This window comes from Hoplias malabaricus, unplaced genomic scaffold (genome assembly GCF_029633855.1).
Source record: "Hoplias malabaricus isolate fHopMal1 unplaced genomic scaffold, fHopMal1.hap1 scaffold_35, whole genome shotgun sequence".
In the NCBI taxonomy this organism is placed as follows: Eukaryota; Metazoa; Chordata; class Actinopteri; order Characiformes; family Erythrinidae; genus Hoplias; species Hoplias malabaricus.
This window is the reverse complement of record NW_027101146.1, coordinates 319,526-463,704: the sequence shown is the minus strand read 5'-3', so window position 1 is coordinate 463,704 and position 144,179 is coordinate 319,526.

The following is a 144,179-nucleotide window of genomic DNA, read 5'->3' as shown; positions in this document are numbered from 1 at the left end:
CCTGCTGCTTTAAGCAGCGGCGCAATATATTGTTATCCGTAAGTCATATTATTATTATTATTCTTATTATTCCGCGTTTCCTTGTCCGTCTAACTAGTCCCGCAGCTTTCGAGCTATCGACTCCGTTCCACCTGGAAATCGTGCGTCCTATAGCGACGATGTGGGCTTGTATACAGCTTTCCGATACCCGCACTCGTTCGTCCGCTACACTCGTTTATCGCTCCGTTTTTCCCCAGTCATTTCTATGGAATTAATTTTCAAAGTGCTCTAACTCGGTCATTTTTCAAGCTACGGACACGGGATTTCAGACGGTCGGACCCGGGCGTACCGGCTCCCATCACTTCCGTTTTCGGAATTGTTGCACTCATCCTTCCCTTTCTTTTCCTCCTTCAAAATCCCTCCATTCATTTCAATGGGAGGCTCTTAGAGTGGGGGTGATGTCATCCACTGTAGTTTCAGTGGCCAAAAGCCGTTTTTTCACTTTTCAGCCGAACAAATCGCCATAACTTCCTTATAGTTTCACCTAGAAACTTCATTTAAATTTTAAAAGGTAGAGAAACTTGTCCTTTCTAAGACCTCTAAATTTGAACATTATTGAAAATACGGTTTTTGAGTTATGAATTTTTGTTCGGCACTAGGGAGGGTTTCGGCTCCCATAGGGTTCAATGTATTTTTGGAGCAGCTCAGAGTGCGGTTTCTAAAATTTTCTCCTGTTTTTAACTCGTCATAACATGCTCAATTCTCACTTAATCTGCAAATTTTTTATACCATATCGATCCCCAGACTCTCCTTGTCGCAACGGTATATACGGTTAAGTGATGTGGGGAAAACTTTCCGAGCTATAAGCATTTGTTCGGAGGGTGGGTACGCTCCCATAGGAACCCATTGAAATTATTTTTTGTCTTTTTCAATTTTCTGCCGAACATTTCACCATAACTTCCTTATACTTTCACCTACAGACTTCATTTAAACTTTAAATGGTAGAGAAATTTCCCCTTTCTCACACTTGTAAGTTTCAGACCGTTTGAGAATACCGTTCTTGAGTTATGAATTTTTGTTTGACACTTGGGAGGGTTTTCCTCCCATAGAGCTCAATGTATTTTAAGAGCGGGTCGGCACGCAGATTTTCAAAACTTTGCCTGTTTTTAACTCGTAATTACACCATCAAATCTCGCTCAAAGTGCAAAAATTTTTACACCATCTCGAGCACCAGACTCTCCTTGTCGCTACGGTATGCTTCGTTCATTTTTGGACCTGGAAAAGTTTTTGAGATATTTGAGGTTTTTTGGAAGGTGCGCCACCGGTCGAAATTCATTGAATCATGAGTCTGTCAGTTGTATTCTGTGAGCGTGCGTGTGAGAGAAACAGAGGGGGGAGGGGGAGGGGCAGAGTCAGAGACCGAGGGGGAGAGGTATGAAGGACATAGGCAGTGTCTAACACTTTAAAGGTCATTTTTAAGGGGGACGTCTTAATTATCCAGGGTTTCTTAAGGTGGAATTTTTAAAGAATACCTCATTCACAATATACTGGCTGTCTTTTCGACATTTTAAGCTTTATTTAAAGTGGTCATTTTTAAAGGTGGACGTGTCAATACAACTGTGGGTTTCTTAAGGTGGAATTTTTATTAAGGTGGTATTTAAAATGTATTGGCCATCTTTTTTTGCTTTTAAGACTCTTTTGGCCTGTGATGTGGACATTTCAATACAATTCTGGGTTTCTTAAGGTGGAATTGTTTTTAAAGGTGGAGTTCAAAATGTATCGTTTTCCATTCACGGCCTACAGAGCTCCATAGAGTCCAATGTAAACTGTTGTGGGAGAATGCTCTCTTAACATCCCACTACCAACAGCTTAGCAGTAAACTCCTTCACCATAAGCGTCGCCTAGTGACCCACGCGGGTTTACCGTATCGAGGACCTCGCTTTAAGCGGGAAAGACGCGGATCGGGGGGCAGGGGTTTAGGCGGCGCAACATCTCGCGTTTCCTCCTGGTGTTACGTTTGCTGCCCTTCATTCTGAGGATCGTTCATTCTTGTCCGGTTAACTCCGCCCACAGTTTTCGAGATATCGACTCCGTTCAAAGTTTCATTCGTAGAGCTTCCCTGTGGGATGCGGGCTTGTATACAGCTTTTGGAAAATTTGCATAGTTTTCGCACAGTAAGCATTTGAAGTTTCATCTTTTCTCCCATAGGAATGAATGGAAAAATGTCCATAAACTTTTGTCAAACTTTCAAACTGCTGTCACACGCTCAGTTTTCGAGCTAGAGACACCAGAACTCAAACGGGCAGACCCGAGAGTCCAAGGTCCCACCACGTGAAATTATGGGCCGATAGCCCACCCGCTTCATGACCTTTGACCCCGTTTTCCATTCACGGCCTACACAGCTCCACATAGTCCAATGTAAACTGCTGTGGGACAGTGCTCTCTTAACATCCCACTACCAACAGCTTAGCAGTAAACTCCTTCACCATAAGCGTCGCCTAGTGACCCACGCGGGTTTACCGTGTCGAGGACCTCGCTTTAAGCGGGAAAGACGCGGATCGGGGGGCAGGGGTTTAGGCGGCGCAACATCTCGCGTTTCCTCCTGGAAATGCAGACCTCTAGTGTTACGTTTGCTGCCCTTCATTCTGAGGATCGTTCATTCTTGTCCGGTTAACTCCGCCCACAGTTTTCGAGATATAGACTCCGTTCAAAGTTTGTCTCGTAGAGCTGCCCTGTGGGATGCGGGCTTGTATACAGCTTTTGGAAAAGTTACATAGTTTTCGCACAGGAAGCATTTGAAGTTTCATCTTTTCTCCCATAGGAATGAATGGAAAAATGTCCATAAACTTTTGTCAAACTTTAAAACTGCTGTCACACGGTCAGTTTTCGAGCTAGAGACACCAGAATTCAAACGGGCAGACCCGAGAGTCCACGGTCCCACCACGTGAATTTATGGGCCGATAGCCCACCCGCTTCATGACCTTTGACCCCGTTTTCCTTTCACGGCCTACAGAGCTCCATAGAGTCCAATGTAAACTGCTGTGGGAGAGTGCTCTCTTAACATCCCACTACCGACAGCTTAGCAGTAAACTCCTTCACCATAAGCGTCGCCTAGTGACCCACGCGGGTTTACCGTATCGAGGACCTCGCTTTAAGCGGGAAAGACGCGGATCGGGGGACGGGGGTTTAGGCGGCGCAACATCTCGCGTTTCCTCCTGGAAATGCAGACCTCTAGTTATGTTGCGCCTGCTGCTGTAAGCAGCGGCGCGATATATTGTTATCCGTAAGTCATATTATTATTATTATTTTTATTATTATTTTTATTATTCCGCGTTTCCTTGTCCGCTTAACTAGTCCCGCAGCTTTTGAGCTATCGACTCCGTTCCACCTGGAAATCGTGCGTCCTATAGCGACGATGTGGGCTTGTATACAGCTTTCCGATACCCGCACTCGTTCGTCCGCTACACTCGTTTTTCGCTCTGTTTTTCCCCAGTCATTTCTATGGAATTAATTTTCAAAGTGCTCTAACTCGGTCATTTTTCAAGCTACGGACACGGGATTTCAGACGGTCGGACCCGGGCATACCGGCTCCCATCACTTCCGTTTTCGGAATTTTTGCACTCATCCTTCCCTTTCTTTTCCTCCTTCAAAATCCCTCCATTCATTTCAATGGGAGGCTCTTAGAGTGGGGGTGATGTCATCCACTGTAATTTCAGTGGCAAAAAGCCGTTTTTTCACTTTTCAGCCGAACAAATCGCCATAACTTCCTCATAGTTTCACCTAGAAACTTCATTTAAATTTTAAATGGTAGAGAAACTTGTCCTTTCTGAGACCTCTAAATTTGAACATTATTGAAAATACGGTTTTTGAGTTATGAATTTTTGTTCGGCACTAGGGACGGTTTCGGCTCCCATAGGGTTCAATGTATTTTTGGAGCAGCTCAGAGTGCGGTTTCTAAAATTTTCTCCTGTTTTTAACTCGTCATAACATGCTCAATTCTCACTTAATCTGCAAATTTTTTATACCATATCGATCCCCAGACTCTCCTTGTCGCAACGGTATATACGGTTAAGTGATGTGAGGAAAACTTTCCGAGCTATAAGCATTTGTTCGGAGGGTGGGTACGCTCCCATAGGAACCCATTGAAATTTTTTTTTTTCTTTTTCAATTTTCTGCCGAACATTTCACCATAACTTCCTTATACTTTCACCTACAGACTTCATTTAAACTTTAAATGGTAGAGAAATTTCCCCTTTCTCACACTTGTAAGTTTCAGACCGTTTGAGAATACCGTTCTTGAGTTATGAATTTTTGTTTGACACTTGGTAGGGTTTTCCTCCCATAGAGCTCAATGTATTTTAAGAGCGGGTCGGCACGCAGATTTTCAAAACTTTGCCTGTTTTTAACTCGTAATTACACCATCAAATCTCGCTCAAAGTGCAAAAATTTTTACACCATCTCGAGCACAAGACTCTCCTTGTCGCTACGGTATGCTTTGTTCATTTTTGGTTGGGAAAAGTTTTCGAGCTACGGGTGATTTTTTGGAGGGTGCTCCCCGGTCGAAATTCATTGAATCATGAGTCTGTCAGTTGTATTCTGTGAGCATGCGTGTGAGAGAGACAGAGGGGGGAGGGGGAGGGGCAGAGGCAGAGACTGAGGGGAAGAGCTGTGAGGGCCACAGAAATACACAGGCAGTCTGTAACACTTTAAAGGTCATTTTTAAGGGGGACGTCTTAATTATCCAGGGTTTCTTAAGGTGGAATTTTTAAAGAATACCTCATTCACAATATACTGGCTGTCTTTTCGACATTTTAAGCTTCATTTAAAGTGGTCATTTTTAAAGGTGGACGTGTCAATACAACTGTGGGTTTCTTAAGGTGGAATTTTTATTAAGGTGGTATTTAAAATGTATTGGCCATCTTTTTTTGCTTTTAAGACTCTTTTGGCCTGTGATGTGGACATTTCAATACAATTCTGGGTTTCTTAAGGTGGAATTGTTTTTAAAGGTGGAATTCAAAATGTATCGTTTTCCATTCACGGCCTACAGAGCTCCATAGAGTCCAATGTAAACTGCTGTGGGAGAGTGCTCTCTTAACATCCCACTACCGACAGCTTAGCAGTAAACTCCTTCACCATAAGCGTCGCCTAGTGACCCACGCGGGTTTACCGTATCGAGGACCTCGCTTTAAGCGGGAAAGACGCGGATCGGGGGGCAGGGGTTTAGGCGGCGCAACATCTCGCGTTTCCTCCTGGAAATGCAGACCTCTAGTGTTACGTTTGCTGCCCTTCATTCTGAGGATCGTTCATTCTTGTCCGGTTAACTCCGCCCACAGTTTTCGAGATATCGACTCCGTTCAAAGTTTGTTTCGTAGAGCTTCCCTGTGGGATGCGGGCTTGTATACAGCTTTTGGAAAAGTTACATAGTTTTCGCACAGTAAGCATTTGAAGTTTCATCTTAACTCCCATAGGAATGAATGGAAAAATGTCCATAAACTTTTGTCAAACTTTCAAACTGCTGTCACACGGTCAGTTTTCGAGCTAGAGACACCAGAACTCAAACGGGCAGACCCGAGAGTCCACGGTCCCACCACGTGAAATTATAGGCCGATACCCCGCCCGCTTCATGACCTTTGACCCCGTTTTCCATTCACGGCCTACAGAGCTCCATAGAGTCCAATGTAAACTGCTGTGGGAGAGAGCTCTCTTAACATCCCACTACCGACAGCTTAGCAGTAAACTCCTTCACCATAAGCGTCGCCTAGTGACCCACGTGGGTTTACCGTACCGAGGACCTCGCTTTAAGCGGGAAAGACGCGGATCGGGGGGCGGGGCTTTAGGCGGCGCAACATCTCGCGTTTCCTCCTGGAAATGCAGACCTCTAGTGTTACGTTTGCTGCCCTTCATTCTGAGGATCGTTCATTCTTGTCCGGTTAACTCCGCCCACAGTTTTCGAGATATCGACTCCGTTCAAAGTTTGTCTCGTAGAGCTGCCCTATGGGATGCGGGCTTGTATACAGCTTTTGGAAAAGTTGCATAGTTTTCGCACAGTAAGCATTTAAAGTTTCATCTTTACTCCCATAGGAATGAATGGAAAAATGTCCATAAACTTTTGTCAAACTTTCAAACTGCTGTCACACGCTCAGTTTTCGAGCTAGAGACACCAGAAGTCAAACGGGCAGACCCGAGGGTCCACGGTCCCACCACGTAAACTTATGGGCCGATAGCCCACCTGCTTCATGACCTTTGACCCCGTTTTCCTTTCACGGCCTACTGAGCTCCATAGAGTCCAATGTAAACTGCTGTGGGAGACTGCTCTCTTAACATCCCACTACCAACAGCTTAGCAGTCAACTCCTTCACCATAGCGTGGCCTAGTGACCCACGAGGGTTTCCGTACCGAGGACCTCGCTTTAAGCGGAAAAGACGCGGATCAGGGGACGGGGGTTTAGGCGGCGCAACATCTCGCGTTTCCTCCTGGAAATGCAGACCTCTAGTGTTACGTTTGCTGCCCTTAATTCTGAGGATCGTTCATTCTTGTCCGGTTAAATCCGCCCACAGTTTTCGAGATATCGACTCCGTTCAAAGTTTCATTCGTAGAGCTGCGGGATGCGGGCTTGTATACAGCTTTTGGAAAAGTTACATAGTTTTCGCACAGGAAGCATTTGAAGTTTCATCTTTACTCCCATAGGAATGAATGGAAAAATGTCCATAAAGTTTTGTCAAACTTTCAAACTGCTGTCACACGCTCAGTTTTTGAGCTAGAGACACCAGAATTCAAACGGGCAGACCCGAGAGTCCAAGGTCCCACCACGAGAAATTATAGGCCGATAGCCCACCCGCTTCATGACCTTTCACCCCGTTTTCCATTCACGGCCTACAGAGCTCCATAGAGTCCAATGTAAACTGCTGTGGGAGAGTGCTCTCTTAACATCCCACTACCGACAGCTTAGCAGTAAACTCCTTCACCATAAGCGTCGCCTAGTGACCCACGCGGGTTTACCGTACCGAGGACCTCGCTTTAAGCGGGAAAGACGCGGATCGGGGGGCAGGGGTTTCGGCGGCGCAACATCTCGCGTTTCCTCCTGGAAATGCAGACCTCTAGTGTTACGTTTGCTGCCCTTCATTCTGAGGATCGTTCATTCTTGTCCGGTTAACTCCGCCCACAGTTTTCGAGATATCGACTCCGTTCAAAGTTTGTTTCGTACAGCTTCCCTGTGGGATGCGGGCTTGTATACAGCTTTTGGAAAAGTTGCATAGTTTTTGCACAGGAAGCCTTTGAACTTTCATCTTTACTCCCATAGGAATGAATGGAAAAATGTCCATAAACTTTTGTCAAACTTTCAAACTGCTGTCACACGCTCAGTTTTCGAGCTAGAGACACCAGAACTCAAACGGGCAGACCCGAGGGTCCAAGGTCCCACCACGTAAAATTATAGGCCGATAGCCCACCCGCTTCATGACCTTTGACCCCGTTTTCCTTTCACGGCCTACTGAGCTCCATAGAGTCCAATGTAAACTGCTGTGGGAGACTGCTCTCTTAACATCCCACTACCAACAGCTTAGCAGTCAACTCCTTCACCATAGCGTGGCCTAGTGACCCACGAGGGTTTCCGTACCGAGGACCTCGCTTTAAGCGGAAAAGACGCGGATCGGGGGACGGGGGTTTAGGCGGCGCAACATCTCGCGTTTCCTCCTGGAAATGCAGACCTCTAGTTATGTTGCGCCTGCTGCTTTAAGCAGCGGCGCAATATATTGTTATCCGTAAGTCATATTATTATTATTTTTATTATTATTTTTATTATTCCGCGTTTCCTTGTCCGCTTAACTAGTCCCGCAGCTTTCGAGCTATCGACTCCGTTCCACCTGGAAATCGTGCGTCCTATAGCGACGATGTGGGCTTGTATACAGCTTTCCGATACCCGCACTCGTTCGTCCGCTACACTCGTTTTTCGCTCTGTTTTTCCCCAGTCATTTCTATGGAATTAATTTTCAAAGTGCTCTAACTCGGTCATTTTTCAAGCTACGGACACGGGATTTCAGACGGTCGGACCCGGGCGTACCGGCTCCCATCACTTCCGTTTTCGGAATTTTTGCACTCATCCTTCCCTTTCTTTTCCTCCTTCAAAATCCCTCCATTCATTTCAATGGGAGGCTCTTAGAGTGGGGGTGATGTCATCCACTGTAGTTTCAGTGGCAAAAAGCCGTTTTTTCACTTTTCAGCCGAACAAATCGCCATAACTTCCTCATACTTTCACCTAGAAACTTCATTTAAATTTTAAATGGTAGAGAAACTTGTCCTTTCTGAGACCTCTAAATTTGAACATTATTGAAAATACGGTTTTTGAGTTATGAATTTTTGTTCGGCACTAGGGACGGTTTCGGCTCCCATAGGGTTCAATGTATTTTTGGAGCAGCTCAGAGTGCGGTTTCTAAAATTTTCTCCTGTTTTTAACTCGTCATAACATGCTCAATTCTCACTTAATCTGCAAATTTTTTATACCATATCGATCCCCAGACTCTCCTTGTCGCAACGGTATATACGGTTAAGTGATGTGGGGAAAACTTTCCGAGCTATAAGCATTTGTTCGGAGGGTGGGTACGCTCCCATAGGAACCCATTGAAATTATTTTTTGTCTTTTTCAATTTTCTGCCGAACATTTCACCATAACTTCCTTATACTTTCACCTACAGACTTCATTTAAATTTTAAATGGTAGAGAAATTTCCCCTTTCTCAAACTTGTAAGTTTCAGACCGTTTGAGAATACCGTTCTTGAGTTATGAATTTTTGTTTGACACTTGGGAGGGTTTTCCTCCCATAGAGCTCAATGTATTTTAAGAGCGGGTCGGCACGCAGATTTTCAAAACTTTGCCTGTTTTTAACTCGTAATTACACCATCAAATCTCGCTCAAAGTGCAAAAATTTTTACACCATCTCGAGCACAAGACTCTCCTTGTCGCTACGGTATGCTTCGTTCAATTTTGGTTGGGAAAAGTTTTCGAGCTACGGGTGATTTTTTGGAGGGTGCTCCCCGGTCGAAATTCATTGAATCATGAGTCTGTCAGTTGTATTCTGTGAGCATGCGTGTGAGAGAGACAGAGGGGGGAGGGGGAGGGGCAGAGGCAGAGACTGAGGGGAAGAGCTGTGAGGGCCACAGAAATACACAGGCAGTCTGTAACACTTTAAAGGTCATTTTTAAGGGGGACGTCTTAATTATCCAGGGTTTCTTAAGGTGGAATTTTTAAAGAATACCTCATTCACAATATACTGGCTGTCTTTTCGACATTTTAAGCTTTATTTAAAGTGGTCATTTTTAAAGGTGGACGTGTCAATACAACTGTGGGTTTCTTAAGGTGGAATTTTTATTAAGGTGGTATTTAAAATGTATTGGCCATCTTTTTTTGCTTTTGGCCTGTGATGTGGACATTTCAATACAATTCTGGGTTTCTTAAGGTGGAATTGTTTTTAAAGGTGGAATTCAAAATTTATCGTTTTCTATTCACGCCCTACTGAGCTCCATAGAGTCCAATGTAAACTGCTGTGGGAGAGTGCTCTCTTAACATCCCACTACCAACAGCTTAGCAGTAAACTCCTTCACCATAAGCGTCGCCTAGTGACCCACGCGGGTTTACCGTATCGAGGACCTCGCTTTAAGCGGGAAAGACGCGGATCGGGGGACGGGGGTTTAGGCGGCGCAACATCTCGTGTTACGTTTGCTGCCCTTCATTCTGAGGATCGTTCGTTCTTGTCCGGTTAACTCCGCCCACAGTTTTCGAGATATCGACTCCGTTCAAAGTTTCATTCGTAGAGCTTCCCTGTGGGATGCGGGCTTGTATACAGCTTTTGGAAAAGTTACATAGTTTTCGCACAGTAAGCATTTGAAGTTTCATCTTTACTCCCATAGGAATGAATGGAAAAATTTCCATAAACTTTTGTCAAACTTTAAAACTGCTGTCACACGGTCAGTTTTCGAGCTAGAGACACCAGAATTCAAACGGGTAGACCCGAGGGTCCACGGTCCCACCACGTAAAATTATGGGCCGATAGCCCGCCCGCTTCATGACCTTTGACCCCGTTTTCCATTCACGGCCTACACAGCTCCACATAGTCCAATGTAAACTGCTGTGGGACAGTGCTCTCTTAACATCCCACTACCAACAGCTTAGCAGTAAACTCCTTCACCATAAGCGTCGCCTAGTGACCCACGCGGGTTTACCGTGTCGAGGACCTCGCTTTAAGCGGGAAAGACGCGGATCGGGGGGCAGGGGTTTAGGCGGCACAACATCTCGCGTTTCCTCCTGGTGTTACGTTTGCTGCCCTTCATTCTGAGGATCGTTCATTCTTGTCCGGTTAACTCCGCCCACAGTTTTCGAGATATCGACTCCGTTCAAAGTTTGTTTCGTAGAGCTGCCCTGTGGGATGCGGGCTTGTATACAGCTTTTGGAAAAGTTGCATAGTTTTTGCACAGGAAGCCTTTGAACTTTCATCTTTACTCCCATAGGAATGAATGGAAAAATGTCCATAAACTTTTGTCAAACTTTCAAACTGCTGTCACACGCTCAGTTTTCGAGCTAGAGACACCAGAACTCAAACGGGCAGACCCGAGGGTCCAAGGTCCCACCACGTAAAATTATAGGCCGATAGCCCACCCGCTTCATGACCTTTGACCCCGTTTTCCATTCACGGCCTACACAGCTCCATAGAGTCCAATGTGAACTGCTGTGGGACAGTGCTCTCTTAACATCCCACTACCAACAGCTTAGCAGTAAACTCCTTCACCATAAGCGTCGCCTAGTGACCCACGCGGGTTTACCGTATCGAGGACCTCGCTTTAAGCGGTAAAGACGCGGATCGGGGGGCGGGGGTTTAGGCGGCGCAACATCTCGCGTTTCCTCCTGGAAATGCAGACCTCTAGTGTTACGTTTGCTGCCCTTCATTCTGAGGATCGTTCATTCTTGTCCGGTTAACTCCGCCCACAGTTTTCGAGATATCGACTCCCTTCAAAGTTTGTTTCGTAGAGCTGCCCTGTGGGATGCGGGCTTGTATACAGCTTTTGGAAAAGTTACATAGTTTTCGCACAGTAAGCATTTGAACTTTCATCTTTACTCCCATAGGAATGAATGGAAAAATGTCCATAAACTTTTGTCAAACTTTCAAACTGCTGTCACACGGTCAGTTTTCGAGCTAGACACACCAGAACTCAAACGGGCAGACCCGAGAGTCCACGGTCCCACCACGTGAAATTATGGGCTGATAGCCCACCCGCTTCATGACCTTTGACCCCGTTTTCCTTTCACGGCCTACACAGCTCCATAGAGTCCAATGTAAAGTGCTGTGGGAGAGTGCTCTCTTAACATCCCACTACCGACAGCTTAGCAGTAAACTCCTTCACCATAAGCGTCGCCTAGTGACCCACGCGGGTTTACCGTACCGAGGACCTCGCTTTAAGCGGGAAAGACGCGGATCGGGGGGCAGGGGTTTAGGCGGCGCAACATCTCGCGTTTCCTCCTGGAAATGCAGACCTCTAGTGTTACGTTTGCTGCCCTTCATTCTGAGGATCGTTCATTCTTGTTATGTTGCGCCTGCTGCTTTAAGCAGCGGCGCAATATATTGTTCTTCTTAAGTCATATTATTATTATTTTTATTATTATTATTTTTATTATTCCGCGTTTCCTTGTCCGCCTAACTAGTCCCGCAGCTTTCGAGCTATCGACTCCGTTCCACCTGGAAATCGTGCGTCCTATAGCGACGATGTGGGCTTGTATACAGCTTTCCGATACCCGCACTCGTTCGTCCGCTACACTCGTTTATCGCTCCGTTTTTCCCCAGTCATTTCTATGGAATTAATTTTCAAAGTGCTCTAACTCGGTCATTTTTCAAGCTACGGACACGGGATTTCAGATGGTCGGACCCGGGCGTACCGGCTCCCATCACTTCCGTTTTCGGAATTTTTGCACTCATCCTTCCCTTTCTATCACTCCTTCAAAATCCCTCCATTCATTTCAATGGGAGGCTCTTAGAGTGGGTGACATCATACACTGTAGATTCCTTCTCAGAAAACGGGTTTTTCACTTTTCAGCCGAACAAATTGCCATAACTTCCTCATACTTTCACCTAGAAACTTCATTTAAATTTTAAATGGTAGAGAAACTTGTCCTTTCTAAGACCTCTAAATTTGAACATTATTGAAAATACGGTTTTTGAGTTATGAATTTTTGTTCGGCACTAGGGAGGGTTTCGGCTCCCATAGGGTTCAATGTATTTTTGGAGCAGCTCAGAGTGCGGTTTCTAAAATTTTCTCCTGTTTTTAACTCGTCATAACATGCTCAATTCTCACTTAATCTGCAATTTTTTTATACCATATCGATCCCCAGACTCTCCTTGTCGCAACGGTATATACGGTTAAGTGATGTGGGGAAAACTTTCCGAGCTATAAGCATTTGTTCGGAGGGTGGGTACGCTCCCATAGGAACCCATTGAAATTATTTTTTTTCTTTTTCAATTTTCTGCCAAACATTTCACCATAACTTCCTTATACTTTCACCTACAGACTTCATTTAAACTTTAAATGGTAGAGAAATTTCCCGTTTCTCACACTTGTAAGTTTCAGACCATTTGAGAATACCGTTCTTGAGTTATGAATTTTTGTTTGACACTTGGGAGGGTTTTCCTCCCATAGAGCTCAATGTATTTTAAGAGCGGCTCGGCACGCAGATTTTCAAAACTTTGCCTGTTTTTAACTCGTAATTACACCATCAAATCTCGCTCAAAGTGCAAAAATTTTTACACCATCTCGAGCACCAGACTCTCCTTGTCGCTACGGTATGCTTCGTTCATTTTTGGACCTGGAAAAGTTTTTGAGATATTTGAGGTTTTTTGGAAGGTGCGCCACCGGTCGAAATTCATTGAATCATGAGTCTGTCAGTTGTATTCTGTGAGTGTGCGTGTGAGAGACAGAGGGGGGAGGGGGAGGGGCAGAGGCAGACACTGAGGGGGAGAGCTGTGAGGGCCACAGAAATACACAGGCAGTCTGTAACACTTTAAAGGTCATTTTTAAGGGGGACATCTTAATTATCCAGGGTTTCTTAAGGTGGAATTTTTTAAGAATACCTCATTCACAATATACTGCCTGTCTTTTCGACATTTTAAGCTTTATTTAAAGTGGTCATTTTTAAAGGTGGAGGTGTCAATACAACTGTGGGTTTCTTAAGGTGGAATTTTTATTAAGGTGGTATTTAAAATGTATTGGCCATCTTTTTTTGCTTTTAAGACTCTTTTGGCCTGTGATGTGGACATTTCAATACAATTCTGGGTTTCTTAAGGTGGAATTGTTTTTAAAGGTGGAATTAAAAATGTATCGTTTTCCATTCACGGCCTACAGAGCTCCATAGAGTCCAATGTAAACTGCTGTGGGAGAATGCTCTCTTAACATCCCACTACCGACAGCTTAGCAGTAAACTCCTTCACCATAAGCGTCGCCTAGTGACCCACGCGGGTTTACCGTGTCGAGGACCTCGCTTTAAGCGGGAAAGACGCAGATCGGGGGACGGGGGTTTAGGCGGCGCAACATCTCGCGTTTCCTCCTGGAAATGCAGACCTCTAGTGTTACGTTTGCTGCCCTTCATTCTGAGGATCGTTCATTCTTGTCCGGTTAACTCCGCCCACAGTTTTCGAGATATCGACTCCGTTCAAAGTTTCATTCGTAGAGCTTCCCTGTGGGATGTGGGCTTGTATACAGCTTTTGGAAAAGTTACATAGTTTTTGCACAGTAAGCATTTGAAGTTTCATATTTTCTCCCATAGGAATGAATGGAAAAATGTCCATAAACTTTTCTCAAACTTTAAAACTGCTGTCACACGGTCAGTTTTCGAGCTAGAGACACCAGAACTCAAACGGGCAGACCCGAGGGTCCACGGTCCCACCACGTAAAATTATGGGCCGATAGCCCACCCGCTTCATGACCTTTGACCCCGTTTTCCATTCACGGCCTACAGAGCTCCATAGAGTCCAATGTAAACTGCTGTGGGACAGTGCTCTATTAACATCCCACTACCGACAGCTTAGCAGTAAACTCCTTCACCATAAGCGTCGCCTAGTGACCCACGCGGGTTTACCGTATCGAGGACCTCGCTTTAAGCGGGAAAGACGCGGATCGGGGGGCGGGGGTTTAGGCGGCGCAACATCTCGCGTTTCCTCCTGGAAATGCAGACCTCTAGTGTTACGTTTGCTGCCCTTCATTCTGAGGATCGTTCATTCTTGTCCGGTTAACTCCGCCCACAGTTTTCGAGATATCGACTCCGTTCAAAGTTTCATTCGTAGAGCTTCCCTGTGGGATGCGGGCTTGTATACAGCTTTTGGAAAAGTTACATAGTTTTTGCACAGTAAGCATTTGAAGTTTCATCTTTACTCTCATAGGAATGAAGGGAAAAATGTCCATAAACTTTTGTCAAACTTTCAAACTGCTGTCACACGCTCAGTTTTCGAGCTACAGACACCAGAATTCAAACGGGCAGACCCGAGAGTCCACGGTCCCGCCAAGTGAAATTATAGGCCGATACCCCGCCCGCTTCATGACCTTTGACCCCGTTTTCCATTCACGGCCTACAGAGCTCCATAGAGTCCAATGTAAACTGCTGTGGGAGAGTGCTCTCTTAACATCCCACTACCGACAGCTTAGCAGTAAACTCCTTCACCATAAGCGTCGCCTAGTGACCCACGCGGGTTTACCGTATCGAGGACCTCGCTTTAAGCGGGAAAGACGCGGATCGGGGGGCGGGGGTTTATGCGGCGCAACATCTCGCGTTTCCTCCTGGAAATGCAGACCTCTAGTGTTACGTTTGCTGCCCTTCATTCTGAGGATCTTCATTCCTTGTCCGGTTAACTCCGCCCACAGTTTTCGAGATATCGACTCCGTTCAAAGTTTGTTTCGTAGAGCTTACCTGTGGGATGCGGGCTTGTATACAGCTTTTGGAAAAGTTGCATAGTTTTTGCACAGTAAGCATTTGAAGTTTCATCTTTACTCCCATAGGAATGAATGGGAAAATGTCCATAAACTTTTGTCAAACTTTCAAACTGCTGTCACACGCTCAGTTTTCGAGCTAGAGACACCAGAATTCAAACGGGCAGACCCGAGAGTCCAAGGTCCCACCACGTGAAACTATAGGCCGATAGCCCACCCGCTTCATGACCTTTGACCCCGTTTTCCATTCACGGCCTACACAGCTCCATAGAGTCCAATGTAAACTGCTGTGGGAGAGTGCTCTCTTAACATCCCACTACCGACAGCTTAGCAGTAAACTCCTTCACCATAAGCGTCGCCTAGTGACCCACGCGGGTTTACCGTATCGAGGACCTCGCTTTAAGCGGGAAAGACGCGGATCGGGGGGCGGGGGTTTAGGCGGCGCAACATCTCGCGTTTCCTCCTGGAAATGCAGACCTCTAGTGTTACGTTTGCTGCCCTTCATTCTGAGGATCGTTCATTCTTGTCCGGTTAACTCCGCCCACAGTTTTCGAGATATCGACTCCGTTCAAAGTTTCATTCGTAGAGCTTCCCTGTGGGATGCGGGCTTGTATACAGCTTTTGGAAAAGTTACATAGTTTTTGCACAGTAAGCATTTGAAGTTTCATATTTTCTCCCATAGGAATGAATGGAAAAATGTCCATAAACTTTTCTCAAACTTTCAAACTGCTGTCACACGGTCAGTTTTCGAGCTAGAGACACCAGAACTCAAACGGGCAGACCCGAGGGTCCACGGTCCCACCACGTAAAATTATGGGCCGATAGCCCACCCGCTTCATGACCTTTGACCCCGTTTTCCATTCACGGCCTACAGAGCTCCATAGAGTCCAATGTAAACTGCTGTGGGACAGTGCTCTATTAACATCCCACTACCGACAGCTTAGCAGTAAACTCCTTCACCATAAGCGTCGCCTAGTGACCCACGCGGGTTTACCGTATCGAGGACCTCGCTTTAAGCGGGAAATACGCGGATCGGGGGGCTGGGGTTTAGGCGGCGCAACATCTCGCGTTTCCTCCTGGAAATGCAGACCTCTAGTGTTACGTTTGCTGCCCTTCATTCTGAGGATCGTTCATTCTTGTCCGGTTAACTCCGCCCACAGTTTTCGAGATATCGACTCCGTTCAAAGTTTGTTTCGTAGAGCTTCCCTGTGGGATGCGGGCTTGTATACAGCTTTTGGAAAAGTTGCATAGTTTTTGCACAGTAAGCCTTTGAAGTTTCATCTTTTCTCCCATAGGAATGAATGGGAAAATGTCCATAAACTTTTGTCAAACTTTAAAACTGCTGTCACACAGTCAGTTTTCGAGCTAGAGACACCAGAATTCAAACGGGCACACCCGAGAGTCCACGGTCCCACCACGTGAATTTATGGGCCGATAGCCCACCCGCTTCATGACCTTTGACCCCGTTTTCCTTTCACGGCCTACAGAGCTCCATAGAGTCCAATGTAAACTGCTGTGGGAGAGTGCTCTCTTAACATCCCACTACCGACAGCTTAGCAGTAAACTCCTTCACCATAAGCGTCGCCTAGTGACCCACGCGGGTTTACCGTATCGAGGACCTCGCTTTAAGCGGGAAAGACGCGGATCGGGGGACGGGGGTTTAGGCGGCGCAACATCTCGCGTTTCCTCCTGGAAATGCAGACCTCTAGTGTTACGTTTGCTGCCCTTCATTCTGAGGATCGTTCATTCTTGTCCGGTTAACTCCGCCCACAGTTTTCGAGATATCGACTCCGTTCAAAGTTTGTTTCGTAGAGCTTCCCTGTGGGATGCGGGCTGGTATACAGCTTTTGGAAAAGTTACATAGTTTTCGCACAGGAAGCATTTGAAGTTTCATCTTTACTCCCATAGGAATGAATGGAAAAATGTCCATAAACTTTTGTCAAACTTTTAAACTGCTGTCACACGCTCAGTTTTTGAGCTAGAGACACCAGAATTCAAATGGGCAGACCCGAGGGTCCACGGTCCCGCCACGTGAATTTATGGGCCGATAGCCCACCCGCTTCATGACCTTTGACCCCGTTTTCCATTCACGGCCTACACAGCTCCATAGAGTCCAATGTAAACTGCTGTGGGAGAGTGCTCTCTTAACATCCCACTACCAACAGCTTAGCAGTAAACTCCTTCACCATAAGCGTCGCCTAGTGACCCACGCGGGTTTACCGTATCGAGGACCTCGCTTTAAGCGGTAAAGACGCGGATCGGGGGACGGGGGTTTAGGCGGCGCAACATCTCGCGTTTCCTCCTGGAAATGCAGACCTCTAGTGTTACGTTTGCTGCCCTTCATTCTGAGGATCGTTCATTCTTGTCCGGTTAACTCCGCCCACAGTTTTCGAGATATCGACTCCGTTCAAAGTTTGTTTCGTAGAGCTTCTCTGTGGGATGCGGGCTTGTATACAGCTTTTGGAAAAGTTGCATAGTTTTCGCACAGTAAGCATTTGAAGTTTCATCCTTACTCCCATAGGAATGAATGGAAAAATGTCCATAAACTTTTGTCAAACTTTCAAACTGCTGTCACACGGTCAGTTTTCGAGCTAGAGACACCAGAACTCAAACGGGCAGACCCGAGGGTCCACGGTCCCACCACGTGAAACTATAGGCCGATAGCCCACCCGCTTCATGACCTTTGACCCCGTTTTCCATTCACGGCCTACAGAGCTCCATAGAGTCCAATGTAAACTGCTGTGGGAGAGTGCTCTCTTAACATCCCACTACCGACAGCTTAGCAGTAATCTCCTTCACCATAAGCGTCGCCTAGTGACCCACGCGGGTTTACCGTATCGAGGACCTCGCTTTAAGCGGGAAAGACGCGGATCGGGGGGCAGGGGTTTAGGCGGCGCAACATCTCGCGTTTCCTCCTGGAAATGCAGACCTCTAGTGTTACGTTTGCTGCCCTTCATTCTGAGGATCGTTCATTCTTGTCCGGTTAACTCCGCCCACAGTTTTCGAGATATCGACTCCGTTCAAAGTTTGTTTCGTAGAGCTTTCCTGTGGGATGCGGGCTTGTATACAGCTTTTGGAAAAGTTACATAGTTTTTGCACAGTAAGCATTTGAAGTTTCATCTTTACTCCCATAGGAATGAATGGAAAAATGTCCATAAACTTTTGTCAAACTTTAAAACTGCTGTCACACGGTCAGTTTTCGAGCTAGAGACACCAGAATTCAAACGGGCAGACCCGAGAGTCCAAGGTCCCACCACGTGAAATTATGGGCCGATAGCCCACCCGCTTCATGACCTTTGACCCCGTTTACCATTCACGGCCTACACAGCTCCACATAGTCCAATGTAAACTGCTGTGGGACAGTGCTCTCTTAACATCCCACTACCAACAGCTTAGCAGTAAACTCCTTCACCATAAGCGTCGCCTAGTGACCCACGCGGGTTTACCGTGTCGAGGACCTCGCTTTAAGCGGGAAAGACGCGGATCGGGGGGCAGGGGTTTAGGCGGCGCAACATCTCGCGTTTCCTCCTGGAAATGCAGACCTCTAGTGTTACGTTTGCTGCCCTTCATTCTGAGGATTGTTCGTTCTTGTCCGGTTAACTCCGCCCACAGTTTTCGAGATATCGACTCCGTTCAAAGTTTGTTTCGTAGAGCTTCCCTGTGGGATGCGGGCTTGTATACAGCTTTTGGAAAAGTTACATAGTTTTTGCACAGTAAGCATTTGAAATTTCGTGTTTTCTCCCATAGGAATGAATAGAGAAATGTCCATAAACTTTTGTCAAACATTCAAACTGCTGTCAAACGCTCAGTTTTCGAGCTAGAGACACCAGAACTCAAACGGGCAGACCCGAGGGTCCACGGTCCCAGCACGTGAAACTATGGGCCGATAGCCCACCCGCTTCATGACCTTTGACCCCGTTTTCCATTCACGGCCTACAGAGCTCCACAGAGTCCAATGTAAACTGCTGTGGGAGAGAGCTCTCTTAACATCCCACTACCAACAGCTTAGCAGTAAACACCTTCACCATAAGCGTCGCCTAGTGACCCACGCGGGTTTACCGTATCGAGGACCTCGCTTTAAGCGGGAAAGACGCGGATCGGGGGGCGGGGGTTTAGGCGGCGCAACATCTCGTGTTACGTTTGCTGCCCTTCATTCTGAGGATCGTTCGTTCTTGTCCGGTTAACTCCGCCCACAGTTTTCGAGGTAGTACCGGTACATGGTTCGCGGACAAAACCCCATTCAAATAAATTGCCGGCGGTCGCATAATTGGTGCGTGGGATCGTATTACGATATGGGATCCCACCGGCCACTTAGGTAAATGGCCGCCGGGATGTTGGGTACTAACCACATCTGACTTACTTACTGCGGGCAATAGCTTGTTCGTGGGACTCACTAGGGGCATAGTCGCTCCATCCGTGAACTCGCGGCGTCGAGGCACCCTCGTCCGCAGCGCTCAATTTGTCCCAAGTGCTCTTGAAAACGGATGGAGGCGTCACCATCCCACTGTACATTTAGTCAACAGTCTCATATACATTGCTCGTGGGATGAGCCCGTCTAGTGACCCTCTGAGTGCCCTTCTGAGACCTCTGGTTTGTCCAGGTGGCCAAAAGAACATGTTTGTGTAGTGACATTTGTTTAGATGAGGTCATGGAATGACCACAAAGCTGGCCAATGGCCAAAACTGCATTTAACATCCCTTCCAATGTATTTGAATTGAAGCATATACATTGGAGATGGACAAGGGTCACCAAGTTGCTGACCATTTTTTGTATCCCACTTCCAATGTATTTGAATTGAAGCATATACATTGGAGATGGACAAGGGTCACCAAGTTGCTGACCATTTTTTGTATCCCACTTCCAATGTATTTGAATTGAAGCATATACATTGGAGATGGACAAGGGTCACCAAGTTGCTGACCATTTTTTGTATCCCACTTCCAATGTATTTGAATTGAAGCATATACATTGGAGATGGACAAGGGTCACCAAGTTGCTGACCATTTTTTGTATCCCACTTCCAATCTATTTGAATTAAGGTCGATACATTGGAAGTGGGACGTCGGCCACGGAATTGACCTATCCCACTTCCAATTTATTTCAATTGAGGTCGATACATTGGAAGTGGGACGTCGGCCACGGAATTGACCTATCCCACTTCCAATTTATTTCAATTGAGGTCGATACATTGGAAGTGGGACGTCGGCCACGGAACTGACCGATCCCACTTCCAATTTATTTCAATTGAGGTCGATACATTGGAAGTGGGACGTCGGCCACGGAACTGACCGATCCCACTTCCAATCTATTTCAATTGAGGTCGATACATTGGAAGTGGGACGTCGGCCACGGAACTGACCTATCCCACTTCCAATTTATTTCAATTGAGGTCGATACATTGGAAGTGGGACGTCGGCCACGCAATTTCACATGCTGTCTTGTGGGGTGTACATGATAAACATATTTTAATTAGGGGTCGTTCGGACCTTTCTAAGGGGTGTCCAAAACCCATGTATGAAATTATAATGGGAATAAATTGGAAGTGGGACGTCCAGAATCTGGGCTTGGGGGGGGCCGCAGACTTCGGCGCTTCGACTGGTTAATCATCTGGGACCCTCAAACAACATATCGAAGGGCCGGGTCACTGCGACCTTGTTTAGTATGTAAAAAAAAATAAAATAGATCCAGAAAATTGCCTTTGAACTGGTCAGTTAGGCCTCAGTTTCCATTCAAGTGAATGCACAGAAAAACGGAACGTTTTTATGGATTTTTCATAGAAAACAACACCCTAGGCTTACGAAATTTTACACACTGTCTCGTGGAGTATACATGATAAACATATTTAAATTAGGGGTCGTTCGGACCTTTCTAAGGGGTGTCCAAAACCCATGTATAACCTTTGAATGGGAATAAATTGGGAGTGGGACGTCCAGAATCTGGGCTTGTGGGGGGCTGCCAAACTAGCCGCGTCGAATACTTAAACATCTGGGACCCTCAAACAACATATCGAAGGGCCGGGTCACTGCGACTTTGTTTAGTATGTTAAAAAAAATCAGCAAATTTATTCGAAAAAAATTCCCTCCAACTGTCAGTTAGGCCTCTGTTTTTTTTCGAATCTTTTCAAAGATTTTTCATAGAAAACAACACCCTAGGCTTACAAAATTTTACACACTGTCTCGTGGAGTATACATGATAAACATATTTAAATTAGGGGTCATTCGGACCTTTCTGAGGGGTGTCCAAAACCCATGTATGACCTTTGAATGGGAATAAATTGGGAGCGGGATGTCCAGAATCTGGGCTTGGGGGAGGGGCGCAGACTTCAACGCTTCGAGTACTTAATCATCCTCTGTCAGCCTCTGTCTCCATTCAAATGTATGCACAGAAAAACGGAACGTTTTTATGGATTTTTCATAGAAAACAACACCCTAGGCTTACGAAATTTTACACACTGTCTCGTGGAGTATACATGATAAACATATTTAAATTAGGGGTCGTTCGGACCTTTCTAAGGGGTGTCCAAAACCCATGTATGAAATTTGAATGGGAATAAATTGGAAGTGGGACGTCCAGAATCTGGGCTTGGGGGGGGCCGCAGACTTCGGCGCTTCGACTGGTTAATCATCTGGGACCCTCAAACAACATATCGAAGGGCCGGGTCACTGCGACCTTGTTTAGTATGTAAAAAAAAATAAAATAGATCCAGAAAATTGCCTTTGAACTGGTCAGTTAGGCCTCAGTTTCCATTCAAGTGAATGCACAGAAAAACGGAACGTTTTTATGGATTTTTCATAGAAAACAACACCCTAGGCTTACGAAATTTTACACACTGTCTCGTGGAGTATACATGATAAACATATTTAAATTAGGGGTCGTTCGGACCTTTCTAAGGGGTGTCCAAAACCCATGTATGAAATTTGAATGGGAATAAATTGGAAGTGGGACGTCCAGAATCTGGGCTTGGGGGGGGGCGCAGACTTCGGCGCTTCGACTGGTTAATCATCTGGGACCCTCAAACAACATATCGAAGGGCCGGGTCACTGCGACCTTGTTTAGTATGTAAAAAAAAATAAAATAGATCCAGAAAATTGCCTTTGAACTGGTCAGTTAGGCCTCAGTTTCCATTCAAGTGAATGCACAGAAAAACGGAACGTTTTTATGGTTTTTCCATAGAAAACAACACCCTAGGCTTACGAAATTTAACACACTGTCTCGTGGAGTATACATGATAAACATATTTAAATTAGGGGTCGTTCGGACCTTTCTAAGGGGTGTCCAAAACCCATGTATGAAATTTGAATGGGAATAAATTGGAAGTGGGACGTCCAGAATCTGGGCTTGGGGGGGGCCGCAGACTTCGACGCTTCGACTGGTTAATCATCTGGGACCCTCAAACAACATATCGAAGGGCCGGGTCACTGCGACCTTGTTTAGTATGTAAAAAAAAATAAAATAGATCCAGAAAATTGCCTTTGAACTGGTCAGTTAGGCCTCAGTTTCCATTCAAGTGAATGCACAGAAAAACGGAACGTTTTTATGGATTTTTCATAGAAAACAACACCCTAGGCTTACGAAATTTTACACACTGTCTCGTGGAGTATACATGATAAACATATTTAAATTAGGGGTCATTCGGACCTTTCTAAGGGGTGTCCAAAACCCATGTATAACCTTTGAATGGGAATAAATTGGGAGTGGGACGTCCAGAATCTGGGCTTGGGGGGGGCTGCCAAACTAGCCGCGTCGAATACTTAAACATCTGGGACCCTCAAACAACATATCGAAGGGCCGGGTCACTGCGACTTTGTTTAGTATGTTAAAAAAAATCAGCAAATTTATTCGAAAAAAATTCCCTCCAACTGTCAGTTAGGCCTCTGTTTTTTTTCGAATCTTTTCAAAGATTTTTCATAGAAAACAACACCCTAGGCTTACAAAATTTTACACACTGTCTCGTGGAGTATACATGATAAACATATTTAAATTAGGGGTCATTCGGACCTTTCTGAGGGGTGTCCAAAACCCATGTATGACCTTTAAATGGGAATAAATTGGGAGCGGGATGTCCAGAATCTGGGCTTGGGGGGGGCCGCGGACTTCGGCGCTTCGACTAGTTAATCATCTGGGACCCTCAAACAACATATCGAAGGGCCGGGTCACTGCGACGTTTCCAAGTATAGGAAAAAAAATAAAACAGATCCAGAAAATTGCCTTTGAACTGGTCAGTTAGGCCTCAGTTTCCATTCAAGTGAATGCACAGAAAAACGGAACATTTTTATGGATTTTTCATAGAAAACAACACCCTAGGCTTACGAAATTTTACACACTGTCTCGTGCAGTATACATGATAAACATATTTAAATTAGGGGTCATTCGGACCTTTCTAAGGGGTGTCCAAAACCCATGTATAACGTTTGAATGGGAATAAATTGGGAGCGGGATGTCCAGAATCTGGGCTTGGGGGGGGCTGCCAAACTAGCCGCATCGAATACTTAAACATCTGGGACCCTCAAACAACATATCGAAGGGCCGGGTCACTGCGACTTTGTTTAGCATGTAAAAAAAAATCATCAAATTTATTCGAAAAAAATTCCCTCCAACTGTCAGTTAGGCCTCTGTTTTTTTTCGAATCTTTTCAAAGATTTTTCATAGAAAACAACACCCTAGGCTTACGAAATTTTACACACTGTCTCGTGGAGTATACATGATAAACATATTTAAATTAGGGGTCATTCGGACCTTTCTAAGGCGTGTCCAAAACCCATGTATGAAATTTGAATGGGAATAAATTGGAAGTGGGACGTCCAGAATCTGGGCTTGGGGGGGGGGCGCAGACTTCGGCGCTTCGGCTGGTTAATCATCTGGGACCCTCAAACAACATATCGAAGGGCCGGGTCACTGCGACCTTTCCAAGTGTAGAAAAAAAAATTTATTTGTTCCAGAAAGGTGCCCTTTAACTCGTCAGTTAGGCCTCTGTCTCCATTCAAATGTATGCACAGAAAAAGGGGAACGTTTTTATGGATTTTTCATAGAAAACAACACTCTAGGCTTACGCAATTTTACACGCTGTCTCGTGCAGTATACATGATAAACATATTTAAATTTGGGGTCATTCGGACCTTTCTAAGGGGTGTCCAAAACCCATGTATGACCTTTGAATGGGAATAAATTGGGAGTGGGACGTCCAGAATCTGGGCTTGGGGGGGGCTGCCGAACTAGCCGCGTCGAATACTTAATCATCTGGGACCCTCAAACAACATATCGAAGGGCCGGGTCACTGCGACCTTGTTTAGTATGTAAAAAAAAAATCAGCAAATTTATTCGAAAGAAATTCCCTCCAACTGTCAGTTAGGCCTCTGTTTTTATTCAAATATTTTCAAGGATTTTACTAGTTTTTTAATGGGATCCCACTTCTAATGTATTTCAGCTATGTCATATAAATGGCTTGTGGGATCCCACGAAACATGTATTTGACTTGGCTGAAATAGATTGGAAGTGGGATCCCACTTCCAATTTATTTGACTTGACTGGAATAGATTGGAAGTGGGATCCCACTAGCAGTTTATTTAAGCTATGTCATTTAAATTGCTTGTGGGATCCCACTTCCAATCTATTTCAGCCAAGTCAAATACATGTTTCGTGGGATCCCACATCCAATCTATTTCAGCCAAGTCAAATACATGTTTCGTGGGATCCCACATCCAATCTATTTCAGCCAAGTCAAATACATGTTTCGTGGGATCCCACATCCAATCTATTTCAGCCAAGTCAAATAAATTGAAAGTGGGATCCCACTTCCAATCTATTTCAGCCAAGTCAAATACATCTTTTGTGGGATCCCCCTAGCACTTTATTTAAGCTATGTCATATACATTGCTGGTGGGATTTCCTCAAAAAAGCCTAAGTTATTTTGGGGAAAAGCATTATTTTATGCCACAGTATATATTTTTCTACACAAATCAACTCATTCTGAGTGCATGCCTGTATTAACAGTTGTAAAATTCCTCTGTCCAAATCCCATGTATAAACTTGACTTGAATAAATTGGAAGTGGGACAGTCAGATCTCAGCTTTGATAAGAAATATGAAAAAACAAATAACACCATTATCTACGTATCAGCCTCCTTAATTCAGGGTGTGAGTTTGAAGAAGATTGCATGAAGTCAAAAATTTGCCCTAAAAATCTCAAAGGGGTACCCCTTTGACTTTTTTTGGGTCAAATTTTTGACATATTCCAATCTTCTCCAAAATCACACCGTGATGTCAGCAGACCCAGACTTAAAGAGGAGTGGCATTAATATCATAATATGATGTCAGAGAGCTGAGATCTCACTGTCCCACTTCCAATCTATATCAGCCAAGTCAAATAGATTGGAAGTGGGATCCCACTACCAGCTTATTTAAGCTATGTCATATAAATTGGGAGTGGGATCCCACTTCCAATCTATTTCAGCCAAATCAAATAAATTGGGAGTGGGATCCCACTTCCAATCTATTTCAGTCAAGTCAAATAAATTGGAAGTGGGATCCCACGAAACATGTATTTGACTTGGCTGAATTAGATTGGAAGTGGGATCCCACTTCCAATTTATTTGACTTGACTGAAATAGATTGGAAGTGGGATCCCACTAGCAGTTTATTTAAGCTATGTCATATAAATTGGGATTGGGATCCCACTTCCAATCTATTTCAGCCAAGTCAAATACATGTTTCGTGGGATCCCACTTCCAATCTATTTCTGTTAAGTCAAATAAATTGGAAGTGGGATCCCAATTCCAATCTATATCAGCGAAGTCAAATAGATTGGAAGTGCGATCCCACTTACATGTATTTGACATGACTGGAATAGACTGGAATTTGACCAGCATCCCACTTACAATCTATTTGACAGGACTTGAATAAATTGGAATTGGACAAGCATCCAACTTACAATCTATTTGACATTACTGGAATAGACTGGAATTTCCCACTTACAATCTATTTGCCATGACTAGATTTGGACCAGCATCCCATTTACAATCTATTTGACAGGACTGGAATAAATTGGAATTGGACCAGCATCCAACTTACAATCTATTTGACATTACTGGAATAGACTGGAATTTCCCACTTACAATCTATTTGCCATGACTAGAATTGGACCAGCATCCCACTTACAATCTATTTGACATTACTGGAATAGACTGGAATTTCCTACTTACAATCTATTTGCCATGACTAGAAATGGACCAGCATCCCACTTACAATCTATTTCAAATGTGACTGGAATACATTGGAATTGAACCAGCATCCCACCTCCAATCTATTTCAAATGTGACTGGAATACATTGGAATTGGACCGGCATCCCACCTCCAATCTATTTCAAATATGACTGAAATACATTGGAATTGGACCAGCATCCCACCTCCAATCTATTTCAAATATGACTGGAATACATTGGAATCGGACCAGCATCCCACCTCCAATCTATTTCAAATGTGACTGGAATACATTGGAATCGGACCAGCATCCCACCTCCAATCTATTTCAAATGTGACTGGAATACATTGGAATCGGACCAGCATCCCACCTCCAATCTATTTCAAATGTGACTGGAATACATTGGAATTGGACCAGCATCCCACCTCCAATCTATTTCAAATGTGACTGGAATACATTGGAATTGGACCGGCATCCCACCTCCAATCTATTTCAAATATGACTGAAATACATTGGAATTGGACCAGCATCCCACCTCCAATCTATTTCAAATATGACTGGAATACATTGGAATCGGACCAGCATCCCACCTCCAATCTATTTCAAATGTGACTGGAATACATTGGAATCGGACCAGCATCCCACCTCCAATCTATTTCAAATGTGACTGGAATACATTGGAATCGGACCAGCATCCCACCTCCAATCTATTTCAAATGTGACTGGAATACATTGGAATCGGACCAGCATCCCACCTCCAATCTATTTCAAATATGACTGGAATACATTGGAATCGGACCAGCATCCCACCTCCAATCTATTTCAAATATGACTGGAATACATTGGAATCGGACCAGCATCCCACCTCCAATCTATTTAGGTAGGCATCCCACTTCCAATTTATTTGAACGGCATCAAAATAAATTGGATCTGGGACCTCCGTCCGCCACCTGGTGCTGGAGGGCCGAACTGCGGCAAAACGGCCAGAACTTTGACGATTTTTAGCTCGGAAACGGTCCGCGGCAGAGCTCCGCCGATCGTCACGGCGGCTCGTGGGGACCCCCCGAGGGCGCCTGACCCGCCCCCTGGTTCGAGAAAAATTCGTGCGCCTCGGCGCGCAGCGTCCGCCAAACGCCATCTAATAAGCTGCTCGTGGGACGTTGGGGTACTAACTAGAGATATCGACTCCGTTCAAAGTTTGTTTCGTAGAGCTTCCCTGTGGGATGCGGGCTTGTATACAGCTTTTGGAAAAGTTGCATAGTTTTCGCACAGTAAGCATTTGAAGTTTCATCCTTACTCCCATAGGAATGAATGGAAAAATGTCCATAAACTTTTGTCAAACTTTTAAACTGCTGTCACACGGTCAGTTTTCCAGCTAGAGACACCAGAACTCAAACGGGCAGACCCGAGAGTCCACGGTCCCACCACGTGAAACTATAGGCCGATAGCCCACCCGCTTCATGACCTTTGACCCCGTTTTCCTTTCACGGCCTACACAGCTCCATAGAGTCCAATGTAAACTGCTGTGGGAGAGTGCTCTCTTAACATGCCACTACCGACAGCTTAGCAGTAAACTCCTTCACCATAAGCGTCGCCTAGTGACCCACGCAGGTTTACCGTATCGAGGGCCTCGCTTTAAGCGGGAAAGACGCGGATCGGGGGGCGGGGGTTTAGGCGGCGCAACATCTCGCGTTTCCTCCTGGAAATGCAGACCTCTAGTGTTACGTTTGCTGCCCTTCATTCTGAGGATCGTTTGTTCTTGTCCGGTTAACTCCGCCCACAGTTTTCGAGATATCGACTCCGTTCAAAGTTTCATTCGTAGAGCTTCCCTGTGGGATGCGGGCTTGTATACAGCTTTTGGAAAAGTTGCATAGTTTTCGCACAGTAAGCATTTGAAGTTTCATCTTTTCTCTTATAGGAATGAATGGAAAAATGTCCATAAACTTTTGTCAAACTTTCAAATTGCTGTCACACGGTCATTTTTCGAGCTAAAGACACCAGAATTCAAACGGTCAGACCCGAGGGTCCACGGTCCCACCACGTGAAATTATAGGCCGATAGCCCACCCGCTTCATGACCTTTGACCCTGTTTTCCATTCACGGCCTACAGAGCTCCATAGAGTCCAATGTAAACTGCTGTGGGAGAGTGCTCTCTTAACATCCCACTACCGACAGCTTAGCAGTAAACTCCTTCACCATAAGCGTCGCCTAGTGACCCACGCGGGTTTACCGTATCGAGGACCTCGCTTTAAGCGGGAAAGACGCGGATCGGGGGGCAGGGGTTTAGGCGGCGCAACATCTCGCGTTTCCTCCTGGAAATGCAGACCTCTAGTTATGTTGCGCCTGCTGCTTTAAGCAGCGGCGCAATATATTGTTATCCGTAAGTCATATTATTATTATTTTTATTATTATTTTTATTATTCCGCGTTTCCTTGTCCGCTTAACTAGTCCCGCAGCTTTCGAGCTATCGACTCCGTTCCACCTGGAAATCGTGCGTCCTATAGCGACGATGTGGGCTTGTATACAGCTTTCCGATACCCGCACTCGTTCGTCCGCTACACTCGTTTTTCGCTCTGTTTTTCCCCAGTCATTTCTATGGAATTAATTTTCAAAGTGCTCTAACTCGGTCATTTTTCAAGCTACGGACACGGGATTTCAGACGGTCGGACCCGGGCGTACCGGCTCCCATCACTTCCGTTTTCGGAATTTTTGCACTCATCCTTCCCTTTCTTTTCCTCCTTCAAAATCCCTCCATTCATTTCAATGGGAGGCTCTTAGAGTGGGGGTGATGTCATCCACTGTAGTTTCAGTGGCAAAAAGCCGTTTTTTCACTTTTCAGCCGAACAAATCGCCATAACTTCCTCATAGTTTCACCTAGAAACTTCATTTAAATTTTAAATGGTAGAGAAACTTGTCCTTTCTGAGACCTCTAAATTTGAACATTATTGAAAATACGGTTTTTGAGTTATGAATTTTTGTTCGGCACTAGGGACGGTTTCGGCTCCCATAGGGTTCAATGTATTTTTGGAGCAGCTCAGAGTGCGGTTTCTAAAATTTTCTCCTGTTTTTAACTCGTCATAACATGCTCAATTCTCACTTAATCTGCAAATTTTTTATACCATATCGATCCCCAGACTCTCCTTGTCGCAACGGTATATACGGTTAAGTGATGTGAGGAAAACTTTCCGAGCTATAAGCATTTGTTCGGAGGGTGGGTACGCTCCCATAGGAACCCATTGAAATTATTTTTTTTCTTTTTCAATTTTCTGCCGAACATTTCACCATAACTTCCTTATACTTTCACCTACAGACTTCATTTAAATTTTAAATGGTAGAGAAATTTCCCCTTTCTCAAACTTGTAAGTTTCAGACCGTTTGAGAATGCCGTTCTTGAGTTATGAATTTTTGTTTGACACTTGGGAGGGTTTTCCTCCCATAGAGCTCAATGTATTTTAAGAGCGGGTCGGCACGCAGATTTTCAAAACTTTGCCTGTTTTTAACTCGTAATTACACCATCAAATCTCGCTCAAAGTGCAAAAATTTTTACACCATCTCGAGCACCAGACTCTCCTTGTCGCTACGGTATGCTTCGTTCATTTTTGGACCTGGAAAAGTTTTTGAGATATTTGAGGTTTTTTGGAAGGTGCCCCACCGGTCGAAATTCATTGAAACATGAGTCTGTCAGTTGTATTCTGTGAGCGTGCGTGTGAGAGAGAGAGAGGGGGGAGGGGCAGAGGCAGACACTGACGGGGAGAGCTGTGAGGGCCACAGAAATACACAGGCAGCCTGTAACACTTTAAAGGTCATTTTTAAGGGGCACGTCTTAATTGTCCAGGGTTTCTTAAGGTGGAATTTTTAAAAAAGACCTCATTCACAATATACTGCCTGTCATTTCAACATTTTAAGACGCGGATCGGGGGACGGGGGTTTCGGCGGCGCAACATCTCGCGTTTCCTCCTGGAAATGCAGACCTCTAGTTATGTTGCGCCTGCTGCTGTAAGCAGCGGCGCGATATATTGTTATCCGTAAGTCATATTATTATTATTATTATTATTCTTATTATTCCGCGTTTCCTTGTCCGCCTAACTAGTCCCGCAGCTTTCGAGCTATCGACTCCGTTCCACCTGGAATTCGTGCGTCCTATAGCGACGATGTGGGCTTGTATACAGCTTTCCGATACCCGCACTCGTTCGTCCGCTACACTCGTTGTTCGCCCTTCATTCTGAGGATCGTTCATTCTTGTCCGGTTAACTCCGCCCACAGTTTTCGAGATATCGACTCCGTTCAAAGTTTCATTCGTAGAGCTTCCCTGTGGGATGCGGGCTTGTATACAGCTTTTGGAAAAGTTACATAGTTTTTGCACAGTAAGCATTTGAAGTTTCATATTTTCTCCCATAGGAATGAATGGAAAAATGTCCATAAACTTTTCTCAAACTTTCAAACTGCTGTCACACGGTCAGTTTTCGAGCTAGAGACACCAGAACTCAAACGGGCAGACCCGAGGGTCCACGGTCCCACCACGTAAAATTATGGGCCGATAGCCCACCCGCTTCATGACCTTTGACCCCGTTTTCCATTCACGGCCTACAGAGCTCCATAGAGTCCAATGTAAACTGCTGTGGGACAGTGCTCTATTAACATCCCACTACCGACAGCTTAGCAGTAAACTCCTTCACCATAAGCGTCGCCTAGTGACCCACGCGGGTTTACCGTATCGAGGACCTCGCTTTAAGCGGGAAAGACGCGGATCGGGGGGCGGGGGTTTAGGCGGCGCAACATCTCGCGTTTCCTCCTGGAATTGCAGACCTCTAGTGTTACGTTTGCTGCCCTTCATTCTGAGGATCGTTCGTTCTTGTCCGGTTAACTCCGCCCACAGTTTTCGAGATATCGACTCCGTTCAAAGTTTCATTCGTAGAGCTTCCCTGTGGGATGCGGGCTTGTATACAGCTTTTGGAAAAGTTGCATAGTTTTCGCACAGTAACCATTTGAAGTTTCATCTTTACTCCCATAGGAATGAATGGAAAAATGTCCATAAACTTTTGTCAAACTTTCAAAGTGCTGTCACACGGTCAGTTTTCGAGCTACAGACACCAGAATTCAAACGGGTAGACCCGAGGGTCCACGGTCCCACCACGTGAAATTATGGGCCGATAGCCCGCCCGCTTCATGACCTTTGACCCCGTTTTCCTTTCACGGCCTACACAGCTCCATAGAGTCCAATGTAAACTGCTGTGGGAGAGTGCTCTCTTAACATCCCACTACCGACAGCTTAGCAGTAAACTCCTTCACCATAAGCGTCGCCTAGTGACCCACGCGGGTTTACCGTGTCGAGGACCTCACTTTAAGCGGGAAAGACGCGGATCGGGGGGCAGGGGTTTAGGCGGCGCAACATCTCGCGTTTCCTCCTGGAAATGCAGACCTCTAGTGTTACGTTTGCTGCCCTTCATTCTGAGGATCGTTCGTTCTTGTCCGGTTAACTCCGCCCACAGTTTTCGAGATATCGACTCCGTTCAAAGTTTGTTTCGTAGAGCTGCCCTGTGGGATGCGGGCTTGTATACAGCTTTTGGAAAAGTTGCATAGTTTTCGCACAGTAAGCATTTGAACTTTCATCTTTACTCCCATAGGAATGAATGGAAAAATGTCCATAAACTTTTGTCAAACTTTCAAACTGCTGTCACACGCTCAGTTTTCGAGCTAGAGACACCAGAACTCAAACGGGCAGACCCGAGGGTCCACGGTCCCACCACGTAAAATTATGGGCCGATAGCCCACCCGCTTCATGACCTTTGACCCCGTTTTCCTTTCACGGCCTACAGAGCTCCATAGAGTCCAATGTAAACTGCTGTGGGAGAGTGCTCTCTTAACATCCCACTACCGACAGCTTAGCAGTAAACTCCTTCACCATAAGCGTCGCCTAGTGACCCACGCGGGTTTACCGTATCGAGGGCCTCGCTTTAAGCGGAAAAGACGCGGATCGGGGGGCAGGGGTTTAGGCGGCGCAACATCTCGCGTTTCCTCCTGGAAATGCAGACCTCTAGTGTTACGTTTGCTGCCCTTCATTCTGAGGATCGTTCATTCTTGTCCGGTTAACTCCGCCCACAGTTTTCGAGATATCGACTCCGTTCAAAGTTTCATTCGTAGAGCTTCCCTGTGGGATGCGGGCTTGTATACAGCTTTTGGAAAAGTTGCATAGTTTTCGCACAGTAAGCATTTGAACTTTCATCTTTTCTCCTATAGGAATGAATGGAAAAATGTCCATAAACTTTTGTCAAACTTTCAAACTGCTGTCACACGCTCAGTTTTCGAGCTAGAGACACCAGAACTCAAACGGGCAGACCCGAGAGTCCAAGGTCCCACCACGTGAAATTATGGGCCGATAGCCCACCCGCTTCATGACCTTTGACCCCGTTTTCCATTCACGGCCTACACAGCTCCACATAGTCCAATGTAAACTGCTGTGGGACAGTGCTCTCTTAACATCCCACTACCAACAGCTTAGCAGTAAACTCCTTCACCATAAGCGTCGCCTAGTGACCCACGCGGGTTTACCGTGTCGAGGACCTCGCTTTAAGCGGGAAAGACGCGGATCGGGGGGCAGGGGTTTAGGCGGCGCAACATCTCGCGTTTCCTCCTGGAAATGCAGACCTCTAGTGTTACGTTTGCTGCCCTTCATTCTGAGGATCGTTCATTCTTGTCCGGTTAACTCCGCCCACAGTTTTCGAGATATCGACTCCGTTCAAAGTTTGTTTCGTAGAGCTTCCCTGTGGGATGCGGGCTTGTATACAGCTTTTAGAAAAGTTACATAGTTTTCGCACAGGAAGCATTTGAAGTTTCATCTTTTCTCACATAGGAATGAATGGAAAAATGTCCATAAACTTTTGTCAAACATTCAAACTGCTGTCACACGGTCAGTTTTCGAGCTAGAGACACCAGAACTCAAACGGGCAGACCCGAGGGTCCACGGTCCCACCACGTAAAATTATGGGCCGATAACCCACCCGCTTCATGACCTTTGACCCCGTTTTCCTTTCACGGCCTACAGAGCTCCATAGAGTCCAATGTAAACTGCTGTGGGAGAGTGCTCTCTTAACATCCCACTACCGACAGCTTAGCAGTAAACTCCTTCACCATAAGCGTCGCCTAGTGACCCACGCGGGTTTACCGTATCGAGGACCTCGCTTTAAGCGGGAAAGACGCGGATCGGGGGACGGGGGTTTAGGCGGCGCAACATCTCGCGTTTCCTCCTGGAAATGCAGACCTCTAGTGTTACGTTTGCTGCCCTTCATTCTGAGGATTGTTCGTTCTTGTCCGGTTAACTCCGCCCACAGTTTTCGAGATATCGACTCCGTTCAAAGTTTGTTTCGTAGAGCTGCCTTGTGGGATGCGGGCTTGTATACAGCTTTTGGAAAAGTTACATAGTTTTCGCACAGGAAGCATTTGAAGTTTCATCTTTACTCCCATAGGAATGAATGGAAAAATGTCCATAAACTTTTGTCAAACTTTAAAACTGCTGTCACACGGTCAGTTTTCGAGCTAGAGACACCAGAACTCAAACGGGCAGACCCGAGGGTCCACGGTCCCAGCACGTGAAACTATGGGCCGATAGCCCACCCGCTTCATGACCTTTGACCCCGTTTTCCATTCACGGCCTACAGAGCTCCATAGAGTCCAATGTAAACTGCTGTGGGAGAGTGCTCTCTTAACATCCCACTACCGACAGCTTAGCAGTAAACTCCTTCACCATAAGCGTCGCCTAGTGACCCACGCGGGTTTACCGTATCGAGGACCTCGCTTTAAGCGGTAAAGACGCGGATCGGGGGGCAGGGGTTTAGGCGGCGCAACATCTCGCGTTTCCTCCTGGAAATGCAGACCTCTAGTTATGTTGCGCCTGCTGCTGTAAGCAGCGGCGCGATATATTGTTATCCGTAAGTCATATTATTATTATTATTATTATTCTTATTATTCCGCGTTTCCTTGTCCGCCTAACTAGTCCCGCAGCTTTCGAGCTATCGACTCCGTTCCACCTGGAAATCGTGCGTCCTATAGCGACGATGTGGGCTTGTATACAGCTTTCCGATACCCGCACTCGTTCGTCCGCTACACTCGTTTATCGCTCCGTTTTTCCCCAGTCATTTCTATGGAATTAATTTTCGAACTGCTCTAACTCGGTCAATTTTCAAGCTACGGACACGAGATTTCAGACGGTCGGACCCGGGCACACCGTGACCCGTCACTTCCGTTTTCGGACCTCTCGCACTCATCCCTCTCTTTCTATTCCTCCTTGAATATCCCTCCATTCACTTGTATGGAAGACATTTAGAGTGGGTGACATCATAGACACTCTGGGTTCACTGGCCAAATCCGTTTTTTCACTTTTCAGCCGAACAATTCGCCATAACGTCCTCATACTTTCACCTAGAAACTTCATTTAAATTTTAAATGGTAGATAAACTTGTCCTTTCTAGCATCTGTAAATCTGAACATAATCGAAAATACGGTTTTTGAGTTATGAATTTTTGTTCGGCACTAGGGAGGGTTTTGGCTCCCATAGAGTTCAATGTATTTTTGGAGCGGCTCAGAGTGCGGTTTCTAAATTTTTCTCCTGTTTTTAACTCGTCATAATACGGTCAATTCTCGCTCAAACTGCTAATTGTTTATACCAGCTTCTTCCTTAGACTCTCCTTGTCGCAACGGTATATGCAGTTTAGCCATTTGGGATATCATTTCTGAGCTATAAGCATTTGTTCGGAGGGTGGGTACGCTCCCATAGGAATACATTGAAATGAATATGCCTGTCCTTTTTCGATATTCAACTTTTAGCCGAACATTTTGCCATAACTTCCTTATACTTTCACCTACAGACTTCATTTTACTTTCAAATGGTAGAGAAACTTCCCCTTTCTAAAATATGTAGATTTGAAATCATTTGAAGATACGGTTCTGGAGTTATGAAGATTTGTTTGGCAGTAGGACGTTTCGGCTCCCATAGAGTTCAATGTATTTTCAGAAAGCCAAATTTTCTCAAATTTGCCCTTTTTTAACTCATTTTTACACCATCAATTCTCGCTCAAACTGAAAAAATTTTTACACCATCTCGAGCGCCAGACTCTCCTTGTCGCTACAGTATGCTTCGTTCAATTTTGGTTGGGAAAAGTTTTCGAGCTACGGGTCATTTTTTGAAGGGTCCCCCCGGTCGAAATTCATTGAATCCTGAATCTGTCAGTTGTGTTCTGTGAGCGTGCGTGTGAGAGAGACACAGAGGGGGGAGGGGGAGGGGCAGAGGCAGACACTGACGGGGAGAGGTGTGAGGGCCACAGAAATACACAGGCAGTCTGTAACACTTTAAAGGTCATTTTTAAGGGGGACGTCTTAATTATCCAGGGTTTCTTAAGGTGGAATTTTTAAAGAATACCTCATTCACAATATACTGGCTGTCTTTTCGACATTTTAAGCTTTATTTCAAGTGGTCATTTTTAAAGGTGGACGTGTCAATACAACTGTGTGTTTCTTAAGGTGGAATTTTTATTAAGGTGGTATTTAAAATGTATTGGCCATCTTTTTTTGCTTTTAAGACTCTTTTGGCCTGTGATGTGGACATTTCAATACAATTCTGGGTTTCTTAAGGTGGAATTGTTTTTAAAGGTGGAATTCAAAATGTATCGTTTTCTATTCACACCCTACTGAGCTCCGTAGTGTCCAATGTAAACTGCTGTGGGAGAGTGTTCTCTTAACATCCCACTACCAACAGCTTAGCAGTAAACTCCTTCACCATAAGCGTCGCCTAGTGACCCACGCGGTTTACCGTATCGAGGACCTCGCTTTAAGCGGGAAAGACGCGGATCGGGGGGCGGGGGTTTGGGCGGCGCAACATCTCGCGTTTCCTCCTGGAAATGCAGACCTCTAGTGTTACGTTTGCTGCCCTTCATTCTGAGGATCGTTCATTCTTGTCCGGTTAACTCCGCCCACAGTTTTCGAGATATCGACTCCGTTCAAAGTTTCATTCGTAGAGCTTCCCTGTGGGATGCGGGCTTGTATACAGCTTTTGGAAAAGTTGCATAGTTTTCGCACAGTAAGCATTTGAAGTTTCATCTTTTCTCCCATAGGAATGAATGGAAAAATGTCCATAAACTTTTGTCAAACTTTCAAACTGCTGTCACACGCTCAGTTTTTGAGCTAGAGACACCAGAACTCAAACGGGCAGACCCGAGGGTCCACGGTCCCACCACGTGAAATTATAGGCCGATACCCCGCCCGCTTCATGACCTTTGACCCCGTTTTCCATTCACGGCCTACAGAGCTCCATAGAGTCCAATGTAAACTGCTGTGGGAGAGTGCTCTCTTAACATCCCACTACCGACAGCTTAGCAGTAAACTCCTTCACCATAAGCGTCGCCTAGTGACCCACGCGGGTTTACCGTATCGAGGACCTCGCTTTAAGCGGGAAAGACGCGGATCGGGGGGCGGGGGTTTAGGCGGCGCAACATCTCGCGTTTCCTCCTGGAAATGCAGACCTCTAGTTATGTTGCGCAAGCTGCTTCAGCAGCGCGCAATATACTGTTCTTCTTAAGTCATATTATTATTATTATTATTATTCTTATTATTCCGCGTTTCCTTGTCCGCCTAACTAGTCCCGCAGCTTTCGAGCTATCGACTCCGTTCCACCTGGAAATCGTGCGTCCTATAGCGACGATGTGGGCTTGTATACAGCTTTCCGATACCCACACTCGTTCGTCCGCTACACTCGTTTATCGCTCCGTTTTTCCCCAGTCATTTCTATGGAATTAATTTTCGAACTGCTCTAACTCGGTCAATTTTCAAGCTACGGACACGAGATTTCAGACGGTCGGACCCGGGCGCACCGTGACCCGTCACTTCCGTTTTTGGACCTCTCGCACTCATCCTTCTCTTTCTATTCCTCCTTGAATATCCCTCCATTCACTTGTATGGAAGACATTTAGAGTGGGTGACATCATAGACACTCTGGGTTCACTGGCCAAAACCGTTTTTTCACTTTTCAGCCGAACAATTCGCCATAACGTCCTCATACTTTCACCTAGAAACTTCATTTAAATTTTAAATGGTAGATAAACTTGTCCTTTCTAGCATCTGTAAATTTGAACATAATCGAAAATACGGTTTTTGAGTTATGATTTTTTGTTCGGCACTAGGGAGGGTTTTGGCTCCCATAGAGTTCAATGTATTTTTGGAGCGGCTCAGAGTGCGGTTTCTAAATTTTTCTCCTGTTTTTAACTCGTCATAATACGGTCAATTCTCGCTCAAACTGCTAATTGTTTATACCAGCTTCTTCCTTAGACTCTCCTTGTCGCAACGGTATATGCAGTTTAGCCATTTGGGATATCATTTCTGAGCTATAAGCATTTGTTCGGAGGGTGGGTACGCTCCCATAGGAATACATTGAAATGAATATGCCTGTCCTTTTTCGATATTCAACTTTTAGCCGAACATTTTGCCATAACTTCCTTATACTTTCACCTACAGACTTCATTTTACTTTCAAATGGTAGAGAAACTTCCCCTTTCTAAAATATGTAGATTTGAAATCATTTGAAGATACGGTTCTGGAGTTATGAAGATTTGTTTGGCAGTAGGACGTTTCGGCTCCCATAGAGTTCAATGTATTTTCAGAAAGCCAAATTTTCTCAAATTTGCCCTTTTTTAACTCATTTTTACACCATCAATTCTCGCTCAAACTGAAAAATTTTTTACACCATCTCGAGCACAAGACTCTCCTTGTCGCTACGGTATGCTTCGTTCAATTTTGGTTGGGAAAAGTTTTCGAGCTACGGGTCATTTTTTGAAGGGTCCCCCCGGTCGAAATTCATTGAATCCTGAATCTGTCAGTTGTGTTCTGTGAGCGTGCGTGTGAGAGAGACACAGAGGGGGGAGGGGGAGGGGCAGAGGCAGACACTGACGGGGAGAGGTGTGAGGGCCACAGAAATACACAGGCAGTCTGTAACACTTTAAAGGTCATTTTTAAGGGGGACGTCTTAATTATCCAGGGTTTCTTAAGGTGGAATTTTTAAAGAATACCTCATTCACAATATACTGGCTGTCTTTTCGACATTTTAAGCTTTATTTCAAGTGGTCATTTTTAAAGGTGGACGTGTCAATACAACTGTGTGTTTCTTAAGGTGGAATTTTTATTAAGGTGGTATTTAAAATGTATTGGCCATCTTTTTTTGCTTTTAAGACTCTTTTGGCCTGTGATGTGGACATTTCAATACAATTCTGGGTTTCTTAAGGTGGAATTGTTTTTAAAGGTGGAATTCAAAATGTATCGTTTTCTATTCACACCCTACTGAGCTCCGTAGTGTCCAATGTAAACTGCTGTGGGAGAGTGTTCTCTTAACATCGCACTACCAACAGCTTAGCAGTAAACTCCTTCACCATAAGCGTCGCCTAGTGACCCACGCGGTTTACCGTATCGAGGACCTCGCTTTAAGCGGGAAAGACGCGGATCGGGGGGCGGGGGTTTAGGCGGCGCAACATCTCGCGTTTCCTCCTGGAAATGCAGACCTCTAGTGTTACGTTTGCTGCCCTTCATTCTGAGGATCGTTCATTCTTGTCCGGTTAACTCCGCCCACAGTTTTCGAGATATCGACTCCGTTCAAAGTTTCATTCGTAGAGCTTCCCTGTGGGATGCGGGCTTGTATACAGCTTTTGGAAAAGTTGCATAGTTTTCGCACAGTAAGCATTTGAAGTTTCATCTTTTCTCCCATAGGAATGAATGGAAAAATGTCCATAAACTTTTGTCAAACTTTAAAACTGCTGTCACACGCTCAGTTTTTGAGCTAGAGACACCAGAACTCAAACGGGCAGACCCGAGGGTCCACGGTCCCACCACGGAAATTATAGGCCGATACCCCGCCCGCTTCATGACCTTTGACCCCGTTTTCCATTCACGGCCTACAGAGCTCCATAGAGTCCAATGTAAACTGCTGTGGGAGAGTGCTCTCTTAACATCCCACTACCGACAGCTTAGCAGTAAACTCCTTCACCATAAGCGTCGCCTAGTGACCCACGCGGGTTTACCGTATCGAGGACCTCGCTTTAAGCGGGAAAGACGCGGATCGGGGGGCGGGGGTTTAGGCGGCGCAACATCTCGCGTTTCCTCCTGGAAATGCAGACCTCTAGTGTTACGTTTGCTGCCCTTCATTCTGAGGATCGTTCGTTCTTGTCCGGTTAACTCCGCCCACAGTTTTCGAGATATCGACTCCGTTCAAAGTTTCATTCGTACAGCTTCCCTGTGGGATGCGGGCTTGTATACAGCTTTTGGAAAAGTTACATAGTTTTAGCACAGTAAGCATTTGAAGTTTCGTGTTTTCTCCCATAGGAATGAATGGATAAATGTCCATAAACTTTTGTCAAACTTTCAAACTGCTGTCACACGCTCAGTTTTCGAGCTAGAGACACCAGAATTCAAACGGGCAGACCCGAGAGTCCACGGTCCCGCCACATGAAATTATGGGCCGATAGCCCACCCGCTTCATGACCTTTGACCCCGTTTTCCATTCACGGCCTACAGAGCTCCACAGAGTCCAATGTAAACTGCTGTGGGAGAGTGCTCTCTTAACATCCCACTACCAACAGCTTAGCAGTAAACTCCTTCACCATAAGCGTCGCCTAGTGACCCACGCGGGTTTACCGTATCGAGGACCTCGCTTTAAGCGGGAAAGACGCGGATCGGGGGGCAGGGGTTTAGGCGGCGCAACATCTCGCGTTTCCTCCTGGAAATGCAGACCTCTAGTGTTACGTTTGCTGCCCTTCATTCTGAGGATCGTTCATTCTTGTCCGGTTAACTCCGCCCACAGTTTTCGAGATATCGACTCCGTTCAAAGTTTCATTCGTAGAGCTTCCCTGTGGGATGCGGGCTTGTATACAGCTTTTGGAAAATTTGCATAGTTTTCGCACAGTAAGCATTTGAAGTTTCATCTTTTCTCCCATAGGAATGAATGGAAAAATGTCCATAAACTTTTGTCAAACTTTCAAACTGCTGTCACACGCTCAGTTTTCGAGCTAGAGACACCAGAACTCAAACGGGCAGACCCGAGAGTCCAAGGTCCCACCACGTGAAATTATGGGCCGATAGCCCACCCGCTTCATGACCTTTGACCCCGTTTTCCATTCACGGCCTACACAGCTCCACATAGTCCAATGTAAACTGCTGTGGGACAGTGCTCTCTTAACATCCCACTACCAACAGCTTAGCAGTAAACTCCTTCACCATAAGCGTCGCCTAGTGACCCACGCGGGTTTACCGTGTCGAGGACCTCGCTTTAAGCGGGAAAGACGCGGATCGGGGGGCAGGGGTTTAGGCGGCGCAACATCTCGCGTTTCCTCCTGGAAATGCAGACCTCTAGTGTTACGTTTGCTGCCCTTCATTCTGAGGATCGTTCATTCTTGTCCGGTTAACTCCGCCCACAGTTTTCGAGATATAGACTCCGTTCAAAGTTTGTCTCGTAGAGCTGCCCTGTGGGATGCGGGCTTGTATACAGCTTTTGGAAAAGTTACATAGTTTTCGCACAGGAAGCATTTGAAGTTTCATCTTTTCTCCCATAGGAATGAATGGAAAAATGTCCATAAACTTTTGTCAAACTTTAAAACTGCTGTCACACGGTCAGTTTTCGAGCTAGAGACACCAGAATTCAAACGGGCAGACCCGAGAGTCCACGGTCCCACCACGTGAATTTATGGGCCGATAGCCCACCCGCTTCATGACCTTTGACCCCGTTTTCCTTTCACGGCCTACAGAGCTCCATAGAGTCCAATGTAAACTGCTGTGGGAGAGTGCTCTCTTAACATCCCACTACCGACAGCTTAGCAGTAAACTCCTTCACCATAAGCGTCGCCTAGTGACCCACGCGGGTTTACCGTATCGAGGACCTCGCTTTAAGCGGGAAAGACGCGGATCGGGGGACGGGGGTTTAGGCGGCGCAACATCTCGCGTTTCCTCCTGGAAATGCAGACCTCTAGTGTTACGTTTGCTGCCCTTCATTCTGAGGATCGTTCATTCTTGTCCGGTTAACTCCGCCCACAGTTTTCGAGATATCGACTCCGTTCAAAGTTTCATTCGTAGAGCTTCCCTGTGGGATGCGGGCTTGTATACAGCTTTTGGAAAATTTGCATAGTTTTCGCACAGTAAGCATTTGAAGTTTCATCTTTTCTCCCATAGGAATGAATGGAAAAATGTCCATAAACTTTTGTCAAACTTTCAAACTGCTGTCACACGCTCAGTTTTCGAGCTAGAGACACCAGAACTCAAACGGGCAGACCCGAGAGTCCAAGGTCCCACCACGTGAAATTATGGGCCGATAGCCCACCCGCTTCATGACCTTTGACCCCGTTTTCCATTCACGGCCTACACAGCTCCACATAGTCCAATGTAAACTGCTGTGGGACAGTGCTCTCTTAACATCCCACTACCAACAGCTTAGCAGTAAACTCCTTCACCATAAGCGTCGCCTAGTGACCCACGCGGGTTTACCGTGTCGAGGACCTCGCTTTAAGCGGGAAAGACGCGGATCGGGGGGCAGGGGTTTAGGCGGCGCAACATCTCGCGTTTCCTCCTGGAAATGCAGACCTCTAGTTATGTTGCGCCTGCTGCTGTAAGCAGCGGCGCGATATATTGTTATCCGTAAGTCATATTATTATTATTATTTTTATTATTATTTTTATTATTCCGCGTTTCCTTGTCCGCTTAACTAGTCCCGCAGCTTTTGAGCTATCGACTCCGTTCCACCTGGAAATCGTGCGTCCTATAGCGACGATGTGGGCTTGTATACAGCTTTCCGATACCCGCACTCGTTCGTCCGCTACACTCGTTTTTCGCTCTGTTTTTCCCCAGTCATTTCTATGGAATTAATTTTCAAAGTGCTCTAACTCGGTCATTTTTCAAGCTACGGACACGGGATTTCAGACGGTCGGACCCGGGCGTACCGGCTCCCATCACTTCCGTTTTCGGAATTTTTGCACTCATCCTTCCCTTTCTTTTCCTCCTTCAAAATCCCTCCATTCATTTCAATGGGAGGCTCTTAGAGTGGGGGTGATGTCATCCACTGTAGTTTCAGTGGCAAAAAGCCGTTTTTTCACTTTTCAGCCGAACAATTCACCATAACTTCCTCATACTTTCACCTAGAAACTTCATTTAAATTTTAAATGGTAGAGAAACTTGTCCTTTCTAAGACCTCTAAATTTGAACATTATTGAAAATACGGTTTTTGAGTTATGAATTTTTGTTCGGCACTAGGGACGGTTTCGGCTCCCATAGGGTTCAATGTATTTTTGGAGCAGCTCAGAGTGCGGTTTCTAAAATTTTCTCCTGTTTTTAACTCGTCATAACATGCTCAATTCTCACTTAATCTGAATTTTTTTTATACCATATCGATCCCCAGACTCTCCTTGTCGCAACGGTATATACGGTTAAGTGATGTGGGGAAAACTTTCCGAGCTATAAGCATTTGTTCGGAGGGTGGGTACGCTCCCATAGGAACCCATTGAAATTATTTTTTTTCTTTTTCAATTTTCTGCCGAACATTTCACCATAACTTCCTTATACTTTCACCTACAGACTTCATTTAAATTTTAAATGGTAGAGAAATGTCCCCTTTCTCAAACTTGTAAGTTTCAGACCGTTTGAGAATACCGTTCTTGAGTTATGAATTTTTGTTCCACACTTGGGAGGGTTTTCCTCCCATAGAGCTCAATGTATTTTAAGAGCGGGTCGGCACGCAGATTTTCAAAACTTTGCCTGTTTTTAACTCGTAATTACACCATCAAATCTCGCTCAAAGTGCAAAAATTTTTACACCATCTCGAGCACAAGACTCTCCTTGTCGCTACGGTATGCTTCGTTCAATTTTGGTTGGGAAAAGTTTTCGAGCTACGGGTGATTTTTTGGAGGGTGCTCCCCGGTCGAAATTCATTGAATCATGAGTCTGTCAGTTGTGTTCTGTGCGTGCGTGTGAGAGAGACAGAGAGGGGGGAGGGGGAGGGGCAGAGGCAGACACTGACGGGGAGAGCTGTGAGGGCCACAGAAATACACAGGCAGTCTGTAACACTTTAAAGGTCATTTTTAAGGGGGACGTCTTAATTATCCAGGGTTTCTTAAGGTGGAATTTTTAAAAAAGACCTCATTCACAATATACTGGCTGTCTTTTCAACATTTTAAGACGCGGATCGGGGGACGGGGGTTTAGGCGGCGCAACATCTCGCGTTTCCTCCTGGAAATGCAGACCTCTAGTGTTACGTTTGCTGCCCTTCATTCTGAGGATCGTTCATTCTTGTCCGGTTAACTCCGCCAACAGTTTTCGAGATATCGACTCCGTTCAAAGTTTGTTTCGTAGAGCTTCCCTGTGGGATGCGGGCTTGTATACAGCTTTTGGAAAAGTTACATAGTTTTTGCACAGTAAGCATTTGAAGTTTCATCTTTACTCTCATAGGAATGAATGGAAAAATGTCCATAAACTTTTGTCAAACTTTCAAACTGCTGTCACACGCTCAGTTTTCGAGCTACAGACACCAGAATTCAAACGGGCAGACCCGAGAGTCCACGGTCCCGCCACGTGAAATTATAGGCCGATACCCCGCCCGCTTCATGACCTTTGACCCCGTTTTCCATTCACAGCCTACAGAGCTCCAAAGAGTCCAATGTAAACTGCTGTGGGAGAGTGCTCTCTTAACATCCCACTACCAACAGCTTAGCAGTAAACTCCTTCACCATAAGCGTCGCCTAGTGACCCACGCGGGTTTACCGTATCGAGGACCTCGCTTTAAGCGGGAAAGACGCGGATCAGGGGGCAGGGGTTTCGGCGGCGCAACATCTCGCGTTTCCTCCTGGAAATGCAGACCTCTAGTGTTACGTTTGCTGCCCTTCATTCTGAGGATCGTTCGTTCTTGTCCGGTTAACTCCGCCCACAGTTTTCGAGATATCGACTCCGTTCAAAGTTTGTTTCGTAGAGCTGCCCTGTGGGATGCGGGCTTGTATACAGCTTTTGGAAAAGTTGCATAGTTTTTGCACAGTAAGCCTTTGAAATTTCATCTTTTCTCCCATAGGAATGAATGGAAAAATGTCCATAAACTTTTGTCAAACTTTAAAACTGCTGTCACACGGTCAGTTTTCGAGCTAGAGACACCAGAACTCAAACGGGCAGACCCGAGGGTCCACGGTCCCGCCACTTAAAATTATGGGCCGATAGCCCACCCGCTTCATGACCTTTGACCCCGTTTTCCATTCACGGCCTACACAGCTCCATAGAGTCCAATGTAAACTGCTGTGGGAGAGTGCTCTCTTAACATCCCACTACCAACAGCTTAGCAGTAAACTCCTTCACCATAAGCGTCGCCTAGTGACCCACGCAGGTTTACCGTATCGAGGACCTCGCTTTAAGCGGTAAAGACGCGGATCGGGGGGCAGGGGTTTAGGCGGCGCAACATCTCGCGTTTCCTCCTGGAAATGCAGACCTCTAGTGTTACGTTTGCTGCCCTTCATTCTGAGGATCGTTCATTCTTTTCCGGTTAACTCCGCCCACAGTTTTCGAGATATCGACTCCGTTCAAAGTTTGTTTCGTAGAGCTGCCCTGTGTGATGCGGGCTTGTATACAGCTTTTGGAAAAGTTACATAGTTTTCGCACAGTAAGCATTTGAAGTTTCATCTTAACTCCCATAGGAATGAATGGAAAAATGTCCATAAACTTTTGTCAAACTTTCAAACTGCTGTCACACGGTCAGTTTTCGAGCTAGAGACACCAGAACTCAAACGGTCAGACCCGAGAGTCCACGGTCCCACCACGTAAAATTATGGGCCGATAGGCCACCCGCTTCATGACCTTTGACCCCGTTTTCCATTCACGGCCTACACAGCTCCATAGAGTCCAATGTAAACTGCTGTGGGACAGTGCTCTATTAACATCCCACTACCGACAGCTTAGCAGTAAACTCTTTCACCATAAGCGTCGCCTAGTGACCCACGCGGGTTTACCGTATCGAGGACCTCGCTTTAAGCGGGAAAGACGCGGATCGGGGGACGGGGGTTTCGGCGGCGCAACATCTCGCGTTTCCTCCTGGAAATGCAGACCTCTAGTGTTACGTTTGCTGCCCTTCATTCTGAGGATCGTTCATTCTTGTCCGGTTAACTCCGCCCACAGTTTTCGAGATATCGACTCCGTTCAAAGTTTCATTCGTAGAGCTGCCCTGTGGGATGCGGGCTTGTATACAGCTTTTGGAAAAGTTACATAGTTTTCGCACAGTAAGCATTTGAAGTTTCATCTTAACTCCCATAGGAATGAATGGAAAAATGTCCATAAACTTTTGTCAAACTTTCAAACTGCTGTCACACGGTCAGTTTTCGAGCTAGAGACACCAGAACTCAAACGGTCAGACCCGAGAGTCCACGGTCCCACCACGTAAAATTATGGGCCGATAGGCCACCCGCTTCATGACCTTTGACCCCGTTTTCCATTCACGGCCTACACAGCTCCATAGAGTCCAATGTAAACTGCTGTGGGACAGTGCTCTATTAACATCCCACTACCGACAGCTTAGCAGTAAACTCTTTCACCATAAGCGTCGCCTAGTGACCCACGCGGGTTTACCGTATCGAGGACCTCGCTTTAAGCGGGAAAGACGCGGATCGGGGGACGGGGGTTTCGGCGGCGCAACATCTCGCGTTTCCTCCTGGTGTTACGTTTGCTGCCCTTCATTCTGAGGATCGTTCATTCTTGTCCGGTTAACTCCGCCCACAGTTTTCGAGATATCGACTCCTTTCAAAGTTTGTCTCGTAGAGCTGCCCTGTGGGATGCGGGCTTGTATACAGCTTTTGGAAAAGTTACATAGTTTTCGCACAGTAAGCATTTGAAGTTTCATCTTAACTCCCATAGGAATGAATGGAAAAATGTCCATAAACTTTTGTCAAACTTTCAAACTGCTGTCACACGCTCAGTTTTCGAGCTAGAGACACCAGAATTCAAATGGGCAGACCCGAGAGTCCACGGTCCCACCACGTGAATTTATGGGCCGATAGCCCACCCGCTTTATGACCTTTGACCCCGTTTTCCTTTCACGGCCTACAGAGCTCCATAGAGTCCAATGTAAACTGCTGTGGGAGAGTGCTCCCTTAACATCCCACTACCGACAGCTTAGCAGTAAACTCCTTCACCATAAGCGTCGCCTAGTGACCCACGCGGGTTTACCGTATCGAGGACCTCGCTTTAAGCAGGAAAGACGCGGATCGGGGGGCGGGGGTTTAGGCGGCGCAACATCTCGCGTTTCCTCCTGGAAATGCAGACCTCTAGTGTTACGTTTGCTGCCCTTCATTCTGAGGATCGTTCATTCTTGTCCGGTTAACTCCGCCCACAGTTTTCGAGATATCGACTCCGTTCAAAGTTTGTTTCGTAGAGCTGCCCTGTGGGATGCGGGCTTGTATACAGCTTTTGGAAAAGTTGCATAGTTTTTGCACAGTAAGCACTTGAAGTTTCATCTTTACTCCCATAGGAATGAATGGAAAAATGTCCATAAACTTTTGTCAAACTTTCAAACTGCTGTCACACGGTCAGTTTTGGAGCTAGAGACACCAGAACTCAAACGGGCAGACCCGAGGGTCCACGGTCCCACCACGTGAAACTATAGGCCGATAGCCCACCCGCTTCATGACCTTTGACCCCGTTTTCCTACACAGCTCCATAGAGTCCAATGTAAACTGCTGTGGGAGAGTGCTCTCTTAACATCCCACTACCGACAGCTTAGCAGTAAACTCCTTCACCATAAGCGTCGCCTAGTGACCCACGCGGGTTTACCGTACCGAGGACCTCGCTTTAAGCGGGAAACACGCGGATCGGGGGGCGGGGGTTTAGGCGGCGCAACATCTCGCGTTTCCTCCTGGAAATGCAGACCTCTAGTGTTACGTTTGCTGCCCTTCATTCTGAGGATCGTTCATTCTTGTCCGGTTAACTCCGCCCACAGTTTTCGAGATATCGACTCCGTTCAAAGTTTGTTTCGTAGAGCTTCCCTGTGGGATGCGGGCTTGTATACAGCTTTTGGAAAAGTTGCATAGTTTTCGCACAGTAAGCATTTGAAGTTTCATCTTTACTCCCATAGGAATGAATGGAAAAATGTCCATAAACTTTTGTCAAACTTTAAAACTGCTGTCACACGGTCAGTTTTCGAGCCAGAGACACCAGAACTCAAACGGGCAGACCCGAGGGTCCACGGTCCCAGCACGTGAAACTATGGGCCGATAGCCCACCCGCTTCATGACCTTTGACCCCGTTTTCCTTTCACGGCCTACAGAGCTCCATAGAGTCCAATGTAAACTGCTGTGGGAGAGAGCTCTCTTAACATCCCACTACCGACAGCTTAGCAGTAAACTCCTTCACCATAAGCGTCGCCTAGTGACCCACGCGGGTTTACCGTATCGAGGGCCTCGCTTTAAGCGGGAAAGACGCGGATCGGGGGGCGGGGATTTAGGCGGCGCAACATCTCGCGTTTCCTCCTGGAAATGCAGACCTCTAGTGTTACGTTTGCTGCCCTTCATTCTGAGGATCGTTCGTTCTTGTCCGGTTAACTCCGCCCACAGTTTTCGAGATATCGACTCCGTTCAAAGTTTCATTCGTACAGCTTCCCTGTGGGATGCGGGCTTGTATACAGCTTTTGGAAAATTTGCATAGTTTTCGCACAGTAAGCATTTGAAGTTTCATCTTTTCTCCCATAGGAATGAATGGAAAAATGTCCATAAACTTTTGTCAAACTTTCAAACTGCTGTCACACGCTCAGTTTTCGAGCTAGAGACACCAGAACTCAAACGGGCAGACCCGAGAGTCCAAGGTCCCACCACGTGAAATTATGGGCCGATAGCCCACCCGCTTCATGACCTTTGACCCCGTTTTCCATTCACGGCCTACACAGCTCCACATAGTCCAATGTAAACTGCTGTGGGACAGTGCTCTCTTAACATCCCACTACCAACAGCTTAGCAGTAAACTCCTTCACCATAAGCGTCGCCTAGTGACCCACGCGGGTTTACCGTGTCGAGGACCTCGCTTTAAGCGGGAAAGACGCGGATCGGGGGGCAGGGGTTTAGGCGGCGCAACATCTCGCGTTTCCTCCTGGAAATGCAGACCTCTAGTTATGTTGCGCCTGCTGCTGTAAGCAGCGGCGCGATATATTGTTATCCGTAAGTCATATTATTATTATTATTTTTATTATTATTTTTATTATTCCGCGTTTCCTTGTCCGCTTAACTAGTCCCGCAGCTTTTGAGCTATCGACTCCGTTCCACCTGGAAATCGTGCGTCCTATAGCGACGATGTGGGCTTGTATACAGCTTTCCGATACCCGCACTCGTTCGTCCGCTACACTCGTTTTTCGCTCTGTTTTTCCCCAGTCATTTCTATGGAATTAATTTTCAAAGTGCTCTAACTCGGTCATTTTTCAAGCTACGGACACGGGATTTCAGACGGTCGGACCCGGGCGTACCGGCTCCCATCACTTCCGTTTTCGGAATTTTTGCACTCATCCTTCCCTTTCTTTTCCTCCTTCAAAATCCCTCCATTCATTTCAATGGGAGGCTCTTAGAGTGGGGGTGATGTCATCCACTGTAGTTTCAGTGGCAAAAAGCCGTTTTTTCACTTTTCAGCCGAACAATTCACCATAACTTCCTCATACTTTCACCTAGAAACTTCATTTAAATTTTAAATGGTAGAGAAACTTGTCCTTTCTAAGACCTCTAAATTTGAACATTATTGAAAATACGGTTTTTGAGTTATGAATTTTTGTTCGGCACTAGGGACGGTTTCGGCTCCCATAGGGTTCAATGTATTTTTGGAGCAGCTCAGAGTGCGGTTTCTAAAATTTTCTCCTGTTTTTAACTCGTCATAACATGCTCAATTCTCACTTAATCTGCAAAATTTTTATACCATATCGATCCCCAGACTCTCCTTGTCGCAACGGTATATACGGTTAAGTGATGTGGGGAAAACTTTCCGAGCTATAAGCATTTGTTCGGAGGGTGAGTACGCTCCCATAGGAACCCATTGAAATTATTTTTTTTCTTTTTCAATTTTCTGCCGAACATTTCACCATAACTTCCTTATACTTTCACCTACAGACTTCATTTAAATTTTAAATGGTAGAGAAATGTCCCCTTTCTCAAACTTGTAAGTTTCAGACCGTTTGATAATACCGTTCTTGAGTTATGAATTTTTGTTTGACACTTGGGAGGGTTTTCCTCCCATAGAGCTCAATGTATTTTAAGAGCGGCTCGGCACGCAGATTTTCAAAACTTTGCCTGTTTTTAACTCGTAACTACACCATCAAATCTCGCTCAAAGTGCAAAAATTTTTACACCATCTCGAGCACAAGACTCTCCTTGTCGCTACGGTATGCTTCGTTCAATTTTGGTTGGGAAAAGTTTTCGAGCTACGGGTGATTTTTTGGAGGGTGCTCCCCGGTCGAAATTCATTGAATCATGAGTCTGTCAGTTGTGTTCTGTGAGCGTGCGTGTGAGAGAGACAGAGAGGGGGGAGGGGGAGGGGCAGACACTGACGGGGAGAGCTGTGAGGGCCACAGAAATACACAGGCAGTCTGTAACACTTTAAAGGTCATTTTTAAGGGGGACGTCTTAATTATCCAGGGTTTCTTAAGGTGGAATTTTTAAAAAAGACCTCATTCACAATATACTGGCTGTCTTTTCAACATTTTAAGACGCGGATCGGGGGACGGGGGTTTCGGCGGCGCAACATCTCGCGTTTCCTCCTGGAAATGCAGACCTCTAGTGTTACGTTTGCTGCCCTTCATTCTGAGGATCGTTCATTCTTGTCCGGTTAACTCCGCCCACAGTTTTCGAGATATCGACTCCGTTCAAAGTTTCATTCGTAGAGCTGCCCTGTGGGATGCGGGCTTGTATACAGCTTTTGGAAAAGTTACATAGTTTTCGCACAGGAAGCATTTGAAGTTTCATCTTTACTCCCATAGGAATGAATGGAAAAATGTCCATAAACTTTTGTCAAACTTTCAAACTGCTGTCACACGCTCAGTTTTCGAGCTAGAGACACCAGAACTCAAACGGGCAGACCCGAGGGTCCACGGTCCCACCACGTAAAATTATGGGCCGATAGCCCGCCCGCTTCATGACCTTTGACCCCGTTTTCCTTTCACGGCCTACACAGCTCCATAGAGTCCAATGTAAACTGCTGTGGGAGAGTGCTCTCTTAACATCCCACTACCGACAGCTTAGCAGTAAACTCCTTCACCATAAGCGTCGCCTAGTGACCCACGCGGGTTTACCGTATCGAGGACCTCGCTTTAAGCGGTAAAGACGCGGATCGGGGGGCGGGGGTTTAGGCGGCGCAACATCTCGCGTTTCCTCCTGGAAATGCAGACCTCTAGTTATGTTGCGCCTGCTGCTTTAAGCAGCAGCGCGCAATATATTGTTCTTCTTAAGTCATATTATTATTATTATTTTTATTATTCCGCGTTTCCTTGTCCGCCTAACTAGTCCCGCAGCTTTCGAGCTATCGACTCCGTTCCACCTGGAAATCGTGCGTCCTATAGCGACGATGTGGGCTTGTATACAGCTTTCCGATACCCGCACTCGTTCGTCCGCTACACTCGTTTATCGCTCCGTTTTTCCCCAGTCATTTCTATGGAATTAATTTTCAAAGTGCTCTAACTCGGTCATTTTTCAAGCTACGGACACGGGATTTCAGACGGTCGGACCCGGGCGTACCGGCTCCCATCACTTCCGTTTTCGGAATTTTTGCACTCATCCTTCCCTTTCTTTTCCTCCTTCAAAATCCCTCCATTCATTTCAATGGGAGGCTCTTAGAGTGGGGGTGATGTCATCCACTGTAGTTTCAGTGGCAAAAAGCCGTTTTTTCACTTTTCAGCCGAACAATTCACCATAACTTCCTCATACTTTCACCTAGAAACTTCACTTAAATTTTAAATGGTAGAGAAACTTGTCCTTTCTAAGACCTCTAAATTTGAACATTATTGAAAATACGGTTTTTGAGTTATGAATTTTTGTTCGGCACTAGGGACGGTTTCGGCTCCCATAGGGTTCAATGTATTTTTGGAGCAGCTCAGAGTGCGGTTTCTAAAATTTTCTCCTGTTTTTAACTCATCATAACATGCTCAATTCTCACTTAATCTGCAAATTTTTTAAACCATATCAATCCCCAGACTCTCCTTGTCGCAACGGTATATACGGTTAAGTGATGTGGGGAAAACTTTCCGAGCTATAAGCATTTGTTCGGAGGGTGGGTACGCTCCCATAGGAACCCATTGAAATTATTTTTTTTCTTTTTCAATTTTCTGCCGAACATTTCACCATAACTTCCTTATACTTTCACCTACAGACTTCATTTAAATTTTAAATGGTAGAGAAATGTCCCCTTTCTCAAACTTGTAAGTTTCAGACCGTTTGATAATACCGTTCTTGAGTTATGAATTTTTGTTTGACACTTGGGAGGGTTTTCCTCCCATAGAGCTCAATGTATTTTAAGAGCGGGTCGGCACGCAGATTTTCAAAACTTTGCCTGTTTTTAACTCGTAATTACACCATCAAATCTCGCTCAAAGTGCAAAAATTTTTACACCATCTCGAGCACCAGACTCTCCTTGTCGCTACGGTATGCTTCGTTCATTTTTGGACCTGGAAAAGTTTTGGAGATATTTGAGGTTTTTTGGAGGGTGCCCCACCGGTCGAAATTCATTGAATCATGAGTCTGTCAGTTGTATTCTGTGAGCGTGCGTGTGAGAGAGAGAGAGGGGGGAGGGGGAGGGGCAGAGGCAGACACTGACGGGGAGGGCTGTGAGGGCCACAGAAATACACAGGCAGTCTGTAACACTTTAAAGGTCATTTTTAAGGGGGACGTCTTAATTATCCAGGGTTTCTTAAGGTGGAATTTTTAAATAATACCTCATTCACAATATACTGGCTGTCTTCAACATTTTAAGACGCGGATCGGGGGGCAGGGGTTTAGGCGGCGCAACATCTCGCGTTTCCTCCTGGAAATGCAGACCTCTAGTGTTACGTTTGCTGCCCTTCATTCTGAGGATCGTTCGTTTTTGTCCGGTTAACTCCGCCCACAGTTTTCGAGATATCGACTCCGTTCAAAGTTTCATTCGTACAGCTTCCCTGTGGGATGCGGGCTTGTATACAGCTTTTGGAAAAGTTGCATAGTTTTCGCACAGTAAGCATTTGAAGTTTCGTGTTTTCTCCCATAGGAATGAATGGAAAAATGTCCATAAACTTTTGTCAAACTTTCAAACTGCTGTCACACGCTCAGTTTTCGAGCTACAGACACCAGAACTCAAACGGGCAGACCCGAGAGTCCAAGGTCCCACCACGTGAAATTATGGGCCGATAGCCCACCCGCTTCATGACCTTTGACCCCGTTTTCCATTCACGGCCTACAGAGCTCCATAGAGTCCAATGTAAACTGCTGTGGGAGAGTGCTCTCTTAACATCCCACTACCGACAGCTTAGCAGTAAACTCCTTCACCATAAGCGTGGCCTAGTGACCCACGCGGGTTTACCGTATCGAGGACCTCGCTTTAAGCGGGAAAGACGCGGATCGGGGGGCAGGGGTTTAGGCGGCGCAACATCTCGCGTTTCCTCCTGGAAATGCAGACCTCTAGTTATGTTGCGCAAGCTGCTTCAGCAGCGCGCAATATATTGTTATCCGAAAGTCATATTCTTATTATTCTTCTTCTTATTATTATTCCACGTTTCCTTGTCCGCCTAACTAGTCCCGCAGCTTTCGAGCTATCGACTCCGTTCCACCTGGAAATCGTGCGTCCTATAGCGACGATGTGGGCTTGTATACAGCTTTCCGATACCCGCACTCGTTCGTCCGCTACACTCGTTTATCGCTCCGTTTTTCCCCAGTCATTTCTATGGAATTAATTTTCAAACTGCTATAACTCGGTCAATTTTCAAGCTACGGACACGAGATTTCAGACGGTCGGACCCGGGCGCACCGGGACCCGTCACTTCCGTTTTCGGACCTCTCGCACTCATCCTTCTCTTTCTATCCCTCCTTGAATATCCCTCCATTCACTTGTATGGAAGACATTTACAGTGGGTGACGTCATAGACACTCTGGGTTCACTGGCCAAAAACGTTTTTTCACTTTTCAGCCAAACAATTCGCCATAACGTCCTCATACTTTCATCTAGAAACTTCATTTAAATTTTAAATGGTAGAGAAACTTGTCTTTTCTAAGACCTCTAAATTTGAACATTATTGAAAATACGGTTTTTGAGTTATGAATTTTTGTTCGGCACTAGGGAGGGTGTTGGCTCCCATAGAGTTCAATGTATTTTTGGAGCGGCTCAGAGTGCGGTTTCTAAATTTTTCTCCTGTTTTTAACTCGTCATAACACTGTCAATTCTCGCTCAAACTGCTAATTTTTTATACCAGCTTCTTCCTTAGACTCTCCTTGTCGCAACGGTATATGCTGTTTAGCCATTTGGGATATCTTTTCTGAGCTATATGCATTTGTTCGGAGGGTGGGTACGCTCCCATAGGAATACATTGAAATGAATATGCCTGTCCTTTTTCGATATTCAACTTTTAGCCGAACATTTTGCCATAACTTCCTTATACTTTCACCTACAGACTTCATTTTACTTTCAAATGGTAGAGAAACTTCCCCTTTCTAAAATATGTAGATTTGAAATCATTTGAAGATACGGTTCTGGAGTTATGAAGATTTGTTTGGCAGTAGGACGTTTCGGCTCCCATAGAGTTCAATGTATTTTCAGAAAGCCAAATTTTCTCAAATTTGCCATTTTTTAACTCATCTTTACACCATCAATTCTCGCTCAAACTGAAAAATTTTTTACACCATCTCGAGCGGCAGACTCCCCTTGTCGCTACGGTATGCTTCATTCAATTTTGGTTGGGAAAAGTTTTCGAGCTACGGGTCATTTATTGAAGGGTCCCCCCGGTCGAAATTCATTGAATCCTGAGTCTGTCAGTTGTATTCTGTGAGCGTGCGTGTGAGAGAGACAGAGGGGGGAGGGGGAGGGGCAGAGGCACACACTGAGGGGGAGAGGTGTGAGGGCCACAGAAATACACAGGCAGTCTGTAACACTTTAAAGGTCATTTTTAAGGGGGACGTCTTAATTATCCAGGGTTTCTTAAGGTGGAATTTTTAAAGAATGCCTCATTCACAATATACTGGCTGTCTTTTCAACATTTTAAGACGCGGATCGGGGGACGGGGGTTTCGGCGGCGCAACATCTCGCGTTTCCTCCTGGAAATGCAGACCTCTAGTGTTACGTTTGCTGCCCTTCATTCTGAGGATCTTCATTCCTTGTCCGGTTAACTCCGCCCACAGTTTTCGAGATATCGACTCCGTTCAAAGTTTGTTTCGTAGAGCTTACCTGTGGGATGCGGGCTTGTATACAGCTTTTGGAAAAGTTGCATAGTTTTTGCACAGTAAGCATTTGAAGTTTCATCTTTACTCCCATAGGAATGAATGGGAAAATGTCCATAAACTTTTGTCAAACATTCAAACTGCTGTCACACGCTCAGTTTTCGAGCTAGAGACACCAGAATTCAAACGGGCAGACCCGAGAGTCCAAGGTCCCACCACGTGAAACTATAGGCCGATAGCCCACCCGCTTCATGACCTTTGACCCCGTTTTCCATTCACGGCCTACACAGCTCCATAGAGTCCAATGTAAACTGCTGTGGGAGAGTGCTCTCTTAACATCCCACTACCGACAGCTTAGCAGTAAACTCCTTCACCATAAGCGTCGCCTAGTGACCCACGCGGGTTTACCGTATCGAGGACCTCGCTTTAAGCGGGAAAGACGCGGATCGGGGGGCGGGGGTTTAGGCGGCGCAACATCTCGCGTTTCCTCCTGGAAATGCAGACCTCTAGTTATGTTGCGCCTGCTGCTGTAAGCAGCGGCGCGATATATTGTTATCCGTAAGTCATATTATTATTATTTTTATTATTATTTTTATTATTCCGCGTTTCCTTGTCCGCTTAACTAGTCCCGCAGCTTTTGAGCTATCGACTCCGTTCCACCTGGAAATCGTGCGTCCTATAGCGACGATGTGGGCTTGTATACAGCTTTCCGATACCCGCACTCGTTCGTCCGCTACACTCGTTTTTCGCTCTGTTTTTCCCCAGTCATTTCTATGGAATTAATTTTCAAAGTGCTCTAACTCGGTCATTTTTCAAGCTACGGACACGGGATTTCAGACGGTCGGACCCGGGCGTACCGGCTCCCATCACTTCCGTTTTCGGAATTTTTGCACTCATCCTTCCCTTTCTTTTCCTCCTTCAAAATCCCTCCATTCATTTCAATGGGAGGCTCTTAGAGTGGGGGTGATGTCATCCACTGTAGTTTCAGTGGCAAAAAGCCGTTTTTTCACTTTTCAGCCGAACAAATCGCCATAACTTCCTCATAGTTTCACCTAGAAACTTCATTTAAATTTTAAATGGTAGAGAAACTTGTCCTTTCTAATACCTCTAAATTTGAACATTATTGAAAATACGGTTTTTGAGTTATGAATTTTTGTTCGGCACTAGGGACGGTTTCGGCTCCCATAGGGTTCAATGTATTTTTGGAGCAGCTCAGAGTGCGGTTTCTAAAATTTTCTCCTGTTTTTAACTCGTCATAACATGCTCAATTCTCACTTAATCTGCAAATTTTTTATACCATATCGATCCCCAGACTCTCCTTGTCGCAACGGTATATACGGTTAAGTGATGTGAGGAAAACTTTCCGAGCTATAAGCATTTGTTCGGAGGGTGGGTACGCTCCCATAGGAACCCATTGAAATTATTTTTTTTCTTTTTCAATTTTCTGCCGAACATTTCACCATAACTTCCTTATACTTTCACCTACAGACTTCATTTAAATTTTAAATGGTAGAGAAATTTCCCCTTTCTCAAACTTGTAAGTTTCAGACCGTTTGAGAATACCGTTCTTGAGTTATGAATTTTTGTTTGACACTTGGGAGGGTTTTCCTCCCATAGAGCTCAATGTATTTTAAGAGCGGCTCGGCACGCAGATTTTCAAAACTTTGCCTGTTTTTAACTCGTAATTACACCATCAAATCTCGCTCAAAGTGCAAAAATTTTTACACCATCTCGAGCACCAGACTCTCCTTGTCGCTACGGTATGCTTCGTTCATTTTTGGACCTGGAAAAGTTTTGGAGATATTTGAGGTTTTTTGGAGGGTGCCCCACCGGTCGAAATTCATTGAATCATGAGTCTGTCAGTTTTATTCTGTGAGCGTGCGTGTGAGAGAGAGAGAGGGGGGAGGGGGAGGGGCAGAGGCAGAGACTGACGGGGAGAGCTGTGAGGGCCACAGAAATTCACAGGCAGCCTGTAACACTTTAAAGGTCATTTTTAAGGGGGACGTCTTAATTATCCAGGGTTTCTTAAGGTGGAATTTTTAAAAAAGACCTCATTCACAATATACTGCCTGTCTTTTCAACATTTTAAGACGCGGATCGGGGGACGGGGGTTTCGGCGGCGCAACATCTCGCGTTTCCTCCTGGAAATGCAGACCTCTAGTTATGTTGCGCCTGCTGCTTTAAGCAGCGGCGCAATATATTGTTATCCGTAAGTCATATTATTATTATTTTTATTATTATTTTTATTATTCCGCGTTTCCTTGTCCGCTTAACTAGTCCCGCAGCTTTCGAGCTATCGACTCCGTTCCACCTGGAAATCGTGCGTCCTATAGCGACGATGTGGGCTTGTATACAGCTTTCCGATACCCGCACTCGTTCGTCCGCTACACTCGTTTTTCGCTCTGTTTTTCCCCAGTCATTTCTATGGAATTAATTTTCAAAGTGCTCTAACTCGGTCATTTTTCAAGCTACGGACATGGGATTTCAGACGGTCGGACCCGGGCGTACCGGCTCCCATCACTTCCGTTTTCGGAATTTTTGCACTCATCCTTCCCTTTCTTTTCCTCCTTCAAAATCCCTCCATTCATTTCAATGGGAGGCTCTTAGAGTGGGGGTGATGTCATCCACTGTAGTTTCAGTGGCAAAAAGCCGTTTTTTCACTTTTCAGCCGAACAAATCGCCATAACTTCCTCATAGTTTCACCTAGAAACTTCATTTAAATTTTAAATGGTAGAGAAACTTGTCCTTTCTGAGACCTCTAAATTTGAACATTATTGAAAATACGGTTTTTGAGTTATGAATTTTTGTTCGGCACTAGGGACGGTTTCGGCTCCCATAGGGTTCAATGTATTTTTGGAGCAGCTCAGAGTGCGGTTTCTAAAATTTTCTCCTGTTTTTAACTCGTCATAACATGCTCAATTCTCACTTAATCTGCAAATTTTTTATACCATATCGATCCCCAGACTCTCCTTGTCGCAACGGTATATACGGTTAAGTGATGTGAGGAAAACTTTCCGAGCTATAAGCATTTGTTCGGAGGGTGGGTACGCTCCCATAGGAACCCATTGAAATTATTTTTTTTCTTTTTCAATTTTCTGCCGATCATTTCACCATAACTTCCTTATACTTTCACCTACAGACTTCATTTAAATTTTAAATGGTAGAGAAATTTCCCCTTTCTCAAACTTGTAAGTTTCAGACCGTTTGAGAATACCGTTCTTGAGTTATGAATTTTTGTTTGACACTTGGGAGGGTTTTCCTCCCATAGAGCTCAATGTATTTTAAGAGCGGGTCGGCACGCAGATTTTCAAAACTTTGCCTGTTTTTAACTCGTAATTACACCATCAAATCTCGCTCAAAGTGCAAAAATTTTTACACCATCTCGAGCACAAGACTCTCCTTGTCGCTACGGTATGCTTCGTTCAATTTTGGTTGGGAAAAGTTTTCGAGCTACGGGTGATTTTTTGGAGGGTGCTCCCCGGTCGAAATTCATTGAATCATGAGTCTGTCAGTTGTATTCTGTGAGCATGCGTGTGAGAGAGACAGAGGGGGGAGGGGGAGGGGCAGAGGCAGAGACTGAGGGGAAGAGCTGTGAGGGCCACAGAAATACACAGGCAGTCTGTAACACTTTAAAGGTCATTTTTAAGGGGGACGTCTTAATTATCCAGGGTTTCTTAAGGTGGAATTTTTAAAGAATACCTCATTCACAATATACTGGCTGTCTTTTCGACATTTTAAGCTTTATTTAAAGTGGTCATTTTTAAAGGTGGACGTGTCAATACAACTGTGGGTTTCTTAAGGTGGAATTTTTATTAAGGTGGTATTTAAAATGTATTGGCCATCTTTTTTTGCTTTTGGCCTGTGATGTGGACATTTCAATACAATTCTGGGTTTCTTAAGGTGGAATTGTTTTTAAAGGTGGAATTCAAAATTTATCGTTTTCTATTCACGCCCTACTGAGCTCCATAGAGTCCAATGTAAACTGCTGTGGGAGAGTGCTCTCTTAACATCCCACTACCAACAGCTTAGCAGTAAACTCCTTCACCATAAGCGTCGCCTAGTGACCCACGCGGGTTTACCGTATCGAGGACCTCGCTTTAAGCGGGAAAGACGCGGATCGGGGGACGGGGGTTTAGGCGGCGCAACATCTCGTGTTACGTTTGCTGCCCTTCATTCTGAGGATCGTTCGTTCTTGTCCGGTTAACTCCGCCCACAGTTTTCGAGATATCGACTCCGTTCAAAGTTTCATTCGTAGAGCTTCCCTGTGGGATGCGGGCTTGTATACAGCTTTTGGAAAAGTTACATAGTTTTCGCACAGTAAGCATTTGAAGTTTCATCTTTACTCCCATAGGAATGAATGGAAAAATTTCCATAAACTTTTGTCAAACTTTAAAACTGCTGTCACACGGTCAGTTTTCGAGCTAGAGACACCAGAATTCAAACGGGTAGACCCGAGGGTCCACGGTCCCACCACGTAAAATTATGGGCCGATAGCCCGCCCGCTTCATGACCTTTGACCCCGTTTTCCATTCACGGCCTACACAGCTCCACATAGTCCAATGTAAACTGCTGTGGGACAGTGCTCTCTTAACATCCCACTACCAACAGCTTAGCAGTAAACTCCTTCACCATAAGCGTCGCCTAGTGACCCACGCGGGTTTACCGTGTCGAGGACCTCGCTTTAAGCGGGAAAGACGCGGATCGGGGGGCAGGGGTTTAGGCGGCACAACATCTCGCGTTTCCTCCTGGTGTTACGTTTGCTGCCCTTCATTCTGAGGATCGTTCATTCTTGTCCGGTTAACTCCGCCCACAGTTTTCGAGATATCGACTCCGTTCAAAGTTTGTTTCGTAGAGCTGCCCTGTGGGATGCGGGCTTGTATACAGCTTTTGGAAAAGTTGCATAGTTTTTGCACAGGAAGCCTTTGAACTTTCATCTTTACTCCCATAGGAATGAATGGAAAAATGTCCATAAACTTTTGTCAAACTTTCAAACTGCTGTCACACGCTCAGTTTTCGAGCTAGAGACACCAGAACTCAAACGGGCAGACCCGAGGGTCCAAGGTCCCACCACGTAAAATTATAGGCCGATAGCCCACCCGCTTCATGACCTTTGACCCCGTTTTCCATTCACGGCCTACACAGCTCCATAGAGTCCAATGTGAACTGCTGTGGGACAGTGCTCTCTTAACATCCCACTACCAACAGCTTAGCAGTAAACTCCTTCACCATAAGCGTCGCCTAGTGACCCACGCGGGTTTACCGTATCGAGGACCTCGCTTTAAGCGGGAAAGACGCGGATCGGGGGGCAGGGGTTTAGGCGGCGCAACATCTCGCGTTTCCTCCTGGAAATGCAGACCTCTAGTGTTACGTTTGCTGCCCTTCATTCTGAGGATCGTTCATTCTTGTCTGGTTAACTCCGCCCACAGTTTTCGAGATATCGACTCCGTTCAAAGTTTGTTTCGTAGAGCTTCCCTGTGGGATGCGGGCTTGTATACAGCTTTTGGAAAAGTTGCATAGTTTTCGCACAGTAACCATTTGAAGTTTCCTCTTTACTCCCATAGGAATGAATGGAAAAATGTCCATAAACTTTTGTCAAACTTTCAAAGTGCTGTCACACGGTCAGTTTTCGAGCTACAGACACCAGAATTCAAACGGGTAGACCCGAGGGTCCACGGTCCCACCACGTAAAATTATGGGCCGATAGCCCGCCCGCTTCATGACCTTTGACCCCGTTTTCCTTTCACGGCCTACACAGCTCCATAGAGTCCAATGTAAACTGCTGTGGGAGAGTGCTCTCTTAACATCCCACTACCGACAGCTTAGCAGTAAACTCCTTCACCATAAGCGTCGCCTAGTGACCCACGCGGGTTTACCGTATCGAGGACCTCGCTTTAAGCGGAAAAGATGCGGATCGGGGGGCAGGGGTTTAGGCGGCGCAACATCTCGCGTTTCCTCCTGGTGCTACGTTTGCTGCCCTTCATTCTGAGGATCGTTCATTCTTGTCCGGTTAACTCCGCCCACAGTTTTCGAGATATCGACTCCGTTCAAAGTTTCATTCGTAGAGCTTCCCTGTGGGATGCGGGCTTGTATACAGCTTTTGGAAAATTTGCATAGTTTTCGCACAGTAAGCATTTGAAGTTTCATCTTTTCTCCCATAGGAATGAATGGAAAAATGTCCATAAACTTTTGTCAAACTTTCAAACTGCTGTCACACGCTCAGTTTTCGAGCTAGAGACACCAGAACTCAAACGGGCAGACCCGAGAGTCCAAGGTCCCACCACGTGAAATTATGGGCCGATAGCCCACCCGCTTCATGACCTTTGACCCCGTTTTCCATTCACGGCCTACACAGCTCCACATAGTCCAATGTAAACTGCTGTGGGACAGTGCTCTCTTAACATCCCACTACCAACAGCTTAGCAGTAAACTCCTTCACCATAAGCGTCGCCTAGTGACCCACGCGGGTTTACCGTGTCGAGGACCTCGCTTTAAGCGGGAAAGACGCGGATCGGGGGGCAGGGGTTTAGGCGGCGCAACATCTCGCGTTTCCTCCTGGAAATGCAGACCTCTAGTGTTACGTTTGCTGCCCTTCATTCTGAGGATCTTCATTCCTTGTCCGGTTAACTCCGCCTACAGTTTTCGAGATATCGACCCCGTTCAAAGTTTGTTTCGTAGAGCTTCCTTGTGGGATGCGGGCTTGTATACAGCTTTTGGAAAAGTTACATAGTTTTCGCACAGTAAGCATTTGAAGTTTCAACTTTTCTCCCATAGGAATGAATGGAAAAATGTCCATAAACTTTTGTCAAACTTTCAAAGTGCTGTCACACGGTCAGTTTTCGAGCTAGAGACACCAGAACTCAAACGGGCAGACCCGAGGGTCCACGGTCCCACCACGTAAAACTATGGGCCGATAGCCCACCCGCTTCATGACCTTTGACCCCTTTTCCATTCACGGCCTACACAGCTCCATAGAGTCCAATGTAAACTGCTGTGGGACAGTGCTCTATTAACATCCCACTACCAACAGCTTAGCAGTAAACTCCTTCACCATAAGCGTCGCCTAGTGACCCACACGGGTTTACCGTATCGAGGACCTCGCTTTAAGCGTGAAAGACGCGGATCGGGGGGCGGGGGTTTAGGCGGCGCAACATCTCGCGTTTCCTCCTGGAAATGCAGACCTCTAGTGTTACGTTTGCTGCCCTTCATTCTGAGGATCGTTCATTTTTGTCCGGTTAACTCCGCCCACAGTTTTCGAGATATCGACTCCGTTCAAAGTTTGTTTCGTAGAGCTTCCCTGTGGGATGCGGGCTTGTATACAGCTTTTGGAAAAGTTACATAGTTTTTGCACAGTAAGCATTTGAATTTTCGTGTTTTCTCCCATAGGAATGAATGGAAAAATGTCCATAAACTTTTGTCAAACTTTCAAACTGCTGTCACACGGTCAGTTTTCGAACTAGAGACACCAGAACTCAAACGGGCAGACCCGAGAGTCCACGGTCCCACCACGTGAAATTATAGGCCGATAGCCCACCCGCTTCATGACCTTTGACCCCGTTTTCCATTCACGGCCTACAGAGCTCCATAGAGTCCAATGTAAACTGCTGTGGGAGAGTGCTCTCTTAACATCCCACTACCAACAGCTTAGCAGTAAACTCCTTCACCATAAGCGTCGCCTAGTGACCCACGCGGGTTTACCGTATCGAGGACCTCGCTTTAAGCGGGAAAGACGCGGATCGGGGGGCAGGGGTTTAGGCGGCGCAACATCTCGCGTTTCCTCCTGGTGTTACGTTTGCTGCCCTTCATTCTGAGGATCGTTCATTCTTGTCCGGTTAACTCCGCCCACAGTTTTCGAGATATCGACTCCGTTCAAAGTTTCATTCGTAGAGCTTCCCTGTGGGATGCGGGCTTGTATACAGCTTTTGGAAAAGTTGCATAGTTTTCGCACAGTAAGCATTTGAAGTTTCATCTTTTCTCCCATAGGAATGAATGGAAAAATGTCCATAAACTTTTGTCAAACTTTCAAACTGCTGTCACACGCTCAGTTTTCGAGCTAGAGACACCAGAACTCAAACGGGCAGACCCGAGAGTCCAAGGTCCCACCACGTGAAATTATGGGCCGATAGCCCACCCGCTTCATGACCTTTGACCCCGTTTTCCATTCACGGCCTACACAGCTCCACATAGTCCAATGTAAACTGCTGTGGGACAGTGCTCTCTTAACATCCCACTACCAACAGCTTAGCAGTAAACTCCTTCACCATAAGCGTCGCCTAGTGACCCACGCGGGTTTACCGTGTCGAGGACCTCGCTTTAAGCGGGAAAGACGCGGATCGGGGGGCAGGGGTTTAGGCGGCGCAACATCTCGCGTTTCCTCCTGGAAATGCAGACCTCTAGTGTTACGTTTGCTGCCCTTCATTCTGAGGATCTTCATTCCTTGTCCGGTTAACTCCGCCTACAGTTTTCGAGATATCGACCCCGTTCAAAGTTTGTTTCGTAGAGCTTCCTTGTGGGATGCGGGCTTGTATACAGCTTTTGGAAAAGTTACATAGTTTTCGCACAGTAAGCATTTGAAGTTTCAACTTTTCTCCCATAGGAATGAATGGAAAAATGTCCATAAACTTTTGTCAAACTTTCAAAGTGCTGTCACACGGTCAGTTTTCGAGCTAGAGACACCAGAACTCAAACGGGCAGACCCGAGGGTCCACGGTCCCACCACGTAAAACTATGGGCCGATAGCCCACCCGCTTCATGACCTTTGACCCCTTTTCCATTCACGGCCTACACAGCTCCATAGAGTCCAATGTAAACTGCTGTGGGACAGTGCTCTATTAACATCCCACTACCAACAGCTTAGCAGTAAACTCCTTCACCATAAGCGTCGCCTAGTGACCCACACGGGTTTACCGTATCGAGGACCTCGCTTTAAGCGTGAAAGACGCGGATCGGGGGGCGGGGGTTTAGGCGGCGCAACATCTCGCGTTTCCTCCTGGAAATGCAGACCTCTAGTGTTACGTTTGCTGCCCTTCATTCTGAGGATCGTTCATTTTTGTCCGGTTAACTCCGCCCACAGTTTTCGAGATATCGACTCCGTTCAAAGTTTGTTTCGTAGAGCTTCCCTGTGGGATGCGGGCTTGTATACAGCTTTTGGAAAAGTTACATAGTTTTTGCACAGTAAGCATTTGAATTTTCGTGTTTTCTCCCATAGGAATGAATGGAAAAATGTCCATAAACTTTTGTCAAACTTTCAAACTGCTGTCACACGGTCAGTTTTCGAACTAGAGACACCAGAACTCAAACGGGCAGACCCGAGAGTCCACGGTCCCACCACGTGAAATTATAGGCCGATAGCCCACCCGCTTCATGACCTTTGACCCCGTTTTCCATTCACGGCCTACAGAGCTCCATAGAGTCCAATGTAAACTGCTGTGGGAGAGTGCTCTCTTAACATCCCACTACCAACAGCTTAGCAGTAAACTCCTTCACCATAAGCGTCGCCTAGTGACCCACGCGGGTTTACCGTATCGAGGACCTCGCTTTAAGCGGGAAAGACGCGGATCGGGGGGCAGGGGTTTAGGCGGCGCAACATCTCGCGTTTCCTCCTGGTGTTACGTTTGCTGCCCTTCATTCTGAGGATCGTTCATTCTTGTCCGGTTAACTCCGCCCACAGTTTTCGAGATATCGACTCCGTTCAAAGTTTCATTCGTAGAGCTTCCCTGTGGGATGCGGGCTTGTATACAGCTTTTGGAAAAGTTGCATAGTTTTCGCACAGTAAGCATTTGAAGTTTCATCTTTTCTCCCATAGGAATGAATGGAAAAATGTCCATAAACTTTTGTCAAACTTTCAAACTGCTGTCACACGCTCAGTTTTCGAGCTAGAGACACCAGAACTCAAACGGGCAGACCCGAGAGTCCAAGGTCCCACCACGTGAAATTATGGGCCGATAGCCCACCCGCTTCATGACCTTTGACCCCGTTTTCCATTCACGGCCTACACAGCTCCACATAGTCCAATGTAAACTGCTGTGGGACAGTGCTCTCTTAACATCCCACTACCAACAGCTTAGCAGTAAACTCCTTCACCATAAGCGTCGCCTAGTGACCCACGCGGGTTTACCGTGTCGAGGACCTCGCTTTAAGCGGGAAAGACGCGGATCGGGGGGCAGGGGTTTAGGCGGCGCAACATCTCGCGTTTCCTCCTGGAAATGCAGACCTCTAGTTATGTTGCGCCTGCTGCTTTAAGCAGCGGCGCAATATATTGTTATCCGTAAGTCATATTATTATTATTTTTATTATTATTTTTATTATTCCGCGTTTCCTTGTCCGCTTAACTAGTCCCGCAGCTTTCGAGCTATCGACTCCGTTCCACCTGGAAATCGTGCGTCCTATAGCGACGATGTGGGCTTGTATACAGCTTTCCGATACCCGCACTCGTTCGTCCGCTACACTCGTTTTTCGCTCTGTTTTTCCCCAGTCATTTCTATGGAATTAATTTTCAAAGTGCTCTAACTCGGTCATTTTTCAAGCTACGGACACGGGATTTCAGACGGTCGGACCCGGGCGTACCGGCTCCCATCACTTCCGTTTTCGGAATTTTTGCACTCATCCTTCCCTTTCTTTTCCTCCTTCAAAATCCCTCCATTCATTTCAATGGGAGGCTCTTAGAGTGGGGGTGATGTCATCCACTGTAGTTTCAGTGGCAAAAAGCCGTTTTTTCACTTTTCAGCCGAACAAATCGCCATAACTTCCTCATAGTTTCACCTAGAAACTTCATTTAAATTTTAAATGGTAGAGAAACTTGTCCTTTCTGAGACCTCTAAATTTGAACATTATTGAAAATACGGTTTTTGAGTTATGAATTTTTGTTCGGCACTAGGGACGGTTTCGGCTCCCATAGGGTTCAATGTATTTTTGGAGCAGCTCAGAGTGCGGTTTCTAAAATTTTCTCCTGTTTTTAACTCGTCATAACATGCTCAATTCTCACTTAATCTGCAAATTTTTTATACCATATCGATCCCCAGACTCTCCTTGTCGCAACGGTATATACGGTTAAGTGATGTGAGGAAAACTTTCCGAGCTATAAGCATTTGTTCGGAGGGTGGGTACGCTCCCATAGGAACCCATTGAAATTATTTTTTTTCTTTTTCAATTTTCTGCCGAACATTTCACCATAACTTCCTTATACTTTCACCTACAGACTTCATTTAAATTTTAAATGGTAGAGAAATTTCCCCTTTCTCAAACTTGTAAGTTTCAGACCGTTTGAGAATACCGTTCTTGAGTTATGAATTTTTGTTTGACACTTGGGAGGGTTTTCCTCCCATAGAGCTCAATGTATTTTAAGAGCGGGTCGGCACGCAGATTTTCAAAACTTTGCCTGTTTTTAACTCGTAATTACACCATCAAATCTCGCTCAAAGTGCAAAAATTTTTACACCATCTCGAGCACCAGACTCTCCTTGTCGCTACGGTATGCTTCGTTCATTTTTGGACCTGGAAAAGTTTTTGAGATATTTGAGGTTTTTTGGAAGGTGCCCCACCGGTCGAAATTCATTGAAACATGAGTCTGTCAGTTGTATTCTGTGAGCGTGCGTGTGAGAGAGAGAGAGGGGGGAGGGGCAGAGGCAGACACTGACGGGGAGAGCTGTGAGGGCCACAGAAATACACAGGCAGCCTGTAACACTTTAAAGGTCATTTTTAAGGGGGACGTCTTAATTATCCAGGGTTTCTTAAGGTGGAATTTTTAAAGAATACCTCATTCACAATATACTGGCTGTCTTTTCGACATTTTAAGCTTTATTTAAAGTGGTCATTTTTAAAGGTGGACGTGTCAATACAACTGTGGGTTTCTTAAGGTGGAATTTTTATTAAGGTGGTATTTAAAATGTATTGGCCATCTTTTTTTGCTTTTGGCCTGTGATGTGGACATTTCAATACAATTCTGGGTTTCTTAAGGTGGAATTGTTTTTAAAGGTGGAATTCAAAATTTATCGTTTTCTATTCACGCCCTACTGAGCTCCATAGAGTCCAATGTAAACTGCTGTGGGAGAGTGCTCTCTTAACATCCCACTACCAACAGCTTAGCAGTAAACTCCTTCACCATAAGCGTCGCCTAGTGACCCACGCGGGTTTACCGTATCGAGGACCTCGCTTTAAGCGGGAAAGACGCGGATCGGGGGACGGGGGTTTAGGCGGCGCAACATCTCGTGTTACGTTTGCTGCCCTTCATTCTGAGGATCGTTCGTTCTTGTCCGGTTAACTCCGCCCACAGTTTTCGAGATATCGACTCCGTTCAAAGTTTCATTCGTAGAGCTTCCCTGTGGGATGCGGGCTTGTATACAGCTTTTGGAAAAGTTACATAGTTTTCGCACAGTAAGCATTTGAAGTTTCATCTTTACTCCCATAGGAATGAATGGAAAAATTTCCATAAACTTTTGTCAAACTTTAAAACTGCTGTCACACGGTCAGTTTTCGAGCTAGAGACACCAGAATTCAAACGGGTAGACCCGAGGGTCCACGGTCCCACCACGTAAAATTATGGGCCGATAGCCCGCCCGCTTCATGACCTTTGACCCCGTTTTCCATTCACGGCCTACACAGCTCCACATAGTCCAATGTAAACTGCTGTGGGACAGTGCTCTCTTAACATCCCACTACCAACAGCTTAGCAGTAAACTCCTTCACCATAAGCGTCGCCTAGTGACCCACGCGGGTTTACCGTGTCGAGGACCTCGCTTTAAGCGGGAAAGACGCGGATCGGGGGGCAGGGGTTTAGGCGGCACAACATCTCGCGTTTCCTCCTGGTGTTACGTTTGCTGCCCTTCATTCTGAGGATCGTTCATTCTTGTCCGGTTAACTCCGCCCACAGTTTTCGAGATATCGACTCCGTTCAAAGTTTGTTTCGTAGAGCTGCCCTGTGGGATGCGGGCTTGTATACAGCTTTTGGAAAAGTTGCATAGTTTTTGCACAGGAAGCCTTTGAACTTTCATCTTTACTCCCATAGGAATGAATGGAAAAATGTCCATAAACTTTTGTCAAACTTTCAAACTGCTGTCACACGCTCAGTTTTCGAGCTAGAGACACCAGAACTCAAACGGGCAGACCCGAGGGTCCAAGGTCCCACCACGTAAAATTATAGGCCGATAGCCCACCCGCTTCATGACCTTTGACCCCGTTTTCCATTCACGGCCTACACAGCTCCATAGAGTCCAATGTGAACTGCTGTGGGACAGTGCTCTCTTAACATCCCACTACCAACAGCTTAGCAGTAAACTCCTTCACCATAAGCGTCGCCTAGTGACCCACGCGGGTTTACCGTATCGAGGACCTCGCTTTAAGCGGGAAAGACGCGGATCGGGGGGCAGGGGTTTAGGCGGCGCAACATCTCGCGTTTCCTCCTGGAAATGCAGACCTCTAGTGTTACGTTTGCTGCCCTTCATTCTGAGGATCGTTCATTCTTGTCCGGTTAACTCCGCCCACAGTTTTCGAGATATCGACTCCGTTCAAAGTTTGTTTCGTAGAGCTTCCCTGTGGGATGCGGGCTTGTATACAGCTTTTGGAAAAGTTGCATAGTTTTCGCACAGTAACCATTTGAAGTTTCCTCTTTACTCCCATAGGAATGAATGGAAAAATGTCCATAAACTTTTGTCAAACTTTCAAAGTGCTGTCACACGGTCAGTTTTCGAGCTACAGACACCAGAATTCAAACGGGTAGACCCGAGGGTCCACGGTCCCACCACGTAAAATTATGGGCCGATAGCCCGCCCGCTTCATGACCTTTGACCCCGTTTTCCTTTCACGGCCTACACAGCTCCATAGAGTCCAATGTAAACTGCTGTGGGAGAGTGCTCTCTTAACATCCCACTACCGACAGCTTAGCAGTAAACTCCTTCACCATAAGCGTCGCCTAGTGACCCACGCGGGTTTACCGTATCGAGGACCTCGCTTTAAGCGGAAAAGATGCGGATCGGGGGGCAGGGGTTTAGGCGGCGCAACATCTCGCGTTTCCTCCTGGTGCTACGTTTGCTGCCCTTCATTCTGAGGATCGTTCATTCTTGTCCGGTTAACTCCGCCCACAGTTTTCGAGATATCGACTCCGTTCAAAGTTTCATTCGTAGAGCTTCCCTGTGGGATGCGGGCTTGTATACAGCTTTTGGAAAATTTGCATAGTTTTCGCACAGTAAGCATTTGAAGTTTCATCTTTTCTCCCATAGGAATGAATGGAAAAATGTCCATAAACTTTTGTCAAACTTTCAAACTGCTGTCACACGCTCAGTTTTCGAGCTAGAGACACCAGAACTCAAACGGGCAGACCCGAGAGTCCAAGGTCCCACCACGTGAAATTATGGGCCGATAGCCCACCCGCTTCATGACCTTTGACCCCGTTTTCCATTCACGGCCTACACAGCTCCACATAGTCCAATGTAAACTGCTGTGGGACAGTGCTCTCTTAACATCCCACTACCAACAGCTTAGCAGTAAACTCCTTCACCATAAGCGTCGCCTAGTGACCCACGCGGGTTTACCGTGTCGAGGACCTCGCTTTAAGCGGGAAAGACGCGGATCGGGGGGCAGGGGTTTAGGCGGCGCAACATCTCGCGTTTCCTCCTGGAAATGCAGACCTCTAGTGTTACGTTTGCTGCCCTTCATTCTGAGGATCTTCATTCCTTGTCCGGTTAACTCCGCCTACAGTTTTCGAGATATCGACCCCGTTCAAAGTTTGTTTCGTAGAGCTTCCTTGTGGGATGCGGGCTTGTATACAGCTTTTGGAAAAGTTACATAGTTTTCGCACAGTAAGCATTTGAAGTTTCAACTTTTCTCCCATAGGAATGAATGGAAAAATGTCCATAAACTTTTGTCAAACTTTCAAAGTGCTGTCACACGGTCAGTTTTCGAGCTAGAGACACCAGAACTCAAACGGGCAGACCCGAGGGTCCACGGTCCCACCACGTAAAACTATGGGCCGATAGCCCACCCGCTTCATGACCTTTGACCCCTTTTCCATTCACGGCCTACACAGCTCCATAGAGTCCAATGTAAACTGCTGTGGGACAGTGCTCTATTAACATCCCACTACCAACAGCTTAGCAGTAAACTCCTTCACCATAAGCGTCGCCTAGTGACCCACACGGGTTTACCGTATCGAGGACCTCGCTTTAAGCGTGAAAGACGCGGATCGGGGGGCGGGGGTTTAGGCGGCGCAACATCTCGCGTTTCCTCCTGGAAATGCAGACCTCTAGTGTTACGTTTGCTGCCCTTCATTCTGAGGATCGTTCATTTTTGTCCGGTTAACTCCGCCCACAGTTTTCGAGATATCGACTCCGTTCAAAGTTTGTTTCGTAGAGCTTCCCTGTGGGATGCGGGCTTGTATACAGCTTTTGGAAAAGTTACATAGTTTTTGCACAGTAAGCATTTGAATTTTCGTGTTTTCTCCCATAGGAATGAATGGAAAAATGTCCATAAACTTTTGTCAAACTTTCAAACTGCTGTCACACGGTCAGTTTTCGAACTAGAGACACCAGAACTCAAACGGGCAGACCCGAGAGTCCACGGTCCCACCACGTGAAATTATAGGCCGATAGCCCACCCGCTTCATGACCTTTGACCCCGTTTTCCATTCACGGCCTACAGAGCTCCATAGAGTCCAATGTAAACTGCTGTGGGAGAGTGCTCTCTTAACATCCCACTACCAACAGCTTAGCAGTAAACTCCTTCACCATAAGCGTCGCCTAGTGACCCACGCGGGTTTACCGTATCGAGGACCTCGCTTTAAGCGGGAAAGACGCGGATCGGGGGGCAGGGGTTTAGGCGGCGCAACATCTCGCGTTTCCTCCTGGTGTTACGTTTGCTGCCCTTCATTCTGAGGATCGTTCATTCTTGTCCGGTTAACTCCGCCCACAGTTTTCGAGATATCGACTCCGTTCAAAGTTTCATTCGTAGAGCTTCCCTGTGGGATGCGGGCTTGTATACAGCTTTTGGAAAAGTTGCATAGTTTTCGCACAGTAAGCATTTGAAGTTTCATCTTTTCTCCCATAGGAATGAATGGAAAAATGTCCATAAACTTTTGTCAAACTTTCAAACTGCTGTCACACGCTCAGTTTTCGAGCTAGAGACACCAGAACTCAAACGGGCAGACCCGAGAGTCCAAGGTCCCACCACGTGAAATTATGGGCCGATAGCCCACCCGCTTCATGACCTTTGACCCCGTTTTCCATTCACGGCCTACACAGCTCCACATAGTCCAATGTAAACTGCTGTGGGACAGTGCTCTCTTAACATCCCACTACCAACAGCTTAGCAGTAAACTCCTTCACCATAAGCGTCGCCTAGTGACCCACGCGGGTTTACCGTGTCGAGGACCTCGCTTTAAGCGGGAAAGACGCGGATCGGGGGGCAGGGGTTTAGGCGGCGCAACATCTCGCGTTTCCTCCTGGAAATGCAGACCTCTAGTGTTACGTTTGCTGCCCTTCATTCTGAGGATCTTCATTCCTTGTCCGGTTAACTCCGCCTACAGTTTTCGAGATATCGACCCCGTTCAAAGTTTGTTTCGTAGAGCTTCCTTGTGGGATGCGGGCTTGTATACAGCTTTTGGAAAAGTTACATAGTTTTCGCACAGTAAGCATTTGAAGTTTCAACTTTTCTCCCATAGGAATGAATGGAAAAATGTCCATAAACTTTTGTCAAACTTTCAAAGTGCTGTCACACGGTCAGTTTTCGAGCTAGAGACACCAGAACTCAAACGGGCAGACCCGAGGGTCCACGGTCCCACCACGTAAAACTATGGGCCGATAGCCCACCCGCTTCATGACCTTTGACCCCTTTTCCATTCACGGCCTACACAGCTCCATAGAGTCCAATGTAAACTGCTGTGGGACAGTGCTCTATTAACATCCCACTACCAACAGCTTAGCAGTAAACTCCTTCACCATAAGCGTCGCCTAGTGACCCACACGGGTTTACCGTATCGAGGACCTCGCTTTAAGCGTGAAAGACGCGGATCGGGGGGCGGGGGTTTAGGCGGCGCAACATCTCGCGTTTCCTCCTGGAAATGCAGACCTCTAGTGTTACGTTTGCTGCCCTTCATTCTGAGGATCGTTCATTTTTGTCCGGTTAACTCCGCCCACAGTTTTCGAGATATCGACTCCGTTCAAAGTTTGTTTCGTAGAGCTTCCCTGTGGGATGCGGGCTTGTATACAGCTTTTGGAAAAGTTACATAGTTTTTGCACAGTAAGCATTTGAATTTTCGTGTTTTCTCCCATAGGAATGAATGGAAAAATGTCCATAAACTTTTGTCAAACTTTCAAACTGCTGTCACACGGTCAGTTTTCGAACTAGAGACACCAGAACTCAAACGGGCAGACCCGAGAGTCCACGGTCCCACCACGTGAAATTATAGGCCGATAGCCCACCCGCTTCATGACCTTTGACCCCGTTTTCCATTCACGGCCTACAGAGCTCCATAGAGTCCAATGTAAACTGCTGTGGGAGAGTGCTCTCTTAACATCCCACTACCAACAGCTTAGCAGTAAACTCCTTCACCATAAGCGTCGCCTAGTGACCCACGCGGGTTTACCGTATCGAGGACCTCGCTTTAAGCGGGAAAGACGCGGATCGGGGGGCAGGGGTTTAGGCGGCGCAACATCTCGCGTTTCCTCCTGGTGTTACGTTTGCTGCCCTTCATTCTGAGGATCGTTCATTCTTGTCCGGTTAACTCCGCCCACAGTTTTCGAGATATCGACTCCGTTCAAAGTTTCATTCGTAGAGCTTCCCTGTGGGATGCGGGCTTGTATACAGCTTTTGGAAAAGTTGCATAGTTTTCGCACAGTAAGCATTTGAAGTTTCATCTTTTCTCCCATAGGAATGAATGGAAAAATGTCCATAAACTTTTGTCAAACTTTCAAACTGCTGTCACACGCTCAGTTTTCGAGCTAGAGACACCAGAACTCAAACGGGCAGACCCGAGAGTCCAAGGTCCCACCACGTGAAATTATGGGCCGATAGCCCACCCGCTTCATGACCTTTGACCCCGTTTTCCATTCACGGCCTACACAGCTCCACATAGTCCAATGTAAACTGCTGTGGGACAGTGCTCTCTTAACATCCCACTACCAACAGCTTAGCAGTAAACTCCTTCACCATAAGCGTCGCCTAGTGACCCACGCGGGTTTACCGTGTCGAGGACCTCGCTTTAAGCGGGAAAGACGCGGATCGGGGGGCAGGGGTTTAGGCGGCGCAACATCTCGCGTTTCCTCCTGGAAATGCAGACCTCTAGTTATGTTGCGCCTGCTGCTTTAAGCAGCGGCGCAATATATTGTTATCCGTAAGTCATATTATTATTATTTTTATTATTATTTTTATTATTCCGCGTTTCCTTGTCCGCTTAACTAGTCCCGCAGCTTTCGAGCTATCGACTCCGTTCCACCTGGAAATCGTGCGTCCTATAGCGACGATGTGGGCTTGTATACAGCTTTCCGATACCCGCACTCGTTCGTCCGCTACACTCGTTTTTCGCTCTGTTTTTCCCCAGTCATTTCTATGGAATTAATTTTCAAAGTGCTCTAACTCGGTCATTTTTCAAGCTACGGACACGGGATTTCAGACGGTCGGACCCGGGCGTACCGGCTCCCATCACTTCCGTTTTCGGAATTTTTGCACTCATCCTTCCCTTTCTTTTCCTCCTTCAAAATCCCTCCATTCATTTCAATGGGAGGCTCTTAGAGTGGGGGTGATGTCATCCACTGTAGTTTCAGTGGCAAAAAGCCGTTTTTTCACTTTTCAGCCGAACAAATCGCCATAACTTCCTCATAGTTTCACCTAGAAACTTCATTTAAATTTTAAATGGTAGAGAAACTTGTCCTTTCTGAGACCTCTAAATTTGAACATTATTGAAAATACGGTTTTTGAGTTATGAATTTTTGTTCGGCACTAGGGACGGTTTCGGCTCCCATAGGGTTCAATGTATTTTTGGAGCAGCTCAGAGTGCGGTTTCTAAAATTTTCTCCTGTTTTTAACTCGTCATAACATGCTCAATTCTCACTTAATCTGCAAATTTTTTATACCATATCGATCCCCAGACTCTCCTTGTCGCAACGGTATATACGGTTAAGTGATGTGAGGAAAACTTTCCGAGCTATAAGCATTTGTTCGGAGGGTGGGTACGCTCCCATAGGAACCCATTGAAATTATTTTTTTTCTTTTTCAATTTTCTGCCGAACATTTCACCATAACTTCCTTATACTTTCACCTACAGACTTCATTTAAATTTTAAATGGTAGAGAAATTTCCCCTTTCTCAAACTTGTAAGTTTCAGACCGTTTGAGAATACCGTTCTTGAGTTATGAATTTTTGTTTGACACTTGGGAGGGTTTTCCTCCCATAGAGCTCAATGTATTTTAAGAGCGGGTCGGCACGCAGATTTTCAAAACTTTGCCTGTTTTTAACTCGTAATTACACCATCAAATCTCGCTCAAAGTGCAAAAATTTTTACACCATCTCGAGCACCAGACTCTCCTTGTCGCTACGGTATGCTTCGTTCATTTTTGGACCTGGAAAAGTTTTTGAGATATTTGAGGTTTTTTGGAAGGTGCCCCACCGGTCGAAATTCATTGAAACATGAGTCTGTCAGTTGTATTCTGTGAGCGTGCGTGTGAGAGAGAGAGAGGGGGGAGGGGCAGAGGCAGACACTGACGGGGAGAGCTGTGAGGGCCACAGAAATACACAGGCAGCCTGTAACACTTTAAAGGTCATTTTTAAGGGGGACGTCTTAATTATCCAGGGTTTCTTAAGGTGGAATTTTTAAAAAAGACCTCATTCACAATATACTGCCTGTCATTTCAACATTTTAAGACGCGGATCGGGGGACGGGGGTTTCGGCGGCGCAACATCTCGCGTTTCCTCCTGGAAATGCAGACCTCTAGTGTTACGTTTGCTGCCCTTTATTCTGAGGATTGTTCGTTCTTGTCCGGTTAACTCCGCCCACAGTTTTCGAGATATCGACTCCGTTCAAAGTTTGTTTCGTAGAGCTGCCTTGTGGGATGCGGGCTTGTATACAGCTTTTGGAAAAGTTACATAGTTTTCGCACAGGAAGCATTTGAAGTTTCATCTTTACTCCCATAGGAATGAATGGAAAAATGTCCATAAACTTTTGTCAAACTTTAAAACTGCTGTCACACGGTCAGTTTTCGAGCTAGAGACACCAGAACTCAAACGGGCAGACCCGAGGGTCCACGGTCCCAGCACGTGAAACTATGGGCCGATAGCCCACCCGCTTCATGACCTTTGACCCCGTTTTCCATTCACGGCCTACAGAGCTCCATAGAGTCCAATGTAAACTGCTGTGGGAGAGTGCTCTCTTAACATCCCACTACCGACAGCTTAGCAGTAAACTCCTTCACCATAAGCGTCGCCTAGTGACCCACGCGGGTTTACCGTATCGAGGACCTCGCTTTAAGCGGTAAAGACGCGGATCGGGGGGCAGGGGTTTAGGCGGCGCAACATCTCGCGTTTCCTCCTGGAAATGCAGACCTCTAGTGTTACGTTTGCTGCCCTTCATTCTGAGGATCGTTCGTTCTTGTCCGGTTAACTCCGCCCACAGTTTTCGAGATATCGACTCCGTTCAAAATTTCATTCGTAGAGCTTCCCTGTGGGATGCGGGCTTGTATACAGCTTTTGGAAAAGTTGCATAGTTTTCGCACAGTAAGCATTTGAAGTTTCATCTTTTCTCTCATAGGAATGAATGGAAAAATGTCCATAAACTTTTGTCAAACTTTCAAATTGCTGTCACACGGTCATTTTTCGAGCTACAGACACCAGAATTCAAACGGTCAGACCCGAGGGTCCACGGTCCCACCACCTGAAATTATAGGCCGATAGCCCACCCGCTTCATGACCTTTGACCCCGTTTTCCATTCACGGCCTACTGAGCTCCATAGAGTCCAATGTAAACTGCTGTGGGAGAGTGCTCTCTTAACATCCCACTACCGACAGCTTAGCAGTAAACTCCTTCACCATAAGCGTCGCCTAGTGACCCACGCAGGTTTACCGTATCGAGGACCTCGCTTTAAGCGGGAAAGACGCGGATCGGGGGGCGGGGGTTTAGGCGGCGCAACATCTCGCGTTTCCTCCTGGAAATGCAGACCTCTAGTGTTACGTTTGCTGTCCTTCATTCTGAGGATCGTTCATTCTTGTCCGGTTAACTCCGCCCACAGTTTTCGAGATATCGACTCCGTTCAAAGTTTCATTCGTAGAGCTTCCCTGTGGGATGCGGGCTTGTATACAGCTTTTGGAAATGTTACATAGTTTTCGCACAGTAACCATTTTAAGTTTCATCTTTTCTCCCATAGGAATGAATGGAAAAATGTCCATAAACTTTTGTCAAACATTCAAACTGCTGTCACACGGTCAGTTTTCGAGCTAGAGACACCAGAATTCAAACGGGCAGACCCGAGAGTCCACGGTCCCACCACGTGAAATTATGGGCCGATAGCCCACCCGCTTCATGACCTTTGACCCCGTTTTCCATTCACGGCCTACACAGCTCCATAGAGTCCAATGTAAACTGCTGTGGGAGAGTGCTCTCTTAACATCCCACTACCGACAGCTTAGCAGTAAACTCCGTCACCATAAGCGTCGCCTAGTGACCCACGCGGGTTTACCGTATCGAGCACCTCGCTTTAAGCGGGAAAGACGCGGATCGGGGGGCGGGGGTTTAGGCGGCGCAACATCTCGCGTTTCCTCCTGGAAATGCAGACCTCTAGTGTTACGTTTGCTGCCCTTCATTCTGAGGATCGTTCATTCTTGTCCGGTTAACTCCGCCCACAGTTTTCCAGATATCGACTCCGTTCAAAGTTTGTTTCGTAGAGCTTCCCTGTGGGATGCGGGCTTGTATACAGCTTTTGGAAATGTTACATAGTTTTCGCACAGTAACCATTTTAAGTTTCATCTTTTCTCCTATAGGAATGAATGGAAAAATGTCCATAAACTTTTGTCAAACATTCAAACTGCTGTCACACGGTCAGTTTTCGAGCTAGAGACACCAGAATTCAAACGGGCAGACCCGAGAGTCCACGGTCCCACCACGTGAAATTATGGGCCGATAGCCCACCCGCTTCATGACCTTTGACCCCGTTTTCCATTCACGGCCTACACAGCTCCATAGAGTCCAATGTAAACTGCTGTGGGAGAGTGCTCTCTTAGCATCCCACTACCGACAGCTTAGCAGTAAACTCCGTCACCATAAGCGTCGCCTAGTGACCCACGCGGGTTTACCGTATCGAGCACCTCGCTTTAAGCGGGAAAGACGCGGATCGGGGGGCGGGGGTTTAGGCGGCGCAACATCTCGCGTTTCCTCCTGGAAATGCAGACCTCTAGTTATGTTATTATCCGATATATTATTATCCGTAAGTCATATTATTATTATTTTTATTATTATTTTTATTATTCCGCGTTTCCTTGTCCGCCTAACTAGTCCCGCAGCTTTCGAGCTATCGACTCCGTTCCACCTGGAATTCGTGCGTCCTATAGCGACGATGTGGGCTTGTATACAGCTTTCCGATACCCGCACTCGTTCGTCCGCTACACTCGTTTTTCGCTCTGTTTTTCCCCAGTCATTTCTATGGAATTAATTTTCGAACTGCTCTAACTCGGTCAATTTTCAAGCTACGGACACGAGATTTCAGACGGTCGGACCCGGGCGCACCGTGACCCGTCACTTCCGTTTTCGGACCTCTCGCACTCATCCCTCTCTTTCTATTCCTCCTTGAATATCCCTCCATTCACTTGTATGGAAGACATTTAGAGTGGGTGACATCATAGACACTCTGGGTTCACTGGCCAAAACCGTTTTTTCACTTTTCACCCGAACAATTCACCATAACGTTCTCATACTTTCACCTAAAAACTTCATTTAAATTTTAAATGATAGAGAAACTTGTCCTTTCTAGCATTTGTAAATTTGAACGTAATCGATAATACGGTTTTTGAGTTATGAATTTTTGTTCGGGACTAGGGAGGGTTTTGGCTCCCATAGAGTTCAATGTATTTTTGGAGCGGCTCAGAGTGCGGTTTCTAAATTTTTCTCCTGTTTTTAACTCGTCATAACATGGTCAATTCTCGCTCAAACTGCTAATTTTTTATACCAGCTTCTTCCTTGGACTCTCCTTGTCGAAACGGTATATGCAGTTTAGCCATTTGGGATATCTTTTCTGAGCTATAAGCATTTGTTCGGAGGGTGGGTACGCTCCCATAGGAATACATTGAAATGAATATGCCTGTCCTTCGTTCTGAACGTCCTGAACGTCGGATCGTTCGTTCTTGTCCGGTTAACTCCGCCCACAGTTTTCGAGATATCGACTCCGTTCAAAGTTTCATTCGTAGAGCCTCCCTGTGGGATGCGGGCTTGTATACAGCTTTTGGAAAAGTTGCATAGTTTTAGCACAGTAAGCATTTGAAGTTTCATCTTTTGTCCCATAGGAATGAATGGAAAAATGTCCATAAACTTTTGTCAAACTTTTAAACTGCTGTCACACGGTCAGTTTTCGAGCTAGAGACACCAGAACTCAAACGGGCAGACCCGAGGGTCCACGGTCCCACCACGTGAAACTATAGGCCGATAGCCCACCCGCTTCATGACCTTTGACCCCGTTTTCCTTTCACGGCCTACACAGCTCCATAGAGTCCAATGTAAACTGCTGTGGGAGAGTGCTCTCTTAACATGCCACTACCGACAGCTTAGCAGTAAACTCCTTCACCATAAGCGTCGCCTAGTGACCCACGCAGGTTTACCGTATCGAGGGCCTCGCTTTAAGCGGGAAAGACGCGGATCGGGGGGCAGGGGTTTAGGCGGCGCAACATCTCGCGTTTCCTCCTGGTGTTACGTTTGCTGCCCTTCATTCTGAGGATCGTTCATTCTTGTCCGGTTAACTCCGCCCACAGTTTTCGAGATATCGACTCCGTTCAAAGTTTCATTCGTAGAGCTTCCCTGTGGGATGCGGGCTTGTATACAGCTTTTGGAAAAGTTGCATAGTTTTCGCACAGTAAGCATTTGAAGTTTCATCTTTTCTCCCATAGGAATGAATGGAAAAATGTCCATAAACTTTTGTCAAACTTTCAAACTGCTGTCACACGCTCAGTTTTCGAGCTAGAGACACCAGAACTCAAACGGGCAGACCCGAGAGTCCAAGGTCCCACCACGTGAAATTATGGGCCGATAGCCCACCCGCTTCATGACCTTTGACCCCGTTTTCCATTCACGGCCTACACAGCTCCACATAGTCCAATGTAAACTGCTGTGGGACAGTGCTCTCTTAACATCCCACTACCAACAGCTTAGCAGTAAACTCCTTCACCATAAGCGTCGCCTAGTGACCCACGCGGGTTTACCGTGTCGAGGACCTCGCTTTAAGCGGGAAAGACGCGGATCGGGGGGCAGGGGTTTAGGCGGCGCAACATCTCGCGTTTCCTCCTGGAAATGCAGACCTCTAGTTATGTTGCGCCTGCTGCTTTAAGCAGCGGCGCAATATATTGTTATCCGTAAGTCATATTATTATTATGTTGCGCCTGCTGCTGTAAGCAGCGGCGCGATATATTGTTATCCGTAAGTCATATTATTATTATTATTATTATTCTTATTATTCCGCGTTTCCTTGTCCGCCTAACTAGTCCCGCAGCTTTCGAGGTATCGACTCCGTTCCACCTGGAAATCGTGCGTCCTATAGCGACGATGTGGGCTTGTATACAGCTTTCCGATACCCGCACTCGTTCGTCCGCTACACTCGTTTATCGCTCCGTTTTTCCCCAGTCATTTCTATGGAATTAATTTTCGAACTGCTCTAACTCGGTCAATTTTCAAGCTACGGACACGAGATTTCAGACGGTCGGACCCGGGCGCACCGTGACCCGTCACTTCCGTTTTCGGACCTCTCGCACTCATCCCTCTCTTTCTATTCCTCCTTGAATATCCCTCCATTCACTTGTATGGAAGACATTTAGAGTGGGTGACATCATAGACACTCTGGGTTCACTGGCCAAAACCGTTTTTTCACTTTTCACCCGAACAATTCACCATAACGTTCTCATACTTTCACCTAAAAACTTCATTTAAATTTTAAATGATAGAGAAACTTGTCCTTTCTAGCATCTGTAAATTTGAACGTAATCGATAATACGGTTTTTGATTTATGAATTTTTGTTCGGCACTAGGGAGGGTTTTGGCTCCCATAGAGTTCAATGTATTTTTGGAGCGGCTCAGAGTGCGGTTTCTAAATTTTTCTCCTGTTTTTAACTCGTCATAACATGGTCAATTCTCGCTCAAACTGCTAATTTTTTATACCAGCTTCTTCCTTGGACTCTCCTTGTCGCAACGGTATATGCAGTTTAGCCATTTGGGATATCTTTTCTGAGCTATAAGCATTTGTTCGGAGGGTGGGTACGCTCCCATAGGAATACATTGAAATGAATATGCCTGTCCTTTTTCGATATTCAACTTTTAGCCGAACATTTTGCCATAACTTCCTTATACTTTCACCTACAGACTTCATTTTACTTTCAAATGGTAGAGAAACTTCCCCTTTCTAAAATATGTAGATTTGAAATCATTTGAAGATACGGTTCTGGAGTTATGAAGATTTGTTTGGCAGTAGGACGTTTCGGCTCCCATAGAGTTCAATGTATTTTCAGAAAGCCAAATTTTCTCAAATTTGCCCTTTTTTAACTCATCTTTACACCATCAATTCTCGCTCAAACTGAAAAAATTTTTACACCATCTCGAGCGCCAGACTCTCCTTGTCGCTACGGTATGCTTCGTTCAATTTTGGTTGGGAAAAGTTTTCGAGCTACGGGTCATTTTTTGAAGGGTGCTCCCCGGTCGAAATTCATTGAATCATGAGTCTGTCAGTTGTATTCTGTGAGCGTGCGTGTGAGAGAGACAGAGGGGGGAGGGGGAGGGGCAGAGGCAGAGACTGAGGGGAAGAGCTGTGAGGGCCACAGAAATACACAGGCAGTCTGTAACACTTTAAAGGTCATTTTTAAGGGGGACGTCTTAATTATCCAGGGTTTCTTAAGGTGGAATTTTTTAAGAATACCTCATTCACAATACACTGGCTGTCTTTTCGACATTTTAAGCTTTATTTCAACTGGTCATTTTTAAAGGTGGACGTGTCAATACAACTGTGTGTTTCTTAAGGTGGTATTTAAAATGTATTGGCCATCTTTTTTTGCTTTTAAGACTCTTTTGGCCTGTGATGTGGACATTTCAATACAATTCTGGGTTTCTTAAGGTGGAATTGTTTTTAAAGGTGGAATTCAAAATGTATCGTTTTCTATTCACGCCCTACTGAGCTCCATAGAGTCCAATGTAAACTCCTGTGGGAGAGTGCTCTCTTAACATCCCACTACCGACAGCTTAGCAGTAAACTCCTTCACCATAAGCGTCGCCTAGTGACCCACGCGGGTTTACCGTATCGAGGACCTCGCTTTAAGCGGGAAAGACGCGGATCGGGGGACGGGGGTTTAGGCGGCGCAACATCTCGCGTTTCCTCCTGGAAATGCAGACCTCTAGTGTTACGTTTGCTGCCCTTCATTCTGAGGATCGTTCATTCTTGTCCGGTTAACTCCGCCCACAGTTTTCGAGATATCGACTCCGTTCAAAGTTTGTTTCGTAGAGCTTCCCTGTGGGATGCGGGCTTGTATACAGCTTTTAGAAAAGTTACATAGTTTTCGCACAGGAAGCATTTGAAGTTTCATCTTTTCTCACATAGGAATGAATGGAAAAATGTCCATAAACTTTTGTCAAACATTCAAACTGCTGTCACACGCTCAGTTTTCGAGCTAGAGACACCAGAACTCAAACGGGCAGACCCGAGGGTCCACGGTCCCACCACGTAAAATTATGGGCCGATAACCCACCCGCTTCATGACCTTTGACCCCGTTTTCCTTTCACGGCCTACAGAGCTCCATAGAGTCCAATGTAAACTGCTGTGGGAGAGTGCTCTCTTAACATCCCACTACCGACAGCTTAGCAGTAAACTCCTTCACCATAAGCGTCGCCTAGTGACCCACGCGGGTTTACCGTATCGAGGACCTCGCTTTAAGCGGGAAAGACGCGGATCGGGGGAAGGGGGTTTAGGCGGCGCAACATCTCGCGTTTCCTCCTGGAAATGCAGACCTCTAGTGTTACGTTTGCTGCCCTTCATTCTGAGGATCGTTCATTCTTGTCCGGTTATCTCCGCCCACAGTTTTCGAGATATCGACTCCGTTCAAAGTTTGTTTCGTAGAGCTTCCCTGTGGGATGCGGGCTTGTATACAGCTTTTGGAAAAGTTACATAGTTTTTGCACAGTAAGCATTTGAAGTTTCATCTTTACTCCCATAGGAATGAATGGAAAAATGTCCATAAACTTTTGTCAAACTTTAAAACTGCTGTCACACGCTCAGTTTTCGAGCTAGAGACACCAGAATTCAAACGGGCACACCCGAGAGTCCACGGTCCCACCACGTGAATTTATGGGCCGATAGCCCACCCGCTTCATGACCTTTGACCCCGTTTTCCTTTCACGGCCTACACAGCTCCATAGAGTCCAATGTAAACTGCTGTGGGAGAGTGCTCTCTTAACATCCCACTACCGACAGCTTAGCAGTAAACTCCTTCACCATAAGCGTCGCCTAGTGACCCACGCGGGTTTACCGTATCGAGGACCTCGCTTTAAGCGGGAAAGACGCGGATCGGGGGACGGGGGTTTAGGCGGCGCAACATCTCGCGTTTCCTCCTGGAAATGCAGACCCTCTAGTGTTACGTTTGCTGCCCTTCATTCTGAGGATCGTTCATTCTTGTCCGGTTAACTCCGCCCACAGTTTTCGAGATATCGACTCCGTTCAAAGTTTGTCTCGTAGAGCTGCCCTATGGGATGCGGGCTTGTATACAGCTTTTGGAAAAGTTGCATAGTTTTCGCACAGTAAGCATTTGAAGTTTCGTGTTTTCTCCCATAGGAATGAATGGAAAAATGTCCATAAACTTTTGTCAAACTTTCAAACTGCTGTCACACGGTCAGTTTTCGAGCTACAGACACCAGAATTCAAACGGGCACACCCGAGAGTCCACGGTCCCACCACGTGAATTTATGGGCCGATAGCCCACCCGCTTCATGACCTTTGACCCCGTTTTCCTTTCACGGCCTACAGAGCTCCATAGAGTCCAATGTAAACTGCTGTGGGACAGTGCTCTCTTAACATCCCACTACCAACAGCTTAGCAGTAAACTCCTTCACCATAAGCGTCGCCTAGTGACCCACGCGGGTTTACCGTATCGAGGACCTCGCTTTAAGCGGTAAAGACGCGGATCGGGGGGCGGGGGTTTAGGCGGCGCAACATCTCGCGTTTCCTCCTGGAAATGCAGACCTCTAGTTATGTTGCGCCTGCTGCTGTAAGCAGCGGCGCGATATATTGTTATCCGTAAGTCATATTATTATTATTATTATTATTCTTATTATTCCGCGTTTCCTTGTCCGCCTAACTAGTCCCGCAGCTTTCGAGCTATCGACTCCGTTCCACCTGGAAATCGTGCGTCCTATAGCGACGATGTGGGCTTGTATACAGCTTTCCGATACCCGCACTCGTTCGTCCGCTACACTCGTTTATCGCTCCGTTTTTCCCCAGTCATTTCTATGGAATTAATTTTCGAACTGCTCTAACTCGGTCAATTTTCAAGCTACGGACACGAGATTTCAGACGGTCGGACCCGGGCGCACCGTGACCCGTCACTTCCGTTTTCGGACCTCTCGCACTCATCCCTCTCTTTCTATTCCTCCTTGAATATCCCTCCATTCACTTGTATGGAAGACATTTAGAGTGGGTGACATCATAGACACTCTGGGTTCACTGGCCAAAACCGTTTTTTCACTTTTCAGCCGAACAATTCGCCATAACGTCCTCATACTTTCACCTAGAAACTTCATTTAAATTTTAAATGGTAGATAAACTTGTCCTTTCTAGCATCTGTAAATTTGAACATAATCGAAAATACGGTTTTTGAGTTATGAATTTTTGTTCGGCACTAGGGAGGGTTTTGGCTCCCATAGAGTTCAATGTATTTTTGGAGCGGCTCAGAGTGCGGTTTCTAAATTTTTCTCCTGTTTTTAACTCGTCATAACACGGTCAATTCTCGCTCAAACTGCTAATTTTTTATACCAGCTTCTTCCTTGGACTCTCCTTGTCGCAACGGTATATGCAGTTTAGCCATTTGGGATATCTTTTCTGAGCTATAAGCATTTGTTCGGAGGGTGGGTACGCTCCCATAGGAATACATTGAAATGAATATGCCTGTCCTTTTTCGATATTCAACTTTTAGCCGAACATTTTGCCATAACTTCCTTATACTTTCACCTACAGACTTCATTTTACTTTCAAATGGTAGAGAAACTTCCCCTTTCTAAAATATGTAGATTTGAAATCATTTGAAGATACGGTTCTGGAGTTATGAAGATTTGTTTGGCAGTAGGACGTTTCGGCTCCCATAGAGTTCAATGTATTTTCAGAAAGCCAAATTTTCTCAAATTTGCCCTTTTTTAACTCATTTTTACACCATCAATTCTTGCTCAAACTGAAAAAATTTTTACACCATCTCGAGCGCCAGACTCTCCTTGTCGCTACGGTATGCTTCGTTCAATTTTGGTTGGGAAAAGTTTTCGAGCTACGGGTCATTTTTTGAAGGGTCCCCCCGGTCGAAATTCATTGAATCCTGAGTCTGTCAGTTGTGTTCTGTGAGCGTGCGTGTGAGAGAGAGAGAGGGGGGAGGGGGAGGGGCAGAGGCAGACACTGACGGGGAAGAGCTGTGAGGGCCACAGAAATACACAGGCAGTCTGTAACACTTTAAAGGTCATTTTTAAGGGGGACGTCTTAATTATCCAGGGTTTCTTAAGGTGGAATTTTTAAAGAATACCTCATTCACAATATACTGGCTGTCTTTTCGACATTTTAAGCTTTATTTCAAGTGGTCATTTTTAAAGGTGGACGTGTCAATACAACTGTGTGTTTCTTAAGGTGGAATTTTTATTAAGGTGGTATTTAAAATGTATTGGCCATCTTTTTTTGCTTTTAAGACTCTTTTGGCCTGTGATGTGGACATTTCAATACAATTCTGGGTTTCTTAAGGTGGAATTGTTTTTAAAGGTGGAATTCAAAATGTATCGTTTTCTATTCACACCCTACTGAGCTCCATAGTGTCCAATGTAAACTGCTGTGGGAGAGTGCTCTCTTAACATCCCACTACCGACAGCTTAGCAGTAAACTCCTTCACCATAAGCGTCGCCTAGTGACCCACGCGGGTTTACCGTATCGAGGACCTCGCTTTAAGCGGGAAAGACGCGGATCGGGGGACGGGGGTTTAGGCGGCGCAACATCTCGCGTTTCCTCCTGGAAATGCAGACCTCTAGTGTTACGTTTGCTGCCCTTCATTCTGAGGATCGTTCATTCTTGTCCGGTTAACTCCGCCCACAGTTTTCGAGATATCGACTCCGTTCAAAGTTTCATTCGTAGAGCTGCCCTGTGGGATGCGGGCTTGTATACAGCTTTTGGAAAAGTTACATAGTTTTTGCACAGGAAGCCTTTGAACTTTCATCTTTACTCCCATAGGAATGAATGGAAAAATGTCCATAAACTTTTGTCAAACTTTAAAACTGCTGTCACACGGTCAGTTTTCGAGCTAGAGACACCAGAATTCAAACGGGCAGACCCGAGGGTCCACGGTCCAGCCACGTGAATTTATGGGCCGATAGCCCACCCGCTTCATGACCTTTGACCCCGTTTTCCATTCACGGCCTACACAGCTCCATAGAGTACAATGTAAACTGCTGTGGGAGAGTGCTCTCTTAACATCCCACTACCGACAGCTTAGCAGTAAACTCCTTCACCATAAGCGTCGCCTAGTGACCCACGCGGGTTTACCGTATCGAGGACCTCGCTTTAAGCGAGAAAGACGCGGATCGGGGGGCAGGGGTTTAGGCGGCGCAACATCTCGCGTTTCCTCCTGGAAATGCAGACCTCTAGTGTTACGTTTGCTGCCCTTCATTCTGAGGATCGTTCATTCTTGTCCGGTTAACTCCGCCCACAGTTTTCGAGATATCGACTCCGTTCAAAGTTTGTTTCGTAGAGCTTCCCTGTGGGATGCGGGCTTGTATACAGCTTTTGGAAAAGTTACATAGTTTTTGCACAGTAAGCATTTGAAGTTTCATCTTTACTCCCATAGGAATGAATGGAAAAATGTCCATAAACTTTTGTCAAACTTAAAAACTGCTGTCACACGCTCAGTTTTCGAGCTAGAGACACCAGAACTCAAACGGGCAGACCCGAGAGTCCACGGTCCCACCACGTGAAATTATGGGCCGATAGCCCACCCGCTTCATGACCTTTGACCCCGTTTTCCATTCACGGCCTACAGAGCTCCATAGAGTCCAATGTAAACTGCTGTGGGAGAGTGCTCTCTTAACATCCCACTACCAACAGCTTAGCAGTAAACTCCTTCACCATAAGCGTCGCCTAGTGACCCACGCGGGTTTACCGTATCGAGGACCTTAATTTAAGCGGGAAAGACGCGGATCGGGGGGCAGGGATTTAGGCGGCGCAACATCTCGCGTTTCCTCCTGGAAATGCAGACCTCTAGTGTTACGTTTGCTGCCCTTCATTCTGAGGATCTTCATTCCTTGTCCGGTTAACTCCGCCCACAGTTTTCGAGATATCGACCCCGTTCAAAGTTTGTTTCGTAGAGCTTCCTTGTGGGATGCGGGCTTGTATACAGCTTTTGGAAAAGTTACATAGATTTCGCACAGTAAGCATTTGAAGTTTCATCTTTACTCCCATAGGAATGAATGGAAAAATTTCCATAAACTTTTGTCAAACTTTCAAACTGCTGTCACACGGTCAGTTTTCGAGCTAGAGACACCAGAACTCAAACGGGCAGACCCGAGGGTCCACGGTCCCACCACGTAAAATTATGGGCCGATAGCCCAACCGCGTCATGACCTTTGACCCCATTTTCCATTCATGGCCTACACAGCTCCATAGAGTCCAATGTAAACTGCTGTGGGAGAGTGCTCTCTTAACATCCCACTACCGACAGCTTAGCAGTAAACTCCTTCACCATAAGCGTCGCCTAGTGACCCACGCGAATTTACCGTGTCGAGGACCTCGCTTTAAGCGGGAAAGACGCGGATCGGGGGGCAGGGGTTTAGGCGGCGCAACATCTCGCGTTTCCTCCTGGAAATGCAGACCTCTAGTGTTACGTTTGCTGCCCTTCATTCTGAGGATCTTCATTCCTTGTCCGGTTAACTCCGCTCACAGTTTTCGAGATATCGACTCCGTTCAAAGTTTGTTTCGTAGAGCTGCCCTGTGGGATGCGGGCTTGTATACAGCTTTTGGAAAAGTTGCATAGTTTTTGCACAGTAACCATTTGAAGTTTCATCTTTTGTCCCATAGGAATGAATGGAAAAATGTCCATAAACTTTTGTCAAACTTTCAAACTGCTGTCACACGGTCAGTTTTCGAGCTAGAGACACCAGAACTCAAACGGGCAGACCCGAGGGTCCACGGTCCCACCACGTAAAATTATGGGCCGATAGCCCACCCGCTTCATGACCTTTGACCCCGTTTTCCATTCACGGCCTACACAGCTCCATAGAGTCCAATGTAAACTGCTGTGGGAGAGTGCTCTCTTAACATCCCACTACCGACAGCTTAGCAGTAAACTCCTTCACCATAGCGTCGCCTAGTGACCCACGCGGGTTTACCGTGTCGAGGACCTCGCTTTAAGCGGGAAAGACGCGGATCGGGGGGCAGGGGTTTAGGCGGCGCAACATCTCGCGTTTCCTCCTGGAAATGCAGACCTCTAGTTATGTTGCGCCTGCTGCTTTAAGCAGCGGCGCAATATATTGTTATCCGTAAGTCATATTATTATTATTTTTATTATTATTTTTATTATTCCGCGTTTCCTTGTCCGCTTAACTAGTCCCGCAGCTTTCGAGCTATCGACTCCGTTCCACCTGGAAATCGTGCGTCCTATAGCGACGATGTGGGCTTGTATACAGCTTTCCGATACCCGCACTCGTTCGTCCGCTACACTCGTTTTTCGCTCTGTTTTTCCCCAGTCATTTCTATGGAATTAATTTTCAAAGTGCTCTAACTCGGTCATTTTTCAAGCTACGGACACGGGATTTCAGACGGTCGGACCCGGGCGTACCGGCTCCCATCACTTCCGTTTTCGGAATTTTTGCACTCATCCTTCCCTTTCTTTTCCTCCTTCAAAATCCCTCCATTCATTTCAATGGGAGGCTCTTAGAGTGGGGGTGATGTCATCCACTGTAGTTTCAGTGGCAAAAAGCCGTTTTTTCACTTTTCAGCCGAACAAATCGCCATAACTTCCTCATAGTTTCACCTAGAAACTTCATTTAAATTTTAAATGGTAGAGAAACTTGTCCTTTCTGAGACCTCTAAATTTGAACATTATTGAAAATACGGTTTTTGAGTTATGAATTTTTGTTCGGCACTAGGGACGGTTTCGGCTCCCATAGGGTTCAATGTATTTTTGGAGCAGCTCAGAGTGCGGTTTCTAAAATTTTCTCCTGTTTTTAACTCGTCATAACATGCTCAATTCTCACTTAATCTGCAAATTTTTTATACCATATCAATCCCCAGACTCTCCTTGTCGCAACGGTATATACGGTTAAGTGATGTGGGGAAAACTTTCCGAGCTATAAGCATTTGTTCGGAGGGTGGGTACGCTCCCATAGGAACCCATTGAAATTATTTTTTTTCTTTTTCAATTTTCTGCCGAACATTTCACCATAACTTCCTTATACTTTCACCTACAGACTTCATTTAAATTTTAAATGGTAGAGAAATTTCCCCTTTCTCAAACTTGTAAGTTTCAGACCGTTTGAGAATACCGTTCTTGAGTTATGAATTTTTGTTTGACACTTGGGAGGGTTTTCCTCCCATAGAGCTCAATGTATTTTAAGAGCGGGTCGGCACGCAGATTTTCAAAACTTTGCCTGTTTTTAACTCGTAATTACACCATCAAATCTCGCTCAAAGTGCAAAAATTTTTACACCATCTCGAGCACCAGACTCTCCTTGTCGCTACGGTATGCTTCGTTCATTTTTGGACCTGGAAAAGTTTTTGAGATATTTGAGGTTTTTTGGAAGGTGCGCAACCGGTCGAAATTCATTGAATCCTGAGTCTGTCAGTTGTATTCTGTGAGCATGCGTGTGAGAGAGACAGAGGGGGGAGGGGGAGGGGCAGAGGCAGAGACTGAGGGGAAGAGCTGTGAGGGCCACAGAAATACACAGGCAGTCTGTAACACTTTAAAGGTCATTTTTAAGGGGGACGTCTTAATTATCCAGGGTTTCTTAAGGTGGAATTTTTAAAGAATACCTCATTCACAATATACTGGCTGTCTTTTCGACATTTTAAGCTTTATATAAAGTGGTCATTTTTAAAGGTGGACGTGTCAATACAACTGTGGGTTTCTTAAGGTGGAATTTTTATTAAGGTGGTATTTAAAATGTATTGGCCATCTTTTTTTGCTTTTGGCCTGTGATGTGGACATTTCAATACAATTCTGGGTTTCTTAAGGTGGAATTGTTTTTAAAGGTGGAATTCAAAATTTATCGTTTTCTATTCACGCCCTACTGAGCTCCATAGAGTCCAATGTAAACTGCTGTGGGAGAGTGCTCTCTTAACATCCCACTACCAACAGCTTAGCAGTAAACTCCTTCACCATAAGCGTCGCCTAGTGACCCACGCGGGTTTACCGTATCGAGGACCTCGCTTTAAGCGGGAAAGACGCGGATCGGGGGACGGGGGTTTAGGCGGCGCAACATCTCGCGTTTCCTCCTGGAAATGCAGACCTCTAGTGTTACGTTTGCTGCCCTTCATTCTGAGGATCGTTCATTCTTGTCCGGTTAACTCCGCCCACAGTTTTCGAGATATCGACTCCGTTCAAAGTTTCATTCGTAGAGCTTCCCTGTGTGATGCGGGCTTGTATACAGCTTTTGGAAAAGTTACATAGTTTTCGCACAGTAAGCATTTGAAGTTTCATCTTTACTCCCATAGGAATGAATGGAAAAATGTCCATAAACTTTTGTCAAACTTTCAAACTGCTGTCACACGGTCAGTTTTCGAGCTAGAGACACCAGAATTCAAACGGGCAGACCCGAGAGTCCACGGTCCCGCCACGTGATATTATGGGCCGATAGCCCACCCACTTCATGACCTTTGACCCCGTTTTCTATTCACGGCCTACAGAGCTCCACAGAGTCCAATGTAAACTGCTGTGGGAGAGTGCTCTCTTAACATCCCACTACCAACAGCTTAGCAGTAAACTCCTTCACCATAAGCGTCGCCTAGTGACCCACGTGGGTTTACCGTATCGAGGACCTCGCTTTAAGCGGGAAAGACGCGGATCGGGGGGCAGGGGTTTAGGCGGCGCAACATCTCGCGTTTCCTCCTGGAAATGCAGACCTCTAGTGTTACGTTTGCTGCCCTTCATTCTGAGGATCGTTCATTCTTGTCCGGTTAACTCCGCCCACAGTTTTCGAGATATCGACTCCGTTCAAAGTTTGTCTCGTAGAGCTGCCCTGTGGGATGCGGGCTTGTATACAGCTTTTGGAAAAGTTACATAGTTTTCGCACAGTAAGCATTTGAAGTTTCATCTTTTCTCCCATAGGAATGAATGGAAAAATGTCCATAAACTTTTGTCAAACTTTAAAACTGCTGTCACACGGTCAGTTTTCGAGCTAGAGACACCAGAATTCAAACGGGCACACCCGAGACTCCACGGTCCCACCACGTGAATTTATGGGCCGATAGCCCACCCGCTTCATGACCTTTGACCCCGTTTTCCTTTCACGGCCTACAGAGCTCCATAGAGTCCAATGTAAACTGCTGTGGGAGAGTGCTCTCTTAACATTCCACTACCGACGGCTTAGCAGTAAACTCCTTCACCATAAGCGTCGCCTAGTGACCCACGCGGGTTTACCGTATCGAGGACCTCGCTTTAAGCGGGAAAGACGCGGATCGGGGGACGGGGGTTTAGGCGGCGCAACATCTCGCGTTTCCTCCTGGAAATGCAGACCTCTAGTGTTACGTTTGCTGCCCTTCATTCTGAGGATCGTTCATTCTTGTCCGGTTAACTCCGCCCACAGTTTTCGAGATATCGACTTCGTTCAAAGTTTGTTTCGTAGAGCTTCCCTGTGGGATGCGGGCTTGTATACAGCTTTTGGAAAAGTTACATAGTTTTCGCACAGGAAGCATTTGAAGTTTCATCTTTACTCCCATAGGAATGAATGGAAAAATGTCCATAAACTTTTGTCAAACTTTAAAACTGCTGTCACACGGTCAGTTTTCGAGCTAGAGACACCAGAACTCAAACGGGCAGACCCGAGGGTCCACGGTCCCAGCACGTGAAACTATAGGCCGATAGCCCACCCGCTTCATGACCTTTGACCCCGTTTTCCTTTCACGGCCTACAGAGCTCCACAGAGTCCAATGTAAACTGCTGTGGGAGAGTGCTCTCTTAACATCCCACTACCGACGGCTTAGCAGTAAACTCCTTCACCATAAGCGTCGCCTAGTGACCCACGAGGGTTTACCTACCGACGGCCTCGCTTTAAGCGGGAAAGACGCGGATCGGGGGGCGGGGGTTTAGGCGGCGCAACATCTCGCGTTTCCTCCTGGAAATGCAGACCTCTAGTGTTACGTTTGCTGCCCTTCATTCTGAGGATCGTTCATTCTTGTCCGGTTAACTCCGCCCACAGTTTTCGAGATATCGACTTCGTTCAAAGTTTGTTTCGTAGAGCTTCCCTGTGGGATGCGGGCTTGTATACAGCTTTTGGAAAAGTTACATAGTTTTCGCACAGGAAGCATTTGAAGTTTCATCTTTACTCCCATAGGAATGAATGGAAAAATGTCCATAAACTTTTGTCAAACTTTAAAACTGCTGTCACACGGTCAGTTTTCGAGCTAGAGACACCAGAACTCAAACGGGCAGACCCGAGGGTCCACGGTCCCAGCACGTGAAACTATAGGCCGATAGCCCACCCGCTTCATGACCTTTGACCCCGTTTTCCTTTCACGGCCTACAGAGCTCCACAGAGTCCAATGTAAACTGCTGTGGGAGAGTGCTCTCTTAACATCCCACTACCGACGGCTTAGCAGTAAACTCCTTCACCATAAGCGTCGCCTAGTGACCCACGAGGGTTTACCTACCGACGGCCTCGCTTTAAGCGGGAAAGACGCGGATCGGGGGGCGGGGGTTTAGGCGGCGCAACATCTCGCGTTTCCTCCTGGAAATGCAGACCTCTAGTGTTACGTTTGCTGCCCTTCATTCTGAGGATCGTTCATTCTTGTCCGGTTAACTCCGCCCACAGTTTTCGAGATATCGACTCCGTTCAAAGTTTCATTCGTAGAGCTTCCCTGTGGGATGCGGGCTTGTATACAGCTTTTGGAAAAGTTACATAGTTTTTGCACAGTAAGCATTTGAACTTTCGTGTTTTCTCCCATAGGAATGAATGGAAAAATGTCCATAAACTTTTGTCAAACTTTAAAACTGCTGTCACACGGTCAGTTTTCGAGCTAGAGACACCAGAACTCAAACGGGCAGACCCGAGGGTCCACGGTCCCACCACGTAAAATTATGGGCCGATAGCCCACCCGCTTCATGACCTTTGACCCCGTTTTCGTTTCACGGCCTACAGAGCTCCATAGAGTCCAATGTAAACTGCTGTGGGAGAGTGCTCTCTTAACATCCCACTACCAACAGCTTAGCAGTAAACTCCTTCACCATAAGCGTCGCCTAGTGACCCACGAGGGTTTACCTACCGACGGCCTCGCTTTAAGCGGGAAAGACGCGGATCGGGGGGCGGGGGTTTAGGCGGCGCAACATCTCGCGTTTCCTCCTGGAAATGCAGACCTCTAGTGTTACGTTTGCTGCCCTTCATTCTGAGGATCGTTCATTCTTGTCCGGTTAACTCCGCCCACAGTTTTCGAGATATCGACTCCGTTCAAAGTTTCATTCGTAGAGCTTCCCTGTGGGATGCGGGCTTGTATACAGCTTTTGGAAAAGTTACATAGTTTTTGCACAGTAAGCATTTGAACTTTCGTGTTTTCTCCCATAGGAATGAATGGAAAAATGTCCATAAACTTTTGTCAAACTTTAAAACTGCTGTCACACGGTCAGTTTTCGAGCTAGAGACACCAGAACTCAAACGGGCAGACCCGAGGGTCCACGGTCCCACCACGTAAAATTATGGGCCGATAGCCCACCCGCTTCATGACCTTTGACCCCGTTTTCGTTTCACGGCCTACAGAGCTCCATAGAGTCCAATGTAAACTGCTGTGGGAGAGTGCTCTCTTAACATCCCACTACCGACGGCTTAGCAGTAAACTCCTTCACCATAAGCGTCGCCTAGTGACCCACGCGGGTTTACCATATCGAGGACCTCGCTTTAAGCGGGAAAGACGCGGATCGGGGGGCGGGGGTTTAGGCGGCGCAACATCTCGCGTTTCCTCCTGGAAATGCAGACCTCTAGTGTTACGTTTGCTGCCCTTCATTCTGAGGATCGTTCATTCTTGTCCGGTTAACTCCGCCCACAGTTTTCGAGATATCGACTCCGTTCAAAGTTTGTTTCGTAGAGCTGCCCTGTGGGATGCGGGCTTGTATACAGCTTTTGGAAAAGTTACATAGTTTTCGCACAGTAAGCATTTGAAGTTTCATCTTTTCTCCCATAGGAATGAATGGAAAAATGTCCATAAACTTTTGTCAAACTTTCAAACTGCTGTCACACGGTCAGTTTTCGAGCTAGAGACACCAGAATTCAAACGGGCAGACCCGAGAGTCCACGGTCCCGCCACGTGAAATTATAGGCCGATAGCCCACCCGCTTCATGACCTTTGACCCCGTTTTCCATTCACGGCCTACAGAGCTCCATAGAGTCCAATGTAAACTGCTGTGGGAGAGTGCTCTCTTAACATCCCACTACCGACAGCTTAGCAGTAAACTCCTTCACCATAAGCGTCGCCTAGTGACCCACGCGGGTTTACCGTATCGAGGACCTCGCTTTAAGCGGTAAAGACGCGGATCGGGGGACGGGGGTTTAGGCGGCGCAACATCTCGCGTTTCCTCCTGGAAATGCAGACCTCTAGTGTTACGTTTGCTGCCCTTCATTCTGAGGATCGTTCATTCTTGTCCGGTTAACTCCGCCCACAGTTTTCGAGATATCGACTCCGTTCAAAGTTTGTTTCGTAGAGCTTCCCTGTGGGATGCGGGCTTGTATACAGCTTTTGGAAAAGTTACATAGTTTTTGCACAGTAAGCATTTGAAGTTTCATCTTTACTCTCATAGGAATGAATGGAAAAATGTCCATAAACTTTTGTCAAACTTTCAAACTGCTGTCACACGCTCAGTTTTCGAGCTACAGACACCAGAATTCAAACGGGCAGACCCGAGAGTCCACGGTCCCGCCACGTGAAATTATAGGCCGATACCCCGCCCGCTTCATGACCTTTGACCCCGTTTTCCATTCACAGCCTACAGAGCTCCATAGAGTCCAATGTAAACTGCTGTGGGAGAGTGCTCTCTTAACATCCCACTACCAACAGCTTAGCAGTAAACTCCTTCACCATAAGCGTCGCCTAGTGACCCACGCGGGTTTACCGTATCGATGACCTCACTTTAAGCGGAAAAGACGCGGATCGGGGGGCAGGGGTTTAGGCGGCGCAACATCTCGCGTTTCCTCCTGGAAATGCAGACCTCTAGTTATGTTGCGCCTGCTGCTTTAAGCAGCGGCGCAATATATTGTTATCCGTAAGTCATATTATTATTATTTTTATTATTATTTTTATTATTCCGCGTTTCCTTGTCCGCTTAACTAGTCCCGCAGCTTTCGAGCTATCGACTCCGTTCCACCTGGAAATCGTGCGTCCTATAGCGACGATGTGGGCTTGTATACAGCTTTCCGATACCCGCACTCGTTCGTCCGCTACACTCGTTTTTCGCTCTGTTTTTCCCCAGTCATTTCTATGGAATTAATTTTCAAAGTGCTCTAACTCGGTCATTTTTCAAGCTACGGACACGGGATTTCAGACGGTCGGACCCGGGCGTACCGGCTCCCATCACTTCCGTTTTCGGAATTTTTGCACTCATCCTTCCCTTTCTTTTCCTCCTTCAAAATCCCTCCATTCATTTCAATGGGAGGCTCTTAGAGTGGGGGTGATGTCATCCACTGTAGTTTCAGTGGCAAAAAGCCGTTTTTTCACTTTTCAGCCGAACAAATCGCCATAACTTCCTCATAGTTTCACCTAGAAACTTCATTTAAATTTTAAATGGTAGAGAAACTTGTCCTTTCTGAGACCTCTAAATTTGAACATTATTGAAAATACGGTTTTTGAGTTATGAATTTTTGTTCGGCACTAGGGACGGTTTCGGCTCCCATAGGGTTCAATGTATTTTTGGAGCAGCTCAGAGTGCGGTTTCTAAAATTTTCTCCTGTTTTTAACTCGTCATAACATGCTCAATTCTCACTTAATCTGCAAATGTTTTATACCATATCGATCCCCAGACTCTCCTTGTCGCAACGGTATATACGGTTAAGTGATGTGAGGAAAACTTTCCGAGCTATAAGCATTTGTTCGGAGGGTGGGTACGCTCCCATAGGAACCCATTGAAATTATTTTTTTTCTTTTTCAATTTTCTGCCGAACATTTCACCATAACTTCCTTATACTTTCACCTACAGACTTCATTTAAATTTTAAATGGTAGAGAAATTTCCCCTTTCTCAAACTTGTAAGTTTCAGACCGTTTGAGAATACCGTTCTTGAGTTATGAATTTTTGTTTGACACTTGGGAGGGTTTTCCTCCCATAGAGCTCAATGTATTTTAAGAGCGGGTCGGCACGCAGATTTTCAAAACTTTGCCTGTTTTTAACTCGTAATTACACCATCAAATCTCGCTCAAAGTGCAAAAATTTTTACACCATCTCGAGCACAAGACTCTCCTTGTCGCTACGGTATGCTTCGTTCAATTTTGGTTGGGAAAAGTTTTCGAGCTACGGGTGATTTTTTGGAGGGTGCTCCCCGGTCGAAATTCATTGAATCATGAGTCTGTCAGTTGTATTCTGTGAGCATGCGTGTGAGAGAGAGAGAGGGGGGAGGGGGAGGGGCAGAGGCAGAGACTGAGGGGAAGAGCTGTGAGGGCCACAGAAATACACAGGCAGTCTGTAACACTTTAAAGGTCATTTTTAAGGGGGACGTCTTAATTATCCAGGGTTTCTTAAGGTGGAATTTTTAAAGAATACCTCATTCACAATATACTGGCTGTCTTTTCGACATTTTAAGCTTTATTTCAAGTGGTCATTTTTAAAGGTGGACGTGTCAATACAACTGTGGGTTTCTTAAGGTGGAATTTTTATTAAGGTGGTATTTAAAATGTATTGGCCATCTTTTTTTGCTTTTGGCCTGTGATGTGGACATTTCAATACAATTCTGGGTTTCTTAAGGTGGAATTGTTTTTAAAGGTGGAATTCAAAATTTATCGTTTTCTATTCACGCCCTACTGAGCTCCATAGAGTCCAATGTAAACTGCTGTGGGAGAGTGCTCTCTTAACATCCCACTACCAACAGCTTAGCAGTAAACTCCTTCACCATAAGCGTCGCCTAGTGACCCACGCGGGTTTACCGTATCGAGGACCTCGCTTTAAGCGGGAAAGACGCGGATCGGGGGACGGGGGTTTAGGCGGCGCAACATCTCGTGTTACGTTTGCTGCCCTTCATTCTGAGGATCGTTCATTCTTGTCCGGTTAACTCCGCCCACAGTTTTCGAGATATCGACTCCGTTCAAAGTTTCATTCGTAGAGCTTCCCTGTGGGATGCGGGCTTGTATACAGCTTTTGGAAAAGTTGCATAGTTTTCGCACAGTAAGCATTTGAAGTTTCATCTTTTCTCTCATAGGAATGAATGGAAAAATGTCCATAAACTTTTGTCAAACTTTCAAATTGCTGTCACACGGTCATTTTTCGAGATACAGACACCAGAATTCAAACGGTCAGACCCGAGGGTCCACGGTCCCACCACCTGAAATTATAGGCCGATAGCCCACCCGCTTCATGACCTTTGACCCCGTTTTCCATTCACGGCCTACTGAGCTCCATAGAGTCCAATGTAAACTGCTGTGGGAGAGTGCTCTCTTAACATCCCACTACCGACAGCTTAGCAGTAAACTCCTTCACCATAAGCGTCGCCTAGTGACCCACGCGGGTTTACCGTATCGAGGACCTCGCTTTAAGTGGGAAAGACGCGGATCGGGGGGCGGGGGTTTAGGCGGCGCAACATCTCGCGTTTCCTCCTGGAAATGCAGACCTCTAGTGTTACGTTTGCTGCCCTTCATTCTGAGGATCGTTCGTTCTTGTCCGGTTAACTCCGCCCACAGTTTTCGAGATATCGACTCCGTTCAAAGTTTGTTTCGTAGAGCTGCCCTGTGGGATGCGGGCTTGTATACAGCTTTTGGAAAAGTTGCATAGTTTTCGCACAGGAAGCATTTGAAGTTTCATCTTTACTCCCATAGGAATGAATGGAAAAATGTCCATAAACTTTTGTCAAACTTTCAAACTGCTGTCACACGGTCAATTTTCGAGCTAGAGACACCAGAATTCAAACGGGCAGACCCGAGAGTCCACGGTCCCACCACGTGAATTTATGGGCCGATAGCCCACCCGCTTCATGACCTTTGACCCCGTTTTCCTTTCACGGCCTACAGAGCTCCATAGAGTCCAATGTAAACTGCTGTGGGAGAGTGCTCTCTTAACATCCCACTACCGACAGCTTAGCAGTAAACTCCTTCACCATAAGCGTCGCCTAGTGACCCACTCGGGTTTACCGTATCGAGGACCTCGCTTTAAGCGGTAAAGACGCGGATCGGGGGGCGGGGGTTTAGGCGGCGCAACATCTCGCGTTTCCTCCTGGAAATGCAGACCTCTAGTGTTACGTTTGCTGCCCTTCATTCTGAGGATCGTTCATTCTTGTCCGGTTAACTCCGCCCACAGTTTTCGAGATATGGACTCCGTTCAAAGTTTGTTTCGTAGAGCTGCCCTGTGGGATGCGGGCTTGTATACAGCTTTTGGAAAAGTTGCATAGTTTTTGCACAGTAAGCATTTGAAGTTTCATCTTTACTCCCATAGGAATGAATGGAAAAATGTCCATAAACTTTTGTCAAACTTTCAAACTGCTGTCACACGCTCAGTTTTCGAGCTAGAGACACCAGAATTCAAACGGGCAGACCCGAGGGTCCACGGTCCCACCACGTAAAATTATGGGCCGATAGCCCACCCGCTTCATGACCTTTGACCCCGTTTTCCTTTCACGGCCTACAGAGCTCCATAGAGTCCACTGTAAACTGCTGTGGGAGAGTGCTCTCTTAACATCCCACTACCGACACCAAAGACGCGGATCGGGGGGCGGGGGTTTAGGCGGCGCAACATCTCGCGTTTTCTCCTGGAAATGCAGACCTCTAGTGTTACGTTTGCTGCCCTTCATTCTGAGGATCGTTCATTCTTGTCCGGTTAACTCCGCCCACAGTTTTCGAGATATCGATTCCGTTCAAAGTTTGTTTCGTAGAGCTTCCCTGTGGGATGCGGGCTTGTATACAGCTTTTGGAAAAGTTACATAGTTTTCGCACAGTAAGCATTTGAAGTTTCATCTTTACTCCCATAGGAATGAATGGAAAAATGTCCATAAACTTTTGTCAAACTTTCAAACTGCTGTCACACGCTCAGTTTTCGAGCTAGAGACACCAGAACTCAAACGGGCAGACCCGAGGGTCCAAGGTCCCACCACGTAAAATTATAGGCCGATAGCCCACCCGCTTCATGACCTTTGACCCCGTTTTCCATTCACGGCCTACACAGCTCCATAGAGTCCAATGTAAACTGCTGTGGGACAGTGCTCTCTTAACATCCCACTACCAACAGCTTAGCAGTAAACTCCTTCACCATAAGCGTCGCCTAGTGACCCACGCGGGTTTACCGTATCGAGGACCTCGCTTTAAGCGGTAAAGACGCGGATCGGGGGGCGGGGGTTTAGGCGGCGCAACATCTCGCGTTTCCTCCTGGAAATGCAGACCTCTAGTGTTACGTTTGCTGCCCTTCATTCTGAGGATCGTTCATTTTTGTCCGGTTAACTCCGCCCACAGTTTTCGAGATATCGACTCCGTTCAAAGTTTCATTCGTACAGCTTCCCTGTGGGATGCGGGCTTGTATACAGCTTTTGGAAAAGTTGCATAGTTTTCGCACAGTAAGCATTTGAAGTTTCGTGCTTTCTCCCATAGGAATGAATGGAAAAATGTCCATAAACTTTTGTCAAACTTTCAAACTGCTGTCACACGCTCAGTTTTCGAGCTAGAGACACCAGAATTCAAACGGGCAGACCCGAGCGTCCACGTTCCCGCCACGGGAAATTATGGGCCGATAGCCCACCCGCTTCATGACCTTTGACCCCGTTTTCCATTCACGGCCTACAGAGCTCCATAGAGTCCAATGTAAACTGCTGTGGGAGAGTGCTCTCTTAACATCCCACTACCGACAGCTTAGCAGTAAACTCCTTCACCATAAGCGTCGCCTAGTGACCCACGCGGGTTTACCGTATCGAGGGCCTCGCTTTAAGCGGGAAAGACGCGGATCGGGGGGCAGGGGTTTAGGCGGCGCAACATCTCGCGTTTCCTCCTGGAAATGCAGACCTCTAGTGTTACGTTTGCTGCCCTTAATTCTGAGGATCGTTCCTTCTTGTCCGGTTAACTCTGCCCACAGTTTTCGAGATATCGACTCCGTTCAAAGTTTGTTTCGTAGAGCTTCCCTGTGGGATGCGGGCTTGTATACAGCTTTTGGAAAAGTTACATAGTTTTCGCACAGGAAGCATTTGAAGTTTCATCTTTACTCCCATAGGAATGAATGGAAAAATGTCCATAAACTTTTGTCAAACTTTAAAACTGCTGTCACACGGTCAGTTTTCGAGCTAGAGACACCAGAACTCAAACGGGCAGACCCGAGGGTCCACGGTCCCAGCATGTGAAACTATGGGCCGATAGCCCACCCGCTTCATGACCTTTGACCCCGTTTTCCATTCACGGCCTACTGAGCTCCTTACAGTCCAATGTAAACTGCTGTGGGAGAGAGCTCTCTTAACATCCCACTACCGACGGCTTAGCAGTAAACTCCTTCACCATAAGCGTCGCCTACTGACCCACGCGGGTTTACTGTGTCGAGGACCTCGCTTTAAGCGGGAAAGACGCGGATCGGGGGGCAGGGGTTTAGGCGGCGCAACATCTCGCGTTTCCTCCTGGAAATGCAGACCTCTAGTGTTACGTTTGCTGCCCTTCATTCTGAGGATCTTCATTCCTTTTCCGGTTAACTCCGCCCACAGTTTTCGAGATATCGACTCCGTTCAAAGTTTGTTTCGTAGAGCTTACCTGTGGGATGCGGGCTTGTATACAGCTTTTGGAAAAGTTGCATAGTTTTTGCACAGTAAGCATTTGAAGTTTCATCTTTACTCCCATAGGAATGAATGGGAAAATGTCCATAAACTTTTGTCAAACTTTCAAACTGCTGTCACACGCTCAGTTTTCGAGCTAGAGACACCAGAATTCAAACGGGCAGACCCGAGGGTCCAAGGTCCCACCACGTGAAACTATAGGCCGATAGCCCACCCGCTTCATGACCTTTGACCCCGTTTTCCATTCACGGCCTACACAGCTCCATAGAGTCCAATGTAAACTGCTGTGGGAGAGTGCTCTCTTAACATCCCACTACCGACAGCTTAGCAGTAAACTCCTTCACCATAAGCGTCGCCTAGTGACCCACGCGGGTTTACCGTATCGAGGACCTCGCTTTAAGCGGGAAAGACGCGGATCGGGGGGCGGGGGTTTAGGCGGCGCAACATCTCGCGTTTCCTCCTGGAAATGCAGACCTCTAGTGTTACGTTTGCTGCCCTTCATTCTGAGGATCGTTCATTCTTGTCCGGTTAACTCCGCCCACAGTTTTCGAGATATCGACTTCGTTCAAAGTTTGTTTCGTAGAGCTTCCCTGTGGGATGCGGGCTTGTATACAGCTTTTGGAAAAGTTACATAGTTTTCGCACAGGAAGCATTTGAAGTTTCATCTTTACTCCCATAGGAATGAATGGAAAAATGTCCATAAACTTTTGTCAAACTTTAAAACTGCTGTCACACGGTCAGTTTTCGAGCTAGAGACACCAGAACTCAAAAAGGGCAGACCCGAGGGTCCACGGTCCCAGCACGTGAAACTATAGGCCGATAGCCCACCCGCTTCATGACCTTTGACCCCGTTTTCCTTTCACGGCCTACAGAGCTCCATAGAGTCCAATGTAAACTGCTGTGGGAGAGTGCTCTCTTAACATCCCACTACCAACAGCTTAGCAGTAAACTCCTTCACCATAAGCGTCGCCTAGTGACCCACGAGGGTTTACCTACCGACGGCCTCGCTTTAAGCGGGAAAGACGCGGATCGGGGGGCGGGGGTTTAGGCGGCGCAACATCTCGCGTTTCCTCCTGGAAATGCAGACCTCTAGTGTTACGTTTGCTGCCCTTCATTCTGAGGATCGTTCATTCTTGTCCGGTTAACTCCGCCCACAGTTTTCGAGATATCGACTCCGTTCAAAGTTTGTTTCGTAGAGCTGCCCTGTGGGATGCGGGCTTGTATACAGCTTTTGGAAAAGTTGCATAGTTTTTGCACAGTAAGCATTTGAAGTTTCATCTTTACTCCCATAGGAATGAATGGAAAAATGTCCATAAACTTTTGTCAAACTTTCAAACTGCTGTCACACGGTCAGTTTTGGAGCTAGAGACACCAGAACTCAAACGGGCAGACCCGAGGGTCCACGGTCCCACCACGTGAAACTATAGGCCGATAGCCCACCCGCTTCATGACCTTTGACCCCGTTTTCCTACACAGCTCCATAGAGTCCAATGTAAACTGCTGTGGGAGAGTGCTCTCTTAACATCCCACTACCGACAGCTTAGCAGTAAACTCCTTCACCATAAGCGTCGCCTAGTGACCCACGCGGGTTTACCGTACCGAGGACCTCGCTTTAAGCGGGAAACACGCGGATCGGGGGGCGGGGGTTTAGGCGGCGCAACATCTCGCGTTTCCTCCTGGAAATGCAGACCTCTAGTGTTACGTTTGCTGCCCTTCATTCTGAGGATCGTTCATTCTTGTCCGGTTAACTCCGCCCACAGTTTTCGAGATATCGACTCCGTTCAAAGTTTGTTTCGTAGAGCTTCCCTGTGGGATGCGGGCTTGTATACAGCTTTTGGAAAAGTTGCATAGTTTTCGCACAGTAAGCATTTGAAGTTTCATCTTTACTCCCATAGGAATGAATGGAAAAATGTCCATAAACTTTTGTCAAACTTTAAAACTGCTGTCACACGCTCAGTTTTCGAGCTAGAGACACCAGAATTCAAACGGGCAGACCCGAGAGTCCACGGTCCCGCCACATGAAATTATGGGCCGATAGCCCACCCGCTTCATGACCTTTGACCCCGTTTTCCATTCACGGCCTACAGAGCTCCACAGAGTCCAATGTAAACTGCTGTGGGAGAGTGCTCTCTTAACATCCCACTACCAACAGCTTAGCAGTAAACTCCTTCACCATAAGCGTCGCCTAGTGACCCACGCGGGTTTACCGTATCGAGGACCTCGCTTTAAGCGGGAAAGACGCGGATCGGGGGGCAGGGGTTTAGGCGGCGCAACATCTCGCGTTTCCTCCTGGAAATGCAGACCTCTAGTGTTACGTTTGCTGCCCTTCATTCTGAGGATCGTTCATTCTTGTCCGGTTAACTCCGCCCACAGTTTTCGAGATATCGACTCCGTTCAAAGTTTCATTCGTAGAGCTTCCCTGTGGGATGCGGGCTTGTATACAGCTTTTGGAAAATTTGCATAGTTTTCGCACAGTAAGCATTTGAAGTTTCATCTTTTCTCCCATAGGAATGAATGGAAAAATGTCCATAAACTTTTGTCAAACTTTCAAACTGCTGTCACACGCTCAGTTTTCGAGCTAGAGACACCAGAACTCAAACGGGCAGACCCGAGAGTCCAAGGTCCCACCACGTGAAATTATGGGCCGATAGCCCACCCGCTTCATGACCTTTGACCCCGTTTTCAATTCACGGCCTACAGAGCTCCATAGAGTCCAATGTAAACTGCTGTGGGACAGTGCTCTCTTAACATCCCACTACCAACAGCTTAGCAGTAAACTCCTTCACCATAAGCGTCGCCTAGTGACCCACGCGGGTTTACCGTGTCGAGGACCTCGCTTTAAGCGGGAAAGACGCGGATCGGGGGGCAGGGGTTTAGGCGGCGCAACATCTCGCGTTTCCTCCTGGAAATGCAGACCTCTAGTGTTACGTTTGCTGCCCTTCATTCTGAGGATCGTTCATTCTTGTCCGGTTAACTCCGCCCACAGTTTTCGAGATATAGACTCCGTTCAAAGTTTGTCTCGTAGAGCTGCCCTGTGGGATGCGGGCTTGTATACAGCTTTTGGAAAAGTTACATAGTTTTCGCACAGGAAGCATTTGAAGTTTCATCTTTTCTCCCATAGGAATGAATGGAAAAATGTCCATAAACTTTTGTCAAACTTTAAAACTGCTGTCACACGGTCAGTTTTCGAGCTAGAGACACCAGAATTCAAACGGGCAGACCCGAGAGTCCACGGTCCCACCACGTGAATTTATGGGCCGATAGCCCACCCGCTTCATGACCTTTGACCCCGTTTTCCTTTCACGGCCTACAGAGCTCCATAGAGTCCAATGTAAACTGCTGTGGGAGAGTGCTCTCTTAACATCCCACTACCGACAGCTTAGCAGTAAACTCCTTCACCATAAGCGTCGCCTAGTGACCCACGCGGGTTTACCGTATCGAGGACCTCGCTTTAAGCGGGAAAGACGCGGATCGGGGGACGGGGGTTTAGGCGGCGCAACATCTCGCGTTTCCTCCTGGAAATGCAGACCTCTAGTGTTACGTTTGCTGCCCTTCATTCTGAGGATCGTTCATTCTTGTCCGGTTAACTCCGCCCACAGTTTTCGAGATATCGACTCCGTTCAAAGTTTCATTCGTAGAGCTTCCCTGTGGGATGCGGGCTTGTATACAGCTTTTGGAAAAGTTACATAGTTTTCGCACAGTAAGCATTTGAAGTTTCATCTTTACTCCCATAGGAATGAATGGAAAAATGTCCATAAACTTTTGTCAAACTTTCAAACTGCTGTCACACGGTCAGTTTTCGAGCTAGAGACACCAGAATTCAAACGGGCAGACCCGAGAGTCCACGGTCCCGCCACGTGAAATTATGGGCCGATAGCCCACCCGCTTCATGACCTTTGACCCCGTTTTCTATTCACGGCCTACACAGCTACATAGAGTCCAATGCCACTACCGACAGCTTAGCAGTAAACTCCTTCACCATAAGCGTCGCCTAGTGACCCACGCGGGTTTACCGTATCGAGGACCTCGCTTTAAGCGGGAAAGACGCGGATCGGGGGACGGGGGTTTAGGCGGCGCAACATCTCGCGTTTCCTCCTGGAAATGCAGACCTCTAGTGTTACGTTTGCTGCCCTTCATTCTGAGGATCGTTCGTTCTTGTCCGGTTAACTCCGCCCACAGTTTTCGAGATATCGACTCCGTTCAAAGTTTGTCTCGTAGAGCTTCCCTGTGGGATGCGGGCTTGTAACAGCTTTTGGAAAAGTTGCATAGTTTTCGCACAGTAAGCATTTGAAGTTTCGTGTTTTCTCCCTTAGGAATGAATGGAAAAATGTCCATAAACTTTTGTCAAACTTTCAAACTGCTGTCACACGCTCAGTTTTCGAGCTAGAGACACCAGAATTCAAACGGGCAGACCCGAGAGTCCACGGTCCCGCCACATGAAATTATGGGCCGATAGCCCACCCGCTTCATGACCTTTGACCCCGTTTTCCATTCACGGCCTACAGAGCTCCACAGAGTCCAATGTAAACTGCTGTGGGAGAGTGCTCTCTTAACATCCCACTACCAACAGCTTAGCAGTAAACTCCTTCACCATAAGCGTCGCCTAGTGACCCACGTGGGTTTACCGTATCGAGGACCTCGCTTTAAGCGGGAAAGACGCGGATCGGGGGGCAGGGGTTTAGGCGGCGCAACATCTCGCGTTTCCTCCTGGAAATGCAGACCTCTAGTGTTACGTTTGCTGCCCTTCATTCTGAGGATCGTTCATTCTTGTCCGGTTAACTCCGCCCACAGTTTTCGAGATATCGACTCCGTTCAAAGTTTCATTCGTAGAGCTTCCCTGTGTGATGCGGGCTTGTATACAGCTTTTGGAAAAGTTACATAGTTTTCGCACAGGAAGCATTTGAAGTTTCATCTTTTCTCCCATAGGAATGAATGGAAAAATGTCCATAAACTTTTGTCAAACTTTCAAACTGCTGTCACACGCTCAGTTTTCGAGCTAGAGACACCAGAACTCAAACGGGCAGACCCGAGAGTCCAAGGTCCCACCACGTGAAATTATGGGCCGATAGCCCACCCGCTTCATGACCTTTGACCCCGTTTTCCATTCACGGCCTACACAGCTCCACATAGTCCAATGTAAACTGCTGTGGGACAGTGCTCTCTTAACATCCCACTACCAACAGCTTAGCAGTAAACTCCTTCACCATAAGCGTCGCCTAGTGACCCACGCGGGTTTACCGTGTCGAGGACCTCGCTTTAAGCGGGAAAGACGCGGATCAGGGGGCAGGGGTTTAGGCGGCGCAACATCTCGCGTTTCCTCCTGGAAATGCAGACCTCTAGTTATGTTGCGCCTGCTGCTTTAAGCAGCGGCGCAATATATTGTTATCCGTAAGTCATATTATTATTATTTTTATTATTATTTTTATTATTCCGCGTTTCCTTGTCCGCTTAACTAGTCCCGCAGCTTTCGAGCTATCGACTCCGTTCCACCTGGAAATCGTGCGTCCTATAGCGACGATGTGGGCTTGTATACAGCTTTCCGATACCCGCACTCGTTCGTCCGCTACACTCGTTTTTCGCTCTGTTTTTCCCCAGTCATTTCTATGGAATTAATTTTCAAAGTGCTCTAACTCGGTCATTTTTCAAGCTACGGACACGGGATTTCAGACGGTCGGACCCGGGCGTACCGGCTCCCATCACTTCCGTTTTCGGAATTTTTGCACTCATCCTTCCCTTTCTTTTCCTCCTTCAAAATCCCTCCATTCATTTCAATGGGAGGCTCTTAGAGTGGGGGTGATGTCATCCACTGTAGTTTCAGTGGCAAAAAGCCGTTTTTTCACTTTTCAGCCGAACAAATCGCCATAACTTCCTCATAGTTTCACCTAGAAACTTCATTTAAATTTTAAATGGTAGAGAAACTTGTCCTTTCTGAGACCTCTAAATTTGAACATTATTGAAAATACGGTTTTTGAGTTATGAATTTTTGTTCGGCACTAGGGACGGTTTCGGCTCCCATAGGGTTCAATGTATTTTTGGAGCAGCTCAGAGTGCGGTTTCTAAAATTTTCTCCTGTTTTTAACTCGTCATAACATGCTCAATTCTCACTTAATCTGCAAATTTTTTATACCATATCGATCCCCAGACTCTCCTTGTCGCAACGGTATATACGGTTAAGTGATGAGAGGAAAACTTTCCGAGCTATAAGCATTTGTTCGGAGGGTGGGTACGCTCCCATAGGAACCCATTGAAATTATTTTTTTTCTTTTTCAATTTTCTGCCGAACATTTCACCATAACTTCCTTATACTTTCACCTACAGACTTCATTTAAATTTTAAATGGTAGAGAAATTTCCCCTTTCTCAAACTTGTAAGTTTCAGACCGTTTGAGAATACCGTTCTTGAGTTATGAATTTTTGTTTGACACTTGGGAGGGTTTTCCTCCCATAGAGCTCAATGTATTTTAAGAGCGGGTCGGCACGCAGATTTTCAAAACTTTGCCTGTTTTTAACTCGTAATTACACCATCAAATCTCGCTCAAAGTGCAAAAATTTTTACACCATCTCGAGCACAAGACTCTCCTTGTCGCTACGGTATGCTTCGTTCAATTTTGGTTGGGAAAAGTTTTCGAGCTACGGGTTATTTTTTGGAGGGTGCTCCCCGGTCGAAATTCATTGAATCATGAGTCTGTCAGTTGTATTCTGTGAGCATGCGTGTGAGAGAGACAGAGGGGGGAGGGGGAGGGGCAGAGGCAGAGACTGAGGGGAAGAGCTGTGAGGGCCACAGAAATACACAGGCAGTCTGTAACACTTTAAAGGTCATTTTTAAGGGGGACGTCTTAATTATCCAGGGTTTCTTAAGGTGGAATTTTTAAAGAATACCTCATTCACAATATACTGGCTGTCTTTTCGACATTTTAAGCTTTATTTAAAGTGGTCATTTTTAAAGGTGGACGTGTCAATACAACTGTGGGTTTCTTAAGGTGGAATTTTTATTAAGGTGGTATTTAAAATGTATTGGCCATCTTTTTTTGCTTTTGGCCTGTGATGTGGACATTTCAATACAATTCTGGGTTTCTTAAGGTGGAATTGTTTTTAAAGGTGGAATTCAAAATTTATCGTTTTCTATTCACGCCCTACTGAGCTCCATAGAGTCCAATGTAAACTGCTGTGGGAGAGTGCTCTCTTAACATCCCACTACCAACAGCTTAGCAGTAAACTCCTTCACCATAAGCGTCGCCTAGTGACCCACGCGGGTTTACCGTATCGAGGACCTCGCTTTAAGCGGGAAAGACGCGGATCGGGGGACGGGGGTTTAGGCGGCGCAACATCTCGCGTTTCCTCCTGGAAATGCAGACCTCTAGTGTTACGTTTGCTGCCCTTCATTCTGAGGATCGTTCATTCTTGTCCGGTTAACTCCGCCCACAGTTTTCGAGATATCGACTCCGTTCAAAGTTTCATTCGTAGAGCTTCCCTGTGTGATGCGGGCTTGTATACAGCTTTTGGAAAAGTTACATAGTTTTCGCACAGTAAGCATTTGAAGTTTCATCTTTACTCCCATAGGAATGAATGGAAAAATGTCCATAAACTTTTGTCAAACTTTCAAACTGCTGTCACACGGTCAGTTTTCGAGCTAGAGACACCAGAATTCAAACGGGCAGACCCGAGAGTCCACGGTCCCGCCACGTGAAATTATGGGCCGATAGCCCACCCGCTTCATGACCTTTGACCCCGTTTTCTATTCACGGCCTACACAGCTACATAGAGTCCAATGCCACTACCGACAGCTTAGCAGTAAACTCCTTCACCATAAGCGTCGCCTAGTGACCCACGCGGGTTTACCGTATCGAGGACCTCGCTTTAAGCGGGAAAGACGCGGATCGGGGGACGGGGGTTTAGGCGGCGCAACATCTCGCGTTTCCTCCTGGAAATGCAGACCTCTAGTGTTACGTTTGCTGCCCTTCATTCTGAGGATCGTTCGTTCTTGTCCGGTTAACTCCGCCCACAGTTTTCGAGATATCGACTCCGTTCAAAGTTTGTCTCGTAGAGCTTCCCTGTGGGATGCGGGCTTGTAACAGCTTTTGGAAAAGTTGCATAGTTTTCGCACAGTAAGCATTTGAAGTTTCGTGTTTTCTCCCTTAGGAATGAATGGAAAAATGTCCATAAACTTTTGTCAAACTTTCAAACTGCTGTCACACGCTCAGTTTTCGAGCTAGAGACACCAGAATTCAAACGGGCAGACCCGAGAGTCCACGGTCCCGCCACATGAAATTATGGGCCGATAGCCCACCCGCTTCATGACCTTTGACCCCGTTTTCCATTCACGGCCTACAGAGCTCCACAGAGTCCAATGTAAACTGCTGTGGGAGAGTGCTCTCTTAACATCCCACTACCAACAGCTTAGCAGTAAACTCCTTCACCATAAGCGTCGCCTAGTGACCCACGTGGGTTTACCGTATCGAGGACCTCGCTTTAAGCGGGAAAGACGCGGATCGGGGGGCAGGGGTTTAGGCGGCGCAACATCTCGCGTTTCCTCCTGGAAATGCAGACCTCTAGTGTTACGTTTGCTGCCCTTCATTCTGAGGATCGTTCATTCTTGTCCGGTTAACTCCGCCCACAGTTTTCGAGATATCGACTCCGTTCAAAGTTTGTCTCGTAGAGCTGCCCTGTGGGATGCGGGCTTGTATACAGCTTTTGGAAAAGTTACATAGTTTTCGCACAGTAAGCATTTGAAGTTTCATCTTTTCTCCCATAGGAATGAATGGAAAAATGTCCATAAACTTTTGTCAAACTTTAAAACTGCTGTCACACGGTCAGTTTTCGAGCTAGAGACACCAGAATTCAAACGGGCACACCCGAGACTCCACGGTCCCACCACGTGAATTTATGGGCCGATAGCCCACCCGCTTCATGACCTTTGACCCCGTTTTCCTTTCACGGCCTACAGAGCTCCATAGAGTCCAATGTAAACTGCTGTGGGAGAGTGCTCTCTTAACATCCCACTACCGACGGCTTAGCAGTAAACTCCTTCACCATAAGCGTCGCCTAGTGACCCACGCGGGTTTACCGTATCGAGGACCTCGCTTTAAGCGGGAAAGACGCGGATCGGGGGACGGGGGTTTAGGCGGCGCAACATCTCGCGTTTCCTCCTGGAAATGCAGACCTCTAGTGTTACGTTTGCTGCCCTTCATTCTGAGGATCGTTCATTCTTGTCCGGTTAACTCCGCCCACAGTTTTCGAGATATCGACTCCGTTCAAAGTTTCATTCGTAGAGCTTCCCTGTGGGATGCGGGCTTGTATACAGCTTTTGGAAAATTTGCATAGTTTTCGCACAGTAAGCATTTGAAGTTTCATCTTTTCTCCCATAGGAATGAATGGAAAAATGTCCATAAACTTTTGTCAAACTTTCAAACTGCTGTCACACGCTCAGTTTTCGAGCTAGAGACACCAGAACTCAAACGGGCAGACCCGAGAGTCCAAGGTCCCACCACGTGAAATTATGGGCCGATAGCCCACCCGCTTCATGACCTTTGACCCCGTTTTCCATTCACGGCCTACACAGCTCCACATAGTCCAATGTAAACTGCTGTGGGACAGTGCTCTCTTAACATCCCACTACCAACAGCTTAGCAGTAAACTCCTTCACCATAAGCGTCGCCTAGTGACCCACGCGGGTTTACCGTGTCGAGGACCTCGCTTTAAGCGGGAAAGACGCGGATCGGGGGGCAGGGGTTTAGGCGGCGCAACATCTCGCGTTTCCTCCTGGAAATGCAGACCTCTAGTTATGTTGCGCCTGCTGCTTTAAGCAGCGGCGCAATATATTGTTATCCGTAAGTCATATTATTATTATTTTTATTATTATTTTTATTATTCCGCGTTTCCTTGTCCGCTTAACTAGTCCCGCAGCTTTCGAGCTATCGACTCCGTTCCACCTGGAAATCGTGCGTCCTATAGCGACGATGTGGGCTTGTATACAGCTTTCCGATACCCGCACTCGTTCGTCCGCTACACTCGTTTTTCGCTCTGTTTTTCCCCAGTCATTTCTATGGAATTAATTTTCAAAGTGCTCTAACTCGGTCATTTTTCAAGCTACGGACACGGGATTTCAGACGGTCGGACCCGGGCGTACCGGCTCCCATCACTTCCGTTTTCGGAATTTTTGCACTCATCCTTCCCTTTCTTTTCCTCCTTCAAAATCCCTCCATTCATTTCAATGGGAGGCTCTTAGAGTGGGGGTGATGTCATCCACTGTAGTTTCAGTGGCAAAAAGCCGTTTTTTCACTTTTCAGCCGAACAAATCGCCATAACTTCCTCATAGTTTCACCTAGAAACTTCATTTAAATTTTAAATGGTAGAGAAACTTGTCCTTTCTGAGACCTCTAAATTTGAACATTATTGAAAATACGGTTTTTGAGTTATGAATTTTTGTTCGGCACTAGGGACGGTTTCGGCTCCCATAGGGTTCAATGTATTTTTGGAGCAGCTCAGAGTGCGGTTTCTAAAATTTTCTCCTGTTTTTAACTCGTCATAACATGCTCAATTCTCACTTAATCTGCAAATTTTTTATACCATATCGATCCCCAGACTCTCCTTGTCGCAACGGTATATACGGTTAAGTGATGAGAGGAAAACTTTCCGAGCTATAAGCATTTGTTCGGAGGGTGGGTACGCTCCCATAGGAACCCATTGAAATTATTTTTTTTCTTTTTCAATTTTCTGCCGAACATTTCACCATAACTTCCTTATACTTTCACCTACAGACTTCATTTAAATTTTAAATGGTAGAGAAATTTCCCCTTTCTCAAACTTGTAAGTTTCAGACCGTTTGAGAATACCGTTCTTGAGTTATGAATTTTTGTTTGACACTTGGGAGGGTTTTCCTCCCATAGAGCTCAATGTATTTTAAGAGCGGGTCGGCACGCAGATTTTCAAAACTTTGCCTGTTTTTAACTCGTAATTACACCATCAAATCTCGCTCAAAGTGCAAAAATTTTTACACCATCTCGAGCACAAGACTCTCCTTGTCGCTACGGTATGCTTCGTTCAATTTTGGTTGGGAAAAGTTTTCGAGCTACGGGTTATTTTTTGGAGGGTGCTCCCCGGTCGAAATTCATTGAATCATGAGTCTGTCAGTTGTATTCTGTGAGCATGCGTGTGAGAGAGACAGAGGGGGGAGGGGGAGGGGCAGAGGCAGAGACTGAGGGGAAGAGCTGTGAGGGCCACAGAAATACACAGGCAGTCTGTAACACTTTAAAGGTCATTTTTAAGGGGGACGTCTTAATTATCCAGGGTTTCTTAAGGTGGAATTTTTAAAGAATACCTCATTCACAATATACTGGCTGTCTTTTCGACATTTTAAGCTTTATTTAAAGTGGTCATTTTTAAAGGTGGACGTGTCAATACAACTGTGGGTTTCTTAAGGTGGAATTTTTATTAAGGTGGTATTTAAAATGTATTGGCCATCTTTTTTTGCTTTTGGCCTGTGATGTGGACATTTCAATACAATTCTGGGTTTCTTAAGGTGGAATTGTTTTTAAAGGTGGAATTCAAAATTTATCGTTTTCTATTCACGCCCTACTGAGCTCCATAGAGTCCAATGTAAACTGCTGTGGGAGAGTGCTCTCTTAACATCCCACTACCAACAGCTTAGCAGTAAACTCCTTCACCATAAGCGTCGCCTAGTGACCCACGCGGGTTTACCGTATCGAGGACCTCGCTTTAAGCGGGAAAGACGCGGATCGGGGGACGGGGGTTTAGGCGGCGCAACATCTCGCGTTTCCTCCTGGAAATGCAGACCTCTAGTGTTACGTTTGCTGCCCTTCATTCTGAGGATCGTTCATTCTTGTCCGGTTAACTCCGCCCACAGTTTTCGAGATATCGACTCCGTTCAAAGTTTCATTCGTAGAGCTTCCCTGTGTGATGCGGGCTTGTATACAGCTTTTGGAAAAGTTACATAGTTTTCGCACAGTAAGCATTTGAAGTTTCATCTTTACTCCCATAGGAATGAATGGAAAAATGTCCATAAACTTTTGTCAAACTTTCAAACTGCTGTCACACGGTCAGTTTTCGAGCTAGAGACACCAGAATTCAAACGGGCAGACCCGAGAGTCCACGGTCCCGCCACGTGAAATTATGGGCCGATAGCCCACCCGCTTCATGACCTTTGACCCCGTTTTCTATTCACGGCCTACACAGCTACATAGAGTCCAATGCCACTACCGACAGCTTAGCAGTAAACTCCTTCACCATAAGCGTCGCCTAGTGACCCACGCGGGTTTACCGTATCGAGGACCTCGCTTTAAGCGGGAAAGACGCGGATCGGGGGACGGGGGTTTAGGCGGCGCAACATCTCGCGTTTCCTCCTGGAAATGCAGACCTCTAGTGTTACGTTTGCTGCCCTTCATTCTGAGGATCGTTCGTTCTTGTCCGGTTAACTCCGCCCACAGTTTTCGAGATATCGACTCCGTTCAAAGTTTGTCTCGTAGAGCTTCCCTGTGGGATGCGGGCTTGTAACAGCTTTTGGAAAAGTTGCATAGTTTTCGCACAGTAAGCATTTGAAGTTTCGTGTTTTCTCCCTTAGGAATGAATGGAAAAATGTCCATAAACTTTTGTCAAACTTTCAAACTGCTGTCACACGCTCAGTTTTCGAGCTAGAGACACCAGAATTCAAACGGGCAGACCCGAGAGTCCACGGTCCCGCCACATGAAATTATGGGCCGATAGCCCACCCGCTTCATGACCTTTGACCCCGTTTTCCATTCACGGCCTACAGAGCTCCACAGAGTCCAATGTAAACTGCTGTGGGAGAGTGCTCTCTTAACATCCCACTACCAACAGCTTAGCAGTAAACTCCTTCACCATAAGCGTCGCCTAGTGACCCACGTGGGTTTACCGTATCGAGGACCTCGCTTTAAGCGGGAAAGACGCGGATTGGGGGGCAGGGGTTTAGGCGGCGCAACATCTCGCGTTTCCTCCTGGAAATGCAGACCTCTAGTGTTACGTTTGCTGCCCTTCATTCTGAGGATCGTTCATTCTTGTCCGGTTAACTCCGCCCACAGTTTTCGAGATATCGACTCCGTTCAAAGTTTGTCTCGTAGAGCTGCCCTGTGGGATGCGGGCTTGTATACAGCTTTTGGAAAAGTTACATAGTTTTCGCACAGTAAGCATTTGAAGTTTCATCTTTTCTCCCATAGGAATGAATGGAAAAATGTCCATAAACTTTTGTCAAACTTTAAAACTGCTGTCACACGGTCAGTTTTCGAGCTAGAGACACCAGAATTCAAACGGGCACACCCGAGACTCCACGGTCCCACCACGTGAATTTATGGGCCGATAGCCCACCCGCTTCATGACCTTTGACCCCGTTTTCCTTTCACGGCCTACAGAGCTCCATAGAGTCCAATGTAAACTGCTGTGGGAGAGTGCTCTCTTAACATCCCACTACCGACGGCTTAGCAGTAAACTCCTTCACCATAAGCGTCGCCTAGTGACCCACGCGGGTTTACCGTATCGAGGACCTCGCTTTAAGCGGGAAAGACGCGGATCGGGGGACGGGGGTTTAGGCGGCGCAACATCTCGCGTTTCCTCCTGGAAATGCAGACCTCTAGTGTTACGTTTGCTGCCCTTCATTCTGAGGATCGTTCATTCTTGTCCGGTTAACTCCGCCCACAGTTTTCGAGATATCGACTTCGTTCAAAGTTTGTTTCGTAGAGCTTCCCTGTGGGATGCGGGCTTGTATACAGCTTTTGGAAAAGTTACATAGTTTTCGCACAGTAAGCATTTGAAGTTTCATCCTTACTCCCATAGGAATGAATGGAAAAATGTCCATAAACTTTTGTCAAACTTTCAAACTGCTGTCACACGGTCAGTTTTCGAGCTAGAGACACCAGAACTCAAACGGGCAGACCCGAGGGTCCACGGTCCCACCACGTGAAACTATAGGCCGATAGCCCACCCGCTTCATGACCTTTGACCCCGTTTTCCATTCACGGCCTACAGAGCTCCATAGAGTCCAATGTAAACTGCTGTGGGAGAGTGCTCTCTTAACATCCCACTACCGACAGCTTAGCAGTAATCTCCTTCACCATAAGCGTCGCCTAGTGACCCACGCGGGTTTACCGTATCGAGGACCTCGCTTTAAGCGGGAAAGACGCGGATCGGGGGGCAGGGGTTTAGGCGGCGCAACATCTCGCGTTTCCTCCTGGAAATGCAGACCTCTAGTGTTACGTTTGCTGCCCTTCATTCTGAGGATCGTTCATTCTTGTCCGGTTAACTCCGCCCACAGTTTTCGAGATATCGACTCCGTTCAAAGTTTCATTCGTAGAGCTTCCCTGTGGGATGCGGGCTTGTATACAGCTTTTGGAAAAGTTGCATAGTTTTCGCACAGTAAGCATTTGAAGTTTCATCTTTTCTCCCATAGGAATGAATGGAAAAATGTCCATAAACTTTTGTCAAACTTTCAAACTGCTGTCACACGCTCAGTTTTCGAGCTAGAGACACCAGAACTCAAACGGGCAGACCCGAGAGTCCAAGGTCCCACCACGTGAAATTATGGGCCGATAGCCCACCCGCTTCATGACCTTTGACCCCGTTTTCCATTCACGGCCTACACAGCTCCACATAGTCCAATGTAAACTGCTGTGGGACAGTGCTCTCTTAACATCCCACTACCAACAGCTTAGCAGTAAACTCCTTCACCATAAGCGTCGCCTAGTGACCCACGCGGGTTTACCGTGTCGAGGACCTCGCTTTAAGCGGGAAAGACGCGGATCGGGGGGCAGGGGTTTAGGCGGCGCAACATCTCGCGTTTCCTCCTGGAAATGCAGACCTCTAGTGTTACGTTTGCTGCCCTTCATTCTGAGGATCGTTCGTTCTTGTCCGGTTAACTCCGCCCACAGTTTTCGAGATATCGACTCCGTTCAAAGTTTCATTCGTTCAGCTTCCCTGTGGGATGCGGGCTTGTATACAGCATCTGGAAAAGTTACATAGTTTTAGCACAGTAAGCATTTGAAGTTTCAACTTTTCTCCCATAGGAATGAATGGAAAAATGTCCATAAACTTTTGTCAAACATTCAAAGTGCTGTCACACGGTCAGTTTTCGAGCTAGAGACACCAGAACTCAAACGGGCAGACCCGAGGGTCCACGGTCCCACCACGTAAAATTATGGGCCGATAGGCCACCCGCTTCATGACCTTTGACCCCGTTTTCCATTCACGGCCTACACAGCTCCATAGAGTCCAATGTAAACTGCTGTGGGAGAGTGCTCTCTTAACATCCCACTACCAACAGCTTAGCAGTAAACTCCTTCACCATAAGCGTCGCCTAGTGACCCACGCGGGTTTACCGTACCGAGGACCTCGCTTTAAGCGGGAAAGACGCGGATCGGGGGGCAGGGGTTTCGGCCGCGCAACATCTCGCGTTTCCTCCTGGAAATGCAGACCTCTAGTTATGTTGCGCCTGCTGCTTTAAGCAGCGGCGCAATATATTGTTATCCGTAAGTCATATTATTATTATTTTTATTATTATTTTTATTATTCCGCGTTTCCTTGTCCGCTTAACTAGTCCCGCAGCTTTCGAGCTATCGACTCCGTTCCACCTGGAAATCGTGCGTCCTATAGCGACGATGTGGGCTTGTATACAGCTTTCCGATACCCGCACTCGTTCGTCCGCTACACTCGTTTTTCGCTCTGTTTTTCCCCAGTCATTTCTATGGAATTAATTTTCAAAGTGCTCTAACTCGGTCATTTTTCAAGCTACGGACACGGGATTTCAGACGGTCGGACCCGGGCGTACCGGCTCCCATCACTTCCGTTTTCGGAATTTTTGCACTCATCCTTCCCTTTCTTTTCCTCCTTCAAAATCCCTCCATTCATTTCAATGGGAGGCTCTTAGAGTGGGGGTGATGTCATCCACTGTAGTTTCAGTGGCAAAAAGCCGTTTTTTCACTTTTCAGCCGAACAAATCGCCATAACTTCCTCATAGTTTCACCTAGAAACTTCATTTAAATTTTAAATGGTAGAGAAACTTGTCCTTTCTGAGACCTCTAAATTTGAACATTATTGAAAATACGGTTTTTGAGTTATGAATTTTTGTTCGGCACTAGGGACGGTTTCGGCTCCCATAGGGTTCAATGTATTTTTGGAGCAGCTCAGAGTGCGGTTTCTAAAATTTTCTCCTGTTTTTAACTCGTCATAACATGCTCAATTCTCACTTAATCTGCAAATGTTTTATACCATATCGATCCCCAGACTCTCCTTGTCGCAACGGTATATACGGTTAAGTGATGTGAGGAAAACTTTCCGAGCTATAAGCATTTGTTCGGAGGGTGGGTACGCTCCCATAGGAACCCATTGAAATTATTTTTTTTCTTTTTCAATTTTCTGCCGAACATTTCACCATAACTTCCTTATACTTTCACCTACAGACTTCATTTAAATTTTAAATGGTAGAGAAATTTCCCCTTTCTCAAACTTGTAAGTTTCAGACCGTTTGAGAATACCGTTCTTGAGTTATGAATTTTTGTTTGACACTTGGGAGGGTTTTCCTCCCATAGAGCTCAATGTATTTTAAGAGCGGGTCGGCACGCAGATTTTCAAAACTTTGCCTGTTTTTAACTCGTAATTACACCATCAAATCTCGCTCAAAGTGCAAAAATTTTTACACCATCTCGAGCACAAGACTCTCCTTGTCGCTACGGTATGCTTCGTTCAATTTTGGTTGGGAAAAGTTTTCGAGCTACGGGTGATTTTTTGGAGGGTGCTCCCCGGTCGAAATTCATTGAATCATGAGTCTGTCAGTTGTATTCTGTGAGCATGCGTGTGAGAGAGAGAGAGGGGGGAGGGGGAGGGGCAGAGGCAGAGACTGAGGGGAAGAGCTGTGAGGGCCACAGAAATACACAGGCAGTCTGTAACACTTTAAAGGTCATTTTTAAGGGGGACGTCTTAATTATCCAGGGTTTCTTAAGGTGGAATTTTTAAAGAATACCTCATTCACAATATACTGGCTGTCTTTTCGACATTTTAAGCTTTATTTCAAGTGGTCATTTTTAAAGGTGGACGTGTCAATACAACTGTGGGTTTCTTAAGGTGGAATTTTTATTAAGGTGGTATTTAAAATGTATTGGCCATCTTTTTTTGCTTTTGGCCTGTGATGTGGACATTTCAATACAATTCTGGGTTTCTTAAGGTGGAATTGTTTTTAAAGGTGGAATTCAAAATTTATCGTTTTCTATTCACGCCCTACTGAGCTCCATAGAGTCCAATGTAAACTGCTGTGGGAGAGTGCTCTCTTAACATCCCACTACCAACAGCTTAGCAGTAAACTCCTTCACCATAAGCGTCGCCTAGTGACCCACGCGGGTTTACCGTATCGAGGACCTCGCTTTAAGCGGGAAAGACGCGGATCGGGGGACGGGGTTTTAGGCGGCGCAACATCTCGTGTTACGTTTGCTGCCCTTCATTCTGAGGATCGTTCATTCTTGTCCGGTTAACTCCGCCCACAGTTTTCGAGATATCGACTCCGTTCAAAGTTTCATTCGTAGAGCTTCCCTGTGGGATGCGGGCTTGTATACAGCTTTTGGAAAAGTTGCATAGTTTTCGCACAGTAAGCATTTGAAGTTTCATCTTTTCTCTCATAGGAATGAATGGAAAAATGTCCATAAACTTTTGTCAAACTTTCAAATTGCTGTCACACGGTCATTTTTCGAGATACAGACACCAGAATTCAAACGGTCAGACCCGAGGGTCCACGGTCCCACCACCTGAAATTATAGGCCGATAGCCCACCCGCTTCATGACCTTTGACCCCGTTTTCCATTCACGGCCTACAGAGCTCCACAGAGTCCAATGTAAACTGCTGTGGGAGAGTGCTCTCTTAACATCCCACTACCAACAGCTTAGCAGTAAACTCCTTCACCATAAGCGTCGCCTAGTGACCCACGTGGGTTTACCGTATCGAGGACCTCGCTTTAAGCGGGAAAGACGCGGATTGGGGGGCAGGGGTTTAGGCGGCGCAACATCTCGCGTTTCCTCCTGGAAATGCAGACCTCTAGTGTTACGTTTGCTGCCCTTCATTCTGAGGATCGTTCATTCTTGTCCGGTTAACTCCGCCCACAGTTTTCGAGATATCGACTCCGTTCAAAGTTTGTCTCGTAGAGCTGCCCTGTGGGATGCGGGCTTGTATACAGCTTTTGGAAAAGTTACATAGTTTTCGCACAGTAAGCATTTGAAGTTTCATCTTTTCTCCCATAGGAATGAATGGAAAAATGTCCATAAACTTTTGTCAAACTTTAAAACTGCTGTCACACGGTCAGTTTTCGAGCTAGAGACACCAGAATTCAAACGGGCACACCCGAGACTCCACGGTCCCACCACGTGAATTTATGGGCCGATAGCCCACCCGCTTCATGACCTTTGACCCCGTTTTCCTTTCACGGCCTACAGAGCTCCATAGAGTCCAATGTAAACTGCTGTGGGAGAGTGCTCTCTTAACATCCCACTACCGACGGCTTAGCAGTAAACTCCTTCACCATAAGCGTCGCCTAGTGACCCACGCGGGTTTACCGTATCGAGGACCTCGCTTTAAGCGGGAAAGACGCGGATCGGGGGACGGGGGTTTAGGCGGCGCAACATCTCGCGTTTCCTCCTGGAAATGCAGACCTCTAGTGTTACGTTTGCTGCCCTTCATTCTGAGGATCGTTCATTCTTGTCCGGTTAACTCCGCCCACAGTTTTCGAGATATCGACTTCGTTCAAAGTTTGTTTCGTAGAGCTTCCCTGTGGGATGCGGGCTTGTATACAGCTTTTGGAAAAGTTACATAGTTTTCGCACAGTAAGCATTTGAAGTTTCATCCTTACTCCCATAGGAATGAATGGAAAAATGTCCATAAACTTTTGTCAAACTTTCAAACTGCTGTCACACGGTCAGTTTTCGAGCTAGAGACACCAGAACTCAAACGGGCAGACCCGAGGGTCCACGGTCCCACCACGTGAAACTATAGGCCGATAGCCCACCCGCTTCATGACCTTTGACCCCGTTTTCCATTCACGGCCTACAGAGCTCCATAGAGTCCAATGTAAACTGCTGTGGGAGAGTGCTCTCTTAACATCCCACTACCGACAGCTTAGCAGTAATCTCCTTCACCATAAGCGTCGCCTAGTGACCCACGCGGGTTTACCGTATCGAGGACCTCGCTTTAAGCGGGAAAGACGCGGATCGGGGGGCAGGGGTTTAGGCGGCGCAACATCTCGCGTTTCCTCCTGGAAATGCAGACCTCTAGTGTTACGTTTGCTGCCCTTCATTCTGAGGATCGTTCATTCTTGTCCGGTTAACTCCGCCCACAGTTTTCGAGATATCGACTCCGTTCAAAGTTTCATTCGTAGAGCTTCCCTGTGGGATGCGGGCTTGTATACAGCTTTTGGAAAAGTTGCATAGTTTTCGCACAGTAAGCATTTGAAGTTTCATCTTTTCTCCCATAGGAATGAATGGAAAAATGTCCATAAACTTTTGTCAAACTTTCAAACTGCTGTCACACGCTCAGTTTTCGAGCTAGAGACACCAGAACTCAAACGGGCAGACCCGAGAGTCCAAGGTCCCACCACGTGAAATTATGGGCCGATAGCCCACCCGCTTCATGACCTTTGACCCCGTTTTCCATTCACGGCCTACACAGCTCCACATAGTCCAATGTAAACTGCTGTGGGACAGTGCTCTCTTAACATCCCACTACCAACAGCTTAGCAGTAAACTCCTTCACCATAAGCGTCGCCTAGTGACCCACGCGGGTTTACCGTGTCGAGGACCTCGCTTTAAGCGGGAAAGACGCGGATCGGGGGGCAGGGGTTTAGGCGGCGCAACATCTCGCGTTTCCTCCTGGAAATGCAGACCTCTAGTGTTACGTTTGCTGCCCTTCATTCTGAGGATCGTTCGTTCTTGTCCGGTTAACTCCGCCCACAGTTTTCGAGATATCGACTCCGTTCAAAGTTTCATTCGTTCAGCTTCCCTGTGGGATGCGGGCTTGTATACAGCATCTGGAAAAGTTACATAGTTTTAGCACAGTAAGCATTTGAAGTTTCAACTTTTCTCCCATAGGAATGAATGGAAAAATGTCCATAAACTTTTGTCAAACATTCAAAGTGCTGTCACACGGTCAGTTTTCGAGCTAGAGACACCAGAACTCAAACGGGCAGACCCGAGGGTCCACGGTCCCACCACGTAAAATTATGGGCCGATAGGCCACCCGCTTCATGACCTTTGACCCCGTTTTCCATTCACGGCCTACACAGCTCCATAGAGTCCAATGTAAACTGCTGTGGGAGAGTGCTCTCTTAACATCCCACTACCAACAGCTTAGCAGTAAACTCCTTCACCATAAGCGTCGCCTAGTGACCCACGCGGGTTTACCGTACCGAGGACCTCGCTTTAAGCGGGAAAGACGCGGATCGGGGGGCAGGGGTTTCGGCCGCGCAACATCTCGCGTTTCCTCCTGGAAATGCAGACCTCTAGTTATGTTGCGCCTGCTGCTTTAAGCAGCGGCGCAATATATTGTTATCCGTAAGTCATATTATTATTATTTTTATTATTATTTTTATTATTCCGCGTTTCCTTGTCCGCTTAACTAGTCCCGCAGCTTTCGAGCTATCGACTCCGTTCCACCTGGAAATCGTGCGTCCTATAGCGACGATGTGGGCTTGTATACAGCTTTCCGATACCCGCACTCGTTCGTCCGCTACACTCGTTTTTCGCTCTGTTTTTCCCCAGTCATTTCTATGGAATTAATTTTCAAAGTGCTCTAACTCGGTCATTTTTCAAGCTACGGACACGGGATTTCAGACGGTCGGACCCGGGCGTACCGGCTCCCATCACTTCCGTTTTCGGAATTTTTGCACTCATCCTTCCCTTTCTTTTCCTCCTTCAAAATCCCTCCATTCATTTCAATGGGAGGCTCTTAGAGTGGGGGTGATGTCATCCACTGTAGTTTCAGTGGCAAAAAGCCGTTTTTTCACTTTTCAGCCGAACAAATCGCCATAACTTCCTCATAGTTTCACCTAGAAACTTCATTTAAATTTTAAATGGTAGAGAAACTTGTCCTTTCTGAGACCTCTAAATTTGAACATTATTGAAAATACGGTTTTTGAGTTATGAATTTTTGTTCGGCACTAGGGACGGTTTCGGCTCCCATAGGGTTCAATGTATTTTTGGAGCAGCTCAGAGTGCGGTTTCTAAAATTTTCTCCTGTTTTTAACTCGTCATAACATGCTCAATTCTCACTTAATCTGCAAATGTTTTATACCATATCGATCCCCAGACTCTCCTTGTCGCAACGGTATATACGGTTAAGTGATGTGAGGAAAACTTTCCGAGCTATAAGCATTTGTTCGGAGGGTGGGTACGCTCCCATAGGAACCCATTGAAATTATTTTTTTTCTTTTTCAATTTTCTGCCGAACATTTCACCATAACTTCCTTATACTTTCACCTACAGACTTCATTTAAATTTTAAATGGTAGAGAAATTTCCCCTTTCTCAAACTTGTAAGTTTCAGACCGTTTGAGAATACCGTTCTTGAGTTATGAATTTTTGTTTGACACTTGGGAGGGTTTTCCTCCCATAGAGCTCAATGTATTTTAAGAGCGGGTCGGCACGCAGATTTTCAAAACTTTGCCTGTTTTTAACTCGTAATTACACCATCAAATCTCGCTCAAAGTGCAAAAATTTTTACACCATCTCGAGCACAAGACTCTCCTTGTCGCTACGGTATGCTTCGTTCAATTTTGGTTGGGAAAAGTTTTCGAGCTACGGGTGATTTTTTGGAGGGTGCTCCCCGGTCGAAATTCATTGAATCATGAGTCTGTCAGTTGTATTCTGTGAGCATGCGTGTGAGAGAGAGAGAGGGGGGAGGGGGAGGGGCAGAGGCAGAGACTGAGGGGAAGAGCTGTGAGGGCCACAGAAATACACAGGCAGTCTGTAACACTTTAAAGGTCATTTTTAAGGGGGACGTCTTAATTATCCAGGGTTTCTTAAGGTGGAATTTTTAAAGAATACCTCATTCACAATATACTGGCTGTCTTTTCGACATTTTAAGCTTTATTTCAAGTGGTCATTTTTAAAGGTGGACGTGTCAATACAACTGTGGGTTTCTTAAGGTGGAATTTTTATTAAGGTGGTATTTAAAATGTATTGGCCATCTTTTTTTGCTTTTGGCCTGTGATGTGGACATTTCAATACAATTCTGGGTTTCTTAAGGTGGAATTGTTTTTAAAGGTGGAATTCAAAATTTATCGTTTTCTATTCACGCCCTACTGAGCTCCATAGAGTCCAATGTAAACTGCTGTGGGAGAGTGCTCTCTTAACATCCCACTACCAACAGCTTAGCAGTAAACTCCTTCACCATAAGCGTCGCCTAGTGACCCACGCGGGTTTACCGTATCGAGGACCTCGCTTTAAGCGGGAAAGACGCGGATCGGGGGACGGGGTTTTAGGCGGCGCAACATCTCGTGTTACGTTTGCTGCCCTTCATTCTGAGGATCGTTCATTCTTGTCCGGTTAACTCCGCCCACAGTTTTCGAGATATCGACTCCGTTCAAAGTTTCATTCGTAGAGCTTCCCTGTGGGATGCGGGCTTGTATACAGCTTTTGGAAAAGTTGCATAGTTTTCGCACAGTAAGCATTTGAAGTTTCATCTTTTCTCTCATAGGAATGAATGGAAAAATGTCCATAAACTTTTGTCAAACTTTCAAATTGCTGTCACACGGTCATTTTTCGAGATACAGACACCAGAATTCAAACGGTCAGACCCGAGGGTCCACGGTCCCACCACCTGAAATTATAGGCCGATAGCCCACCCGCTTCATGACCTTTGACCCCGTTTTCCATTCACGGCCTACAGAGCTCCACAGAGTCCAATGTAAACTGCTGTGGGAGAGTGCTCTCTTAACATCCCACTACCAACAGCTTAGCAGTAAACTCCTTCACCATAAGCGTCGCCTAGTGACCCACGTGGGTTTACCGTATCGAGGACCTCGCTTTAAGCGGGAAAGACGCGGATTGGGGGGCAGGGGTTTAGGCGGCGCAACATCTCGCGTTTCCTCCTGGAAATGCAGACCTCTAGTGTTACGTTTGCTGCCCTTCATTCTGAGGATCGTTCATTCTTGTCCGGTTAACTCCGCCCACAGTTTTCGAGATATCGACTCCGTTCAAAGTTTGTCTCGTAGAGCTGCCCTGTGGGATGCGGGCTTGTATACAGCTTTTGGAAAAGTTACATAGTTTTCGCACAGTAAGCATTTGAAGTTTCATCTTTTCTCCCATAGGAATGAATGGAAAAATGTCCATAAACTTTTGTCAAACTTTAAAACTGCTGTCACACGGTCAGTTTTCGAGCTAGAGACACCAGAATTCAAACGGGCACACCCGAGACTCCACGGTCCCACCACGTGAATTTATGGGCCGATAGCCCACCCGCTTCATGACCTTTGACCCCGTTTTCCTTTCACGGCCTACAGAGCTCCATAGAGTCCAATGTAAACTGCTGTGGGAGAGTGCTCTCTTAACATCCCACTACCGACGGCTTAGCAGTAAACTCCTTCACCATAAGCGTCGCCTAGTGACCCACGCGGGTTTACCGTATCGAGGACCTCGCTTTAAGCGGGAAAGACGCGGATCGGGGGACGGGGGTTTAGGCGGCGCAACATCTCGCGTTTCCTCCTGGAAATGCAGACCTCTAGTGTTACGTTTGCTGCCCTTCATTCTGAGGATCGTTCATTCTTGTCCGGTTAACTCCGCCCACAGTTTTCGAGATATCGACTTCGTTCAAAGTTTGTTTCGTAGAGCTTCCCTGTGGGATGCGGGCTTGTATACAGCTTTTGGAAAAGTTACATAGTTTTCGCACAGTAAGCATTTGAAGTTTCATCCTTACTCCCATAGGAATGAATGGAAAAATGTCCATAAACTTTTGTCAAACTTTCAAACTGCTGTCACACGGTCAGTTTTCGAGCTAGAGACACCAGAACTCAAACGGGCAGACCCGAGGGTCCACGGTCCCACCACGTGAAACTATAGGCCGATAGCCCACCCGCTTCATGACCTTTGACCCCGTTTTCCATTCACGGCCTACAGAGCTCCATAGAGTCCAATGTAAACTGCTGTGGGAGAGTGCTCTCTTAACATCCCACTACCGACAGCTTAGCAGTAATCTCCTTCACCATAAGCGTCGCCTAGTGACCCACGCGGGTTTACCGTATCGAGGACCTCGCTTTAAGCGGGAAAGACGCGGATCGGGGGGCAGGGGTTTAGGCGGCGCAACATCTCGCGTTTCCTCCTGGAAATGCAGACCTCTAGTGTTACGTTTGCTGCCCTTCATTCTGAGGATCGTTCATTCTTGTCCGGTTAACTCCGCCCACAGTTTTCGAGATATCGACTCCGTTCAAAGTTTCATTCGTAGAGCTTCCCTGTGGGATGCGGGCTTGTATACAGCTTTTGGAAAAGTTGCATAGTTTTCGCACAGTAAGCATTTGAAGTTTCATCTTTTCTCCCATAGGAATGAATGGAAAAATGTCCATAAACTTTTGTCAAACTTTCAAACTGCTGTCACACGCTCAGTTTTCGAGCTAGAGACACCAGAACTCAAACGGGCAGACCCGAGAGTCCAAGGTCCCACCACGTGAAATTATGGGCCGATAGCCCACCCGCTTCATGACCTTTGACCCCGTTTTCCATTCACGGCCTACACAGCTCCACATAGTCCAATGTAAACTGCTGTGGGACAGTGCTCTCTTAACATCCCACTACCAACAGCTTAGCAGTAAACTCCTTCACCATAAGCGTCGCCTAGTGACCCACGCGGGTTTACCGTGTCGAGGACCTCGCTTTAAGCGGGAAAGACGCGGATCGGGGGGCAGGGGTTTAGGCGGCGCAACATCTCGCGTTTCCTCCTGGAAATGCAGACCTCTAGTGTTACGTTTGCTGCCCTTCATTCTGAGGATCGTTCGTTCTTGTCCGGTTAACTCCGCCCACAGTTTTCGAGATATCGACTCCGTTCAAAGTTTCATTCGTTCAGCTTCCCTGTGGGATGCGGGCTTGTATACAGCATCTGGAAAAGTTACATAGTTTTAGCACAGTAAGCATTTGAAGTTTCAACTTTTCTCCCATAGGAATGAATGGAAAAATGTCCATAAACTTTTGTCAAACATTCAAAGTGCTGTCACACGGTCAGTTTTCGAGCTAGAGACACCAGAACTCAAACGGGCAGACCCGAGGGTCCACGGTCCCACCACGTAAAATTATGGGCCGATAGGCCACCCGCTTCATGACCTTTGACCCCGTTTTCCATTCACGGCCTACACAGCTCCATAGAGTCCAATGTAAACTGCTGTGGGAGAGTGCTCTCTTAACATCCCACTACCAACAGCTTAGCAGTAAACTCCTTCACCATAAGCGTCGCCTAGTGACCCACGCGGGTTTACCGTACCGAGGACCTCGCTTTAAGCGGGAAAGACGCGGATCGGGGGGCAGGGGTTTCGGCCGCGCAACATCTCGCGTTTCCTCCTGGAAATGCAGACCTCTAGTTATGTTGCGCCTGCTGCTTTAAGCAGCGGCGCAATATATTGTTATCCGTAAGTCATATTATTATTATTTTTATTATTATTTTTATTATTCCGCGTTTCCTTGTCCGCTTAACTAGTCCCGCAGCTTTCGAGCTATCGACTCCGTTCCACCTGGAAATCGTGCGTCCTATAGCGACGATGTGGGCTTGTATACAGCTTTCCGATACCCGCACTCGTTCGTCCGCTACACTCGTTTTTCGCTCTGTTTTTCCCCAGTCATTTCTATGGAATTAATTTTCAAAGTGCTCTAACTCGGTCATTTTTCAAGCTACGGACACGGGATTTCAGACGGTCGGACCCGGGCGTACCGGCTCCCATCACTTCCGTTTTCGGAATTTTTGCACTCATCCTTCCCTTTCTTTTCCTCCTTCAAAATCCCTCCATTCATTTCAATGGGAGGCTCTTAGAGTGGGGGTGATGTCATCCACTGTAGTTTCAGTGGCAAAAAGCCGTTTTTTCACTTTTCAGCCGAACAAATCGCCATAACTTCCTCATAGTTTCACCTAGAAACTTCATTTAAATTTTAAATGGTAGAGAAACTTGTCCTTTCTGAGACCTCTAAATTTGAACATTATTGAAAATACGGTTTTTGAGTTATGAATTTTTGTTCGGCACTAGGGACGGTTTCGGCTCCCATAGGGTTCAATGTATTTTTGGAGCAGCTCAGAGTGCGGTTTCTAAAATTTTCTCCTGTTTTTAACTCGTCATAACATGCTCAATTCTCACTTAATCTGCAAATGTTTTATACCATATCGATCCCCAGACTCTCCTTGTCGCAACGGTATATACGGTTAAGTGATGTGAGGAAAACTTTCCGAGCTATAAGCATTTGTTCGGAGGGTGGGTACGCTCCCATAGGAACCCATTGAAATTATTTTTTTTCTTTTTCAATTTTCTGCCGAACATTTCACCATAACTTCCTTATACTTTCACCTACAGACTTCATTTAAATTTTAAATGGTAGAGAAATTTCCCCTTTCTCAAACTTGTAAGTTTCAGACCGTTTGAGAATACCGTTCTTGAGTTATGAATTTTTGTTTGACACTTGGGAGGGTTTTCCTCCCATAGAGCTCAATGTATTTTAAGAGCGGGTCGGCACGCAGATTTTCAAAACTTTGCCTGTTTTTAACTCGTAATTACACCATCAAATCTCGCTCAAAGTGCAAAAATTTTTACACCATCTCGAGCACAAGACTCTCCTTGTCGCTACGGTATGCTTCGTTCAATTTTGGTTGGGAAAAGTTTTCGAGCTACGGGTGATTTTTTGGAGGGTGCTCCCCGGTCGAAATTCATTGAATCATGAGTCTGTCAGTTGTATTCTGTGAGCATGCGTGTGAGAGAGAGAGAGGGGGGAGGGGGAGGGGCAGAGGCAGAGACTGAGGGGAAGAGCTGTGAGGGCCACAGAAATACACAGGCAGTCTGTAACACTTTAAAGGTCATTTTTAAGGGGGACGTCTTAATTATCCAGGGTTTCTTAAGGTGGAATTTTTAAAGAATACCTCATTCACAATATACTGGCTGTCTTTTCGACATTTTAAGCTTTATTTCAAGTGGTCATTTTTAAAGGTGGACGTGTCAATACAACTGTGGGTTTCTTAAGGTGGAATTTTTATTAAGGTGGTATTTAAAATGTATTGGCCATCTTTTTTTGCTTTTGGCCTGTGATGTGGACATTTCAATACAATTCTGGGTTTCTTAAGGTGGAATTGTTTTTAAAGGTGGAATTCAAAATTTATCGTTTTCTATTCACGCCCTACTGAGCTCCATAGAGTCCAATGTAAACTGCTGTGGGAGAGTGCTCTCTTAACATCCCACTACCAACAGCTTAGCAGTAAACTCCTTCACCATAAGCGTCGCCTAGTGACCCACGCGGGTTTACCGTATCGAGGACCTCGCTTTAAGCGGGAAAGACGCGGATCGGGGGACGGGGTTTTAGGCGGCGCAACATCTCGTGTTACGTTTGCTGCCCTTCATTCTGAGGATCGTTCATTCTTGTCCGGTTAACTCCGCCCACAGTTTTCGAGATATCGACTCCGTTCAAAGTTTCATTCGTAGAGCTTCCCTGTGGGATGCGGGCTTGTATACAGCTTTTGGAAAAGTTGCATAGTTTTCGCACAGTAAGCATTTGAAGTTTCATCTTTTCTCTCATAGGAATGAATGGAAAAATGTCCATAAACTTTTGTCAAACTTTCAAATTGCTGTCACACGGTCATTTTTCGAGATACAGACACCAGAATTCAAACGGTCAGACCCGAGGGTCCACGGTCCCACCACCTGAAATTATAGGCCGATAGCCCACCCGCTTCATGACCTTTGACCCCGTTTTCCATTCACGGCCTACTGAGCTCCATAGAGTCCAATGTAAACTGCTGTGGGAGAGTGCTCTCTTAACATCCCACTACCGACAGCTTAGCAGTAAACTCCTTCACCATAAGCGTCGCCTAGTGACCCACGCGGGTTTACCGTATCGAGGACCTCGCTTTAAGTGGGAAAGACGCGGATCGGGGGGCGGGGGTTTAGGCGGCGCAACATCTCGCGTTTCCTCCTGGAAATGCAGACCTCTAGTGTTACGTTTGCTGCCCTTCATTCTGAGGATCGTTCGTTCTTGTCCGGTTAACTCCGCCCACAGTTTTCGAGATATCGACTCCGTTCAAAGTTTGTTTCGTAGAGCTGCCCTGTGGGATGCGGGCTTGTATACAGCTTTTGGAAAAGTTGCATAGTTTTCGCACAGGAAGCATTTGAAGTTTCATCTTTACTCCCATAGGAATGAATGGAAAAATGTCCATAAACTTTTGTCAAACTTTCAAACTGCTGTCACACGGTCAATTTTCGAGCTAGAGACACCAGAATTCAAACGGGCAGACCCGAGAGTCCACGGTCCCACCACGTGAATTTATGGGCCGATAGCCCACCCGCTTCATGACCTTTGACCCCGTTTTCCTTTCACGGCCTACAGAGCTCCATAGAGTCCAATGTAAACTGCTGTGGGAGAGTGCTCTCTTAACATCCCACTACCGACAGCTTAGCAGTAAACTCCTTCACCATAAGCGTCGCCTAGTGACCCACTCGGGTTTACCGTATCGAGGACCTCGCTTTAAGCGGTAAAGACGCGGATCGGGGGGCGGGGGTTTAGGCGGCGCAACATCTCGCGTTTCCTCCTGGAAATGCAGACCTCTAGTGTTACGTTTGCTGCCCTTCATTCTGAGGATCGTTCATTCTTGTCCGGTTAACTCCGCCCACAGTTTTCGAGATATGGACTCCGTTCAAAGTTTGTTTCGTAGAGCTGCCCTGTGGGATGCGGGCTTGTATACAGCTTTTGGAAAAGTTGCATAGTTTTTGCACAGTAAGCATTTGAAGTTTCATCTTTACTCCCATAGGAATGAATGGAAAAATGTCCATAAACTTTTGTCAAACTTTCAAACTGCTGTCACACGCTCAGTTTTCGAGCTAGAGACACCAGAATTCAAACGGGCAGACCCGAGGGTCCACGGTCCCACCACGTAAAATTATGGGCCGATAGCCCACCCGCTTCATGACCTTTGACCCCGTTTTCCTTTCACGGCCTACAGAGCTCCATAGAGTCCACTGTAAACTGCTGTGGGAGAGTGCTCTCTTAACATCCCACTACCGACACCAAAGACGCGGATCGGGGGGCGGGGGTTTAGGCGGCGCAACATCTCGCGTTTTCTCCTGGAAATGCAGACCTCTAGTGTTACGTTTGCTGCCCTTCATTCTGAGGATCGTTCATTCTTGTCCGGTTAACTCCGCCCACAGTTTTCGAGATATCGATTCCGTTCAAAGTTTGTTTCGTAGAGCTTCCCTGTGGGATGCGGGCTTGTATACAGCTTTTGGAAAAGTTACATAGTTTTCGCACAGTAAGCATTTGAAGTTTCATCTTTACTCCCTTAGGAATGAATGGAAAAATGTCCATAAACTTTTGTCAAACTTTCAAACTGCTGTCACACGCTCAGTTTTCGAGCTAGAGACACCAGAACTCAAACGGGCAGACCCGAGGGTCCAAGGTCCCACCACGTAAAATTATAGGCCGATAGCCCACCCGCTTCATGACCTTTGACCCCGTTTTCCATTCACGGCCTACACAGCTCCATAGAGTCCAATGTAAACTGCTGTGGGACAGTGCTCTCTTAACATCCCACTACCAACAGCTTAGCAGTAAACTCCTTCACCATAAGCGTCGCCTAGTGACCCACGCGGGTTTACCGTATCGAGGACCTCGCTTTAAGCGGTAAAGACGCGGATCGGGGGGCGGGGGTTTAGGCGGCGCAACATCTCGCGTTTCCTCCTGGAAATGCAGACCTCTAGTGTTACGTTTGCTGCCCTTCATTCTGAGGATCGTTCATTTTTGTCCGGTTAACTCCGCCCACAGTTTTCGAGATATCGACTCCGTTCAAAGTTTCATTCGTACAGCTTCCCTGTGGGATGCGGGCTTGTATACAGCTTTTGGAAAAGTTGCATAGTTTTCGCACAGTAAGCATTTGAAGTTTCGTGCTTTCTCCCATAGGAATGAATGGAAAAATGTCCATAAACTTTTGTCAAACTTTCAAACTGCTGTCACACGCTCAGTTTTCGAGCTAGAGACACCAGAATTCAAACGGGCAGACCCGAGCGTCCACGTTCCCGCCACGGGAAATTATGGGCCGATAGCCCACCCGCTTCATGACCTTTGACCCCGTTTTCCATTCACGGCCTACAGAGCTCCATAGAGTCCAATGTAAACTGCTGTGGGAGAGTGCTCTCTTAACATCCCACTACCGACAGCTTAGCAGTAAACTCCTTCACCATAAGCGTCGCCTAGTGACCCACGCGGGTTTACCGTATCGAGGGCCTCGCTTTAAGCGGGAAAGACGCGGATCGGGGGGCAGGGGTTTAGGCGGCGCAACATCTCGCGTTTCCTCCTGGAAATGCAGACCTCTAGTGTTACGTTTGCTGCCCTTAATTCTGAGGATCGTTCCTTCTTGTCCGGTTAACTCCGCCCACAGTTTTCGAGATATCGACTCCGTTCAAAGTTTGTTTCGTAGAGCTTCCCTGTGGGATGCGGGCTTGTATACAGCTTTTGGAAAAGTTACATAGTTTTCGCACAGGAAGCATTTGAAGTTTCATCTTTACTCCCATAGGAATGAATGGAAAAATGTCCATAAACTTTTGTCAAACTTTAAAACTGCTGTCACACGGTCAGTTTTCGAGCTAGAGACACCAGAACTCAAACGGGCAGACCCGAGGGTCCACGGTCCCAGCATGTGAAACTATGGGCCGATAGCCCACCCGCTTCATGACCTTTGACCCCGTTTTCCATTCACGGCCTACTGAGCTCCTTACAGTCCAATGTAAACTGCTGTGGGAGAGAGCTCTCTTAACATCCCACTACCGACGGCTTAGCAGTAAACTCCTTCACCATAAGCGTCGCCTACTGACCCACGCGGGTTTACCGTGTCGAGGACCTCGCTTTAAGCGGGAAAGACGCGGATCGGGGGGCAGGGGTTTAGGCGGCGCAACATCTCGCGTTTCCTCCTGGAAATGCAGACCTCTAGTGTTACGTTTGCTGCCCTTCATTCTGAGGATCTTCATTCCTTTTCCGGTTAACTCCGCCCACAGTTTTCGAGATATCGACTCCGTTCAAAGTTTGTTTCGTAGAGCTTACTTGTGGGATGCGGGCTTGTATACAGCTTTTGGAAAAGTTGCATAGTTTTTGCACAGTAAGCATTTGAAGTTTCATCTTTACTCCCATAGGAATGAATGGGAAAATGTCCATAAACTTTTGTCAAACTTTCAAACTGCTGTCACACGCTCAGTTTTCGAGCTAGAGACACCAGAATTCAAACGGGCAGACCCGAGGGTCCAAGGTCCCACCACGTGAAACTATAGGCCGATAGCCCACCCGCTTCATGACCTTTGACCCCGTTTTCCATTCACGGCCTACACAGCTCCATAGAGTCCAATGTAAACTGCTGTGGGAGAGTGCTCTCTTAACATCCCACTACCGACAGCTTAGCAGTAAACTCCTTCACCATAAGCGTCGCCTAGTGACCCACGCGGGTTTACCGTATCGAGGACCTCGCTTTAAGCGGGAAAGACGCGGATCGGGGGGCGGGGGTTTAGGCGGCGCAACATCTCGCGTTTCCTCCTGGAAATGCAGACCTCTAGTGTTACGTTTGCTGCCCTTCATTCTGAGGATCGTTCATTCTTGTCCGGTTAACTCCGCCCACAGTTTTCGAGATATCGACTTCGTTCAAAGTTTGTTTCGTAGAGCTTCCCTGTGGGATGCGGGCTTGTATACAGCTTTTGGAAAAGTTACATAGTTTTCGCACAGGAAGCATTTGAAGTTTCATCTTTACTCCCATAGGAATGAATGGAAAAATGTCCATAAACTTTTGTCAAACTTTAAAACTGCTGTCACACGGTCAGTTTTCGAGCTAGAGACACCAGAACTCAAAAAGGGCAGACCCGAGGGTCCACGGTCCCAGCACGTGAAACTATAGGCCGATAGCCCACCCGCTTCATGACCTTTGACCCCGTTTTCCTTTCACGGCCTACAGAGCTCCATAGAGTCCAATGTAAACTGCTGTGGGAGAGTGCTCTCTTAACATCCCACTACCAACAGCTTAGCAGTAAACTCCTTCACCATAAGCGTCGCCTAGTGACCCACGAGGGTTTACCTACCGACGGCCTCGCTTTAAGCGGGAAAGACGCGGATCGGGGGGCGGGGGTTTAGGCGGCGCAACATCTCGCGTTTCCTCCTGGAAATGCAGACCTCTAGTGTTACGTTTGCTGCCCTTCATTCTGAGGATCGTTCATTCTTGTCCGGTTAACTCCGCCCACAGTTTTCGAGATATCGACTCCGTTCAAAGTTTGTTTCGTAGAGCTGCCCTGTGGGATGCGGGCTTGTATACAGCTTTTGGAAAGGTTGCATAGTTTTTGCACAGTAAGCATTTGAAGTTTCATCTTTACTCCCATAGGAATGAATGGAAAAATGTCCATAAACTTTTGTCAAACTTTCAAACTGCTGTCACACGGTCAGTTTTGGAGCTAGAGACACCAGAACTCAAACGGGCAGACCCGAGGGTCCACGGTCCCACCACGTGAAACTATAGGCCGATAGCCCACCCGCTTCATGACCTTTGACCCCGTTTTCCTACACAGCTCCATAGAGTCCAATGTAAACTGCTGTGGGAGAGTGCTCTCTTAACATCCCACTACCGACAGCTTAGCAGTAAACTCCTTCACCATAAGCGTCGCCTAGTGACCCACGCGGGTTTACCGTACCGAGGACCTCGCTTTAAGCGGGAAACACGCGGATCGGGGGGCGGGGGTTTAGGCGGCGCAACATCTCGCGTTTCCTCCTGGAAATGCAGACCTCTAGTGTTACGTTTGCTGCCCTTCATTCTGAGGATCGTTCATTCTTGTCCGGTTAACTCCGCCCACAGTTTTCGAGATATCGACTCCGTTCAAAGTTTGTTTCGTAGAGCTTCCCTGTGGGATGCGGGCTTGTATACAGCTTTTGGAAAAGTTGCATAGTTTTCGCACAGTAAGCATTTGAAGTTTCATCTTTACTCCCATAGGAATGAATGGAAAAATGTCCATAAACTTTTGTCAAACTTTAAAACTGCTGTCACACGGTCAGTTTTCGAGCCAGAGACACCAGAACTCAAACGGGCAGACCCGAGGGTCCACGGTCCCAGCACGTGAAACTATGGGCCGATAGCCCACCCGCTTCATGACCTTTGACCCCGTTTTCCTTTCACGGCCTACAGAGCTCCATAGAGTCCAATGTAAACTGCTGTGGGAGAGAGCTCTCTTAACATCCCACTACCGACAGCTTAGCAGTAAACTCCTTCGCCATAAGCGTCGCCTAGTGACCCACGCGGGTTTACCGTATCGAGGGCCTCGCTTTAAGCGGGAAAGACGCGGATCGGGGGGCGGGGATTTAGGCGGCGCAACATCTCGCGTTTCCTCCTGGAAATGCAGACCTCTAGTGTTACGTTTGCTGCCCTTCATTCTGAGGATCGTTCGTTCTTGTCCGGTTAACTCCGCCCACAGTTTTCGAGATATCGACTCCGTTCAAAGTTTCATTCGTACAGCTTCCCTGTGGGATGCGGGCTTGTATACAGCTTTTGGAAAAGTTACATAGTTTTAGCACAGTAAGCATTTGAAGTTTCGTGTTTTCTCCCATAGGAATGAATGGATAAATGTCCATAAACTTTTGTCAAACTTTCAAACTGCTGTCACACGCTCAGTTTTCGAGCTAGAGACACCAGAATTCAAACGGGCAGACCCGAGAGTCCACGGTCCCGCCACATGAAATTATGGGCCGATAGCCCACCCGCTTCATGACCTTTGACCCCGTTTTCCATTCACGGCCTACAGAGCTCCACAGAGTCCAATGTAAACTGCTGTGGGAGAGTGCTCTCTTAACATCCCACTACCAACAGCTTAGCAGTAAACTCCTTCACCATAAGCGTCGCCTAGTGACCCACGCGGGTTTACCGTATCGAGGACCTCGCTTTAAGCGGGAAAGACGCGGATCGGGGGGCAGGGGTTTAGGCGGCGCAACATCTCGCGTTTCCTCCTGGAAATGCAGACCTCTAGTGTTACGTTTGCTGCCCTTCATTCTGAGGATCGTTCATTCTTGTCCGGTTAACTCCGCCCACAGTTTTCGAGATATCGACTCCGTTCAAAGTTTCATTCGTAGAGCTTCCCTGTGGGATGCGGGCTTGTATACAGCTTTTGGAAAATTTGCATAGTTTTCGCACAGTAAGCATTTGAAGTTTCATCTTTTCTCCCATAGGAATGAATGGAAAAATGTCCATAAACTTTTGTCAAACTTTCAAACTGCTGTCACACGCTCAGTTTTCGAGCTAGAGACACCAGAACTCAAACGGGCAGACCCGAGAGTCCAAGGTCCCACCACGTGAAATTATGGGCCGATAGCCCACCCGCTTCATGACCTTTGACCCCGTTTTCAATTCACGGCCTACAGAGCTCCATAGAGTCCAATGTAAACTGCTGTGGGACAGTGCTCTCTTAACATCCCACTACCAACAGCTTAGCAGTAAACTCCTTCACCATAAGCGTCGCCTAGTGACCCACGCGGGTTTACCGTGTCGAGGACCTCGCTTTAAGCGGGAAAGACGCGGATCGGGGGGCAGGGGTTTAGGCGGCGCAACATCTCGCGTTTCCTCCTGGAAATGCAGACCTCTAGTGTTACGTTTGCTGCCCTTCATTCTGAGGATCGTTCATTCTTGTCCGGTTAACTCCGCCCACAGTTTTCGAGATATAGACTCCGTTCAAAGTTTGTCTCGTAGAGCTGCCCTGTGGGATGCGGGCTTGTATACAGCTTTTGGAAAAGTTACATAGTTTTCGCACAGGAAGCATTTGAAGTTTCATCTTTTCTCCCATAGGAATGAATGGAAAAATGTCCATAAACTTTTGTCAAACTTTAAAACTGCTGTCACACGGTCAGTTTTCGAGCTAGAGACACCAGAATTCAAACGGGCAGACCCGAGAGTCCACGGTCCCACCACGTGAATTTATGGGCCGATAGCCCACCCGCTTCATGACCTTTGACCCCGTTTTCCTTTCACGGCCTACAGAGCTCCATAGAGTCCAATGTAAACTGCTGTGGGAGAGTGCTCTCTTAACATCCCACTACCGACAGCTTAGCAGTAAACTCCTTCACCATAAGCGTCGCCTAGTGACCCACGCGGGTTTACCGTATCGAGGACCTCGCTTTAAGCGGGAAAGATGCGGATCGGGGGACGGGGGTTTAGGCGGCGCAACATCTCGCGTTTCCTCCTGGAAATGCAGACCTCTAGTGTTACGTTTGCTGCCCTTCATTCTGAGGATCGTTCATTCTTGTCCGGTTAACTCCGCCCACAGTTTTCGAGATATCGACTCCGTTCAAAGTTTCATTCGTAGAGCTTCCCTGTGTGATGCGGGCTTCTATACAGCTTTTGGAAAAGTTACATAGTTTTCGCACAGTAAGCATTTGAAGTTTCATCTTTACTCCCATAGGAATGAATGGAAAAATGTCCATAAACTTTTGTCAAACTTTCAAACTGCTGTCACACGGTCAGTTTTCGAGCTAGAGACACCAGAATTCAAACGGGCAGACCCGAGAGTCCACGGTCCCGCCACGTGAAATTATGGGCCGATAGCCCACCCGCTTCATGACCTTTGACCCCGTTTTCTATTCACGGCCTACACAGCTACATAGAGTCCAATGCCACTACCGACAGCTTAGTAGTAAACTCCTTCACCATAAGCGTCACCTAGTGACCCACGCGGGTTTACCGTATCGAGGACCTCGCTTTAAGCGGGAAAGACGCGGATCGGGGGACGGGGGTTTAGGCGGCGCAACATCTCGCGTTTCCTCCTGGAAATGCAGACCTCTAGTGTTACGTTTGCTGCCCTTCATTCTGAGGATCGTTCGTTCTTGTCCGGTTAACTCCGCCCACAGTTTTCGAGATATCGACTCCGTTCAAAGTTTGTCTCGTAGAGCTTCCCTGTGGGATGCGGGCTTGTAACAGCTTTTGGAAAAGTTGCATAGTTTTCGCACAGTAAGCATTTGAAGTTTCGTGTTTTCTCCCTTAGGAATGAATGGAAAAATGTCCATAAACTTTTGTCAAACTTTCAAACTGCTGTCACACGCTCAGTTTTCGAGCTAGAGACACCAGAATTCAAACGGGCAGACCCGAGAGTCCACGGTCCCGCCACATGAAATTATGGGCCGATAGCCCACCCGCTTCATGACCTTTGACCCCGTTTTCCATTCACGGCCTACAGAGCTCCACAGAGTCCAATGTAAACTGCTGTGGGAGAGTGCTCTCTTAACATCCCACTACCAACAGCTTAGCAGTAAACTCCTTCACCATAAGCGTCGCCTAGTGACCCACGTGGGTTTACCGTATCGAGGACCTCGCTTTAAGCGGGAAAGACGCGGATCGGGGGGCAGGGGTTTAGGCGGCGCAACATCTCGCGTTTCCTCCTGGAAATGCAGACCTCTAGTGTTACGTTTGCTGCCCTTCATTCTGAGGATCGTTCATTCTTGTCCGGTTAACTCCGCCCACAGTTTTCGAGATATCGACTCCGTTCAAAGTTTGTCTCGTAGAGCTGCCCTGTGGGATGCGGGCTTGTATACAGCTTTTGGAAAAGTTACATAGTTTTCGCACAGTAAGCATTTGAAGTTTCATCTTTTCTCCCATAGGAATGAATGGAAAAATGTCCATAAACTTTTGTCAAACTTTAAAACTGCTGTCACACGGTCAGTTTTCGAGCTAGAGACACCAGAATTCAAACGGGCACACCCGAGACTCCACGGTCCCACCACGTGAATTTATGGGCCGATAGCCCACCCGCTTCATGACCTTTGACCCCGTTTTCCTTTCACGGCCTACAGAGCTCCATAGAGTCCAATGTAAACTGCTGTGGGAGAGTGCTCTCTTAACATCCCACTACCGACGGCTTAGCAGTAAACTCCTTCACCATAAGCGTCGCCTAGTGACCCACGCGGGTTTACCGTATCGAGGACCTCGCTTTAAGCGGGAAAGACGCGGATCGGGGGACGGGGGTTTAGGCGGCGCAACATCTCGCGTTTCCTCCTGGAAATGCAGACCTCTAGTGTTACGTTTGCTGCCCTTCATTCTGAGGATCGTTCATTCTTGTCCGGTTAACTCCGCCCACAGTTTTCGAGATATCGACTCCGTTCAAAGTTTGTTTCGTAGAGCTTCCCTGTGGGATGCGGGCTGGTATACAGCTTTTGGAAAAGTTACATAGTTTTCGCACAGGAAGCATTTGAAGTTTCATCTTTACTCCCATAGGAATGAATGGAAAAATGTCCATAAACTTTTGTCAAACTTTCAAACTGCTGTCACACGCTCAGTTTTTGAGCTAGAGACACCAGAATTCAAATGGGCAGACCCGAGGGTCCACGGTCCCGCCACGTGAATTTATGGGCCGATAGCCCACCCGCTTCATGACCTTTGACCCCGTTTTCCATTCACGGCCTACACAGCTCCATAGAGTCCAATGTAAACTGCTGTGGGAGAGTGCTCTCTTAACATCCCACTACCAACGGCTTAGCAGTAAACTCCTTCACCATAAGCGTCGCCTAGTGACCCACGCGGGTTTACCGTATCGAGGACCTCGCTTTAAGCGGGAAAGACGCGGATCGGGGGGCGGGGGTTTAGGCGGCGCAACATCTCGCGTTTCCTCCTGGAAATGCAGACCTCTAGTGTTACGTTTGCTGCCCTTCATTCTGAGGATCGTTCATTCTTGTCCGGTTAACTCCGCCCACAGTTTTCGAGATATCGACTCCGTTCAAAGTTTCATTCGTAGAGCTTCCCTGTGGGATGCGGGCTTGTATACAGCTTTTGGAAAAGTTGCATAGTTTTCGCACAGTAAGCATTTGAAGTTTCATCTTTTGTCCCATAGGAATGAATGGAAATATGTCCATAAACTTTTGTCAAAATTTCAAACTGCTGTCACACGCTCAGTTTTCGAGCTAGAGACACCAGAACTCAAACGGGCAGACCCGAGGGTCCACGGTCCCGCCACGTAAAATTATGGGCCGATAGCCCACCCGCTTCATGACCTTTGACCCCGTTTTCCATTCACGGCCTACACAGCTCCATAGAGTCCAATGTAAACTGCTGTGGGAGAGTGCTCTCTTAACATCCCACTACCAACAGCTTAGCAGTAAACTCCTTCACCATAAGCGTCGCCTAGTGACCCACGCGGGTTTACCGTATCGAGGACCTCGCTTTAAGCGGTAAAGACGCGGATCGGGGGGCGGGGGTTTAGGCGGCGCAACATCTCGCGTTTCCTCCTGGAAATGCAGACCTCTAGTGTTACGTTTGCTGCCCTTCATTCTGAGGATCGTTCATTCTTGTCCGGTTAACTCCGCCCACAGTTTTCGAGATATCGACTCCGTTCAAAGTTTGTTTCGTAGAGCTTCTCTGTGGGATGCGGGCTTGTATACAGCTTTTGGAAAAGTTGCATAGTTTTCGCACAGTAAGCATTTGAAGTTTCATCCTTACTCCCATAGGAATGAATGGAAAAATGTCCATAAACTTTTGTCAAACTTTCAAACTGCTGTCACACGGTCAGTTTTCGAGCTAGAGACACCAGAACTCAAACGGGCAGACCCGAGGGTCCACGGTCCCACCACGTGAAACTATAGGCCGATAGCCCACCCGCTTCATGACCTTTGACCCCGTTTTCCATTCACGGCCTACAGAGCTCCATAGAGTCCAATGTAAACTGCTGTGGGAGAGTGCTCTCTTAACATCCCACTACCGACAGCTTAGCAGTAATCTCCTTCACCATAAGCGTCGCCTAGTGACCCACGCGGGTTTACCGTATCGTGGACCTCGCTTTAAGCGGGAAAGACGCGGATCGGGGGGCAGGGGTTTAGGCGGCGCAACATCTCGCGTGTCCTCCTGGAAATGCAGACCTCTAGTTATGTTGCGCCTGCTGCTGTAAGCAGCGGCGCGATATATTGTTATCCGTAAGTCATATTATTATTATTATTATTATTCTTATTATTCCGCGTTTCCTTGTCCGCCTAACTAGTCCCGCAGCTTTCGAGCTATCGACTCCGTTCCACCTGGAAATCGTGCGTCCTATAGCGACGATGTGGGCTTGTATACAGCTTTCCGATACCCGCACTCGTTCGTCCGCTACACTCGTTTATCGCTCCGTTTTTCCCCAGTCATTTCTATGGAATTAATTTTCGAACTGCTCTAACTCGGTCAATTTTCAAGCTACGGACATGAGATTTCAGACGGTCGGACCCGGGCGCACCGTGACCCGTCACTTCCGTTTTCGGACCTCTCGCACTCATCCCTCTCTTTCTATTCCTCCTTGAATATCCCTCCATTCACTTGTATGGAAGACATTTAGAGTGGGTGACATCATAGACACTCTGGGTTCACTGGCCAAAACCGTTTTTTCACTTTTCAGCCGAACAATTCACCATAACGTTCTCATACTTTCACCTAAAAACTTCATTTAAATTTTAAATGATAGAGAAACTTGTCCTTTCTAGCATCTGTAAATTTGAACGTAATCGATAATACGGTTTTTGAGTTATGAATTTTTGTTCGGCACTAGGGAGGGTTTTGGCTCCCATAGAGTTCAATGTATTTTTGGAGCGGCTCAGAGTGCGGTTTCTAAATTTTTCTCCTGTTTTTAACTCGTCATAACATGGTCAATTCTCGCTCAAACTGCTAATTTTTTATACCAGCTTCTTCCTTGGACTCTCCTTGTCGCAACGGTATATGCAGTTTAGCCATTTGGGATATCTTTTCTGAGCTATAAGCATTTGTTCGGAGGGTGGGTACGCTCCCATAGGAATACATTGAAATGAATATGCCTGTCCTTTTTCGATATTCAACTTTTAGCCGAACATTTTGCCATAACTTCCTTATACTTTCACCTACAGACTTCATTTTACTTTCAAATGGTAGAGAAACTTCCCCTTTCTAAAATATGTAGATTTGAAATCATTTGAAGATACGGTTCTGGAGTTATGAAGATTTGTTTGGCAGTAGGACGTTTTGGCTCCCATAGAGTTCAATGTATTTTCAGAAAGCCAAATTTTCTCAAATTTGCCCTTTTTTAACTCATCTTTACACCATCAATTCTCGCTCAAACTGAAAAAATTTTTACACCATCTCGACCACAAGACTCTCCTTGTCGCTACGGTATGCTTCGTTCAATTTTGGTTGGGAAAAGTTTTCGAGCTACGGGTGATTTTTTGGAGGGTGCTCCCCGGTCGAAATTCATTGAATCATGAGTCTGTCAGTTGTATTCTGTGAGCGTGCGTGTGAGAGAGACAGAGGGGGGAGGGGGAGGGGCAGAAGCAGAGACTGAGGGGAAGAGCTGTGAGGGCCACAGAAATACACAGGCAGTCTGTAACACTTTAAAGGTCATTTTTAAGGGGGACGTCTTAATTATCCAGGGTTTCTTAAGGTGGAATTTTTTAAGAATACCTCATTCACAATATACTGCCTGTCTTTTCGACATTTTAAGCTTTATTTCAAGTGGTCATTTTTAAAGGTGGACGTGTCAATACAACTGTGGGTTTCTTAAGGTGGAATTTTTATTAAGGTGGTATTTAAAATGTTTTGGCCATCTTTTTTTGCTTTTAAGACTCTTTTGGCCTGTGATGTGGACATTTCAATACAATTCTGGGTTTCTTAAGGTGGAATTGTTTTTAAAGGTGGAATTCTGAATGTATCGTTTTCTATTCACACCCTACTGAGCTCCATAGAGTCCAATGTAAACTGCTGTGGGAGAGTGCTCTCTTAACATCCACCTACCAACAGCTTAGCAGTAAACTCCTTCACCATAAGCGTCGCCTAGTGACCCACGCGGGTTTACCGTATCGAGGGCCTCGCTTTAAGCGGTAAAGACGCGGATCGGGGGGCAGGGGTTTAGGCGGCGCAACATCTCGCGTTTCCTTCTGGAAATGCAGACCTCTAGTGTTACGTTTGCTGCCCTTCATTCTGAGGATCGTTCATTCTTGTCCGGTTAACTCCGCCCACAGTTTTCGAGATATCGACTCCGTTCAAAGTTTGTTTCGTAGAGCTGCCCTGTGGGATGCGGGCTTGTATACAGCTTTTGGAAAAGTTGCATAGTTTTTGCACAGTAAGCATTTTAAGTTTCATCTTTTTCCCATAGGAATGAATGGAAAAATGTCCATAAACTTTTGTCAAACTTTCAAACTGCTGTCACACGGTCAGTTTTGGAGCTAGAGACACCAGAACTCAAACGGGCAGACCCGAGGGTCCACGGTCCCACCACGTGAAATTATAGGCCGATAGCCCACCCGCTTCATGACCTTTGACCCCGTTTTCCATTCACGGCCTACAGAGCTCCATAGAGTCCAATGTAAACTGCTGTGGGAGAGTGCTCTCTTAACATCCCACTACCGACAGCTTAGCAGTAAACTCCTTCACCATAAGCGTCGCCTAGTGACCCACGCGGGTTTACCGTATCGAGGACCTCGCTTTAAGCGGGAAAGACGCGGATCGGGGGGCGGGGGTTTAGGCGGCGCAACATCTCGCGTTTCCTCCTGGAAATGCAGACCTCTAGTGTTACGTTTGCTGCCCTTCATTCTGAGGATCGTTCATTCTTGTCCGGTTAACTCCGCCCACAGTTTTCGAGATATCGACTCCGTTCAAAGTTTCATTCGTAGAGCTTCCCTGTGGGATGCGGGCTTGTATACAGCTTTTGGAAAATTTGCATAGTTTTCGCACAGTAAGCATTTGAAGTTTCATCTTTTCTCCCATAGGAATGAATGGAAAAATGTCCATAAACTTTTGTCAAACTTTCAAACTGCTGTCACACGCTCAGTTTTCGAGCTAGAGACACCAGAACTCAAACGGGCAGACCCGAGAGTCCAAGGTCCCACCACGTGAAATTATGGGCCGATAGCCCACCCGCTTCATGACCTTTGACCCCGTTTTCCATTCACGGCCTACACAGCTCCACATAGTCCAATGTAAACTGCTGTGGGACAGTGCTCTCTTAACATCCCATTACCAACAGCTTAGCAGTAAACTCCTTCACCATAAGCGTCGCCTAGTGACCCACGCGGGTTTACCGTGTCGAGGACCTCGCTTTAAGCGGGAAAGACGCGGATCGGGGGGCAGGGGTTTAGGCGGCGCAACATCTCGCGTTTCCTCCTGGAAATGCAGACCTCTAGTGTTACGTTTGCTGCCCTTCATTCTGAGGATCGTTCATTCTTGTCCGGTTAACTCCGCCCACAGTTTTCGAGATATCGACTCCGTTCAAAGTTTCATTCGTAGAGCTTCCCTGTGGGATGCGGGCTTGTATACAGCTTTTGGAAAAGTTGCATAGTTTTCGCACAGTAAGCATTTGAAGTTTCATCTTTTCTCCCATAGGAATGAATGGAAAAATGTCCATAAACTTTTGTCAAACTTTCAAACTGCTGTCACACGCTCAGTTTTCGAGCTAGAGACACCAGAACTCAAACGGGCAGACCCGAGAGTCCAAGGTCCCACCACGTGAAATTATGGGCCGATAGCCCACCCGCTTCATGACCTTTGACCCCGTTTTCCATTCACGGCCTACACAGCTCCACATAGTCCAATGTAAACTGCTGTGGGACAGTGCTCTCTTAACATCCCACTACCAACAGCTTAGCAGTAAACTCCTTCACCATAAGCGTCGCCTAGTGACCCACTCGGGTTTACCGTGTCGAGGACCTCGCTTTAAGCGGGAAAGACGCGGATCGGGGGGCAGGGGTTTAGGCGGCGCAACATCTCGCGTTTCCTCCTGGAAATGCAGACCTCTAGTGTTACGTTTGCTGCCCTTCATTCTGAGGATCGTTCATTCTTGTCCGGTTAACTCCGCCCACAGTTTTCGAGATATCGACTCCGTTCAAAGTTTGTTTCGTAGAGCTTTCCTGTGGGATGCGGGCTTGTATACAGCTTTTGGAAAAGTTACATAGTTTTCGCACAGTAAGCATTTGAAGTTTCATCTTTACTCCCATAGGAATGAATGGAAAAATGTCCATAAACTTTTGTCAAACTTTAAAACTTCTGTCACACGGTCAGTTTTCGAGCTAGAGACACCAGAATTCAAACGGGCAGACCCGAGAGTCCAAGGTCCCACCACGTGAAATTATGGGCCGATAGCCCACCCGCTTCATGACCTTTGACCCCGTTTTCCATTCACGGCCTACACAGCTCCACATAGTCCAATGTAAACTGCTGTGGGACAGTGCTCTCTTAACATCCCACTACCAACAGCTTAGCAGTAAACTCCTTCACCATAAGCGTCGCCTAGTGACCCACGCGGGTTTACCGTGTCGAGGACCTCGCTTTAAGCGGGAAAGACGCGGATCGGGGGGCAGGGGTTTAGGCGGCGCAACATCTCGCGTTTCCTCCTGGAAATGCAGACCTCTAGTGTTACGTTTGCTGCCCTTCATTCTGAGGATTGTTCGTTCTTGTCCGGTTAACTCCGCCCACAGTTTTCGAGATATCGACTCCGTTCAAAGTTTGTTTCGTAGAGCTTCCCTGTGGGATGCGGGCTTGTATACAGCTTTTGGAAAAGTTACATAGTTTTTGCACAGTAAGCATTTGAAAATTCGTGTTTTCTCCCATAGGAATGAATAGAGAAATGTCCATAAACTTTTGTCAAACATTCAAACTGCTGTCAAACGCTCAGTTTTCGAGCTAGAGACACCAGAACTCAAACGGGCAGGCCCGAGGGTCCACGGTCCCAGCACGTGAAACTATGGGCCGATAGCCCACCCGCTTCATGACCTTTGACCCCGTTTTCCATTCACGGCCTACAGAGCTCCACAGAGTCCAATGTAAACTGCTGTGGGAGAGAGCTCTCTTAACATCCCACTACCAACAGCTTAGCAGTAAACACCTTCACCATAAGCGTCGCCTAGTGACCCACGCGGGTTTACCGTATCGAGGACCTCGCTTTAAGCGGGAAAGACGCGGATCGGGGGGCGGGGGTTTAGGCGGCGCAACATCTCGTGTTACGTT